We start from the raw sequence: 144,179 nt of genomic DNA on the forward strand, positions 1-144,179 counted from the left end.
ACTACTTTTAAAGAAACTCAATACATCCCTGTCTCACAGCTCCTGTGGAACTTTTTCCCACATGGAACCACAACCCACTGGAAAATTTAGTTAAAACTTCATCCTCTGATGAAAAATACCCTATCATTTCAGCCCCACTGGGAAATTGACTTTGAATTCATCCCCATATAAAAATTATATTTAAGAAATTGCGTTCAAAACCATCCCACTAAATTTTTGAACTCAAAAAGTATATAAATTCTATCCCCATTGGGATTTTGAAAGAATTGTTTATCCAGTTGCGGGTCTTGACACAGGGGTGTCTCAATGGAGTTGAGTAAATAGTTGTGTATGAAGATTCCCTCTTCAATTACTTATTGATTTTATGCATTGTATGCAAAATTGTTTTTTTGATTTTATATGCATTAACATAAAATTATTAACTCATTAATTCATTATTAACATAAAAGTTTTAGGTGAGGCTATAGCTGAAAATTCGCCTGAATTTATTCTTGGAAATATTTAATCTTACAAAAATACAAAAATACCGGTAAAATCTATTCATCGATACGTTTACTCGTGTTAGTTTAAAAGTTTAAAACATTTTCTATACATTTTGTCAATCTACTAAAAAAGCTTTACAAATCCCCCCCTTCTTGGCTTTGGAGCATTGTGCCTTAGCATCTTCACCAGATTTTCAACTAGACTAATTGGAGATGTTTAGAAACGATTTTTGTTTTAAGGGCTGGAAACTGGATATGCTCAAATTAATCTTTTTCAAATTCATTATACATGACTTAAAGCTTTCATTTCATTCCATTTTGAGATTATTTTTAAAATTTTGTGTTTTTGTAAAACTTGCAAAACTTTTCAAAATCTTTCAAAGATCTTTTATTTAAGTCTTAATCTCGATTTACTTCATTATAGTTGACAAATGTAATGCGAGGCAATTTTTACTCCTTATATATTTGAATCAAATGCAAGGGTGTTTTGTAGAAGGAAAGAAGAACAATTTATTTGAGGCATTCTTTCATAAAATGAAAATAGTATAATCCTTCGACAGCTACCTTTGTTTTCGTTTGAGTTTTTTGAATGTATAGCGATTCACTGTTTTGGGCCTCGCAGCGTTTGTGACGCTTTGCTTACGGCTAGTAGGTTGCATTTAAGCCTGTATTTTACATTATAGATAGCATAAAATTTTTGGATGTATTAGATATTTTGCAAATCAGCCAAAAATAATTTTTATGGTCAGTGAGTTTGACGAGTTTTACATACAGAACGAATCAGGAATGTATATAAAAAGAAACCACTTTGATTTTGATATTTCATGAATACACGTTTTTTTATAAGAACATCCAAAATTTTTGCCTTCGGAAATAAGCCTAAAAAGTTTGCTTAACATGTTCTTATCCCCCCCCCCATTTTTTGAGTATTTATGGCCATTTTCGTAAGAAATCGGGTGTTTTTGAGTTCCCAAAGCCTTGAAATATTCTTAACTTGTTCTTAACATTTTGGCCTTTTAAGCCTTATGTTCTTATATAGTTTGTTCTTATAAAAAAACGTGTAGTATTAAGTTTTTGTGTTAACTAATTCTCGTAAACTTGGGGTAGTAGTGTTTACGAAGTGCTCCTAATAACAGTTCAATTAATTAAACTTGTTAAAATTAAACTCGAATGCTTTAACTTGATGGAAGAAAAGAACGATTCGTAGTTTCTCTTTTTTGGCGATATTTCAAAGGCTGAAAATTTTGTTCGGCGGTTTCATCAAAAAATTACAATTAACTGTTTGAACTGAACAACACCATTCCCTTTGGGACCCTGTGTTAACACATTTATAATTGTGGAGAAATTACGATATTTTCAATTGCAGTCCAATTAAGTCTCTTATAGAAAAATGTTGATAAAGAGATTTTAATTGGCAGAAATTAAAAGAGGGAAGAAATTGATGTGTCACGAAATCTTGTAATATGCTTTCACACGAACTTTACAGTGAAACAAGTAAAGACTTGGCGATGAATACAGTATGCGTCAATAATGCTAAAGAGGCCATGCAATGATCATGTAAGAACTCACTCGTTCAAGTTATTTTTGAAATAACCTGTCTAAAACGCGTAATTTCTTTCTTATGTTTTTTTGTAATCTTCAAGTCATTTTGGATTTTTACTAGTTATTTTCAATTTAAAGTTCAATTCAATTTTCAAAAAAATAAATAGACAATTAATCTGTTTGATAATCCTGTTTAAAAAGTAGAGTATAATTTTTATCATTTTCTCTCTACAGAAAGTCGAAAAACGTATCGCGAGCTCGGCGGTGGGAGCCGAAACATCAATTCTGTGCAATGTCAAAGACGTGTGGAGAAAACTTATCACAAAATGAACATCGTCTCATCAGAAGACCAAGAAATAAATGGTATTAAGAAAAAGAAGTAAAGATGATTGTTCGACAACACAACCAAAGAAACATCTTCAATGCTTCAATGAACGAAGAATCGGAGAACCCTCGGGAAAAGAGGCACGATATACAACTGAAGGAGAAATTGTTTTACTTCTTTTATTCATTAGTTCATCATTTTTTATACCAATACAATTTCTTGAACCGTAACCTAAATCTTATTTCTTAAATTCGAAAAATGCTTTACAATGTCAAATTTTGTCAGAAATATCCCCCAACCCTATAAGCTCCTTCTATACCACATCAATTATTGCCATTGTTTTAAAAATTATATATCATGATTTATTATCTTACATTATCTTATTAATTTATGTCATTTTATGTAAATAAGGCATACTTTAGATTTTTAGCACAAGAATTATGAGTACATAGATATTAATATGATTTTTTTAATATTGACTTTAATTTTAAAGAAGAAAATCATCCAAGAATATTTAATAATTCAATATCTTATCGAATTTAATCTCGCGTCTAATTGTCGCTACAGTAACCAGAAATTTAATGTTTCCATATTAGAAGTTTTTTACCTTTTCAATGTTATGAAATGAGGCGGATCAAGTATTTTTTTAAGCTAGAATATATATTCCCAATAACGAAACGTTGGTTATTTCTGGTCTAGACATCTGCATCTTTTCGAAAATGCGTAAATAATAAATTGTTAATCTTTCCTTTCATTAAAAGAATTTCGTTATTTTTTTTACAAAAAAGATTCGTCTTTTCTCAATTTTGAATTTAACATTTCCATGGACAAGAAAACAAGTACATAAAAGTGAATCTTCACTGCGTGGAGAAAGTCTAATATTTTTACTTCAGAGAAAAGTAGTACTTTTCGTGGCTAAAAATGTAATCATTTTGTACATCGAAAAGTTAATTATGTCGATATTTAGAAAATTTAAGCTTTTCGAGAAATAGTGAAGATTCACTGTTACTTGTTTTCGCACAGAAGAAAATTCAATGATTTCAAAACAAGAAAATTGAGAGAAAAGTTAACTTTTCGTCATATATCTTGCGTTAGAGAAGACAACTTTTCATGCAGTGCGAATAATTCTCTGTATAGTTCAATCTCTCTAATTCGAACGATATTATATCGATTACTTTCTTTGATTTTTGGATGATTCTTTATTTTGATCACTCTCTCTAATTCGATTTGTCCTCTATATCTACCACTCTCTCTCTAATTCGAATGATTCTCTATTTCGATCACTCTCCCTAATTCGAATGTTTCTCTATATTGATTGGAAACAGGTACTCGCCGTCTTTGACCAGGGTTTTTAGAAAATGTGGTACCCGCTGGATGTGGGTACGTCGAATACATTTTCTGTTATAACCCAGTTAGTTAGCTAATTATATCTGTTTTGTACATGGCCCTAACAAACCATCGTACAAATTTAGTGAAATACACACAAGAACTATCTTGTTATGTTTTTCTGTTATACATAGCTCTCTATCACTGACTCTTTTGTAAAAGCGTCGTGGACATTTTTGAGTTGTGTTTTCAACGAGGCGAATTAAAATATCAACTTTGACTTGGTCTAGGATCTTAGACCGTCGCTATGGTTACTTTTCTTTGCATTGAATTCGCGCTACAATGCTGGACAAAAGGTTGTAGACAAATGAAATTTAAATGAAAAATAATGAGAAATAGAGCAAAATGACTCTTCAATGTGTCTGAAAGGGGATGGAAGTTAAGAAAAACACTTTTGAAGTCGTTGCATTGCTTTTGAATTGCTTTTGAGGGAACCACAAGCAAAAAATCAGCGTTTTGATACTGGTGTAAGCCAGTTATAAACCAAACCCTTGTGGTTTGCCCTTGTGGTTAGACTGCAGTGGGTGACTTTGATAGACAGCTTTGGATGGGTTTGGAAAGCACCCAGAACCTCTTGGGAACTTGTTTTTGATCGATATTGAAGTATTTTGCAAATATTGCAGAAGTCTACAAACCTTTTGTCCAGCATTGTAAATAGAATCGCTACTTGTCGTCACAGGTCAATATATGATTAACAAATAACAAATTTATAAAAAAGATAGGATTCCGCAAACGGCTTTTCATCTCTAGGTTTCCGGGCTAATTTTTGGCCTGATTTGATGAAAAAAGACTTTCCCAGGTATTTTTGCACATTTTCCCAATTTCCCAATAAGGTCTCAAAAGTTTAACCAAAGAATTAAAAGCAAAATTAGCGATCGAACGTGAATTAAGGGTCGACTGGGGGAACTGGGGACTATGAATAAGTTGATGTGTTGATGTTTGGATAGGTTAATGGTTTCATTATCATTGGTCCATATTATGGTTGCCATGAATGCTATATTTTTCCAATGTTAAAAAGTACATTTTCTACAATGCTAAAAAGTAACATGTTCGTAATGCTAAACAAGACGACTTGAAGTCGAAAATTTCTCCTAAAGTTTAAATTACATGGGAAAAACAAGAAGTAGAGATGGAAGCTAATCTGAAATCTACTTTACATCCAGCCTTGATGAAAGAATTTCATAAGAAGAACGAGGCTCAAAATCTCTAAAAAAATTAACTAATTTAAGAACAATGGTTGTTTAATTTTTAAGAACTAATACTGTAACCGAAAGGTATATCACCGTCTAACAAGAGCTATTAATTTGATTCTTATAAAGTTTATGCTTATTAGAAAAAATAAACATGCTCATATTGTACCCCATCCCTTGCCTTGTTTACTTTGTAAAAACTAATTCCCAAAGAGTATATCACCATCTATCAAGAGTTATTAATTTGATTCTTATAATATAAATGCTTATAAGAAAAATAAATATGCTCACATTGTGCGCCATACCTTGTTTACTTTGTAAAAACTAATAACTGATATGTGTATCATCGTCTATTAAGAGTTTTTGATTTGATTCTTATAAAGTATATGCTTATAAGTGAAATAAATATGCTCATATTGCGCGCCATTCCTTGTTTACTTTGAAAGAACTAATTACCGAAAGTCATATCACCGTCTAACAAGAGTTATTGATTCGATTCTTATAAAGTATATGCTTTTATAAATTATATGCTTATAAGAAAATAAAGAAAAAATCCAAATTGTGAAACTAAAGACACAAATATATATAACGTAATCCAAAGAAAACCCGCAAAAATCTTCCGTGGTTATACGAGCGTGTAAAGTGCAAATTAAGTTTAGTGAGTTCGCCCACCATATCGGGTACATTTTCCCGATTCCGCCATACCATGCCTATCGTAATACTTTCGCTACACGCTTTTTTTTTTATAAGAATAGTGTACTTTGGTTGAGGGTGAGCATTATTCTTATTTTTCTATTGTTCTAAACAATAGGCCTATTGTTTTAAACCCGAAATGTCACCCTGATATTCTTATAGAAGTTATTCTTATAAAAGAAAAAGCGTGTATGCGAAATTAAAAATTACATTTTTGCAAAGTGACTTATTTTGAATGCTAAAAAGCGAGATTTTTGAATGCTAAAAAGCGAGATTTTTCAATGCTAAAAAGTGACATTTTTGAATACTAAAAAGTGACATTTATGAATGCTAAAAAATGAACTTTTACAATGCTAAAAAGTGAACTTTTTGAATGCTAAAAAGTGAACTTTTTGAATACTAAAAAGTGAACTTTTTGAATGCTAAAAAATGAACTTTTACAATGCTAAAAAGTGAACTTTTTGAATGCTAAAAGGTGAACTTTTTGAATACTAAAAAGTGAACTTTTTGAATGCTAAAAAATGAACTTTTACAATGCTAAAAAGTGAACTTTTTGAATGCTAAAAGGTGAACTTTTTGAATGCTAAAAAGTGAGCTTTTTGAATGCTAAAATTTGAACTTTTTAAATACTAAAAAATGAACTTTTTACAATGCTAAAAAATGAACTTTTTACAATGCTAAAAGGTTTTTTTTGTAATAAAATCCATGTTTTTACCAACAAACGGAAAAATGATTTTTGCAACATACGGCACGTCATAGAAACAAGTCAAATTTATGATTCGCGAGTTCTAATTTTCGTGCTTTTGCCAAAAAACCGCAAAAAGAGCAAAAATTAGTTCCCACTAAGGCTAGTTTCTTTTATGAATCGGTAAGCTTTTCTTTAGTCTTCCAGAGAATGCAATCATTTTTCTGTTAGTGGCTACACGTTTGTTTTTTTTAAGAAACTAGTTTTAGCAGCCTCAATGTTTCTTAAGAAATCGACCTTTTGAGCCTTAAATGTTTCGTACATGTTTCTAAACTTTTTGACATAATCAGCCTATTTTTCTTGCAAAAATTGGAAGGTTCTAAAAAAACCAAGTTAAAAAATGTTATTTTCTCATTCTCAGCCTCAGCATGTTTCTTAGATGTTTCTTAGTTTTTAGGCATTCTGAGCCTCGTGTTTCTTAAAAGTGTGTTTCTTAAAATAAAAAAACGTGTAGGTCGTTGATTTGTTATAAGACCGAAGCCCAAAATTGAGCTTATTGTTATCGACCGCCGGAGGCGGTTTCTTTCATAGTGGTACGCTGATCTCGTTTTGCCTTGACTCATTACTTTGTCTACCATTTACTTTTGGCTTTTTTAACTAGATTACCCAGGTGTCTCTCTTTTTTTTCGCTGAATGTCTTTTATTCGGAATTGAATCATCGAGACATGAAAAATGACTATATTGTAATCTGTTTTCAATGAATCTAAAATATACTGGAGATGACATTTAGGCGTTAATAATGTGCGCGCACGCTCTTTTGCGAGCGTGACTACGCGTGATGGAAGGCGGTCGTTTCAGTGTGGTTTAGATCCACACTGTGACCTATGTAGTTTTATAAATATTAGTCTTGATTGTAACGCAGTAGTATAGACAAGAGGTACGCAACGTTTGTGGAGGAAAGCATATTTGCATATTTTTATGACGCTATTATTATCCATAATAACAAATAAAAATATTCTCTCCAATACAAATTTTACGCCCTCTTGTCTACTGGTAACGGCTACTGGCAATGTATCAATTAACTATGCACCACGAAAAATTAAAGTAAAATTCTTGAAGTCTATTGCGTCATGCGTGGTAGATTGTTCATTTCAGTATGTAAGGAATCAAAGCTCTCCGCTTTTTGCGTGATTCTTTTTACTGTATACCCACGAGATAAGAAATAAGTTGTTTTTGTTCGATTTAATAGTTTCTTTTCTCCAGTCTCACGTCTGTATGTAGGAAATGCATCGTTGGGCTATAAAACTGAGGGAAATCTCGAAATTAAAAGATTTTTTTTATTAATTAATAAAAATTTAATAACTGTGTATTGACGTTTGTGATTTTCTTTTAATAAATTTGACAATAGGTTCGAGGGTGAGGTCTGACCACTGCAATGGAGGGTAAATATTAATTATCTCCACTTATTATAGTGTGAAAGTGAACTTCCCCGGGGACGTTTATGTGTGGGATTTAATAAAGGTTATTATTAACGCCTATGCACAAAATAGTTTGATCAAAGGTGATATAAAGTTCTGATTCTTGATACATTGATCAAAATCAAGTATTAATCGTTACAGACGGGTTACAGTATTGGAAAATCTCAACTTGAAAAAACTGCTGGTTCGTTTTGATAAAAGGTTATAACTATGTTGGGCCTTGCCCGAATTTTACTACTTTTTGCTTGTTTGGCATCTGTTAATGGTGCGCCAAAACAACATAAACGTCATTTTCATCAGCACCATGAGAATTCAAAACGACATCTTCATCAACATAAAGACTCAAAACTGGTGAATGATCCTTTAACTGGCCCTTCTTGCGATACATTTGTAACTTTGGACCATGGATGGAGCCAGGGCCAACAAGCTAAAATGGAATTCACTGTCCCTCAAGCTGTTAATGGATGGAAAATCACGGTAAAATTTTACAAATAAATTCACTATTAGATTTATTCAAGCACTTATGTTGTAGAATATTTGTGAGCGACTATTTTTAGAACGTGTCCTGCTTATTTTCAAGGGACCCATACCACTATATAAACATGACTTTTGAAGAATTAAGATTGATTATATTCTTTCTAGGAGACTTTCTTGGGATTGTGTTTCCTCAGATACGTATGTGACTATGTGAAGCTAAACTGACTTTATTACTACCAGTCCAAAGTCTCCATTTGCGGTAAAAAAAATAAATAACTGACTTTATTACTTTGTTGATTTTTACAGGTGGAATTTTCACGCAGCCCGATAAGGAACTTTCAGCTGCAGAATACAAGGCAAGCAGGAAATTATCGTAAATGTAGATTCACATTCACAAACTACCAGTGGAACTCAAAGATAAACGCCGATCAAAAAATTACATATAATTTCATGTACGGCTTCTCTGGAAATCCAAAACCGAAAATCGCTTACGTTAAATTCGAAAGTGGTTCCTTTTCAATGACCTGTGGAGCGCCTGCTTGCCCAGCTCCAACGCAACCGCCTACTTTAGCTCCGGGCGTCACCACCCCTATTAAAACAACGACACCCAGACCAACCCTTCCGCCACTTCAGGGTGCTTGCTCAAATTTCATTAGAATAAAACAAAGCAATCCTGGTAGTGAGTTTGGTGTGATCAGGTTTTCTCTTCCAACATCTATCGCTACTTGGACATTGAAGGTATGACTCCTATAATTTTTCTTACCTTATCTCTTTTCTGTGAATTCATTTCTAGGTATTCTAAATAGAAAAGGGAGTTTGAACTGAATAAGTTTTGCATGAGTTTAAAGGGAAATTTCATTCTGCTTAGATGTCCAAGAAGAAAGTTTTTCGGCTGCGAATGATTCGAAACAGTCATGTATGAAACTAAAAATCTATGACTGTTATTTGCGACAGAATTAAAAAAAATTTATCCTATAAGATATAGGAATCTTTTTTAGAGGACACCAAGAGAATCAAAGTCTTATCTACTTATATACAGTAAAAGTTGCAATCTTTCCTTTCCATTGTTATCTAACTCTTTTCTTTTCTCACTTTAGGTTGGTTTCTCAGAGACAGTTCAAAACTTCCAAGTCCAACGTGGTGCTAACATGTTGGAAGTTGAAAGACCATGCACAGAAGTCACGTTATACAATTACGTCAAAGCTGGCAACAGACCTGATAACGCTGACAAACCTATGCGCTTCCCATACGTTTTACATTATAATCAGAACGCTGCCAAACCAATCATTACTTATTTTGAGATCAGTGATGGTTCAAATACTTACATGTGTGGAACTCAACCCTCGTGTCCCACTACTACAACGACCACAATTACAACGACCACTGGACCTTCAACGACTGAAGGAGAACCTACTACTGCTGTATGTGTTTCTTTATTTATTTCTTGCAGACTCATTCAAAATCTTTTTGTTGTTTTCTAATCTTAAAATTACTTTAGAGAAAGTTTATGTTAATTTTGTGTACGCCTAAAGTAATCGGCTATTTTACCATCTGCTATCATTCTCAAAGATATGAAAACTGAAGATGCTTTTTTCAATCCGTCACTTAGCTCATATTTGTTCGATAACTTAAGATAGTATAAACTGGAGAAAAAAATTTATTTTTGCTGAAAAAGAAATTCCCTATTATACTTTTTTCAGGGCTCCACTACACCTATTACTGAAACCACTGTGACACCTGAAGCGCCACCACAGCCGCTTTCTGGTGACGATTGCGCCGCTTTCTTGAAGAATGTAGAAAATGGGTTCAGTGACGAGCAAGGAACCATCGAGTTCTTAGTACCTCAACAATCCAATGAATGGGTCTTTAATGTACGTGCTTCACAGTAATTCAATTACGTTTTAGATAGCTCGTTTTCAGAATCTGACAGTCCAACTGTTTACTTTTGAGGCGGTGGGCATAGGTAACAGCCACAAGTTCCTACACTAACTTAGGCTGTTGAGTCATAAATGAATTGAAAGTATATTTCAGCTTTGAATTTCTAAGAACTGTCGCCTTCTATCTTCTTTTAGATCTTAGTATTACCCCTTCTTAACAAAACCTGGATATCCCTGCAATATATTTTCATAAAATCTTTCCCAGGTCGGTTTTACACCAGCAATGCTTCCAAACACATTTGACGTTTTCGATCGTGCCGTAAAACAACAATCAGCAGACAGATGTTTTTATGAATTCACCAACGCTGCAGAGGACACTTATGAAGCTAATAGCCTCTTCAGTAAGCAATACAGATCAGGTTTCGACGCAGCTGTTGGAGAATCTCAGATTGAGTACATCAGTTTTTCATCAGGAGACTTCCAAATGGAGTGTGGATCTAACGATTGTCCTGTCCTGACAACACCTACTGCTGGTCCTACCACCATTGCTCCGAACACCACTACCACCCCTCTAGTCACCTCTCCACCTCTTGCAGGTGCCACATGTGAACCTTACGTTGAATTCACACAAGAAAACCTTGGACAAACATTTGGGAATATTCGAATCACAACAACCGAAGATTTGACTGAATTTCAAATTATTGTAAGTTTACCTTAATCTTTTAACCTCAAGCTATGCCATTTCTTTATTCAGACCAGCAATGTAATATCAGACGTATCAAGCTTTTTCTATTCATAACTTTTAATATCTTCTCATACTACGCAACGTTTATTTATTTTACAAAGTGGTACCAAAATTGCATGATAGCCATTCAACAAAATTGTTAATATGTGCCCCGTAAGCAAATATTACTCGTCGAATATTTTGAAAATGATTTATAAACAGATTTATAATGTAAATGAAATCATATCATATTGTTTCAGGTTGGGTTCAGTTCTTCGACGACTGGTTTCAACATTAAAAGTGGAGTGAACCGTTTCACCTCATCAGAAACATGTCCAGGATTCAACTACGTTTTTCAAAGCATTCCAAATGGAGAGATTCTCGCTGGAACCACTTTCGTTTTCCCATTCTCTTTATCATTCGATCAAAACAGTGCAGACAAGCCAGTGATTGAATACATCAAATTCGCAAATGATTCGTGCGGCACTGAACCAGTCTGCCCAACAACCACAACCGCAAAAGAAGGAATACAGTAACAACAAATCTGTTTTTTTTATGAAAAAATCTACAAAAGAATTTACAAGTAATAATGAGGATTCTCTTAAAAATTCATTTCATCAAGAACAAATCTCACATACACCCCTGTCTCTTACTCTATTCTTTATCGAATTATGCGTGTTTCAAAGATCACTTTTATCAAATCGCGTTCTTCAAAACTTTTAAGAGTGTTTCAAAGATCACTTTTATCGAATCAGTTTTTTCGAAACTTTTAAGAGTGTTTCAAAGATCACTTTTATCGAATCGCTTTTTTCGAAACTTTTAAGAGTGTTTCTAAGATCACTTTTATCAAATCGCTTTCTTCGTAACTTTTAAGAGTTTTTCAAAGATCACTTTTATCAAATCGCTTTTTTCGAAACTTTTAAAAGTGTTTCTAAGATCAATTTTATCAAAGCGCTTTTTTCGAAACTTTTAAGAGTGTTTCAAAGATCACTTTTATCGAATCGCTTTTTTCGAAACTTTTAAGAGTGTTTCTAAGATCACTTTTATCAAATCGCTTTCTTCGTAACTTTTAAGAGTTTTTCAAAGATCACTTTTATCAAATCACTTTTTTCGAAACTTTTAAGAGTGTTTCTAAGATCAATTTTATCAAAGCGCTTTTTTCGAAACTTTTAAGAGTGTTTCTAAGATCACTTTTATCAAATCGCTTCTTCGTAACTTTTAAGAGTGTTTCTAGGATCGCTTAAATCAAATCGCTTTTTCGAAATTTTTCGTAACTTTTATGAGTGTTTTCTAAGATCGATTTTATCGAATCGTTTTCTTCGACACTTTTAAAAATGTATCTAAGATCGCTTTAATCAAATCGCTTTTTTGTAACTTAAGAATGTTTCTAAGATCACTTTTATCAAATCGCTTCTTCGTAACTTTTAAGAGTGTTTCTAAGATCGCTTTAATCAAATCGCTTTTTTGTAATTTTTCGTAACTTTTATGAGTGTTTTCTAAGATCGATTTTATCGAATCGTTTTCTTCGTAACTTTTAAAAGTGTATCTAAGATCGCTTTAATCAAATCGCTTTTTTGTAATTTTTTCGTAACTTTTATGAGTGTTTTCTAAGATCGATCTTATCAAATCGCTTTTTTGTAACTTTTATGAGTGTTTCAAAGATCACTTTTATCAAATTGCTTTATTCTTTGTAACTTTTAAGAGTGTTTCTAAGTTCACTTTTACCAAACTAACCACTTTCTCTATTACACTGATTTGATTTCAGTCGGACATAATGTCCGATTGCAGTCCTGCATTGTCGAAAAAAATAATAATAAAGAATTTCAATGAGTGGGACAGGGGTATACCAAACTTCATTTTTTATTAGGTTATTCTAATACAGGTTTTCTCTAAAAGATTATTCGTGGTAGGACAGGGGTATCTTCAAAGTTTTTCTTTTAACTTTAAATAGTCTGATTTTGTTTTTCAAATGTTTTGACTTTCTAGACGGAATGAAGATTTGAAAAGAAAAGAAAAGTTCCTAAAGTTTCCTTATACCTCATCGACCCCGAACAGTTTTTTAAAGCAATTTTGCTGTAAATCTGTAATGACTTTTATTTCAATTTTAACACCTTCTATAAAGTTATCCTTTTGAAAAAAACTTTAATGAAAGAAGTAACTCAATAAGCAAATTCATTCCCTGTTCCAAAAATCCAAGTAAGGCAAAAACTTTTTTATTTATTGGTTTACGGGCCCGCCGATGTTATTTTTATGGTTGTTCATTTGTAGCAAAAGTCAATCTTTTTCATTTAGAAGATTTTTTTCATATTTAGTGGAAACTTTTTCATATTTAGTGGAAACTTTTTTATATTTAGTGGAAACTTTTTTATATTTAGTGGAAACTTTTTTATATTTAGTGGAAACTTTTTTATATTTAGTGGAAACTTTTTTATATTTAGTGGAAACTTTTTTGTATTTAGTGAAATCCTTTTTTATTCAATGAACTTTTTTTGATTCAGTGAAATCTTTTTTTATTTAGTGAATTTATTTTTTTTATTCAGTGAAATACTTTTTTTTAATTTAATAAATTTTTTAATGAGTTATTTATTTACTTACTTTAGTGAATTTTGCAGTTTTTGAATTTGGGGTCGGCTCATTCTGGTCTGCTGATTAAACCTTCTCATATCCCGTATGAGCAGCCCTGTATTTTCCGTGGTCGTTTTGACTAACATTTACGGAACTTTTACTCCTAGATAATCCAATTTAGTATATGAGGCCATGACTATTTATGCTGATGCCAACAAAATAATAACATAAACAAATCAGATCAGGAAAGCAAGATGGCAGATCTGGATGAGGCTTATCAAGAGTTTTTTAGCAGCCTGGCAACATTGGTCGAGAGGGCAAGGACTTGTACCGAAGAAGGCCAGGCTGATATAATGTTTAATCTTTTGAAGGATTATTAAAATGCCTTGAGAAGTATCCACATGGATTTTCCCAATATTGCCAAGGCTGATGTGGAATGTGTTAACCCGCATTTTCGACCTGTATTTCTTGGCAGGAGGATAAAATACTGACCATACTTACCAATCTGCGCGTTCTGTCACGTGATCACTAAATGTGAATTTTTTTTCACTGAACATATATTTTCTCCACTAAATAAAAATATTCTGCGGAAAACAGAACGTGATTTTTTTTCACTAAATACAAAAATTTTTCACTGAATGTAAAAATGTTTCCACTGAATAAAATTATTTTTCATTGAATGTAAAAACATTCCTACTAAACACAAAAATATTTCACTGAATGTAAAAATATTTCACTGAATGTAAAAATATTTCACTGAATGTAAAAATATTTCACTGAATGTAAAAATATTTCACTGAATGAAAAAGATTGACTTTTGCTACAAATGAACAACCATATATTTTTGCTTAAATCAAATAAAAATAAAATAGAGATTTCAAAAACCTTTATTTATTTTTTCTCCTCCGACATGCAAAAAAGAGGAAAGGTCTTTAAGGTCTTGTTAGACGGTAACATTTTTGTGTAACATTTGCTAACATTTCTAAAAATAGAAGATTTCAAAAATGTGCTCAAGAAATGTTAACATATGTTACACGCAAACATTTTGTGTGTAACATTTGATTTTTTTTATTAAAAAAGAGAGAAAAAGAGAGAAAAAGAGAGAAAAATCGGCGAAAAAACACGTGCGCACTTGAAGTATCCTTTTAAATTCCCTTTAAATGGCGGCATCCTTTGATTCAAAATGTTAACCATCGAGAGCAAATCATTTTTTTTTGATTTGCTATCTGCGCGTAACATTCGTTAACATTTGAATGTTTCTGAATGTTAATCGATGTTACACAGTAACATTTTGTACAACATTTGCTATTTTTAGAAAATGTTACACAAAAATGTTACCGAATGTTATCGTCTAACAAGACCTTTAAACAGAAAAGAAGAGAATGAGAGAGAGGGTTTAGATATCGTAATGATATAACACAGCTGTGAAGATACTTTTGATCCTTCCCCCAATGCCAGGGAACTTCCCCATTATTTTAATGGAATTTCCCCAATGGATTTTCTTCCCATTTCCTTTTTTTTTTCATTTCTTTCTTTTTTTATAATCTCTTTTATTTAAAATCCTTTCTCTGATTTTACTGTTGAAATTTGAGAGTAGGTATAAAAAGATGAAAGATGAAAGATGAAAGGCTAATTAAATTGTTTAACTGAAAACCATTGTTAAAATGAAAGTAGAGAACAAATAATAAACCATTTCTGCTATTCTTTTTTAAAAGTCTCTTTCTTTTTCCTATAAAATTGCTATTATAACGATTGTTCTTTGTACTGTTTTGAACAGATCAGATTTTTTTTCAAGAGAAATTTTTTTCTGCACGTGTGAGAGTTGTTGCAGAGAAACTTGTATATTTTTGAGCTCTGACTGCTCACTTGGCAGCTTGAGAAAGCATGGCAAACTCATGGTTCAATCTGAAATTTGTTGTAAAAGGAAAGACTAAGATTGATGAATTTTTTGAGTGTCAAAATGAAGTGGAAGGTATGCTAATTCAAAGAATTTCTGCAGATGGGACTGTATGTGACAGCAAAATGCCTATGACCGTCTTGATCAGAAGAAAGCTCTGGAATATTGAAATACACATGAGTAAAGACATAGGAGAAGAGACAAAGCAACCTGAGGATGGACTATCACTCTTGATGAAATTCTTAATAACAGGTTTTTGGAAAACGAAACGAAACGAAACTCTTTCACATGAGAAAATCCTTCACATGTCAGTTACACGTTTTTTTTTTATTAGAACCCAGTTTGTAAGAACATTTACAGTGGCGTCACTAGGGTGTCGCTCCTGAAGACTCAGCGACACCCTTTTTTGACAAACAAAAGTTTTTGAAAGACAAGAAATAAAAAGCGCTGGTAAGAGGACGACGCGCGGCGACTAGCGCTCGTACGGACACGCGCGGCGTGCGGCTTTTTTAGAAAATCACGTCGCCTTCAATGTGCGGTTTTCAATCGGCGGCGATGTTTTAAATTGGCGGGGATATTTAGATTTTAATAAATTTACGGCACCGAATCAAAATTCAGTATTGCGATTCCTTAGCTTAGTAGAGCTCGGTAGAAATGAAGACAGCTCCGGGACCGTAAAATAAGAAATTTTTCTTCACTTTTGCCTTCATCGTCTGCACAAAAACAATGACACGGCTACCGACTTTAATATTTATTGTTATCCTCTTTGTTAAATTGTTAGCAGAACAAAAGAGGTCTCGTCGGTGACCGTAAATTATAATTATTTTATCAGAAAACGAGTAGAAGAGGAGGGGACTCATTGAATGCAAGATCTTTCTTCGATTATATTATGATGTGAAACTATTACCATGAGAGAGCCGAAAGATATATTTGGAATACTGTATCAGAAGAAAGTTTTCAAGACCTGATCCTGACCTGATAGTGCTCTCTTGTTTTTGGGAAGAATTGAACTGATGAAGAAAAAAGAACGCTATTCGTCGTAAAAGACAGCAAAAGTTGCTTGTTTCCAGAATGGCAAATAATAAAGTAAAGATTTGTGAATGAACATTGACTATCGTATGTGGCAATATCCTATCCTGTATGCTGTAGTTCTGTATTCTGATTGGATTGCATGACATGATATTGTATTATACTGTAATGGATAGATGATAGACAGTTCTTGGTTTTTGACTGGTTGTGGTTTCTTGTTGTTTTATGAATTTGAGACTTTATGCTCGATTTTACAGACAATGACATCTTTCGTTTTCGAAGAAGATAAAATTGTCGGTGCTTATTTTCAGTGACAGCCTAGCCTGGATATCCAGCCCGTAAACTTTTTTTTGATTTTGATATTTCTTATGTTTACGGTCTGGTTTACCTAGATTGTCTGCATTCCCATCTGAGGATGATTATGGGGATATTCTGATTGGTTGGTCCAAGCGAATCAGAGATCTGAATGGTGGCGCGCGTATAAGAAATTATGCGAGCCGACTTAAAGTGTTCGCCTAAATATTTAGGTGGACCGCGCGGGCAATCAGCAAGGCACATACGCTGCTTTGCAAATCTCCCTGACTTTTCTTCTTCAAAGCAAATAACAATAGAATATCTAATTATCTCCCTTGGGTATTTGACCACGCATCCAAATAAAAATAACAATAATGGTAGGGAAGAAGCGGGAAGATCAAAACATGGGAATTTTTAGATGTTCTGGTTGTTTTCTTTTCAATTACTTGCTTAGATATTCTTGTTTTAATCTTTATAATGACTTGGTTGCATCGTGGAAAGAACTAAAAAGGTGTATCTTTATTTTGCTTCAATTCTTCTTTTCTGTTTGCCAATTTTGTATTGCTTTTTTGGGTTGGATTTTGAAAAATTTTCTCCAAAATTCACTTTGCACTTTTTGTCTAAACAGACTTTCCACCACACTGTCTATATTTTATGGTCAAGGCTGCCATTCTAAATTGATTTATCACTGCTGGGGTACCATCTTGAAATTATGCATGTCATTATGTGCATATATTTATTTGCAGCCATGGGATTCATGCAGGAAGATCTGTCAACAGGGGTTCACCTGGTTTCTAGGTGAACCAAGCTCTATAATTTTAGAACTTTGTCTGGCTGAGGTAAAACTTATTTTTTCTAAAATTTTGAGCTTGGATATCCAGGCTAGTGACAGCCATACGAGATCAAGACTCAAGACTCAAGAAAATGTTTTTTTTGGGGGGGGGATTGATTACATTGTTTTGTATACGGTATTTTAGCCTGCTAGTCTAAAGTAATTTTAATTTATTTTGTTGAAGGTTATTTTTATGATGAGCTTTGTAAAAATCATACAAAATACTTTTATGTCAAATCACAAAATTATCACTCAAGAAACGAATTTTTCTCTTGTTGACTTTTCTATATAACACGAACATAACATAACTTTTTGAAAAAAATGAACAAATTTTTTCTTCACTCTCCATCGGCACACTTTACAATAGGAATTTCATTTTATATTTTACAAAGGAGCGCATAAACTGTAAGACGGAGAGTTTGTTTATCCGGGAATTTCCCTAGGACAAAAGGAATTTCCCAAAGGGCAATATCATTCTTTTAGAAACAACAAGCTATTATTACGAACGAGACACTCACTCTTTGAATATTTTCGATCCTATGTGTGGCTCTGCCACCCATTCAACAAATGGTAAACTCGTTTAATGGTGAGTTGCCGGTTAACCACGTGCAACGTGGCCTGTGTTTGGGGTTCACAGGTATTGGGATCTGCAGCCCATAACGTCCCCCGGTTGTTTGGAAGTATTTGGGCGTTATATTTTAACACCGCCCTAAATGAAATTTTAACAACCGCCCTCTAACCGCCCATTTGAAAATTGAAATTTGCGACACCCCTTGAAAATCCTGGCTACGCCACTGATTTAGGCTGAAATTTGGCAAAAATTTAAGAACATTATAAGAACATGTCCCTCTAGGGGCTGTTGAGTTAGGTCTCGTATGCACATCGGCGTATAGTCTTATACATTTATATTTTAGTTTATTTTTAGTCATATTTTATCGATAGACTTTATTAATCCACTTTACTTCTTTTGTCTTCATTTAAAATCGATAGGAAATTTCATAAAATTTTATTACGATGGCCCCGAGGTTTCTCCACTTCTAAAAAAAGTTCTGAAAGTTTCAAGAAGAGAAGTAAAAATTTAAAGAAGGGAAGTAAATATTTCGAGAAGGGAAGTAAAAATTTTAAAAAGGGAAGTAAAATGTCTTTAAGTATCGAAATTGTGATTAAATTTCTACATTGGCGAGCTGCCAAAATGGTTTTAACCCTTTTTAAATTGTTTAAAGCACAAGACAACGTCTAGAACACGTGATCCTACAACAAAGATTATATAAATATAAGTACTCTCCCAAAGTGTTTTTATAATTTATGAAAAGCTTTATAACTTTTGCTTAAGGGATAGCTTTAAACGTTTAATCACACTAATCAACATAATTGCCATTACAAACATCCTCTGGAGTCTGGTAAGGGGTCTCTCTGTAATAACAATAAACTTTCTACGACAGGGGTTGTAATCAAAACCACGTGGTATTTTTGTCATTTTTTACTTCTCTTCTTCATTTTTCAAAGCTTGAAAGAGAAGTAAAAAAATCAAGAAGAAAAGTAAAATTTTCAGTGAAGTAATACAAAAAAAATTACTTCTCTTCTTAAAATTTTTACTTCCCTTCTTCATTTTTTACTTCTCTTCTTGAATTGTCTTTTTCTAGAAGTGGAGAAACCTCGGGGCCATCGTATTTTATTTTTTTATTTCCTCCGATTTTAGATTCTAAAAAAGAAAATAAAAAAAAATTAAAAGGTCAATTTTATTTTTATTTTTTTTCCATCCTCCTCTCCAAAATTTTACCTCAAAAAGCCCGTAAACCAGAAAATAAAAAAGTAGTTGCCTAAATGCTAAATAAATTTTCTTAGAAATTTTTTCCCATTAAAATCCATTTGTTGCGTATGTTAAAACCGTTTGTGACGAACGCTTTTTTGAATGATTCTTTAAAAGCATTCGCGGCAAACGGAAAAGCATTCTTCGGGTACGGTTTCATATCTCAAGTTTTCGTAAGCGTTCTTCACGAACGGTTTTCTTTTTAAGCCGTTCGTCACAAAAGGGTTAAAAAGCATAAGCGTTCGTCGCGAACAGTTTCAATAAAACTTTTTTGTAGGGCGTTCGCGAAGGATGCAAAAGCATTCCATTCGTTGCGAACGGTTAACCCGTTCGTCACGAATGAAAAAGCGTTCATGTGTCCGAATCGAACGGTTTCTGACCCAGTAGTGTTGTCTTTACTCTATACTGATTAAAAACAAACAATTGGCGTTTCTGAGAAAACTGCTTTGAAACTTTTTTCTTGTAAAATTCTTTTTATATTTCGGATTGAGTTTCATAACTCAATCTTGGATTGAGTATTTTTGCCGGTATACGGTAGTAAAAAAGTGCTTAGAAAAATCCCTGCCGGTGTATTTGTCCGGTGGCAAAAAGTATCCTTTCGCTACACCAGACGCAATAAGTCCGGTGTTAGGGTGCGCACTCGTCGGGATTTTTTGCGCGGAACGAGGAAGAATTTACGAAAATGAACTTCAAGGCATTAGTACTTACTTTTAAATCATCCAAATGTGTTCATTCTTTTTTTTGAATCAATCAGGAATTATCAGGGAAACAAGTAAAAAAAACTGCATCAAGGTATCTATTTTCTTTCCAAAGATATTCATGTTTTTCGACGTCAAGGTGAAAACGCGATTTAGCGCTGACCACGGCACCGGAAAATTCTCGACACACATTGAAACAAATGGCTGTCGCTATTGAGCTGGTTCATCTTTTCAATCGCGGTTTTTTAGTAAACCCAGGGTAAGATTAGGCTACAATCTATCACAACCTGCTTTATTTGAAAATCTACAGGCCGTCTGGAATTTTGAAAAATAAGAAGAAATTGCGATTTTTTAACAAGATTGCGGATTTTTTTATTTAAGCACCATACACCATCTGAAAGCTGAGGATTTCAGCTTTCTAGTGGTGAAATTTGTTTTTAGCTATCATTTCCAGCTCATTAGCGATAAGCTAAAGTTTAACAGTCATCAGGACGATTTTCAGACCGCACCGGCAAAACTCCCCACACCCCGCCACACGGTAGACTAGATTTCATCCGCCATTTTTGGCGCGATTTTGGTGCTTCCGAAAATTATTTCTTGCTGGCGTGGTGTAAGGAGGCGATTCTTTGAAAAGGTGATTTTTTTGTGTTTTGAAAATGGAATAACTTCATGGGAATACTTAACCAATTTTAATAAATGACCCCTCATTTTTCTCACAAAGGTAAGGACTTTCAAATAAAATTAGTTTGGTTTTTTAAAATTGAGGGGAAAATTTTGTCCTGTCCACCCTACCGGTGTCAGTCCGGTGTTGCATACAAGGAATTTTGGACGCCGGACATTTATGAAACAAAAAATTACAGTAGGAAACACCGGACGCACCGGACTGGTCATGTCTGGTGTTTTGACTGTTCGGTGGAAAAAATATCCTTCTCCGACACCGGTGCGTCGGCAGGGTCAGGACCCTGCCGACGCACCGGACTTAACGAATACCGGACACGCGAAAGTCCGGTGTAAAATGAGAATTCTTTTTACCACCGGACAATCTCTACACCGGACTTAAGGAAGTCGTATGTCCGGTGTCGGAGAAGGATATTTATTTCCACCGGACAATCAAAACACCGGACATGACCAGTCCGGTGCGTCTGGTGTTTCTTAATTTTTTGTTTCATAAATGTCCGGCGTCCAAAATTCCCTGTATGCAACACCGGACTGACACCGGACTTATTGCGTCCGGTGTAGCGAAAAGATACTTTTTGCCACCGGACAAATACACCGGACAGTCCGGTGCGTCGGCAGGGTCCTGCAGGGTCCTGTAAGCATATACCGTAGAGTCGTCTAATCTCGACATACGTCTTGCAATCTCGACACCGGATCTGTAAAATAATCAAAACAAACCTTGAATGAAATTCTTGGTATCATTCTTATCGAACAGGTTCATCCATCAAACTAGAAGTTCAGTAAACATTGCAATCCTTTCAATTAAAAAACAGCCAAATTATAAGCAGTTTTACACAACACACGAAACGCATGCAAACTTCCTCGTAACTTTCTCGTGTCCATCATTAAAATTTTACAACTTTATTACGCTTCAAGTCACGTGATAAAAATAATTCGCGCGCTTAGCCTGGTTTCCCCTTCCTTATATATAAAAACACACGCTCTAGGCGCTAACAGGCCGCACGCCGTGATTGCCAGTATGGTGGTCACATTAAATTCAAAAGGAAACCGGGTTCTTTTTATTATTTTCGGTTCACGGTAAAAATGTCTACTAAAAAATTCCTCGCGTGCAAAATGTTGTGTTGTTGTGATTTGGACATCTTCGTTGAAAGTATGCTAATTAGTTTTTAGCGATTACTACATCGTTAAAGTTTTCTTTTCAAATATAAGTAATAACACTTCACATTTCTCATATTATATTAACAATCTGTGACGTGATAGAGAGAGAGTACATTTTAGTGATTGATTGATAACTTTGGTATGTATTTGTTTATGTTTGATTTTTTATTTCGAAGACCAGCCTACAGCTATGTCGAGATTGCAAGACGTATGTCGAGATTAGACGACTCTACGGTACAAATTTGAAACCGTTTGATGGGATTTGAAAAAGAAAAATTCCACTTATATTAATAGCAGTTGTTTGTTTGGCACTAGCAAAAAAAAGTGCTAAAGAGATTCCCTGTGCCATCATCATCATCACCCCGCCCCTTTTCTCTTCCTCCTCCACCCTCTCCTACTTCTTCCTTGCTTGGTATCTTGCCCATCCCCGCCATCCCCTTTTCTGTCTGTCTGTGGTATAAAATCTTTAAATATAAGGCAATACCTTATACCTTTCTCTTTCAGTCTTTGTATCGTAGGTTTTTGCTATCTGAGGATTAAGAATCATGTCCATTCTTGTCTTCCTTCTGAGCACTTGTGACTTGTGCAGCTGAGAGTAACACTTGTTTTAAATTTTTCTGTGGTTTATTTATTGGTCCGTAAGGTCCGAAACCTTCTTTCTTTCGCGCTCGATTTCGGCTACCGAGCTCCGTGTGTGTAGCTTGTCCTCCGGAAATAATAATGCTCCCATGTCCGGGTTCAGACGGCGGTATGAAAACGAAAGACGAGTTTTTTTGCCTGCTGCAATAAGTATAACACCCCTTTCTCACGGACCCGGTAGGATTTTTTCAACCAGTGGGGCCCCGGGGGGGGGGGGGGTACTAGGTTTGCGAGGTGACGGGTATGTCCGAGCCGAAAATCGAAAATCAACCCTTTGAGAGACAAAAGTTTGGTGATTTTGGGACCCTTTAAGAGACTTTTTCCCAAATTTTGGTCCATTTTTTCCAAATTTTGGTTTGATTTTCACCAAATTTTGGTCAAATTATTTGGAAATCGTGACCCTTTGAGAGAGAAATTTTTGATTTTCGTGATTTTGGGACCCTTTCAGAGACTAACTTTTGAATTTGTACCCCTTTAAGAGACTTTTGAGGAATGAGAAAAGGTACCCTTATGGCTCGCACATACCCGGCACCAATTTTGCCTAAGTACCCCCCCCCCCGGGAGTGGGGGTAAAGATAACCTGGATAACGTACTTAAAAACTCGATCCGATGATGATGTTTTTCTCATGCTTTTTATGCATGTCTTGGGGGATTTGAATTTTATTGTTTTCAAGTCAAAAAAATTCAGTGTGGTTGAAAATAATTGTACAATATTTAGCAGTAGGATTTTTTTATTTGATTATTTTCAGCGGGGACGAAATCGGAGTATCATTTTCCATTTAGAGTTGATAATTAGCCAATTTTCCAGTCGAAGGGGGTCTCGCCGGGGTCTGTAAGAGGGGGGTGTAGTGAAGTAATGATAGTCACTATTTGTATTATGACTATGGTCTGTGATAATTGCGACTGCAAAAAGGGAGGGGGCTGGTGTGGTTACGAAACGGGGGGACCACCAACACAAGTTCTAAAATAAAATTTAATGACAAGGAGCGAATTTCATTTTACTTGTATCATATCAATTTAAAATTGTATTACGTTTCGGTGTCTTCCTTGAAATGAAAATTTCCTCATTAAAAATTAAAAAATGTTATAAAAGTGTGAAAGAATTTTAAAAAATTGGCAATTTTTTGCTAGAGCATTGCAGATGTCTATGGATAATGACACTGACTTGACACCGCTCCATACGATGTTTACGATTATTTATTTTCTGCTGATGTCGTCTTATTTTTGTTGTAAAGCTCACACTTATCTGATACTCTTTGAATATATCATGAACATATAAACGACTGGACGTCTATCTTTGATTGTCTCTTTGAAGCGAGCTTCGTTGCCGCCTGTATTTCAAAATTGGTATAAAAAATCCGACAATATTCCGTCATAATTTTATTTCTTTGAATTATTTAGTTAAAAGGATTGATAGAGCTTGAACATTACTCCTAATGCATAAAAATATTATTTTCGAATTTTTTCACAAGCTTGCAATATACTTTATCAACATTTTCAACTCTAAAATGCAGAATTTCAACTGCGTGTATACTTTTGAATCCCTTTTGTCACTCCAATAATTTTTATTATGACTTGAAAAAAATAGCTTGCCAAAGTTGAGAGCCTGTTTCATAAGAATATGGAAATTAGAATGTGACACTCTCTAAAATTATTAGACACTTTTAAGTCAAAATTTAGAAATATTAGTCGGAGTTTTGACAAGCTGACGATGATTTTGCCTCTGTTATCTTTGTTATGATATAGATAAAAGACTTGAGAAGAGTAGAACAACAGAGACTTTTGTCGAAGTTTTGACGTTGTTAGCAAGGTATTCCCAAGAGGTATACCATCAGAATTTATTGTTTCATTTGATGATTTTAACGAGGCGGCAACGAAGCTAGCAGTGTTATCTTCAAAAAGACAAAGGAGATGGATGTCCAGTCGTTTATATGTTCATGAATATTGGAATGGGTATGTGGCATGAAAATATTGCAATAAAATCCTCGTTGTCAGAGTTATTCTAAAAATCACAAAAGAAAAAGGGAAATTACAATAAATGTCATTGAAGTTATGACAACAACATTAGAAGTCTTCTGACACAACATTACAAATGAAATACGAGCTCTTTTCTAAGAGGTAATTACGATGCAGGGATCAAAAGAATAAGAGAAGTGTTTGAATGTAATTCCTTGAAATTTTTTGACTTTATATCATAGAGTCTAGCACAGTTAGATTACATTTGAATTCAAGTAGGAAATGTAAGACGACTGTAGAATATTCAAAACAAACAAACCGTTCATATTTGAATTTGTCATCAGTTAAAGGGGGATAAAGTACAGCACTGGTAATATCCTACAACCTGGACGAGCGTTTGAGAAGTAGTTTTCAGAAGGATGAACAAGTCAAGAGGTGCCGATTGCTTGTCAAAACTTGTCCCTCATCCACTCATACTAAACATTATAACATGTATTTTATCAGTGGGGATGAGTATTTTTGGAACCGTTGGTAACTCCCTTATCATTTGGTTGGTGATGAAAGACCCTTTGAAGAAGCTAGGAACACCTTTCAATTACTTTCTGGTGAATCTAGCTATCAGTGATTTGATTATCGCGTTTGTGACGATGCCGATCTCGTTTTATGTACATTACCAAGAGATTCATCATGGCTTCATCTCTCCAGTGTGGTCAGAGATACTAGCTATGTCTTACTTCATATCGGCGCATGTAAGCTTTTTAAGTTTATTAGCACTATCAATGGATCGATATATAGCAATTGTGAGGCCAATAAAATACAGATTGTACTTAAGCTGGTCTAGATGCATTAAAGTGTCTGTAGTGGTCTGGATTTTGTCATTAACACTCCCATTCGCTTATTTCAAGATCGGCTACGTACCATACTTAATGTATTACGGGAATACGTCTATACTGATTGGTTTTATCATCATGATAACTCTTTACGTAAGAATACAAAAGTTCTTACATAATCATCACGAACAACGTCTATCATTTAACGCTACGAATAGTCTACGCCGTGAAGCAGCCTCCCGTCAGATTGAACGTAAAGTGACTGATGTATTTTTCACGTTAACGGCGTTGTTTTTTGTGACGTACGTAATCGCGGCACTGATAAACGCTGTAGTACATCTTTGTCAAACCTGCTCATGTGACACATCTCATATTTTGAGAGATGCTCAATTTCTGTTGGTAGTTCTAAACAGTTGTGTTAATCCTTGGATATGCACCATTCGATTGAGACAGTATCGTGAGTCGATTAAGGACATGTGGTCAAGGAACCGAATCACATTTCCATGTTTAGATTCTGGTGACGTCATTGAAAACAATTTACTTGAACCATTGGTTGTAGACGATGGAACACAAATTGACGAGGATGATTCAGAGTAACATATTCTCCGAGTCAGAGTGTCGGATCAGTCTTCTCTGTATACCAGGAATGGAATTTTATTTTGATATTATTTAACCTGGAATAAAAAACATATGAAAACAACATTATCATTCCATTGAATATTTGTACGACATCAAAGAAGAACATTAAAAGTTTGTGATGGGTTGTTCTTTATCACAAATTAAAACTCTCTTGTGGAAGTCTCCTAAAATGTATTTTGGATGCACACTTTTTGAGATAATCAATAACATTTTTTCACAAAACACAACGATAAATGAAAATGATGATGAGCATACTTCATTATTTTGATAGTCCACGTCATTTAAAGTATATTTCAGTTTTAGCAAAAGCAAAAAATAATATCTAAGCAGTATAAAAATCTATAAAATCAAATGAAATTTATTTCTTATGTTTCTTTTGTTGTTTACTTTTGGCTGCTCCTCGTTTTGTCGCTTTTACCATACTGTTGAACTGACCTGTCAACTTGGCTCGTTTTCTAAAGGTAAGTGAAGAGAATATCTTGATCAATCACCAGGTCATTAACACGAATGCGTGTGTGGGAATGGTGCAAGTCTTGTAAAAAAGAACCTGAATAATTTTAAAACCCGGGGGGGGGGCAGCTGGGCAAAAGGACCGACGGGTATGTGCGGGTCCTAAGGGTACCTTTTCCAATATGTTTAAAATGCACTGTAAGGGTCGGAAAAACTAGAGATGCACTGTAAGGGTAGAAATTTCAGAAAATTCTTGAAAAATCTAGATATTTTGACCAAAAATGCTAGAATTTTGACCATTTTTTGCACGAAAGGGATCGAAAATTTGGGGGAAAATGCACTCTAAGGGTATGATTTTCACTGATTTTTGCTGCACTGTAAGGGTGCAATTTTAAAAGCCAATTTTTGGCCCGCACATACCGTCAGTCCGCAAACCCAGTGCCCACCCCGGGTTTTACAGTCAATGAAAATTTGACATTGCATTAATAATATTAATCAAACCTGAAATTATTGCTATAGACCTTTTCATAAATTACGTCACGAACAACGCCCGCCTCGTGTTCAAGATATCGCTATGGTAATTGATTTCCAAAATAGTTCATAAGAAGTTTACTCTATTTAAAAGATTAACATTTGAAGGCTCAAGGAATTTAATCACCTAGGTAATGGTTTCAAAACGAGGCAGTCGTTGAACTCAAAATAATTTACGAAAAAGCCTATTCATACGTCTTCGAGAACTTACTCACCTTTTATTTAATTTTTGTCGATCAAGAGGTATGTAAGCGTAAGGGTCCGGTTTTCCTTTCAACTTCATGTCACCTCCGGCTTTCTGTGAAACAAAATCAAAAATGTTGATTAGCAAAATTCAAGGTAATAATATGATAACACTTTTTTTATAAGCAAACGAGTTGCTAGGGGTCCAGCACTGAGAATGGCCGAAAATTAAGCAACTTGGCCTTAGCAACTTAGCCCTGAAACTGAGTATGAACCGGGAAAGCAACCAAAAAATACCTAAGATTGAAAGATGCATCTTCGGTATTAAAATGTGTACCGATGGGATTTGAATACCAAATTTAAGGTATTTTGGATATTAAATGAGATAAAAAGCTAAAATTTTCAAAGTTACTAAGCATTATTGGCTCAAAATCCATAAGCAACTTTTTGGCTGAAATCCAGAAAATCCTTAACACCTCAAGCCCTGAGCCGAAAATTGGGGTTGCTTATAAATAAACATGTAGAGCACAATAAACATTTCAGGTCTCAATAAAGCTCTTAGGAAAATCTATTGTTCGATCTTTTAGGGCCATCACTAAGTATGCAATACCTTAAGCCCTCATATTTAGCTAAAAATAATTTAAAATTGATATTTGGCTCGACATTTGGTGTATATAGCTTGGTAACAATATGTTACAATATGAATCAGACTATCAAGTTGATAAAAATAAGGGTTGTTCTGGCATAGTTTATTTATTGTTAATGATGTTCCAATATCTAGGGACTTTATTGATAAATGATTGATACATACTTTAGCTTTATATTCGCCACCGAATCTTCTTTTTGGTGCCGGTTGATCATCATCATCCATGTCTCGATCACGATGGATACCACGACCACCAGGTTGATATTCAAATTTCCCTCCTTCGCTCTCTGGCATGTCCTCCAACATTTTACGCTTACCAGCTTTCAGTTGTTTCGGAGTCTTGTCGAACCCTTGTAAGAAAAACAAAAGAAATGGAAAATTGAAAGTTTACTCACAGCAATCGAGCTTTACCAGAAAAAAAAGTACACCCTCTGTTGAGGAGGTCCAACCCTTTGTGGCTGTAACCTCCTGGAAATTCAGGCAATTTTAGGTTTAAACCCCTCTTGAATTCTGTCACATATCAAAATTTGAACCTCTAGGACCTTATCAAAAGTGGGTATACGGTTTTTTTTTTCTGGAAAGGCCCATTTGAGTCAAGAAGGCAGGACAACTTAGGATTTACTTAGGATATAAGACAACTGGTTAGTAATGAATTAATATTTGAATGGTAATATACTGACCTGCTAACATGTCTTGTTGACCGATATCGAGTGGTTTTTCAGTAATATCATCTTCATTGTTGGTCTGATCATTTGTTTTGTTATCAATCATGAATTTACCGTCGGATGACATTTCAAAACCTGCGGACGCACCTCCACGTTTCCTTGCGTGAAGCTTTGGACGAGTTCCTGGTGATATTTAAAATATGAAGATTAGATACTTTTGTTTTTTCTAAATTGATAAAGACGATTATAAATCAAATTACTCTGTAACGGAGTGTATCTTAAGTTTATTGCTCGTGCTACCAAGGGTCTCTTCGCCGCGAAGTCTTCGGCAATGAATTTTGAAATCTCAGTAGATATAGAGTCTTTTTACAGACAATTCCAAAAACCGTTTAAAATTCTGGTGAACCTTCCAGGACAAGATGAGACGTTTTTCTAAACATTTTCAAAGTTAAGCTGAGTATTTTTTCTCGATGATTAACGCCTAGGAACACCACCAATGAGAAAGGATTACGTACCGACGATATTTTGTGCGATTTTGGGGTCCATAAGATCAACAGTCTCGTCTCCCTCCATAATCCATGTTTTGGTTCCTGAAGAAGATTTCTATAGAGAAAAGAAGGGGCGAAGGTTTAAACAAAATGACATCAGTCTGGCTAGTTATCAGTTGGTTCCGTTAGCCATTAAGAAATGAAGGGACATTTGCAGGGCGAAGGTTTGAACAATGATATCTAGTCTGGTTAATAAAAATATGTCGGTTCCCTAATAAGGTTCATGAAAAAGCTATTCATTTCATTCATAAGAAGAAAGATAGCCAGCCTAAAAGCTAAACAATACTCAGTTAAAAGGAGGAAAACTAAAGAAAAATAAGTACAAATACAGGACCAACCTTATCTTTCTTATCTCCGCCACGTTGTTTATTGGGTCGTTTATGAACAGACTCCTCTTCTTCATCTGCTGACTCAGCAAGAATATCTTCCCACGTGTTCTCTTTTTGCTCGATTACATCATCTCCTTCGTCCTGTCGAAAGAAAAACCAAGTCATGGACACACTCCAGTTATGGTAATTCTAGATTGGGACACGACGATGCAAATGATATTGCCGATTTCTTTTTTTTTCGAACATATTTGTGTACCAAAAACCAAAATCCTACCCTGGGTACTAGAGGCTAATCGTTCATCTTCACTGGTCGATATTTATTGGAGCTGTGAACCTCACGGTACCAAAATCCTGCAAATCTAAGTGCAAGGGCGCTTTAAGCTTTAACCCCATTGTAAGGAGTATGTTCTTACCGCATTTTTTCGGTCATCTTTCTTCCTTTTATTCCGTTCCATCTGTTTGTGAATTTGAACGATGAACTTTCGATGTTCTTCCGGTACCAAGGGTCGAATTGTCGCATATCTGAATGAAAGGTTAAATCAAAACACTTGAAGCTCAGCCCGAAAACCTTAGAGCATAATGCAAGGGGAAGTGTGGATACTTAAGAAGTGTTCTTTTCGTTTTATCAAGAAACAAGAAAAAAAGTTACCATAATAACTTGTGTTCCAGAAAATAATCCGAATCGGGAAAAACTCCTTTTCACAACTGACGCATCCCCGCCCCCCCTGATGAGCTGATTTTAAAGTTCAGAGGGCTGACCAATCATTTAAGGGTGGAGTCGTTTCTTTAAGAAAAGAGGAAACCTGTATCGTAATAAAAAAAGACATGTTCATTGTTTAAATGTGACATTACCAGGACATTGCAGCTCTAGAATATCCAATGTCATTTAGCATTAAAAGGCTTCTTCGGAAACTTACCCGCATTTTTTATCCAATCTTTCTAAAATGATTCGAATTTGTTGACGGTGTGCACTTTTACTAGTTGCACTCCAAGCAAACAAATTATTAATCTAAAAAAAAACGAGTAATCCAAAATGAGGTTTTCATAACAGGATTTGTCTGTCGAGGATTTCATTTCTCGAATTGATTTAAATGGTAAGATAAACATTCTAAAAGGGGAAATTTTATATAAAAACAAAGCCCAATGTAAGAATCTAGGCCGAAAGAAGACAAGATATTCTATAAAAACACGCGTTTTCAAGGTCCCGTAGTTAGCCCATATTGTATAAAAAGCTTTTCACAAGGTTTACCATTGTTTCCAGATGACCAGTCAATTCGCTTGCGTCCAAAATCTTCACCAGTGCCTGAATACACGAGAAAGAAATTTATTACGAACAGCAAAAAAAGGTATCTAAATTTCACACACACTCCTAATTTGTTAATGGGTTATTTTTATGATTAAACTTTTTAAAGAATTAACTGTTGTTTTTAGCGTGTTTTTGATGCATAATCTTTTTAGTTTCCTTACCTAATAAGGACAGAAAAGGATCAGAAAAACAAATCAACAGTTTCTTCGCATAAGAATCCAATTCTCTGTTTGATCTTAAAATGTTCAAAGGTTTTAGTCAATTCCAGCCTCATAAAACTGTTCGTGCACTCATGAAAATTGGAATAAATATTACATCGGCATTTCCAGAAAGATAGACAGATACTACACCTCCAGGTTACAGGAATGGGTCCTACTCCTTTGGAGGCAGCAGTTCCTCTCTAACAAGTAGGAATTCATAACCCTACTCCAGACGTTGCTGGTCCAGTGCACGCGACACACAGGTATCATGGCGTTTGATTGCCCCGGGCGAAGGTACACTCAATTGCCAAGTGAGCCGAAGTACGGTAGGAATCGAACTCGGGTCGTCTAACGAGAACCGAGAGCAATGACCACCATACCACTTCGACATAATAATAATACTACTTACTCTAACAAAGATCAAACTAGCTTTGACAACATCGCTTGATTTGTGTTTCAATAGCAAAATGGCTGCTTCCAATAACGAACCTATCAACTTTTCGGCAAGACAATCTAAATAGTTTGAAAAAATAGTTTGAAAAAAATACAGTTGATACTCTCTAACTTGATCTTCAAGGGGGAATTGGATTTTCATCGAATAAGGGAGCGTCGTTTAGGAGAGTTTCTTGCTGACGGGGACTTTAAATTTCATTGAATAAGGGAGTCTATCTAATAATAGAACGTCGAATTAGAGAGCGTCAACTGTAGTTTAAAAAGGGGAATGTAATAAAGCGTCGACTTTTTGTTGGTCAATTCTAACAGTTGGAGTTGCAACCCTTTTTTTATTTCCGCCAAGAAGGTTGAATAAAAAGTGACTATGTTTGCAATATCAAATTAATCCGCAATGGGCAAAGACTCTCTAAAAAGAGAGTAACGCCTCAATACCAACATCACCTTTATTATATTCGCTATGTAAACAAACTATTCTTAAATTAATCGGTAAATGAAACAGAACAATGGCCAAAGACTCTCTGTACTTTGGCCTTTACTAATACTCTACTTACAGCGGTATTCGAAGACCATTTTAGTGAAAGCCAGAAGTGTTCCACTTATCATATGTGGAGAACCTGCTAGCCCTGCCATCACCAAGGTGAAATATTCTTCAATACATTCTGAGACAGAAAGAAAAGAGTAATGTTGGCAGTGTAATTCTGATCAGAAAGTCAGCAATTGCGATTTAAAATTAACATTAACAATGTCATCATTTTGCGTGATATTCCAAAAAGAAAATATTCTGGGAAATTACCGCAGTGCGTAGAAGGCCCCCACCTATAAGTATAAGAAATAGTTTTAAATTTCATTGAAAGTTGAAACAAAGCCAGTTCTTTCAGGGTTATGATTTATAATTACCTTCCTTCGGTTTGTCATTTAGAAACACAAGAGCAGTTCCGATATCCACTATCAATTCAAAAGCTGCAGTCTTCGCTTTTACACCGATCTCTTTGGTGCATAAGATGACCTGTTAAAAAGAAATAATCGTCATTAATTCTGATCAATACAGAAGAAAATAATGTTACTGAGTATAAAGAAATAACTACATTCATTTAAATTTTAACATCTAGCAATGAAGATGGTTTCAACCGGAAAGTTTCCTGATGATAAAATAAAACTTTTGTTGTTTCTTTATTTGTATTACTTTCTGGAATGGCTGTTTGAACCAAAACAATGTAACTCTTCGATTAAATCAAAAATACAATGTTAATCTCATAACGCAAAAAATATAAGTCAAACATACCTCTGGAATGATGGCTTGTAGAAAGTCTTTTTGGTCTCTTGACAGTCTTTTCACGAGACAAGATAGACAACGAAGTCGTGGCTAAAAAAATGTAGGCAAAGTAATATTGATTATATGGTAAGTTTTTTTTAATTCCAACTTGATTTTACCATGACCCTGCATCATGACCTATCATGAAAAATTACTTTATTGATGATGTTTTTCGTTCATATTTCCTGGTGGAAAATGTTTGAGTATTAAATTTCTAACTTGTGTTGATAATACAGCAATCAACACGTTTTTTTTAATAAGAACATCCAAAATTTTTGAAGCCTTGGGGTGTTCTTAACTTTTTGAGTTTTAAGCCTAAAAATGTTCTCAACATGTTCTTATTTTCGCCATTTTTTTCGGACAATTTTGTCCATTTTACTTTGAAATCGGGTGTTTTAAGGTTCGCGAAGCCTTAAAATGTTCTTAACTTGTTCTTAACATTTTGGCCATCGAAGCCTTATGTTCTTATAATAGTTTGTTTTTATAAAAAAACGTGCAGTTCGAAATATGATTTCTTAGTTAACGTTTCAACACATCGAAATAGGGAAGAAAGAAGCTTACAGCTTTTGACGATGGTTTAGCAGAAGACAACGAGTCAGCTAATAAGGCTTTGATTTCATCAAATCGAACACTGATTTGTTTCTTGCAGCTTTCAGAATTTGCTTCCAACATTTCCTCTAACATTCTGTAAGATTTCTTTTGCATACTCCTGTCTTTACTCTGAAATAATCAAAAAGGAATATTAAAATGTAAAGTATTAAAATTCAGAACTTGACGATGGTGTGCTTAACAATTTGTCTATTAGCTGATAGTCATTCAGTCATAATAATACAATTTTAAAATTTATCCTGAAACAGTAACAAACACACTTGAAGTAAAAAGTAGACTTCTCTTCCTCCTTTATCTTAATTCTAAAATATTATTAAGCAAACGCGAGCTAAAGATCTTGGAAATTAGTTTTTTACTTACATCAATGTGTGTCAGCATGAGTTTAAAGAGTTTGTTTAAATGATCGTCATCACAATATTTCACCATACTGACAATCAAATCCATCAATTGATGTCTACAAAAAAATTCAATCAGTCAAGCTACTTGCTGAATGGACCTACCTGGAGGCTAATGTTATAAGAAAAAAGGAAAATGGAAACAATAGTAAGAAAATGCAAAAATCAGAAAAAATACCGTCACCAGAAATACTCATTTTCCTTGAAAAATGACAGAAGGGAAATATAAATATCCAAATACAAATATCTGATTTTTACGACAGTTTCAGTATCAAAAATACAGAGCCTGTCCCTCTGTCTTGATGCAAAAAATCGGAAAATTTAATGAAGGAATTTCACAGTCTAAAAAAACAACGAACGAACGAACGAACGAACGAACGAACGAACGAACGAACGAACGAACGAGCGAGCGAACGAACGAACGAACGAACGAACGAACGAACGAACGAAGCGAAATCAAATTAAAAGTCATCTTTCTAAAAAACGAAGAGCGCATAACTCCGAGTTGCGTGCTTGCACTTGACTTGACCTTATTGTTTTAAAACTTACTTTTTCAAGCTAGACTTTTCGGAATCCAATTTCTCCAGTGATTTATCGAGAAACATCAGGACCAGCTAAAAAACGTCACACGAGAATGAAAATCTACAACATTTTCTTAAAACAAAATATACATGAAAAGGAAACAGGAATCAACAAAATTATAAGTTGATTTACCTCTGTAATTCGACCTCGTTTGTTGATTGTAGTTAACTTTGGTTAACTGACTGTAATTCTCAATAAGTTAAAAAACTTATTTTGAGACATGCGCTTTGAAACACCCATTACAGATGAATAGAGCTTAATACAGAACAGTGCATGATGAATACACCTTTAGCTCTATGGAAAAGGAATCAAGGACATTCATTCCAGACTGTCATTTTCAGATGTTAGAGCAAGGTTTTTTTTCATTAGACGGGAAATGGACTTACCTAATTATTCTAGTTTCTTAATATTTCATTAAAATCTGCTAAAATCATGAGACAAAACTGCCTCTTTTTAAACTTCACATACTGAAATTCGTCTGGGATGGATGAACTTTGATTATTACAAGTTGGTGAGGGGTTGATACTACTTTCTCAACAAAATAAACCAATATGAAAATAAAGATCGTCGTCAAAAAAATACTAGAAAACAAGACGTACTTTTTCATCAGCGACAATAAGGAAGGATCTGATACCCTCCAAAACATGCAGGGAGATCCCTTTGCAATCTTCATCATCTGATGTATACAAATTGAACAAGATCGGGAGGTAATTCTTGGCAAATTGTCCGATAAATTTTGTACTTTCTAAAGGTAAAAAAATAATATTTCTATCATTGTTGAGATGGACCGTACTGTCTTATGCTTCTAACATTAAATTTGCCAGAAAAGCTGAGGTTTAAGGCCTAGAGTCTTGCCCTCATCAAATGGAATTTAAAAGAAAGTCTTCGCATAAAAACATACAATCTGACAAAGTAAAATTAATAAAATGATCATCTGTACCTTCCTCTGCTGTGCTGATAAGGTTTCTCAAAGCCTGGATGACAAGTTGTCGTAAGTTTTTCTGGTCTGTAAGTGCTGAACCCATAACCTTAGCAATGTTCTTGAAAGCAGTCGAAACATCTGTTGGCTTGTGACAAAATCCGCTCAAGAGGGACCAAACCTAGAATTAATAAAAATGATAGAATCAAAGATCATGAAATCTCTATTTTGAGGCTAAGTATAATCACGACAAAAGGACGAATTTCCTTTAGCTTTCGTTCAAGCTACGGAAAACTTTTCTACAGGCTATTTGGAAAGAAAGGCAGACTTTTACCCCGCAAACTTTGCTTCTAGAACGATTTCTCGCTTAATTAATTCGCCCGTCGTCATGATTTACCTATTGATCCTCATCATCGCTAATAATAATAATTCTAGTCGAGTAAAAATAAGTCGAGAGTTTACTACAAAGATTCTTACCTGGGAGAGTAATGTTTCGTAAACCTTCGCCTCAAGATCTTCCTTGTTTTTTCTACACTCTTCACCTTAAGAAAAAAAACAGTTAGAAGATTATTACATACAAAGATCAAATAGATATTTTATGTTACAAATAACAGTGTTTTACAAGAGTCTAGCTTCTCTATGAGAGAAACTTTTAGCCGTGAAGAATCTTAACTTTTGTGAAAAATTCTGAAAATTTGATTTGCAATAGTTCTTTCTTTTCTTTTCCTGAAAATTTAACCTCAACCACGAACATTTCCTCAAACGGTGTAAAAGTAATTTTGATACTTTTGTCAGGTTTATGTTAGCCTTATGTTTTCAAATAGTTAGTGAAAATCTGAAAACAAAACAAATCAATGTTAACAAATCGCGAAAATTTCTTCTCCTGATAATTTTCAAAAAGTTCTGTTCGTGAAAGTAAATACTTGCGAAATGCAAAAATTTGGAAATTTTGTGAAAGTTTCTTCTTGCGAAAGCTTTCCACCCCTACGTATAACTGCAATATACCTCTTCTTTTTAGGTGTACAGCTACAGGCAGAAATTCATCAATGAAATATTGCAATTCAGTTTGTTTGATACTATCCTTCATGATGGGTAGCAGCCAAGCTCTTGGAAATTGGCAATCAGAGCTATAAAAACAATATTATATCAATATCTTAGATTATTTACAGCAAACCTGATAGCATTTATGTACCATATCAAGAAATATATGGACACTCTTTTTGCCTCATAACAGATATAATTTAGTAAGAACACAGTTAATAGAAAAAATTTATAACAATTGAATTTTTCTTTACCTGTCTTTTATCAACTCCAAGGGCGTATCATTTAAAATCAATTTAGGGCCCATGGATGTAAAAGCTGCCCCAATTGTTTTCTTTAAATTATTGAAGAAAGGAGCTGCAGGTCCAGAATACATTTGAATGACATTTGCAACACTGTATACCATTTGGTTAGGAAATAATCTTCCATAAGTTGCATAAAGATATTGCAGAGATTGCAGAACAATGTTCCAAACAGGTTGGAATTTATATGTTAATCCAGATTCCATAATTTTTAAGATTTTCAAAAATGAAGAACTATTTGAAGTCACATCTTCTTCCAGAATGTCAATATAACTTTCCATACACTTTTCACTAGCCTCCTGAAAAGAAAATCATAATCATTTTGCTTAAAGAATTGACCTTTAGTGACCACCTAATGACCCCCAAAAAAAGTAATTATAGACTAAAACTGTGCTATTTTGAGCAAAATACTGGAAGGGACTCCTTCTTTTGACAACTGAAAATATTTTCAAAAATTAATAAACGGGAAGAAAAAAACAAAAAATTATCAAGGAGGGAAGGCATTTATTGGACAGCTTAGAGTACTCAAGAGTACAAGTCAAATTTTAAAAAGTATACCTTCATATAATTTGCAGCAGCTTTGACTACATCCATGTGATCTGATTGAAAAAAGTTCAATGCTGTTCCAAAGAATTTTGTCAAATGCTTTAAACATAACTTGTTGTCCAATCTAAATAAATGCAAAGATAAGAAGAGTCAATATTTTGAATGGATTGATAGAATAGGTAGGTCGGTTGGCGGACAAGGTTAGTTAGCAGACGCCAACTAGTCAATAGAACCACTGTCTTTTAAATACAGAGTATCCGAAAAAAAGTCCTTTGTCAGACCAGGTAGAAATAAAGTGTTTGAGTATGACAAAATCTAAATAGTACTCTTTTTAATTACTTGATATAAGACGATCTTTAAAGAAAGAAGTTTTTTCAGATCATTCCCTTGTTGCGTCAAGGTGATATGTCAAATGCTATTTAGGCACTTTGGTGCATTTCTACACACCTGTTCCTTTAAAGGATCATAAACTGTCCAAACCAGCATAACAGTTACTTACAAAGAAAGATTTGAGTGAGCCTCCAACTGGACAGCAAGCCATGCTTCTGCTACATGGACATCATTGAAACTTGGTTGAAAGTCATATAATGCCTAATGTAAAATGTGGCATCAAAGGGGTAGTAAGATATTATTTTTTCAGATATATTTTTACCTGAAAATGTCTGAATTAAAAGTTATCTATCAGCAAACAATAAACTTTTTTTGTGGGAACAATCCCAGAACCCTCTTCTGTTACATTTGACGTTCACTTTGGCAATATTCTTTAACTTAAACACTTTCAAATTAAGGTAAAGCAAGACTTCTTAGCGGAATTCATTAGCTGCTCTTTAATGAAACTGAAAATGGGATAAAGCTGGTTATCCCTTTAAACACATCTGTCTCAAAAAAATAAAATACAGGCTATGAATAAGGATTGAAAGCTGATTTACTACAAATAAATAGGAATAGGTACCCAAATAATAGTTATCCCTACCAAAATGAGTTTGCAATTGAGGTCAGCTGATAAGTTTTCTTCTGGAGGATTGGATTTGAACATGGAGTGAAGGGTTTGCATTGAATTAGTTTTCATAATCTGAAATTAGGATAGATGTCTATAACACAGTGAAGCATTTTATAATTAGGTAACATGATAGTGATTCCAAGCTTGTTGTATTGTTGTTATATAATCAGTAATATAATTCACTTACTGAGATTCCCTTGAGAATGGACAGAGTCTCAAACATCTCAGGGAAAAATCAAATTATAATAGCTGCCTTCTTTTTCACTGTTAAACATATAATTCACTTACTGGATTGTTTGTAGACAGAAGTTGTAAGATGGCTTCACAAAGTTCCTTTAGTTGCTAAGAAGAAGGATGAAAATTCATTGTTTACCTACATATCTTGAAAAAAATCGAAGAGAAACAATAATTTCATGTAATTCAAAAGGAAAATTCTTTACTTCAAGACTAATTACCTTTTCTCCAAAATAATGTAAGCAATTTTTGAGAAAGTTTAAACTGTGGTGACACATAGTGGCAGTATCTAAAACACAAAAGTAAATTTAAACTGACTTTTATATGAGACTTTCATGAATCTCATATATAACATAGGTTCGACCCCTTATGTTGGGGGGGGGGTTCTTCAAATTCTCAGACAACCCTATAAAGGGAGGTGTTTAAAAGTTTCAATTATTAGGGTTTGTGTTTTTGATTCTTTAGCATGCTATGTTTTGATACCATTCCTGTCAGGACCTCTGTTAAGGGGGGTCTCTGAGAAATTTTAATATAGGGGGATTGATTATACAGGGGAGTTTGAAGAAACCAGGAATGTAAACTAAACTATGTATCAAGTGTTATTTGTTATATGATATACAAGAACAGCTGAGAAATTTCAAACACAAACCTGAAGAGTTTTGTTGAAATATTTGGATTAAGTGTTTTGCTGTAAGACTACCAGATGGATGATTCTTATGATTCAATAGTCCCAGCTTTAAAATAGACTGTATTGAGTTGTGAGCAACTTTTCGAACCTAAAATAATAAAATATTTCTCTCATTTGTCATTCATCAGATTATTTATTTATTTTATTGGCTAGAAATATGATTTTGATTAGTATTGGAGCCCTGTCTAGATAGATGTATGAAAAACAAAACATACTAAAGAAAGGAAAAGCTATTATATCTTACTTATAAGACAACTCAGAAACAGGACCTCTGGTAGGTCCAACAAACCTTTGGTTTTGAGTGAATGATGAACATAAGCATCATCTGAAAGCTTCTCTGTGTTGAATGTTCAGTCCAAATGGCAGGATCTTGTGCATTCAATGTTGTAGCTAGGCAATCAAGCAGCTAAAAAAAACATGACAGTTCAGGGATGAAAAAATGGAAAAACTTAAAAGAGTGAAAAAAAAAAACATTTTGCGGTCGCCCGGGTGAGTTTATTATTTCGTACCCGCATTTCGGGAAACAAGACTACTTTTTTTTTGCCTAAAAGGGCTTGAATGCTGCTAATCTAATTTTTCAAATGTTGTTAATTTTTTATTTTGATCTGATTTATCTGACTTATCCATCATTTTTTATTTTCAGACTAGATGATGGTAAAAAATATTGCATTAAAAATGAATGGTATCTTTTTTGTAGTATGAAAATCTAAAAGCTAAGCTTAAAGGATGTTGAAGCATTCAGTATGCAAAATATTTGTTTACTTACTCCCATCAATAAAGATGCTCTTCCATTTTCATGATGTGCTTCCATGATCACAGTGAAACATTTTAGACTTTCAGCACACTTTGTTCGCAAAACAGTTGTTGGAACTCTAAAGAATATTCACGCATAAAATAAAAAAATTATGGTATTGTCATCATTTTTGGTAAATTCCAACTGAGCTTCAGACTTCATTTTGCAACCCTACCCCTTTTCAGGGCTGCAAATAAGCGTCGGTCATCGGTCAATGTCCGACTGAAAAAGCTATTTGACCGACTGAAAATCTTTTGTGTCGGTCATGATGTCCGAATGAAAAAAGGAATAAACCATTAACTTGAGAATTAAAAATAAATCTCTTACACCCCTGTCTCTTACTTAGCCTATTCTTTTAATACTCCTTTGTAGCTTTCAGGGTGTTTCTAAGTTAACTTTTATCGACTTGCTTTCTTCGTTACTTTCTTTGTTTCTATAATCACTTTTATCAAGCCGCTTTCTTTGTAACTCTTTTAATAAGGGTGTTTCTAAATTACTTTTGTCAACTTGCTTTCTTCGTAACCTTCTTTGTTTCTAAGATCACTTTTATCAATTTGCTTTCTTTGTAACTTTCAAGGGTGTTTCAAAGTTAACTTTTATCAACTCGCTCTCTTCGTAACTTTCAAGAGTGTTTCTAAGATCACTTTTATCAATTCGCTTTCTTCGTAACTTTCAAGGGTGTTTCAAAGTTAAACTTTTATCGAATCAATTTCTCTGTTACATACAGTAACAAACTGTTCAAAGGTAACTTTTATTTTTCCTACTCGCTTTCTCCGTAACTTTAAAAAAAAATATACACTGAATGACCGACAGGATTTTGAGTTTGACCGATAGGATTTCATTTCTGTCGGACATGATGTCCGATTGACTAAAAATATTTATTTGCAGCCCTGCCTTTTATTTCTTCTGACCAGCATTTTTCATAATAAGAAACTTTAAGTTAAAAATATGTGGAATAATTAGATTTTAACATATAATTTAGGCCTACATTGTACATTTTGTATTATCAAAGAAAACCGAAACTAGCAGTTTTCTCATGGGTAGGTAAGTCTTGTGTAAGGGGAAGTAAGTCATGAATGGTAGGCAGATTTAGAAAGGGAGAGATAGGGTCTTTACTCTACTACACACTATGTGACTTTCTTTTAACAGGCAGATAGGAAATAGTGTTAGTGACAAGCTTGAATGATCTTTGACTTACTTTTTTATAACCAAACTGAGCAAATAAAGGACTGCAGCACACGAGCCCTCTTCTGTTGTTGATTCAAGCAATGTCATCTATGAAAAAACAGAATTGTAGAATTAAGGAATCAATATAAATATCTGTAACCAAATTGCTGATTAGATAAAACACAGTCTAAAGGTAGAAGAATCATTGATTTAAAACAACACCTAAATAGAGGTCAATCTTGAGTGGGATAAATTAGTCCATTTTCTTCATGACTATCATACTTACAAGAGCTGCAAAGTAGTCAGTCTCTGATTCACTTCCACCTCTACTACGAATAACCTGTATGTTTGAAATAAATGAAATATTTTCAATTGAAAGTCATCAGTTTTATTATCAAAGTGTATTCTATCGCCTGGTGAACCAGCAGAGGGTTGTAAACCAAAAAATATTTTAAAACCAAACACATAACATTCCATACCTCAGTGACAGCTGCCAAGACTGCACATTTCTAAATAAAAAGTAAAAACACTATTAATAAAGGGTTGGGGACAGGAGAAGTTTTTTTTCGCGTTGGTGCAATGCATCATGCTCCATCCCAACCTGAAACACTTTCTTATGTCTCTACCTCATTTTTCTTTCTAACAATAAAAGTGAAATCTCAGGGATCATCTTGTCCCAGGGACAAATTCTTTTGGGTATTTCCCTCACTTTTTGTCCCACGAAACAAAAAAAGAAACCATGGGACACGCACTTTTTTTCTTGTGTTGGTGGGATAGAGCATGTTGCATTAATATCACTTTTGGTTAGAACAAACCTCTTGATCTAATGAGTCTGTAGATTTCCATTTATCCATCACTCTATTGAATGTCATATTTGAGCAGTCTGTCAAACCACTTATTGAGAGAGCTTTTGATTTTTTCGTGGTTGCTGTTGTTTCACTAATGGCCAAATCCTCCATATGAAGATCTTCTTCGATGTCTTCATTATGCTTCTGTAATGCAGCCAAAGTTAACCCTGGCAATAAATAAAAGGAACTATGAAATATATACTCTGTCTTTAAAGGGAGTTTGTTAGCACATATAAAGCTAGCATTAAATTTAGTCTGCTAAATTATTACTATTAGCTTTTTCAATATGGCTGGAAAGGCTTATGATGAGATCTTCAAAAAACTTCTACAACAAGAACATTTCGGTTCCATCAGATTTAGAGTAATTTTGAAAGATTAATTTTTTTGCCCAGCCAGATGATGGGGTTGACATAATTGGGTGCTAGGATTTAAAATTGAATTTCATCTATGCACAATTTTGGTGTTAAGACACTCCACTATGCAAGATATTTTTCTGCAAAAAACTATAATAAAAGTCATGGTAGAGATGAATCAGATTTTAGGTGACAAAGGACAGTACATGCTTTTCTGTAATTTTTATGTTAATTATCAAAACTGATCAAAATAATAAAATTATTCAAAAACTATACCTCCTTTAGATTTTCTTTGAGAAATCACATTTTTTTTAACATCATCACGGTGACGGCGAGTTGAAGGGTTTTGAACACATTGGTCACCTTTCTTGAAAGTTCTTCTGGAATTGCCTTTTCCTTTCATTGTTCAACCTTGTCCTTTCTGTGGGGAAGTAAATGAAACGTTTCTATACTAGAAAGTAGCATTTGCTTGAGATCAAAAGAGGCTTTTCCTGATACTGTAGGATAGCTAATTTCTCTCCTACCAGGCTAAGCATTGCTGGCATATTTCAAGGATCTTTCTACATTCCCTGGGCTTAACCAACAAAAGATGTTTCAGGTAAGTACAAATGTAGTACACTCTGGCCTAATACTGACTACCTAAGGGGTTATTTGACACTTAATTTTAGGTTGGAAAACGTTAGTAGGTGATTGGGTTAAAGGTCGTTGATGTTTGTTTTTTTTCAAATCAAGAAACATCAATTTTTCAGTGTCAAATGTTACTTTGCCAAGTTTCCTTTTGATAGCTCTGGCTGTTTTGAAAACCAAAACAAACAGCACAATGTTTAAGGGTACACGATGGTCAATTTCAAAAATTAAAGCAAGAAAAATCTGAAAAATTTTTTTTGAATGTATCTGATTCAAAATTTTACGCTCTTTTCAAAGATGTATATTATTAAATGGAAAATTGTTTGAATCGTCGTAAAAAATCGCAAAACATACTGCATTGAAAGAGTTTTATTATTTTTTCATTGAAAGCTTTTACAAAAGATTTCTGTTTAAAAACCCCCATTGATTAGATTTTCCTTTTATGTTCAGTGAAGAGAACATTCTTCTTTAATTCCAATTCAATAAACAGATTAACTATTTGGCAAAGATCAAAGCAGATAGTAGAGAACTTTAAACTTGGATTTCTTGAAAACTGATTTTTTCAAATTTTATAGTAAGTATGCATACTTCAAACTGCTAACATGCCAAATCTATCAGGCCGATTTCAATGAAAATAACTTCATTGGAAAAAGGAGATTTTGAATAACAAAACCGTGCTCAAGTTTATCGTTTTAGGTCTTTGTTGAAGAGAAATAATGAATTAAAGATAAAAATTAGGTTTTTTAGAAACAAAAAAATGTAAATAGGCATAATTACTCAACGAAACGATAAATCAACAAAATGAAGCACGGTTTTGTACCTACGGGGGAGGGCTTTAAGGAGCTCTATTTTTTGTTATGTGAAAGTTAATCAATTTGGCATGTTAACTCATTGAAGTTTTATTGTACTTTTTGAAAATTACGTCATAGCCGTTGAGTAAGCCGCCATTTTGAAAAAAATTTTACACCATTCAGTAGCCATTTTTATGCACTTTTGAACTATACAAATGGTTTTAACCAAAAAGTAAGGCATAACGATCTATAACAAATTTTGTTCAGATAGTCAATTGACCATCGTGTACCCTTAAGCCTTGGATTCTCTTTGTTTGACGGCCAACACTCATAGTTGGGTTCACTCCTTTCCCCTAGTCTAAAGTAACCCCCCTACTATAGGTTCTACCCCCTTTCAAAATGTGATGGAACCCCCCTCAAAATTGTGGGTGTCATTGGGATTTTTTTCCACTGAACCAAGCAAGCAAGAAGATTTTTAGAATCTTAACCCAGTCCAAGACTACGAAATTAAAAATTTAGAAAGATAGGTTTAAAGGACTTAACGTCCACCCCCCTTTCTAGATGAACCTCCGCCTTTTGGATCTATCGTTAACTCATTTAAAATGGTGGAAAGAATTGCGGAATGATAAAGGCGTCTGCTGCTTTGAGGGTGGTAATGCCAAAACGTCCAATATGATAAGCCAGCAGTTAAGGCGAGTTTGTTGCCGTGCGCGTTACCTTATGCATTCCAGAAAAGTGCTGGTTTTTTTTTGTGCTCCGGAACACCGGAAGATTCCAGAGCACTTCTGGTGTTCCGGAGCAAGATATCCGCGATATAATTACGGTAGCGCTCGCTCGCTCGCTGTGCTCATCATGTGAAAAATAACTGCTCACGCCAATTCTTACTCACCCCAGAAAATAATGTTTGTTGTACATTATATGTAGGTTTTTAATAATCAAAATGTCCTACGTTATAAATAATGTTGTGCATTATAATGTGGCACATTAAAAATTGTTCAAGGACCTTTCTACACTCAAAGAAATAAAAGAAAGCCTATTTTACACTTTTCAGATTTAACCATTTCCCTTTTAAGTTGGTTTTATCCATTCCAGATTATCTATATAAATAATGACGCAATATTTCAAGCTCCAACCCTGACCCTAACTGATAAGATCGAAATAATCAAAATTCGAAAAGGTTAAAAAGGATAAATTGAAAAATCCCCTTTTGGCCGTCCACTTCCACGACCGAAAAGTCACTGAACCACCCCTAAAGCTCTGAAGGTCGGGAAAATCTTCAACATCTGGAGGGTTTACATTAGGGGAGCCGTCCATATTCATTTGACAACACAAAATGTCAAATTGACGTTATGAGGGGGTGGGGGGTTTTTCAAAAGTTAAGAAATCAAGGTATACCTTTTTGTGAAAATTGCGAATATTTGTTTTACCAACAACCACACTTATTTTTTAAGCTGTTGAGAATATATTCGTACCGTGTATGAATTACATGAAAATTTGCTCGCATAATCCCATTGGTTTGCGCTATGATATCATTACATCATATTTTCAGAGGATAATGTCAATTTGACATTTTTAAGCATTGTCAAATGAATATGAACGGGTCCCCTTACGGGATTTTGCGAGACTACGTCAAGAAATTTTGCAGCGGGAGGTCTGGTAACCCAGCCCTTGTTTTTGAGGGATTGGCAGGTCCAACCAAAATATTTTTAGGTTTACGGGTAAGCCAGTTTGCAGATCATGATGAGGCTGCACTTGAGGAAAAATTTGGAAATACCAAGTTGCGATAACTTGGTCCAATGTTGAGATCCCTCCTCTAATTCCGACACCCTTTTTATAAGCTGAAATTGATAGAAAGGTTGAAACTGTTTTTCTTTGCTTAGTGGTCAGAGAGGAATAATCCTTTTTCAATCAGTGATTCAAGCTTTCATATTATTCCTGTCTCTAAAAGAAGGGTGTCAGAATTAGAAGAGGGTTGTCGATATTAGACCAACCTACGGTACACACTGGAAGAGCGCACCTGATAAATTCTGGTCCAGACAAGATGCACCTATATATATATACCGTGAGTGATCCTAAATCCGACAGCCCTGCCTAAATCCGATGGGGTCTTTCAACGATTTGCGCCTGGGTATGGTGACTGACAGTTTCAGTTTCGGTTTCACTACTTTCACTTTCACTTTCACTTTCAGCCAGCGAGTGAGCGAGCATGATAATTGATTTCCGGGTCAAAATGTTTGACACTTGATCCAATCGTTTGCTTATCTTTCTTGCGTGGTCGTCATTTGAATTTCTGTATTCAATGCTTATAAAATACGGTTGTTATAAGGGTATCAAACTCCTCACTAAGAGGGAACAGATCATAGATTCGAATTGAACGCGTAATTACTAATAGCAATTAACATTACATAACGCGTTGATATCTCTTCACTCCCATGAAATGTGATTCAAAATTAAAGTGATGAGCACGAAAACAAAATCAAGAATATTGGAAAATTTGACACCCAGAGGGATCGAACTCGGAAACCCATGCTTGTGAGACAGATGCTCTAACCACTTGAGCTAACCACGCTTGGGAGAGTCTGAGGGAAAGCTTGAAGTTATGAGAAAGAAAAAGGAAAGAAAGAAACGAGAAGAAAATTAGTTCCCGCTTTGATGTTATTATCGAAACAAAAGGATCATTCACGCCGACATTCCTTTCCACACGTTAGCAATCTAGTTTTTATAAATATAAAAACTAGATTGTAAGGTTGATTCTAAAAAAGAATAGCCGTTTCTTTAGACCACTACGTTCAAACTAAAATAAAAACAAGCCTTTCACTGTGACGCAACAAAGATACCAGTGCCAACTAAACTGAGAGATTTGATACATTGAACCAATTGAACCAAATAGAAATAACAATAAATGCTTCTTATACAAGACATAATTGGTCAGCCTAAGCTGAGCATTCAAATAGGTAAAATTCGGTTCTTCCATCATAAGACGGCAAAAAAAAAATCCGATTTTCCGATCTCTTTTTGATTTCTAAACTTTCTTCCGATCGGGTTAACTTTTTGGGTACTTTTAGCGTGCGTTGTTTTTACAGATCATAATGTAGTTTCAAGATGGCGGCTTAAGCGATAGCCAGATGTGATAAGTCAGTGTTGTACCAAAGTATTTCCAGTGTAAATCTGTTGCAAGCTTCAATTTCTGTTATTTATTTTTTTAACTCGGCAAATCAAACACATGATTTTCATCTAAGGGATTCTTTTTCTACATCCTTTGAAGGTTTAAAGCCGTTTGCTCAAGTTTTTGTTTATGTTGAATTTTCTGATATATACTTTTTATTGCTGCTTTTTTATAGTTTTTGCAATAAAAACATATTTTTCTTGTTTGCCTCTAGGGGAATTGATGGTGTTATAATGTTATTGGGATTTGATAAAGTCTACAAAAGTACAGCTACTGTATAAATTTGATATAAAGACTGGATGCAATCGTGCTTTTTTGGACTTGGACGTGTTTGTGATAAAGGCCAATCGCAAAAAACTGGTTCCCGTCATTTCTACTTTAAAATTGAGAAACCGTGGATAAACTGGTGTTTCCGGTTTACTCTCCATTAGAATGCGGCTCTCTACTTCGATTTGAAAACTTTCAAACACAGAGCGTGCAGAGGTCGACAGTGGAAATCCAGCAAAGCAGCGGAAAAGCTTTCCGACTCTCCAGCTCTACCTGCTGACCGTAAATCAGATGACGGGAACCAAATGATGACATCACATCTCCTATTATTGGACTTGCAAAATCATGACAAATGGTCTTTGGAATTGGATCATTTATATTAATATTAATATATACAGTTCTTGTTGAAATTGATCAAACTATTTTTCACGCAGTTCCGGACGTAGATTGTGTTTTTCTAACCTTTTCTAACCTTGGCGCACATTTTGACTGAATGATGGAATGGAATGAATGGCGATAACAGTTTATAGATATCTCTTATCAGACTTGCCGAAAGCGGGCTGTCGTCAAGTTACACAACATGCACACTCTCGTCACAACTTGCACAGCCATAACAAACAGATCAATCTGGTCTTCATTTAACATTGTTTTAAAGTTTAAAAAACACTGCCAGTGCTTGGCACAGAAGAGCGGGCTCCCAGTTGTAATTAATTGCTACACCGCTGCCCTGTTGAATTTATTTATTATGGTTGTGTGTTTATTCCGCCAAGGCGGTAAATCAATCGCCCAAATTCATAGACCAATCAAAAGCGAGTTTAAAGCAAAACGGGGGAAAAATGAGCTTCCCCGCATAGTTATGAATTTTAAGTTTTGCTTTCGATTATCATTTGCGATCAGCAAAGTCTTCAAGATGGTTGTGTGCATGTTGTGTAACTTGACGGTTACTAAACTACAAAATTTATTTACCCAGATTGGAGGGGCCATCCATATAGTACGTACACAGTGAAGGGGGGAGAGGGGGTTCAGCAAAAGCGTACATCTATTGTTTAAACAAAGTCATTTCTATTGTTCTCTGCGTACAAGGGGGGAGGGGGTGTCAAATATTTGGAAAATCTTTGCGTACGTACTATATGGACAATGCTAAAGAGAAGTATACTTGAGCTTCTCGTGGCGGTTTGTGTAATTTACGATGCGCGATCCAACGATTCACGATGCACGATGCACGATTCATGCATATATTATGTTAATTATTCTAATTATGCATTTACAGGTTTTAGTAATCACATATTTTAATTCCTTCTTTTGTAATCCTGGAAAATCAATGTAAAGTTTACGTGTATATATTTTAACCTCAACAATCAAATCAAATCAAAACATCAACTTTTTTGCCCATGCTTTGAATTGAATATTTTGTAAGGCTCTTGTAACCTTTTTGCTTTCTTTCTTAAAAAAAAAAACGTTTCTCCGATTAAACCAACCAAATGCATTGGATTGAGACAGGGTTATAAACAAAAATTTACAATGTTGTGGTAAAGTGGGGAAGACGTTTTTTAATGAAGAGCGCGTGTATAAACTCACCTTTTTTGAGAAAGATCAAATGTTAAATTGACTCGATCATCAAACGAAGAAAAAGATCAAATAAATAAAAGCACCAATTGCAATTCATTTGGTGAAAGGCTTTTATAAGAACATGCCAAAAGTAATGTAGCCAATGATTTCTTATTTACCTTATTCACTGTTCTTAAAAAAATAATAAACGTACAAAAATGAGTTTGTGTTTTAATAAATTTTTCGCGCCAAAACCTTTCTATGACGTCAAAGGCTTTTTCTTTCATTTTAAAAACGAGTGAGGCATGCGGCTAAAATTTTTTTTCTCTCGCTATCAATTTTTGGTTTTTCTACACAGAAGATATAAGTTATTTTAATCATTCTGATTATGATAAATTATTTCCCCTTCTTTTTATCTTTTTTTTTTCGTTATTGTTATATATTGTTTATAGCTAGCGTTATGAAAGCTTATTCGTGCATAATTAGAATAATTAACATAAATCGACATAAATCATGCATGGATCGTGCATCGTGCATCGTGAATCGTTGGATCGCGCATCGTAAATTACACAAACCGTTCTCGTGGGGGGGGGGAGGTTGGAGGAGCTCTCAGGCTTGTTTTACATAATTTTAAATCAAGTTATCAAATGTTTCACTTTTTGTGCATTATTCAACATATTTATTCTACTCTGTTTCAGTGCATCTCTTACATCTGTTAACCCACTTATTAAAGCTATCTAGCTACAGTAAGCTCTATTGGCTGACCTTCCAGCCTCGGCTGGTTTATTTTTTATTGCAATATGTACAACAGCAGTATAACAGCATCATAAAAAGGAATTATTTTTTTAACAATTCACATTTTTTAAATTACATTAATTGGCATCTTGACATTATAGCCATCTTGTTAGATGTTTTGTTTTGAGAGCTCTTGCAATAGTTTATCGTTCAACTTGGAGAGGGAATGTTTATAAACATAGAATTTTTTTCATAACAGTTTTTTGGGGGGGGGTCAGAATTAGGCAGGGCTGTCGGATTTAGGACCACTCACGGTACCTCAGATATAGCTCAGATATTCAATTCACCCAAAAAGGCAAAAAAAAATTAAAATTAGCTGCACTTGAGGAAGAAATAGCTGAACTCTGCACCTGAAGTTAAAAAAATGTCTGTATTTGCACCTGAAAACCTCAAATTTTGCACCTGCACTTGACTTTATCTGAGTTGTGCACTCGAGATTATGAGCAAACGTGCCACACTCTGCAAACTGGCAGGTGAAGGCTGCAGCACATCAAACAAAGGCAGCCTATATCATTCATTCCTGAGAATGATTCCTCTTGAGCATTGAGTGCCGGCGGGAAATTGGCCTGCTCCCTTAAATGATATTTTAACCAGTGATGCTTTGAATATAATGTGACAAATTCAATTTCATTAATGTCTGAACCATCATTCTCAAGACTGTAAGTATTCTATTTGACCAAAGGCAAGGTGGCAGGCACCAAAGCAAAGTCCATCCACACAGGGGACAAATATTTTTTTGTTTAAACGGTTTTTTAGAATGTGTTAATAACTAGTTGTAGATATTTCAATGGAGATCTCAAATTATGTTATCAATGGTTGAAAGGGTCATAAATTACTTACCTGACTTACCAGTAAGTTAAAAAACAACGAGGGGTGAAAACAACACTGTAAATGGTGAAATCTGCCAAACTGATGCTGAAATGTTTAATTTGCTAACCCAAAAGGAAAACATAAGAGACAAGGTGTCAAAAGTTGAATCGGATTTTTCGCTTTTATCGGATTTCCCCGATTCTCCCGATCGAAAGTGAAAGTACATGGTAGAGTGAGAGCCGAAGTCTAAGTCTATAACGCTGGTCTAAGAAGGAAATCACAGAAGCTGAATGAAGGTTGGTCAACAGTAAGGTAAGTCTTTTAAAACTCCTATAAATATAGTACAGAACATGTAAGAATCACAGGAACTGAATGCAAGGTTGATCAACAGTAAGGTAAGTCTTTTAAAACTCCTATAAATACGGAAATAAATACAGCACAGAACATGTAAGTCAAAACTGTTACCATATTTTGTATACTGCTACAATACAAATAAAGCATAGAAGAATAATCATATGAGCTTTAACGGCTTTGTTGTTGTGAAAATACAGCAGAAACATAATGAAAGATATAAACTCCCATATAAAAACCAAACTAGCTAGACAACACTATGATAAAAAAACATATATGGACATGTTCATAAATGATGAGTAAATATTGGCCTTTTGGAGACATTTGAAATGACTGTTACAATTTTACTCATGATAAAAATGTAACAAAATTTCAGAGGTCCTAGCTGCTGCAGTGGTTAAGCTATATAGCTGAGGTTTCCTAAGATAATCTTGTATCAACAAGAGGCTTGATTAAATTGGAGCTATGAAGGTTTCTTTCAGGGTCAGTGAAATGATAAAAAAGTAACAAGCAAGAAATAAATAAGATGATAAAAATGGCCATAACTCATAAAATATATATTGTAAAGATGTGAAAATGTTACACATCACAGGTTATACATACACGGACCTTCATTTTGAGTTTCATGCATCAATGACTGCTCATTTGATAAAAAAGTAACATTTTAAATCCTTGAAATTGATACTTTTAAGAGCCCTTGAACCAAACAAAATCCAAGTAAAATTATTTTTCTTTTGTGGTTTGTTGGACAAAATAGGTTGGAATTGTGCTTTATATATCTTTTTAAATTGTAGAAGGCCTAAAAAGGGTAATTTTGTAACATTAAATTTAACTCTTTCATAATATTGGCATCTTTTTTATATATGTTACAACATTTTTACATGATTGACATTAAAGAGGTTTCAGAGATGAATTTTATTTCTTCAGAAGGAAAGTAACATACTAAAGCACTGGTTTTCATGTTAATAAGTCAACAGTATTGGGTCATTTATTGGTAATAAAGTAACAAAATTGCTATTTTTTCGCAATTTTTCCCAGTTTTGTTACAAATTTATCATGTTTTTATTGACTTTTAAATAGGTACTGGATGGTTTTAACTAGCCATAGGGTCAATGAACGGAAATAGTGATCCTTCATGTCTTCAAAAGAGTCTCAATTTGATAAATATGTAACAGGAATTCAAGAGTACAAACAAACATGAGTCTAAACTTGTAGTATAGACACCCTGTTTGTTACAGATTTACCACTTTAAAACAGACAAAAAAAACATGACAATACAAAAGACATGGTATTGGTCTTAGGGTCAATTTAGATTAAAGAACTAGCCTTCTTGTCACTATTTGAATTTCTTTAATGGTCTTTCAACAACAAGTGCACACCTTCTCCGGTACTAAACAAGTTTGTGGTGTTACATTTTTACCCAAATGCAGCGTTTTTGGAAATTAAAGACATATTTTTAAAGGTCATAAGCCTCATTAATATTTCGCCCAAAGGAGGGCATTTTTTGGTAAGATTGACATGATTAAAGTGACTTTAGGTACTATTTTTGCTATTTGCTAATACTGTTACTATTTTATCTTTTTCTTAGCCGTAGACCCTGTTACACTATTGCCCTTTATTGATTTTTTATTTTCTAATGTATAAAACTAACCATTTGAAGAAAATTGAACAATGCAAACAACAATGAATTTCATTAATGATAAAAAAGTTACAATTGGTACATTTTTACCAATAGCAGGCCTTTGAACACATATTTTTTTCTGAAACCACTTCTAAGTTCTGCTAAACAATAATTGTCACCCTATCACAAAATTTGGAATCTCAAAATTGATTTGTTACAAAATTATCCACTTTTTGCTGATTTTTGCCATTTTTCAAATGTCTCCATTTTACTCACCATTTATGAACATGTCCATATATAGAAGTTATAAAAATTAGCTTTTTCAACTGTTAAAACAGTTGAACTCTAGGTCTGAGGTTAAAATATGTTTTAAAAAAGGAAGGAAATGAAAATTAAGTTAAAGAAAAGAAATATATGTTAAATACTGTATACCCCCCTTATAATATATATTAATTTTTTGAAGCAATACACCGTTTAGTAGTGTCGACTGCGCACGCGTCCAAACAATTTTCCATTGTTTTGATTTTAGCGATCGCGGTAAACTACGGGGGAGAGCGTAAAAAAAGGTAGGTAAAAATTTGGTTTTAATAAGGAAACTCAGTAGAAAAAAACAGTAGGTAAAGAACTCCTTTTAATCATAACTTCTTTTCTCTAGATGAATTTTTGTGAAATTTTCAGGAGAGATCCATAAAATTATCATTTATATCATGTTCAAATATATAAATCATTCTTTTTAAAGGAAAGAAAAAAATTGACAATGTTTACATTCCTCTAACCTTCCACAGTACTAAAATGTGCATTTTTACCTACCGTTTTCACGGTGGAACACGGTGGAGGAGGCAAGACTCCTAAACGGTGTATTATATGAATGACAAAGCACATATATCGTCAGAGTACAGAGAGAGGGAGCTTTAGAATTAAGTAATGACAATGAGCCACAAAGACTAAAATACCAAAATGAAAAAGCGTTCATCCTTTTAAAAGTACTTTTCATTTTTAAAATAATGATGTAAAAATATATCTTTTAAAATTTCAGTTCATATCATTTCCTCTGACACTTTTTGCATTTCCATTCCACTGATTTGGAAAGGCTTTTTGATTTTTTTAATCCTTCACATTTAAAATGATACCATTGACGACATGAATCACAGAAGGCCATTGAGTCTTTATCTGGGAAATAGGGTTTTCGACATTCACAGTAAAGGGGTACAATATGTCTTTTTCTATTACATTTTCGCACCCTCTTTGTGATTGTTGGGAACAAAGTCATTTTCTCATTTTGGAGACAAGAAATGAGATGTTCCCTCATTCTTTGCAAATCAAATGTAGTTGTTGTAGGATCTTTGTTATGAGCCAACAATGTAGCAAAAGCAATAGCAAAGACCCCACAATCAACACCATTGGTTTGTTGCTGGACCGGTTGTACTTCAAGCCTGATGTTGTCTTCTTCACAGTGAGAAAATGATGCAATTGTACTTTTGATCTCATCAGAAAGTGTTTCCCCAACCAGACTATCATAAATAGCATGACATTGGTTATCTGTTTTTTCTTTCAATGATAGTGATGAAACACATACCCAATGTAAATTACCCAAATTGACAATTTGGAGGTAGTGGTTGTTTGATGGAATCACATCCTGCATGTTCCATTTCAGCAAACTTGTATCAAACAAACCACCAAGATGAGGAAACTCCTTTTTGAGATACTGTTGAGCCAAATTGATTGACTCATCAGTAAGCATTTGATCATTACGAATGAGGTTAATTTCACGAGTTGTCAATTTGATTTTCCTAGTCTTTTTTGGTACTCCATGTGCCGGTTTGTTGAGAGTGATGACACAATCATCTGATACATTACCAGTTAAATCTAAAATTACAGGGATACAGGGTCTGTTTTTTAATCACTTTATCAACTTGGTTATGAACAAAAGATCTTGTAGTTAAAAAGGTAGGCTCTCAGATTTACTAAATAGCAGGATAGTAAGGCAGTTAAAAGTTTCAATTTTAATAAAAATACGCTAAAAATTATTAAAATCTTAACTGTCTTGAAAAAGTACAGTACAAGAATTAGGAGATTGATATTTTTGAAATAGAATCACTGGCAATGACTTGAGTTAAATTATCAAATACTTTTTTAGATAGCTATATTATCTGGATTAAGATTATATTTTTATGCCTGAATCCCTTTAACGTTGAATCCCTGTTCTCTTTTATTTTATTGTTTACCTTCAAAATGAGATATACCAACTTCACTGTTTTCTTTGCTAGTAAGGCATTCTATAAAAGCAAATACAGAAAATCTCATGAGTGTGACTGTAAAATAAAGGCTGTTTAAGGGGAAATATTTAAATGATTTTCAGATGATGAAATTCGTTTTACGTATATACCACAAATGCAGTTTTATATCTTTATTGAGGTATTACTCCTATTTCAGGGCAGGGTATCCTCAACTGTTAAAATTTGATTTAGGAATAATTCCTTACCATTTGCTTTTTTTGGCTTGGCATCAGATATAAAGAGTGTTTGTTCATTTTGATTTGTAAGTGGAACATCATAGGTGCATGGTATTGTTAAATCGATTAGTTCCGTTTCAACCTTGATTAAGAAGAAAAGCAAAAATTTGAAATGTTTCTGTTTTTCCTTGTTCAAGTTGTAATTAAGCCTACACCACATCGGGTAAAAGTTTTCAGGTTTTATGTAGATATTTATGAAATGTACAAGGGCTGCTGTTGATTTCAAATTTGATAATGTAACAATATTATTATGATAATGTCTTATTAGAGGGGGGCGTACGGGGGTCGCAGACACCGCATTACCGACGCATATTTTTTGGATTACCGTCAACACCGACAGCAAAATTTGGTAAAATCCTTATTTTGTCACCGCATGGCATGTTTGACACCGAAATACCGTCACTTTTTTCTTCAAACACCGAAACACCGACAGAAAAAAGGGTTAATACCGTCACACCGTCAAACCCGTACGCCCCCCCCCCCCTTATTAACAATTTTACCTTTTTAATCTTCGACTTCTTTGGTGCAACATTTAAAATAGCTGCTTTACGTTTCTTTTCAGCTCCTTTACCAACTCTACCTGCTGCAACATGTTTTTTGGGTTTTTCTTTTGGAAGATCTTCAAATTTACATTTGGACGTGACAAGGTTTTTTTCTTCATGAACTAGTCCAGAACTCTTGGGAGCGACTGATCTCAGCATGTTTCTGATTTCTCTCAGTTTTATTTCCAAATCTTCAGCAATCTTAAATAAACATATTTAATCTATTTAGGATGATATTTCAAAACCTGAAATCTGAAGGCTAAGTGTCCACTGAAAAAAAAATTGTTCATCGCAAATACCTGTTCACAAAAATAAATCTAGGCATATGTCTATATGTTTGGAATGATTTTTTTTTGCGACAGAGAAAAACAAATGAGTGATGGGAAGTAAAAGTTTTCAAAAATGTTCATTTTCTATGGCTTATTTTTTTTCATCCGTAGTAAATCAAATCTAGCACAGTTGTCTCAAACTATTTGAGACAAAGAAACTTATTTTTTACCAGGGGACACACAGCCTAATAAAGGTTGTGAATTTAAAAAAAAAATTACAATTGGTTGCAATTTTTTTGGTACTTACACTTTCATCAGTAACCAAGTATGTCAGTGACTTGATTTCGTTTAAGTGCTCTCTGCATTCTCCAAATTTAGATCTTGATATCTTCATTCTTTTAGGCAAATCAACTGTTGGATGTTCTTGAACAAACTCTGACTCTGAATCAAAAGATAAAGTTTCTTCCTGTTCTGGAGTTTCATTTTTGCCAACCGGTGTTGAAGTGGACGTTTTTGAAATCAAGCGTTTTATATCTCCAACAACTGCCTCATCCAATGTCATGTAAACTGAATCCCGGTAGGTCTTTGGAAAAGTATCCCATGTCTCCTTTGTGTGTAAAATAATTGCGAACATGTGCTTACATGGCAATTTTGTTTTTCTCCAAGAAAAGCAATCACAATGTGGTTTGCGAAGGTCAACTGAATAGGTTACATCATTTTCAAAACTTTGAATCCTGTAGATGTTTTGTTGCTCCTCAATCCTCGTCTTATTGATATCCAACACATTTGCTATGAGCAGTTTGTTTCGACAGTGTTGGACAAGATAGCGTGGTCTGTTATGTAGATATTGGGGAATGTATTTACTATATCCTCGGTGAAGGGAAGAACATACCAAATTTTTGTCCTTGTACCTTAAACAAAAGTTGAAATTAATCAATCATGCAAACATAATTCAACTCAAAGTAGGTTTTAAATTCTTTGGTATTCCTACAAAGATCTTTCCATTTAGGCAGCTGAAGATTTTTTTCCATGAATGGAAAAACTAAGAACTGAACAAGAAATTACTATTCATTTTCTATGATAGCTGCATTGACAATGCCTATTTAAATAGTTTATCAACAACTGTTACTTACTCTTTATATTTTTCAGGAAGAAATTTGCGTGTCAATGTAGTCAACATACCAGAAACTGATTTGTCATTGGCTTGTTTAAGGTATTCATATTTTAAATCTCTATTTTTTCGCTCAACCCCATTGTTGGTATTAATTTCGATTGACAACAAGTCCTTTCTGTAACAATAAACCCATCTCTGAGAAAAAATTAAAAAATGAATGGATTAGCTAAGTTAGTTCCTGCAGATAAAATTCTATATCATAACAAATACCACATTAACATTGTGCAAGACACAAAAACTAAAAAGTGTATTGATCTTTAGAATTTCCATGCTAAATGACCACATGATCTTAAATTTCAACCTAAGCCAGTTCAAATCTTCTAAATGAAATTTACTCAATACCTTGCAACAAGGGAACCAGGTAGTCTCTAACCAGCTTCGAAGCTTTGATGAACCTTCATCATTCCAAATGTCGCTTGATTTTAAAATTTCAATCCGAATCTTCATCTCCTCCTCTGTTTCTGAACTCGCTATCGGCCGAAGCATTTGTAAAACGACATCCCTCTTTGTCAACCCCTTCCCATCATTCTCATCATCATCTTCCTTGCCATACATTTTCCCAGTCATTCCATGCTTCGTTTTGCTCAGCCACCGTTCCCAAGCCTGTTCTCGATGAAAATCGCATAGTAAGATGATCGTATCTAAAGAAATTGAAACAAAACTCTTTGCCAGTTTTAAAATTATTAAATCCTTAAGTTTCATAATACCATTATGTTATGCTCAATTTTTCATACACATGTATACAGGTAACAGGTAAAGTGAATAGAATGAAAAACAAATAAAAACTTGTATACAGGGTCGATTATTTCTTCTTCTATTTACAGCTTTTTTCTATACTTGTGATTTTACTTCTAACGCGTGAATGTAAAACTTAGAATTGTGAATATTACCTGGAAAAAGGGCTTGCAAAGCATCTATTTCCTCTTGACAATAATCCACCATCATAACTTTGGGGTTCCATTCTGGATTCCATTCTTTTAATTTGGCAAGTCCTTCGAGGATTGATTCTGTCGTCTCATCTTGGATAGCAAATGAGCCTATCACTTGATAGTCCACATTTGTTTTTGTGGCAACAAAGAACAACGGTAGCCTATATTTTGTGGTTTTGTGGGTGGCGTCTAATAGGCCGATCTCGTTCCCGTACCGCTTCATTAACCGTTTTTCGTTTGGATTTTGGTGGACAAATAGCAATCTTTGTTCTTTCTGATTTGTAAGCACATCAATTAGCTCGGCATTTTCGTTATAAATTTTAGCACCCTCTCCTTCCCCGTAGCTTCTAAAAAAAATCTTTTCGTTTGGGTTTTCAGCTCGCCATTTCTTTATGAGTTCGATGACATTGGCTTGGTCATTTTTTGAGAACCTGTTTTTCATTTTCACTTTATTTATGTGGGCCCTTATGTCACTTTTTTTGGGGTAGAAGCGTCTGTTATTCTCATTCGGTAGTTCCTTGCCCTTGAACAGATCATTCTTTACATAGAGCTCGAGGAGCGTTTTTACTTGAGCAGGTCTTCGAATACCATCCTTTGCTAATGATTCGATCTGTTTGATGATATCCGGATCGAGACGCTGCGAAAGGCCTCCAAGCTAAAATAAAACAAAAGAAAGAAGGCATATTTTTTATTGTCAATATTCAATCCGATTTCCTTTTAAAATGAGGCGCATTATATATTCTTTGTCGTCGCGATGTACGTTGAATGGAACATATTATACCTCTCCAACATAATGACCAACGTGTTTATTTTCGTGTGATATCTCGGTTACAAACAACCTTTCTAGCTCTGGACATTCTCCTTCTTCAAGTAAACCTCTCAACGTCTTTGATACTTGCTTTTTCTTGTGATCTGATGCTTCAAGATCGACCTAAAATAGTATGATATGAATTTAATAATTAAAAGTTTTGGGTACGGAATTAATAATCGATATCATCATTTTTCACTCAGACAATAATGAACTAGACGAGATTCATTGTGATATACCTTGTATTCTGGAAAGTATATAATATCTTTTATTGTCAGCCGAGCCGGACAACCAGTCTTCATTGTATCTTGGATGTAATTTCTAGATTTCTTCATGGTAGGATGTTCTTGGTTGGCCTGAAATTAGGATTGACTTGTCATTTTTTCAGTGAATGATATTGTAGTGTTGTATTTTGCTACAACAAATGCTTCTACGTAACAATTAGTAAAAGGGATAATCACCCCTTTAAATTATCTATTTCTGTCATTTTTGTCATGTTCTTACCTCTTCTATTTTTTTTTGCTTTCTTTTCTCTTTATGTGATTTGTTGAAGTCCTTCCCATGCGCACAGAACAAATTGTACGAAGCATTGATGACAAAAGGAGTTCCAGAGAAAGGTACGATTTCGTTTTTAGAGGATCCTTTCATGGACCAGTACACTTTATGTTTCTTCTTTAAATCGATTTCATCTTCAAAAAAAGATAACCTTTAGTTAACTATCAAGAATACAAACGTCTTTATTTTCACAAGAAAAGCTTCTATCCAGTAAACAGCCCCTCTGGTCTTTTTTTCCTACAGGTTTGCTTAGCTCCCTATCTGGCGCAAAAGATCTCATAATATATCAAACTTTTTATTCTATATGCGTGATAAATAGTAAAGTAGATACCTCCTCCAAAGCCTTTTGTTTTTTCATATTTTGAATATTTAAAGCCAGAATTTATTTCATATGATTTTATCTCTTTGTAGGTATCTTCCAAAGTTGATGATCGCAGTACGATATAGTCTCCAGCTAAAGGAAAGGAAACTTTGTGAAAGAATATTTTTGCTAAGACCGTGGATGGACCTTCTAAACATGTTGAAGTTTTAGTAATTGAGCTACATCCTTGTTATAATCAATCAAATTATAAAGATGATGCGTACTAAAAATTTAAAACACAAAACATTTTCTTGAACGATATTTCAATCCTCTCAGACATTTATCAAGTTTCTTGTTATAATTGAAAAATCGACCCATACTTACTTTGATTTTCGTTGGCGTCACTAGTAAATCTTGTTGATGAACCTTGTTCATTGCTCTCACTCCTGAAAATAAAGTGATATGGAATTACTATACATTACCGAATTATTAGATAATCACCTTGGGATGATCCAAATTTTAGTATGTGAAGATCACTTCCTCCCTCGACTTATTACAGCTCGATTGATTTAGACTAACTACTGTTTTACGATCATACCTGTCATGGAAGTTATTGTCCGTGTGCTCTGGTTCAAAAGATTTTTTTCTAAAGGCTACATTTTTAACACCATCTTCAATGTCTGATTCATCCGATTCCGAATCTGTTTCTGAAAATATTGAACATTCTTTCTCTGCATTTGTGTCTTCGATTTCAGCGTACACATCCAAGTTAACAAGTTCTTCATCTTCTTCGATCTCCACTAAATTTATAGGAGTAGTACGAAAAATTTATTACTTGCGTTTAGACAGCTAAAACTAAAGGGCCACCACCTACGTCACTACCTTTTCTTGTATTGCGAAATGTTTTGCGGATACAATCGGAGAATGGAAACATTCGAAAAAGTAGAATTTGAACCATTTTTAATTGAAAATTTTGTAATTGTTCAAAAAATTGTGAGTAGTTCGAAAAGGTTCGAGTAAGACATAGCTAGATTATTTACATCGTTTTTCAAATTTGTATTTATTAGTTTACTATATTAACTAGTCTAAAAAGATCTTTAACCGAAATATGCGATCTTTTTTACCTTGAGATTTTTTTGCAAACAAATCGTCGTATATGTCATTAAATTCTTTGTTCAAAGCATCTTGTTCTTTTTCAAATTCGTCCTCTTCATCAGTCGTGTCATCTATCATAATTGTATTTTGAGAAAAAAAGTAGAGTAAAAGAATTGAATCCAATTTGCTGTTCAAGCCTTTCAGGCTTAAATACGCTTAGTTTCTGAGAGCTCAAAATGGGTTATAAATCTGTTAAAATCAGATGGTTCTTTATTTGTTTCAAGGTTTTTGCCAAATTTCAGCCTCGTATTCTTTAAAAAAAACGTGTATTGCAATTTTAAATTCTTTTGAAAAAAAGGAAAACGAGGTACATACCGAGTGGAGCATACTTGACGTATTCTGCATTAGTAGAAGGTGTGAGGTTTGAGCCGTCCATTTCTTAGAACAAGTTAACAAGATGAAGTATGGGACCCTTAAGCGGCTGAAAAAAAACAAAAACATGAATTACCCTTATTGAAGCTATTTTGCTTATTGGAACTTTTGAAGGACAAGGAATAGAATTTTAGCGACTTTACAAGGACTGAGACTGAGACTGAGATTTAAATTTTGTGATTCTAAGAATCGTGGTAATTTAAAGATCCAAAAAAGACACCCCTAAGGACGGCACATTACCCCCCCCCCCCATTTCCTAGGTCGGTTCATGATACCATGATGGTTCTTCAATTTTTCTTATTTTTGGAATTCACCCTTATACATACTCTTTTTATTTGTAAATACACGCCTCCATCTATAAGAATTTACATTGTTTGAAGTATGACTTGATCATAATAATCTTAGAATACCTTTAAAAGTATTTTGTTATCTCCTCCAAAGAGTAGTTAAGAATATTTATGATGAAACGAAAATCACCATTCCTATAAAACAAGAAATTGTACCATGTATCCTTCGTCTATCCCATTCCAATATGTTCTTATAAACAGTAGTTTATGTTTAAGAAATTCTTCTGGAACTAAATAAATAACGCACGTGTGGCGCAATGGTATAAATCGGCTCTCAACTTAGTAATAAGTCAATCAACATGGGGAATCGGAAACAAGAAGGTTCGAACCCTAGTCGGGACACTTTTTATTTTCGTTTATACATTTCCTCGATTTTTGCAAGCTGGGGTAGACTGTATATAGGAACTGTCTAGTAATAAACCATTTACTTGCTATTGTAATTCCAAAACTTATTTAAAAAAAAAACAGACTTATCAGACGGGCAAAAAACGCCAGAGGATGCTGCAGTCCTGCAGATAGTGAGAAAAAAATCCGGAAAATTCTTACCATACGAGTTTAAGAAAGTTCCTGCCTTCAGCAAATTCCAATTTCTTCCAATTCGATTTAGGGAATCAACCGCCATAAAACAAAAAGATCGGAGAACTTCCAGTGATTTTAGGATTTCTGCAGTTTGTGTACCTCGTGTAGCGTACACACCACGAGGCTGTACTGGGATTGCTTCATTTTCAATTTTCGATTTCCAGATTCTTCTTCTCCGCCCGTGCGAATCCGCCCCAGGCGTACGCCACCATCTCCCGCCCGCCATAATCCCGAAATCCGATTCAACTTTTGACACCTTGTCTCTTATGTTTTCCAACCCAAAAAGCACATGGGTTTATTTTGAAAATTACATTAAATTACAGACTGTAATCTTGAAATAATTTTTTATTTAATATTTTAGAAAACAAGTTTTTACTTAATATTTGATATTTTGAAATATTTAAAATCAAACATTTATTTTTGAAATTTGTAAAATCAGAAAACTAGAGTTCTAGAATTTAAATTATAAAATTTGTTTTAAGTCTGTAAAATATGTTTAAGTAAAGAATTTGAAGTTTAAAGCTACTGTAGCGCTGTGCGTGACAATCGAGAGTGGAAAGTCTAGAAAGAGGTAAGTGATTTGTTTTGATTCGATTGCTGAGCAGCCGTGCCGGTGTGTTGCTCTTTTTTCTTCTTCAGCTTTTTTTCTTGGGTAAAAATAGACCTGTTAATCAAAGTTTCCCCACTGGTGTTTTGATGCTGGAGTTTTTAATTATTCAACATTACATATATATTCTGATTAGCATGACATGATGTATGTTTGGGAGAATGCAACAGTCTTTTGAATAACTAATTACTCCAGCAGAATTTTTTTAATGAAAATGTCTTACAATTGATTTGTTTTTAATTAACACATCTATTACCTAGAGTGTGTATGTACAACCTAGTAGGTACAAGATAATTTATCCCGTTTTACTGGCTTGAGTAATTTGTTCAAAATGCCTCGAAAATGTCAATATGAAAATTGTGTAATCAGAGAACGTATGTCTCACTCATTATAAAAAGTGCGAGACAAACTTTCAATAATTGGATTGTAACATCGATAAATCACCAGGGGGTAAATAAAACAGACCTTGATACATTTATCGTTCGTTTCAACTTGACGATTCGTTTAAAACTCAGCCTCCTAAATATTTGAGGTAGGTAAAATATGTACAAAGAAATTCATACTTTTCCAACCCGGCGAATCTTTAAAAAAGAAGCGAACAATAAAATATAATTACCCTTTCCATATAAACCTCTTCGGTGGCAAGCGTAGTCTACTCTGACGTAATTGTAAAATTTATGTGATGGGAGTTTGACATAGTAATGTAATGTTGTTTGGGGAATTATGAAGTTCTCTGGAATTTCGATTGCATTTATTCAGGTTGATTTTTTATGACTTCTAATGGTACTTTTTCTAACGAGTTTGATTACTCTGTTCTCACACTTATGTCTTTTTTTCTCGCGTCCTTTTCCGTGATTACTTTTATTTATATTTTTAAAGACAGGTTAAGAAGGCATATTGATGTAACTGTCAAGCAAAATTCTGTTTACTATCGTAAGTTGGTCTAATGTCGACATCCGTCTTCTAATTTCGACATCCTTCTTTATAGATAGGAAATATAAGAAGGTCAAAATCACTGATAGACTAAAGATTTTTCCTCTAATCGCGCTAATCAAAGTCAATCAGCGATTCCGACCTTATCCTCAGTTTCTATTGCTCCTATCTCTAAAGAAAGGTGTCGAAATTAGAAGACGGATGTTGACATTAGACCAACTTACGGTAACCTTAAAACAGACCTCTTTGGTAATCTAGAAGGGCAACTTTTACCTCTGCCAATGCCAAACAGGGTAGTGTCTCCTTGGTCAGTATATCATGGCTCTATCACTTTCAAAGTGGAGCTCATGCCCATGGTTTCAATTCTTATTCATGTCAAATGTCAAAGAGCGTTCTCTGTTGTCAAGTACAAGAATCGACTGACATACTGTGAGATTGGGTAACTTGCATCAGTGGAGGCTAACATGCATACTGGTCATTAAAATACAACTACGCAGCTCCGCTCTACCATTTTTGTTTTGATTTAATTTTGTATTTTAATGACCAGCCAGGTCTTTCATTTGAGGGCTATGCATGTTAGCCTCCACTGATGCAAGTTACCCAATCTCACGGTACTGACACTATTTTGTTTTGATGATTCGTTTTTAACACTGCAATGTTTGAGTGCAAGCTCACAGACCACAGTTTAAATATTATTGTTAAAACGGGTGTCTTTATACTGATCAGTAGGTATTGAAGTTATAAACTTGTCCAATGAATAGCAACAGTGGTTAGAGTGCCAATTATACATTCATTGATATAATACTTCCTCACAGCTACTTGCTTCAAATATACTCCGCCCTCCTAAAAAGAGGAGGCATTTTTCCAAAAGGGGCGTTTATTGAGAAATTTTTCTCAAAGGAGAGGCATTTATCCAAGGGTGTTTAAAAGAAGGGTTTACTCAAAGTTATGGCATGCCATGTAGGTGTGTTTTTAAAACAGGGTCTGGACGCTCTTGAGCGAAATAGTACAAATATTTGATTTAAATATTTAGAAATGGGTCAAAATTAAATTAAACGATACAATTAGTAACCTTCAAACTATCAAGGCAGGTTTTAGGGGATAAAATGTTACATTTCATTTTGGAACGTTGCAATTTAGTAAACTTTGCCTAGATAACCTTGAGATGTCTATGTTTTCCTTCTTTTTTGTATTATGGAGGTGTTTAAATTTGAATTGATATTGTAAGCTCCTGTATTCTAAACACAGGATAAATGGTTTGAAAGTTTAAGAAGTTAGATTGTGGCAAGCTATTTTTTAAGAGATCTTTCTTAAAGATGAGTCCTTTTGAATTTTACATCAAAACTTCCTCCTGTACCACTGTAAAATAAAAATTAAACAAAATGTTAGATTATCTTCCTAATAAATATTTGTAATTTTTTTTTTCAGAAATGGATTACAAAGTTGCTTCTTATTTGCTGTTATCCTGTAAGTAAAACTTTGCGTTTTTTGGAAATGTACGAAGCAAAAATTCAGAAATTCAACAAAATCGCGATACAACATATCAAGAATTTTACAGCATTTTGAGCCTCCAAGCAAATACGATGGTTATTTGGCTTGTAAATTGGTCTTTAGAGTGGAGAATGCATCGTATATTGATAAAAACGCATCGTGAAACCTAAAAAATCGTTAATCCGATCACTGTATGGGATCATTAATATGCCACATTAGAGCATAGAGCAAGTGATACTGCCAGCTTAGCAGAAAATCCTTTAAATTTAAATGAAACAAACATCTTTACTTTATAAGCGACCATGTGGGAAGGGTTTTCTTATTCAAAATTATTGACACAGAATTAGGCATCACAAAAGATGGTTATATAATTTATATCTGGTCTATTATTAATTTTGTATTTTTCTATAAAACCATAGGCATACTCATAAGTCATGTACATTCCAATAACTTAACTAACACAATTAACACCACAGACGAAACACCAACTAACTCTCCAACGTACACGATACCATTGATATTACAAAATACAGCAAAGCTTACACCTATTACTATTACTAACGAGAAAATAACAACCAAATCTATGACAACTCCAATAACGACAACCAACAACACAACAACTAAAACCACAACAACAACAGCAACAACAACTACTACTACAACCCCCACAACGACTACAACTATGAGACCTTGTAGAAGTAATACTTTTTATGAGCAGCCATAAAATAAAGCTCCCTCTACTTTGGGGAATTTCTTTAACTAGTTTGGGAAGGATTTTGTGAAGCTTGGATCTGTTTGATTTGTAAATTAGATCATCACCAAGAAGCCCCTTTAACCACACTACGCCTTTCTTTGGGAGTCTATTTATTCTGGTTTTTAAGATTCAATTTGTTAAAACTTCTAGGAATGAAATTTATCAATCGAATACATCAAGCCAATCCGGAAGTCTTGACGTTGGTTGGATCCACTTTTGTCATCGATTGTAGCGTAGACCACACTGGTGGTCCTGAACCATCTGTCTATTGGTATAAAGATGATATTCCTCTACAAGAAAATAGCTTTAGGTAATAAATCTTAAAACATAAAAGCATCAACTCACAAGAACATTTTACAATGATATTACTGTTTTAATCAGTTAAAGTAATAGAACTTACAACTTCAAAAGGTTTTTTAATAACAGATGTGACCTTTTAAAGTTTTATATCTTTAATATCTCCTGGCCTCTTCAAGGATTGGCACAATCGATTAATAATTCAAATTGTTGGGGTAACAAATTATATAACCACGCCCGTTGTTACACTACATTATCGTTCCTTTCCTATTCCTTTACTATTTTCCTTTAGAACCTTTGACGAACATAGATTAAACAAGACATTCAGACTTCGTTTAGAGAATGTGGATATTCCAGACAATGGCAAATATAAATGCACTGTCGATAATGTTTGCAGCAAGTCTATCACCAATACTGTTAGTATTATTGTTAGAGGTATGTCTGCCTTTTGAAGTATTTGTTTCTACAGAAATTTTGGTCTGGAGGTTCAGTTTGTTTTTCAAGTTAGTTTGATTTACATTATTTTATATATTGTATCACATCAGCACAGCATATGTATGAGGAAATTAACCAACAACGATTTTTGAAATTGACAACTTATTATTTGCGTTCGATAGTTTCAAAGAAAATCGAACTGTATTCCAGAACACAAATATCTGCTTATAGCGGTTTTTAAGGCTTCGTGTGGTTGCAATATTAAGATTTGTTTTCTTTTCCTTCCCTAGAACAAAGGAGTGATGTGCCGATAATCTCAACATTTGAACCAGTGAACGCTACAAGGCTCATGGGTGAGGAGTTGCAATTGACTTGTGGCGCTGATTTAGAAGATGGTAATATTGTTTTTTGTATTATGTTCAAAAATTGAAATATTTCAGTATGTTAGACAACTAAAATTTAAGAGAAAGTTGTCTATGATAAGAAAAATTGAATGTCATTATTATTATTATCCTCTTAACAACCCTTAGTGGCGCAGTCGGCTTATGATGGGTACTGGTAATTCCGTTTTCAAAGAATGATGAAGTCAAGTAAGGATGAAAGATTTCAAGCTAATTATATAAGAAAATGTTATGAATAAATATTTTAGCTTTATTAAAGAAGTCATTACTACGAGGAAGCTTAAATCGAAATCTTAGGCCCGAGTTTTTTTTTTAAATTTGTTAAACAGAATTTGAATAATTTAAATGATTCAGAGGGCATTTTCAGAAACTTCCTACAAGGTTTTAACGAATGACGTATCATTCTCTAAGTTTGCCCGTCCTCTTTACCAAAATTCAGAGAATTCGGGAAAATTTGCCTTTAAAATCTCCTGAAAAAACATCGTGTCAACTCCTGGAATCCTCTATAACATTGAAAAAATAAGACTGGAGCATCTTTTCATTTCCACAGGAGAGTTTACACCGTTTATTAAATGGGTCCGTAAAACGAGTGAGAACGTGACATTCCATCTTAACCACACCTATATCAACACAACCTCTACAACCACCACCACAACACAACCACCTTTTGGTATCATTCAAAAGAAATCAGACAAAATACAGAATGTCCAAAATGTCCCAAAGATGAATACTGTATCTTATATAGAAAATGGTATGTTCTTTGTTTTCGTATTCCCTCTTACCTAACCTTAGGAGTAGTTGAATATCCGACTAATAATTCAACAAAGTGCTCTATACCATATTGGTAGAGCAGTATACCAGTCAAAAATAGAGTTTCGTACCTTTTCAGGCAGTCTTCAGTCAGAATCAAAGGTTGGCTGATATAACCTTAGGAGTAAATAAAAAAAGACCAAAAAATATTTAGCGGCCATTTTCTTTTTAGATGTCCGATACACAGTAACAGATCTGAAGTTTGAACGCACATCATCAAGTACGTTGTTGTTAGAGGATCTTAAAGAAGAAGATAGCGGTGTCTACACGTGTGTCATGTCCAATTTAAAAGGTGTTGTGCGGAAATCATCTCATGTCACCATTAACCCTGGTAAGTGCGCGTTCTTACATATTGAAGAGCTATTTCTAATGTAAGTTTTCAAGGGGAAAATAAGAATTCACTATCCTAGGACGGCGGAAGAGGGCAACGTTACGGTTTATGCATTTGCTAAATTCCTAAACTTCCCCTTTTTGACTTATACATGTTTTTTTTTATAAGCATAACGTTTATAAGCATACCAAGACCTGAATTTGTCTAAAAAGTAAGCATATTACAAGCATATTTTCTGAGCTTGCTTTTGAGGTGTGTAAGTGAAAATTTTAATTTAAAAAAATACAAGCGTAAACGCGGCAATCGCTCACAACTTTCCTGAACAATATTTGTGTCATTACTTATTTCCCTATCCTCATGTATAGCAACGACAGATTTTGGAAAAATTGGAGACTCGAATTTTTCGGAAAAATAAGCATATATGATAAACATACTTCGAGCCTGAGTCTAAAATATCTCTTCCAAAAGCTCTTTCCAAAAAACATATGCTTATAAAAAAAACATGTATATAACCTATGAAATTGCACGCTTACGATAACTTTACGCTCTCTCTACGTTCACTTAGCATAGTTCTTTCCCAAGTAATATCAGGGTTTTTTCCCGATTTTCTTATTTCTCCCTGTTTCAACATATTTCTCGGTACGAAAGACAACTGTCTATCGACTTATACGTATTAAGTGAAATTCATAACGCGTGTGGTGGAACTTTTTTTGATTCTGTTTTTGTTTTAGTACGACCACAAACATATGTGTAGATTATTCTCTTTTAATGAGACATGTCATGCCAAGGCTAAAAGCAAAAGAAACCTTGATTTTCTTTTTGCGAAGATTAAAAAAAGATAGATCAAGCATCAATATATATATATAGAAATCAATAAATCACGATATGATAAATGAAGGGCCATTCAATTTTTGCCTTGTCATTTAGCTTTTTAATGATTGTCTTTTAATCAATATGCAATTCTTACACAAGGATCGGCTAGGAAAGTGCATACGTGCAATATCTAGAGAGTATTTAGTAGGTATAACGATTATATATATTTCCTTTCTTGTATTTTAGATCAAACATTATAAATATCTAAATGTACTAAGTAAATGGTAAACATGCCTATCTATGTTTGATCTTTATTGAACTGATCGCCTGGTTTTTCAACAAGATGCCTGCTGTCGAATGCCCAATCGAGTCATGTGACTACGTCACACCTGACCTGGATGCCACAATTGTCGCCGCTCTCATCACAGCACATGCCAATGCTGTCCATACCAGCTCACCAAGTCAACAAGGTACTGCTAAAGTGGAACGAGTTAAGAGGCCATCAATATCATCCGCCGGTACCAGCGAAGAATGGCAATATTTCACAACCAGATGGGCTGAATATGTTGCAGCAACCAAAGTTACTGGAAAAGAGAGAGTCCTCCAACTGCTAGAATGCTGCGACGATGAACTACGCAAAGACCTTACCAGGTCCACAGTAGGAACTCTTTCTGTTAAAACCGAAGATGAGGTACTAGCTGCTATTAAGTCGTTGGCAGTGAGAGATGAGAACACTATGATTGCCAGAGTCACCCTAAATAATTCTCACCAAGATCGAGATGAACCAATCCGGTCCTTCTGCGCCCGTTTAAGAGGACAAGCCAATGTTTGCAAGTACTTCATAGATTGTCCAAACTGTGAACACAAGGTTGACTACACCGAACAGATCCTCCGAGACGTCATCTGCAGAGGCCTAGAAGACTCAGACATTCAACTCGACTTGCTTGGCCAAACGAACCAGGAAATGACCCTTGACGAGGTGTTACACTTTGTAGAAGCAAGAGAAACTGGTAAGCGCTCTGCATCCAAGCTACTCCAACAACACGAAAACAACGCAATCCGCAGCGGTTATAAAAAAGCCGGATCAACCGACTCAACTCCATGCACGTACTGTGGAAAGAAGGGCCACGGTGCCAAAGCTCTTGCCAAACGAAGAAAAACTACATGTCCACTACAACAAGTCTTCAAAGAGTTGGGAGAAACGTAGATCCAGCTCTCAACCATACCTCGACCTCAATATCTCGGTTGATGATGAAAGTTACGGTCGACTTGGATACCAACCTATCAAAAACCATCCTGAGAAGACCATCACCATCCCTGCAATGGCTGATACCGGATGTCAAAGTTGTTTAATTGGATTCAAGTGTGTACAGAAACTTGGACTAACCAAAGCAGACCTTCTCCCAGTATCAATGGAGATGCGAGCAGCTAACGGCAATCCCATCAAGGTACTTGGTGCCATCATCCTAAGGATCAACAGCCCTGCGTCCAGCTCAAACAACACCCAAGAAACACGACAGCTGGTATATGTCACCAACGAAACCAGCCAATTCTTCATCAGCAAAGGTGCTTGCATTGACTTGGGTATCATCTCCTCCAACTTCCCAGCCATGGCTGACAAGTATCATCAAGTTGCATCAGCTGACGTCCTCAAATCAGCGACCGATCACCTTAATCATCCCGAACAATTCCCAATACCAACAACAATTGGCTGCAACTGTCCGAAACGTGAACCTCCACCGGCACTGCCTAATGATCTCCCATGTGCGGGGACAGACGAGAATCGACAGAAGCTACAGGACTTCCTACTAGATTACTACAAGTCCAGCACTTTCAACACGTGCGAGCACCAACCATTGCCGATGATGACTGGACCTCCCTTATCTCTCCAGATTGATGAGTCCGCAGAACCTACAGCTCACCACACTCCAATTCCTGTTCCATTTCACTGGCAAGAGAAAGTCAAGGCCGATCTGGACCGAGATGTACAACTTGGGGTCCTCGAAAAGGTGCCAATTGGGGAACCTGTGACCTGGTGTCATCGCATGGTAGTATGTGCCAAGAAAAATGGAGAGCCTCGTCGTACCGTAGACTTCCAAGCCCTCAATGCCTGCGCAACTAGAGAAACCCATCATACTCAGTCTCCATTCCATCAAGTACGTTCAGTTCCCCACAATATCAAGAAAACCGTCACAGATGCCTGGAATGGATACTACAGCGTTCCCCTCTGTGAAGAAGACAAGCATCTAACTACCTTCATCACCCCTTGGGGTCGTTACCGATATTGCACTGCACCACAGGGTTACATTTCGTCTGGTGACGGCTACACAAGAAGATTTGATGAAATAGCCAGTGACTTCCCGAACAAAATCAAAGTTGTTGACGATTCTCTACTATGGACAGATAAAAAAATTCACTCCATTAAGAATTAGTGAATAAGATCCACCGTGGACCGTGCTAAAGATGGGAGCGCTGGATTGATCAACTGCTTACGTCGCTCATTCGTTACGTATGGCATTCCTGAGGAGCTTGCATCGGATGGTGGTCCTGAATTCACCTCCCGATCAACAGAGTCTTTCTTAAAGTCATGGGGAGTCCGTCAACGTATATCTTCCACTGCCTTCCCTCACAGCAACAGCCGTGCTGAAATTGGCGTCAAGACTGTCAAACGCATGATTGTCGGCAATACAGATGCTAGTGGGAACCTCGACACTGATGCATTCCAAAAGGCCATGCTCATCTACAGAAATACACACAAGTCTCACCTGCTATATGCACATTTGGCCATCCCATCCGATCACCAGTACCAATCCTACCTGGAAAGTATCGTCCGCATCCCACTTGGCAAGACACCCTCCAGAAGCGTGAGGAAGCCCTACGACTACGTCACCTCAAGACTGCTGCACGACTTGCCGTCGGGACCCGCCCCCTGCCACCACTGAAGGTAGGAGATCATGTACGTATCCAGAATCAAGTTGGACCAAATCCGCGCAAATGGGACAGGACTGGATCAATCATTGAAGTCAGACAGTTCGATCAATATGCTGTCAGAGTGGATGGATCAGGGAGAGTTACTCTCCGCAACAGGAAATTTCTGAGGCGCTTCACCCCTGTCATGCCTCAGAACTCTTCCTTCCAAATCCCATCACCTCCCACTCCACAACCATTAACTCAAACTCATACTTCACCTCCCACACTTACATATCCATCACAAACGCGTCCAGTCCTCCCAAATCACCCCTCATATTCAGGACTGGACAAAACTGCTGCCCCCGTGGCAGTGAAGAACGATGAGCGTCCAACATCACCTGCACCACCAATGAGGGAAGTTACAACACCACGTACTCAACGAATTGTAGTACAACATTCTGACGTCCAACCAACACCGTCAACCATCCAACAATCAGCAGAGCCTACTCGATCAACACCATTTGCCTCTAATGGTTCACCTTCGAAGGTTACGGCGTACAGTACTCCTACACGCTCTGCTCAACAAGCACAACACTCAACGCTACAACCCAGGCGATCTCAACGCAATAAGAGAGTCCCTGGACACTTGATTGACTATGTGTTGAAATAGGTACCTGGACTGTATGGTACGGTTTACACGTCATAATCACAGGGCGAACTGTTAAGACACCCTGTTCGTTATTTTTTAGAATCTGGATGTCATGTTGACATCTTCTTGACTTTATGATACGAATTGTGTCATCACAGGGCGAACTATTAAGATACCCTGCTCATCAAAGTTTCAGCTTGGAACGTGAAGCTTGACAATGTGTTGTTGATATTTCATGGCTTCCTGATTAGAGACTCACTTGACTGTCAGAACGTCATAGGGTGAACTTGGATACCCTATCATCACATAAACATGTATATATGTATATAAACTTGAGACCATGTTCTCCTCATCTTTTCAGATGGACAGTAGTGTTTATATTGTATGGGTACTATGCCTTATAACCTTTTGTTGTTGGACTTTCAGGGGGGAGGAAGATAGAGAGTATTTAGTAGGTATAACGATTATATATATTTCCTTTCTTGTATTTTAGATCAAACATTATAAATATCTAAATATACTAAGTAAATGGTAAACATGCCTATCTAATATCATCACGAAAAATCTCTGGTAATTGCATTACCAACGCAGTCTATATATCATACAATAGAGTTTGTTTAAAACAAATACTACATTAAAAAAAGCAAGCAAATCAAGACAAAAACACTGTCTTGCGGTGAAAGGAGAACGAAACCTTGCGTACTCTATTTCTTTCTGTAGAATCATCCCATGACAGAGAAGATTATCTCTGCTTGCCTGCGAATATCGCCACTAATAACACCAGTTTTCTGCTCATCCTCTAGCGAAAAATTTCTATGTAAGAAGTATATGTATATAGGACTGCGAATCACTCTAATTTAGACAGTGTCTAGACTTATTGGTCTTGCTGGAAAGTGTCCATTATAACAGTACAAATTCTTTAAATTGCAGAACAATATTATACGAATCACGGGGCTCGAAATTGCTAACTATTTAAGAACATTTTAAGAACGATACTGAGTCTGAAGTGTTGGATTTTAAGAAAAGTAATGGTGGAATAGTAAAATACGTAAATAAATAAAAGCCTGAACAAATCAATTTTCACCTAAAACTAAGAAAATGACACAAGGACATTTTGAGGCTCTAAGTGCTGTAAATAAATAAATAAATAAATATTGACTGGTCAAAAAATTGAGAATATGGAAAGAATACCACCATCATGGAATTTGGCAATTCTAAAAACGTTCTACAAAAATGCCGTTTTTTGCTTGGTGTATGTCTTACATGCAAGATTTTGTCTCGGTTTGGATACAAACCTAAGAATATCAAATATTTTCAGGATGATAAATTTTCCTAGGGATTTTTAAATGTTTTTGCAACAAAACAAGTCAAATTTATGATACGTGAGTTCTAATTGTCGTGCTTTTGCCAAAAAACGGCAAAAAGAGCAAAAATTAGTTCCCACTAAGGTTAGTTTCCTTTATGAATCGGTAAGCTTTTCTTTAGTCTTCCAGAGAATGCAATCATTTTTCTGTTAGTGGCTACACGTTTTTTTTTTTAAGAAACTAGTTTTACCAAGCAGCCTCAATGTTTCTTAAGAAATCGACCTTTTGAGCCTTAAATGTTTCGTACATGTTTCTAAACTTTTTGACATAATCAGCCTATTTTTCATGCAAAGATTGGAAGGTTCTAAAAAAACCAAGTTAAAAAATGTTATTTTCTCATTCTCAGCATCAGCATGTTTCTTAGATGTTTCTTAGTTTTTAGGCATTCTGAGCCTCGTGTTTCTTAAAAGTGTGTTTCTTAAAATAAAAAAAACGTGTAGTTCGTTGATTTGTTACAAGACCGAAGCCCAAAATTGAGCTTATTGTTATTTTATAAGTATTAGTCTTGATTGTAACGCAGTAGTGTAGACGAGAGGTACGCAAAGTTTGTGCAGGAAAGCATTATTTGCATATTTTTACGACGCTATTATTATCCATAATAACAAATAAAAATATTCTCTCCAATACAAATTTTGGGTCAAACTGGAGTTTTTACAAGGTTTTCAATGATTCGGTTGATGGTTGAATCTTGAGACAAAGGATTTTATTGCTTTTTCTAAAGAACGCGTCATCTCTATTATTTCAAATGACCAATGAGTGAAGTATCTTATAAAAACTCCAGCTCATCCCCAAATTTTACGCCCACTTGTCTACGCTACTGGTAACGGCTACTGGCAATGTATCAATTACAGATCTGTAAAGCCCGAAGGTCTAGATAAGCGACTTTTATCGAAAAGTGAAGCCTAGGTTTGGAAGGATTTCCTACCAAAGTCACGTGGCTAAAATATGCAATTTCACCGGTTTGAGAGATGTGAAATAGCGTTTGCCACCTACTTTTTTTATCTCGCGCTCCAAAAACAATTAAAATGCTAGATCCTATCCGCGGGCACGAAATTTAAAAAGTCAATTTTTTGCTTAAAGTTGCATATCTAGCCCTTCGGGCTTTACAGATCTGTGGTATCAATTAACTATGCACCACGAAAAATTCAAATAAAATTCTTGAAGTCTATTGCGTCATGCGTGGTAGATTGTTCATTTCAGTATGTAAGGAATCAAAGCTCTCCGCTTTTTGCGTGATTCTTTTTACTGTATACCCACGAGATAAGAATTAAATTGTTTTGTTCGATTTAATAGTATCTTTTCTCCAGTCTCACGTCTGTGTGTAGGAAATGCACCGTGGGGTTATAAAAGCTGAGGGAAATCTCGAAATTAAAAGATTTTTTTTTATTAATTAATAAAGATTTAATAACTGTGTATTGACGTTTGTGATTTCTTTTAATAAAATTTGACAATAGGTTCGAGGGTGAGGTCTGACCACTGCAATGGAGGGTAAATATTAATTATCTCCACTTATTATGGTGTGAACGTTAACTTCCCCGGGGACTTGTATGTGTGGGATTTAATAAAGGTTATTATGAACGCCTATGCACAAAATAGTTTGATCAAAGGTGATATAAAGTTCCGATTCTTGATACATTGATCAAAATTAAGTATCAATCGTTACAGACGGGTTACAGTATTGGAAAATCTCAACTTGAAAAAAACTGCTGGTTCGTTTTGATAAAAGGTTATAACTATGTTGGGCCTTGCCCGAATTTCACTATTTTTTGCTTGTTTGGCATCTATTAATGGTGCGCCAAAACAACATAAACGTCATTTTCATCAGCACCATGAGAATTCAAAACGACATTTCCATCAGCATAAAGACTCAAAACTGGTGAATGATCCTTTAACTGGCCCTTCTTGCGATACGTTTGTAACTTTGGGTCATGGATGGAGCCAGGGCCAACAAGCCAAAATGGAATTCACTGTCCCTCAAGCTGTTAATGGATGGAAAATCACGGTAAAATTTTACAAATAAATTCACTTCTAGATTTATTCAAGTACTTATGTTGTAGAGTATTTGTGAGCGATTATTTTTAGATCGTGCTCTGCGTATTTTTAAGAAACCTATACCGCTATAAAGGCATGACTTCTGAAGAATTAAGATTGTGGCATATTCTAGAAGACTTTCTCGGGATTGTGTTTCCTCTGATAAGTATGTGACTGTGAAGTTAAACTTATTTTATTGCTTTGTTGATTTTCACAGGTGGAATTTTCACGCAGCCCAATCAGGAACTTTCAGCTGCAGAATACAAAGCAAGCAGGAAATTATCGTAACTGCAGATTCACATTTAGAAACTACCAGTGGAACTCAAAGATAAACGCCGGTCAAAAAATTACATATAATTTCCTGTATGGCTTCTCTGGAAATCCAAAACCGAAAATCGCTTACGTTAAATTCGAAAGTGGTTCCTTTTCAATGACCTGTGGAGCGCCTGCTTGTCCAGTTCCAACTTCACCACCTACTTTAGCTCCGGGCGTCACCACCCTTATTAAAACAACGACACCCAGACCAACCCTTCCGCCACTACAGGGTGTTTGCTCAAACTTTATTAAAATCAAACGAAACTATCCTGGTAGCGAGTTTGGTGTGATCAGGTTTTCTCTTCCAACTTCTATCGCAACTTGGACGTTGAAGGTATGACTCCTATAAGTTTTCTTACATTATCTCTTTTCTGTGAATTCATTTGTAGGTATTCTAAATAGAAAAGGGAGTTTGAACTGAATAAATTTTGCATGAGTTTAAAGGAGAAATTCTACCCCCAAAATAATGCCTAAAGTTGTAAGAATTTAATTTTTCTGGCTAAAAAGTTTGTCGATTGCAAAATATTCCAAACAATTCTGTATGGAACTAAAAATCTATACTCTTTATTTGCAACAGAATGAAGATTTTATTGTATAAAAATTTATTTATTCCTATACGTTTGTCAGTGGATATTGGATTCAAATCTTATTCAGTAATTATGTTGCAAAATTTTTCCTTTCGGTGTTATTAACTCTGTTTTATCACTTTAGGTTGGATTCTCAGAGACAGTTCAAAACTTCCAAGTCCAACGTGGTGCTAACATGTTGGGAGTTGAAAGACCATGCTCAGAAGTCACATTATACAATTACGCCAAAGCTGACAATAGGCCTGATAATGCTGGTAAACCTATGCGATTCCCATACGTTTTACATTATAACCAGAACGCTGCCAAACCAACCATAACATATTTTGAGATCAGTGATGGATCAAATACTTACATGTGTGGAACTCAACCTTCTTGTCCCACTACTACAACAACCACAACTACAACGACCACTGGACCTTCAACGACTGAAGGCGAATCTATCACTGCTGTATGTTTCTTTTTGTTTATTTCTTGCAGACTCATTCGAAATCTTTTTGTTGTTTTCTAATCTTAAAATTACTTTAGAGAAAGTTTATGTTAATTTTGTGTACGCCTAAAGTAATCGGCTATTTTACCATCTGCTATCATTCTCAAAGGTATGAAAACTGAAGATGCTTTTTTTCAATCCGGAACTTAGTTCATATTTGACTCAAAGGAAATGTGTAAAAAGCACAAATTAACATTGTGTGTTAATGAATTTGTTGCTTTTGTGTTTTCGAAAACTTAAGATAGTATAAACTGAAATTTTATTTTTGCTGAAAAAGAAATTCCTTATTATACTTTTTTTCAGGGCTCCACTACACCTATTACTGGAACCACTATGACACCTGAAGCGCCACCACAGCCGCTTTCTGGTGACGATTGCGCCGCTTTCTTGAAGAATGTCAACAATGGGTTAAGTGACGAGCAAGGAACCATCGAGTTCTTGGTACCTCAACAATCCAATGAATGGGTCTTTAATGTACGTGTTTCACAGTAGTTCAATTACGTTTTAGATAGCTCGTTTTCAAAATCTGACAGTCCAACTGTTTAGTTTTGAGGCGGTGGACATAGGTAACAGCCACAAGCTCCTACACCAGCTTCACTTATGATGATAGGCTGTTGAGTCATAAATGAATTGAAAGTATATTTCAGCTTTGAATTTCTAAGAACTGTCGCCTTCTATCTTCTTTTAGATCTTAGTATTACCCCTTCTTAACAAAACCTGGATATCCCTGCAATATATTTTCATAAAATCTTTCCCAGGTTGGTTTTACACCAGCAATGCTTCCAAACACATTCGACGTTTTCGATCGTGCCGTAAAACAACAATCAGCCGACAGATGTTTTTATGAATTCACCAACGCTGCAGAGGACACTTATGAAGCTAATAGCCTCTTTAGTAAGCAATACAGATTTGGTTTCGACGCAGCTGTTGGAAAAGCTCAAATTGAGTACATCAGTTTTTCATCAGGAGACTTCCAAATGGAGTGTGGATCTAACGATTGTCCTGTCCTGACAACACCTACTCCTGGTCCTACCACCATTGCTCCGAACACCACTACCACCCCTCTGGTCACCTCTCCACCTCTTGCAGGTGCCACATGTGAACCTTACGTTGAATTCACACAAGAAAACCTTGGACAAACATTTGGGAATATTCGAATCACAACAACCGAAGATTTGACTGAATTTCAAATTATTGTAAGTTTACCTTAATCTTTTAACCTCAAGCTATGCCATTTCTTTATTCAGACCAGCAATGTAATATAAGACGTATCAAGATTTTTCTATCCAGAACTTTTAATATCTTCTCATACTACGTAACGTTTATTTATTTTACAAAGTGGTACCAAAATTGCATGATAGCCATTCAACAAAATTGTTAATATGTGCCCCGTAAGCAAATATTACACGTCGAATATTTTGAAAATGATTTATAAACAGATTTATAATGTAAATGAAATCATATCATATTGTTTCAGGTTGGGTTCAGTTCTTCGACGACTGGTTTCAACATTATGAGTGGAGTGAACCGTCTCACGTCATCAGAAACATGTCCAGGATTCAACTACGTTTTTCAAAGCATTCCAAATGGAGAGATTCTCGCTGGAACCACTTTCGTTTTCCCATTCTCTTTGTCATTCGATCAAAACAGTGCAGACAAGCCAGTGATTGAATACATCAAATTCGCAAATGATTCGTGCGGCACTGAACCAGTCTGCCCAACAACCACAACCACAACTACAACTACAACTAATACCACTCCGAACCCATCAACTCAAGAACCATCGGAGACCACGGAAGTATCCACCCAAGAGCCATCAGAAACTACAGAACTCCCTGCTGAAACCACTCAAGAGCCATCGGAGACTACTGAACTGACTGCTGGAACCACCCAAGAGCCATCGGAGACTACTGAATCAGTCAGTACAGAAGAAATTACTAACTCTCCAACTGAACCACCAACCGAGCCACCCACTGAACCGCCAACCGAACCACCCACTGAACCGCCAACCGAGCCACCCACTGAACCGGCCACTCAACCACCCACTCAACCACCAACCGAGCCACCCACTGAACCGCCAACCGAGCCACCCACAGAAACGCCCACCGAGCCACCCACTGAACCACCAACTGAGGCGCCAACCGAGCCACCCACTGAACCACCAACCGAGCCGCCCACTGAGGCGCCCACGGAAGCAGAGACAACAGCTGCACCAACATGCAGCACACCTCACGATTACAGCGACGTCCTTGGTAAATCAATCCTCTTCTACAAAGCACAGCGATCGGGAACCCTCTCTGATAACGATATCCCATGGAGACGCAACTCCTTTGAAAACGACGGTCAAGGACAAGGTCATAATCTATCTGGTGGTTACTTCGACGCTGGAGATTATGTCAAGTTCAACTTCCCGATGGCTGCAGCAACGACTGTCTTAGCTTGGGGTCTAGTAGACTTTGCTGATGGGTACAAATTCGCTGGTAAATATGAGGACGGACTGGCGACACTGAAATGGGCAACTGATTACTTCATCAAATGTCATACTGGTAAGGAATGGAAAGTCCCTTCTTAAAATCTGCGCACGTTGAAATCGAATATTCTGTAAGTTGGCTTGCCCTTTTGAAAATCTTCAGTCTAGTACACTTTTATTTATCATTGGGATTTGCAAAAATGAAAATCTTGAAAAACGAATTACCCCTGCTCAAATTACCATATGCTTAATCAAATTTTCTATCGTCACTTTTCAGCAACGAACGAGCTGTACGGCCAATGTGGAATCGGTGGAGAAGACCATGCAGTCTGGGGACGAGCAGACGAATATTACACAAACTCTCCTGGTAAAGCTAACCCAAGGCCATGCTACAAAGTCGATGCAAATAATCCAGGTTCTGATCTAGCCGGTGAAACATCAGCTGCACTAGCCGCTACCTCTATTGCTTTTAAGGAATCAAACCCAGGCTATGCTGCTACACTCATACAACACGCTAAAGAGTTATACACATTCGCTAAAACCAACCAAGGAGTTTATTCCTCAAGTATTCCAGACGCTCAAACCTTCTACAACTCCTTCAGTGGTTACAAGGATGAATTAGCATGGAGTGCTGCTTGGCTTTACAAGGCTACAGAAGAGCAACAATATCTGGCTGACGCTGAAGGGTTCTTCAATGAAATGCAACAAAACCCTGGCGAATTCTCCTGGGACAACAAAGGTCGTGGTGTAGCAGCTCTCCTTTCACAGCTCACCGGTAAAGCAGCTTATAAACAAAACGTCGATAGCTTTTGTAACCAGATGCAGAATAACCAGCCACGTACTCGATACGGATTGGTCTTCATCCAACAATGGGGCTCAAACCGTCACGCAGCAAACGTTGCCTTCATTTGTCTCGCTCATTCAAAAGCAACCGGTCAATTCAACACATTTGGACGCGATCAAATCAATAAACTCCTCGGAGATGAACCAGCCAATCAACGCAGTTTTGTTGTCGGTTACGGTTTCAACCCACCAAATCAACCTCACCATAGATCTTCATCATGCCCGAACCGCCCAGCACCCTGTGGGTGGAACGAATTCAATATTAACGCCCCAAATCCCCAAGTTCTAAATGGAGCCTTAGTGGGTGGTGCTCGGTCAACAACTGATGTTTATCAAGATGATAGGAGAGATTATATTGAGAATGAAATTACTCTTGATTATAATGCAGGCTTCCAATCCGCCCTCGCCGCCCTACTTGAGCTTCAAAAAGACGGTGATTGTGGACAGGAATAAAACATTGAAATCAGAAAAATAATAGTTGACTACCAACCTAAATTATGAAATCCTGTTTTGTGAATATATCTTATTTATCTTCACTATCTATTTATTGTATCTTATTTTTGAAATTTTTTTTTTGGATAAAGAATATTGTTGCTAGCAAAACTACTGCAGACTGTATCCAAATTTCTTGTAAACGGGATCCTTTGAAAAGCTTAAAATCAGTCCAGCCATAGCAGCCTAAGACTAAAGATAGTTTTAATTTTTGTGAAAAGATGACGAAAATTCTGTCTTTTGTCAGTTGCAACAACATATCGAAATTGCAAGAAGTGCCATCATGGGTATTATTTTTCAAACAGGAAGGTGGTGTTAATCAAAAATGAAATAGATTCCCGATGTTGTCACTCTTTTTTTTTAAACACCAACTTTTTACGACTTTTTCACCGTGTTCCTTTCGAGAAGAATGTGCTGAATCAGGAAGCAAAAACTGGAAAAATATTACAGAACCCACTACTCGTTTAATGTTGTTTCTTTATCCTTCTTTACAAAGGAAATTGTCTATTTATCTACCATAGCCATTTTCAGAATGTCTAAACCCATCTTTCCCGATCGGGAAACATACCTCCTTCCGGAATCAGAAATCTTACTGTTTTGGGAAGTTTTCCACCTTTCCATTCGACAAATATTTCCTGATGACGCAATACTTGCCATTTCGATGTAGTGTTGCCAACTAATTGTTTATATACATAACTAGCAAAATTTATTGTGGAAGGTTTGTTGGGTAAGGTTTATTTTTTTGCCTGATATTTTGACAGTCTGACCCAACTTAGGATAGCAGTACAGGGTGTGAAAAGAAATTCCTATTTGTAAGCAAGTGGTTCATTTTGGCTCACTGACAATTTTATTAGACATACATTTATGTGCCAAATAAAGGTAAGGTAAATAAAAAGACAAAAATCAGGCTTTTTTAGGCTAAGACGAGTTTCAATGGTTTATTTCAATAACGATTTTTTCTGTTTCAGTCCCTGAACCAAGTCGTGAAGAACTTCACCGTCGCTTTGTAGAAAAGCATGGTACGAAACATTCGATTAATGGATTACCGATCTTGATCACTCTCCCTATTTTCGTGTTCGTCATCCTCTCCATTGCTTATGTCTGGTGGAAAGAAACAGAAAAAAAGAAAGAAAAAGAACGACAGGAGAAAATGAATCAACAATCAATACCACTAGCCAATGTGGTGGTTGAACCTCCAAAACCTAAAATCGTAAGTGATGCCTTACTTATTCGTTCATCTATTGATGTGGTAACCACAGATCTGTAGAGCCCGAAGGGCTAGATAGGCAACTTTAAGCTTTCTCCAGCAAAAAAAGTGAAGCAAAAATTCGACTTTTTAAATTTCGTGCCGATAAATAGGATCTAGCATTTTAATTGTTTTTGGAGCGCGAGATAAAAAAAGTAGGCGGCAAACGCTATTTTGCATCTCTCAAATCAGTGAAATTACTTGTTGTCACGTGATTTCTTTGGTAGAAAATCCTACCAAAACTTGCTTCACTTTTCAATAAAGGCCGCGGATCTAGCCCTTCGGGCTTTACAGATCTGTGGTGGTAACGCAAATTTTTTTTCCGTGAACGGACGGAAGTATCTTCGACGGTCAGAAGTATCTTCGACGGTCAGAAGTATCATCTTTTGACGGCCCATTTTCCCTTTCCTATCTTTCACCTTATCTGTTTTTTCTACTTTCTGAGACTTAGTTTCTCATTTCTGACTGAGTTTTCATACCTGTCAATCATTTGTCCATCAATTTCGACCTGTCTAATTTTCGCACCGAGTGGGATTCGAACCACCACCAAAGAAAGACCTTCAGATTCGGAAGCCAGCGCCCAATCCCTTGAGCCATCGCCGCACAGCAAACTGACGCAATTCATAACATTTTATACCGAACTGGCAAAAGACGTGGGTAATGTTATTATAATATGGGTAAAAGTACCCCTTTTTTAAACTGACTGAAATTCGAGCCGTTACTAGCAACCCTGCGGGGCCCAAGGCGCCGAGTATGCACCCGGCACAGTGACAAGCCGTTACTAGCAACCCTGACCCTACCTAATTGATTGCTAATGACCCAATACCCCCTGAACCACGGAATGACGGATAGGAAAAATTAAAAATGATACTTCCGACCGTCAAAAGATGATACTTCTGACCGTCGAAGATACTTCCGTCCGTTCACGGAAAAAAAATTTGCTGCGGAAAAAAAATTTGCTGCGTAACACAGTGGAGTCTCTTTAACTCGAACCTGTATAACTTGAATGTCCCTTGCATATATCTGAACTCGAACGAGTTCTATGGTCCCTTCAGTTGACAATGCCTCATAAACCTTACTCCATAACACGAAATTCCCTCAACTCGAACAAACTTTAGTTCCCCGTACGTGTTCGAGTTATGGAGACTCCACTGTATTATACAAATTATCCTGGTTCGGTATATATTGTACTCAGGCCTCAATGACTACTTTTAGTATCATTTTGTCCCACCCTGAAACAAACCTGTTTTTTTTTACATTTTTTTCTCAACAGTTTCGTTTAAGCGCCGAAGGTATATACAGGTACCTAATCGTAATGTAATGTGTACGCCATGCTACCCTGAAGCTTAAAAGGGGATGGGAACAGGGCAGGGTCTATCCGGGCTAGAATAGTTAGAAATTAGGTGATAAATATTAAGTTATAGACCAAAATATTATCTTGATATTTTAGACAATCGATCCCGCATTATTCGAAGGCTCTATGTGTTACCCCTCTTCATCCGAACGATCAAGTCTTAACAATCGCTCCCATAGTGCATGCTCAGAACGAACCAATGACAATCCATCTAGTCACTGTGGGGATGAACAGACACAGTTATTGGATGATCAAGATGACGTCATCACTTCTAGTGAGAATAATATACAGGCTTGATTTAGGGAACAGTTTGAGCAAACAATACAGTAGGTACTATGTAAAATTTTGGATTGTCGCCCGTAAAGCCTGAGGAACAAAAGACAAGCTTTTAAAACACAGCAGAATTCTTCTAAGACGCTGTTTCACGAGAGCAAGAACAAGAACTGATGGATAAATTAGCTGAGCTATGAAATACGAAAAATAAACATTATAGCTGATTATGAGAGGAAGTAGTGTATCTAGGTTTCAATATTTTTCAGAATTTAATATTTTAATTGCACTGATAGATATTTATTATGCATAAACTTTTAAACAGGTTTTCAATGCACCATTAGCTTTTATTTAAAAGAAATTGTATGTTTTTGTAGCATTTTGAAGATGAAAGGTCAGTCATGAAATGGAAAATCGTCCTGACCCAAATAAAAGATCGATTGTTGAGACCTGATCATTAATTTTCGATTTTTTTATTTTGAAAAATATAGTGCCTATAAGTGAAGTTAATCAGTGATAGCATTGATCTCATTTGGACAATACCATTTTCAGTTAGTACATTCCAAGACCAATCTTTTGAGCCTGTATGTAGTTTGAAAATATAAGTCTTACTGAGCAGCTTACGATGTCAAAAGGAAATATGGAGAATTTTCGGTTATCGGGTCCGTTGATCTAATTAATGAGATTTAAAAAACGGCAACTGCGAAACTAATTTTTCAGCGGTTTTGTATTGAAAATTGACGTCGTCATAAAAACTTTCTTGGTTCAAAATTTTTCGAATCAACTGTGGTATGATTGGCTGTTCTTGAACCCATAAGGTGTCATATTTCGGCTACGTATGATCTATGTTCAGGTTTTCGAGCTACTTAAGACGTAAAAACTTTCGCGAGAAGAAACTTTCGCGATTTTCGCGAATTTTGGCCCTTTTCGCGAAAGTAAATGTCTTTAAAAATTCAAGGAAGGGCCATTCGCGAAAGTTTATGCTCGCGAAAAATTCTTGACAAAATAGAAAATCTGTAAGAAGTCTCATATATCGATCAGATATTTAAACTGATCATTTTTGGAATATAGAAGTGGCTTTAAAACTTATCTGGACTTGCTAAAATATTTCAACTTTGAAACAATATCACATCCCTGTGTCACAGACCCACCGGGACCCCAGCCCCACTGGAAAATTTGGAAAATATTTCGTCCTTGGTAGGAAAATACCCTAAAATTGCAGCGCCACTGGGAAAATAACTTTTATTATTAATTTCGCATAGCGAAAGTATTACGATAGGCTTTCGTGGCGGCGGCGGCGGTGCGGAAGAAAAATTAGAAAACGAAAGTAGTTGAAACTTCTAGAACATTCTCGAAAATTCTGAAATATGGACTCACTCGCTAAGATAAATTTAATGATTCCGCTCTGCAAGTGTTTGGTAGGCGTGACCAAGCATTCGTAAACATTATCTTTTTTTTAATGGCGGATTTCAGCATGCTGTCAGACTTGCTCTGTTTTTTTGTATTTTTGTCATGTTTTTAGTGTTTTTAGAGTACTTAAAGAGGATTATATTTCTTTTAGCATAGTATTTTATGTTTGTGTAGTTAGTAAATGCACCAATAAAGTGATATTAATCTTACAATTAAAGAACTGTCCTCGAAAATCACTACACACAACAACACAGACAACAGACAAGTATGATCTTCATTTTTACAGGTATAATTTTTGATTAAGTTGTGTTGTAAGACAGATTATTATTTACTAAGTATTTCACAGAAAAATTTATGGCAGGGGATGAGATCGGGTATTTACCTTGCATCAGTGGAGGCAAACATGCATAGCCCTCTGGCCCTCAAATGAATGACCCGCCTGGTCATTAAATACAAAGTTAAAATCAAAACAAAAATGATAGAGTAGAGCTCTGTGCGGAGCTGCATAGTTCATTTGTTTTGAAATTTTGTTGCTTTGATTGGTCAGTCATTTGATTGATGGCTATGCAAGTTTCCCTCCATTGATGCAAGTTACCCGACTTCACGGTAGGTAGGTGAGATGTGTCAGTTTCCAGACTCTCCCACTCTAGATAACTATTTCCAATCGATGACTACTGTAAGTAGTTGGTCTAATAACGATATCCCTCGTTTAAATTCCGACACCCTTCTTTAGAGAAAGGAATAATATGAAAGCTTGAATCACTGATTGAAAAAGGATTATTCCTCTCTGACCACTGTATATATAAGCAAAGAAAAACAGTTTCAATCTTTCTATAAATTTCAGCTGATAAAAAGGGAGTCGGAATTAGAGGAGGGGAGTCGACACATTAGACCAATTTACGGTAATCGCTAACCAACCGATTGATTGGATATCGATTGATCTCAATAATCATTGAATTGATAGGTAATCGAGACTATTCTAACTGATAATAGATTGGTTTTTCGTTGATTGGCTGTCGATTGATTGCGAACAATATCAAACAGCTTTAGAGTCAATCGATGGAAAATCCATCAATTGATAGCCAATCAAAAGCTTCCCGTAAAATCTTGATTATAATTGGCTATCGATTATCAAAAACAATCGATATCCGATCCATCAATTATTTATCGATTAGTAATCGATTGGAAAGGGATATCGATTGTATCGAATTGATTTTTACTATTTATTACTTATTATTTTATTATTTCTATATTTTTTATATTATAAATTTAGGCTACATTCTTAATATTTTTCATTTTATTAACCATATTTTTTGTTACATTGGCGAGAATAACTTTGTATAAAGTTTTTGCTAATCAAATAATAGAAATAGAAATAGAATGGGAGAGTCTGGCATGTTGGATGGGCGCTTCGTGGGATAGTGGTCATTAACCTTGAATAGACCTTTTTTTAAAGAGGCAGCCTTTGAAGCCTTTGTAGTATAGACCTTTTTTTAAAGAGGCAGCCATGTTTGAATAATTATGTAGTCCAGCATAAAAACAATGATACAGCCATACATAATTACTGTATCATGTATATTTTAAAAATTATGCATGGCTATATCATTGTTTTTATGCTGGACTACATAATTATTCAACATGGCTGCCTCTTTAAAAAAAGGTCTATACTACAAAGGCTTCAAAGGTTTCGATTCCTACTGGCAACGGTTCTCAAAAAATTCTCAAAAAATAACAGTAGTAACAAAGTTTTAGCTTTTAAAAAAGGTAAAAAACTTTTGCAGAAAGAAAATTGGTTTAAAAATTTCACTATGATTTCCACCAAATTTAGAATATTTCATGTAATTTTCCAAATTAGTGCTTTTTCAAGCTTTCAAACAGTTATTTTTCTTATCTAATTGCAATATTTTGCCAAAAATAGCCCTCATGGTCTAATCAAACTCTTTTTATATATATTTATTTTCCAAGGCATCATCAAAATTAAATGCCTGCCACAGTTGATTGTGTTTGATTTTGTTTTATTGAGATTGCATTATATTGTATCTGTCATCAAAGTCTGTCGTCCCAAAAGTATGTAGATTCTTTACCTTTCAAACAAATTCTTAGCACCAAGTTATGCTAAAGTAGAAAGTTATACAGGAAAGATACATTAGAGGTGAACGAGGGTGAACAATCTAATATGACTAAAAGTTTTTGAAATATTGAGAAACTATGAAGAAAAAGGAAAGAAGATGAGTAAAGTGAGGATTGTTACTTTTTGCTTGTGATGACGTAAAACTATAGTACATTTCAACATTGAGGATTTCAAATCTCTGCACAAATTTCACGTAATTCTCTAAGATAAAAAGTTACTGTACAGCCTTGTGGGCTAAAATATTGATAATAGCAAACATGACCAAAATAACAGAATATAGAGTTTGAGCTTTTTGATATGTTTTGGTTTAATTTGGTTTAAATTCGATTTATCTACAAGGTGTAAACCTTTTGTATTTTTGTAAATTTTTGTATATAACTTTGTCAGATTGATATTATTGTTTATTTGTCAACACAGGTCAGGTTCTATATACAAAACTATATATACAAACTATATACAATTTCATATATATTGGCAGCAAAAACTGATTTGGACTGTAACTTGGCCACACTGGGACAGTTCACATTTAGGTGGCAATAAAGCTCTAGCTCTAGCCTCGTTCTATTTATTGCATTCTTTTAATAGTAAAGGGGGAGGGAGTACTTAGACATGAATAGGTGCCAGGTATGTGCTGATGCTAAGGTTTGGTTTTTGACCTTCCCAAATCTCTCTGAATTATTTAAGGTACGAAACTTGAAAAGTCAAAAAAAGATCTCTAGAAGGTTAGAAATTTTTTTGAAAATTGTTCTTAGAGTCACTTTTTTGCCTTGTCTCTGTAAGGATAACTTTATTCTCTGTTGGAGCCAGTTTTTCTCAGGTCTGACCTGACATTCTCTAACCCTAGTACTCCCCCAGTCCCGGTCGTTTAAAATGATTATTTCATCTATGAATAATCAAACACTGTGCGAAATTTTCGACTCTGAGTCGTCTTGTTTTATTATTATGTTTAGAAATTGCACTTCAATTGGGATTTCAATAGGAATTTTTATCCCCATTCAGAAAAAAGATTCGCCGGGGCTGTGAGACAGGTTTGTAATATCTGCATTTCGATAAAGATTTTTATTCCCACAGTGGTGTCAAATTTAATTTAAAGCTTGATATTTTCAGTTTCAGTTAGGCTGTTTTTCTAAAATTTTCACAGCATGAATTGTCAGTTTGAAAAATTCTAAATTTTCAGTTTGGACTTTGCATCATCGAAAATCTCGGATCGTAAATTTAAGATTTAAGGGAAAACAAAAATATGTTCATAGTTTCTTAGGCAAAAATGGGTGCCGGGTATGTGCGAGCCATAAGGGTCCCTTTTTCACACCCTCTCGAAAGTCTACCAAAGGGGGGGGGGCAAAAACCAATAAAAAGAAAAGTGAGTCTCTGTAAGGGTCCAAAAATCACGAAATTCAAAATTTCCTCTCTCAAAGGGTCATGATTTTCCAAAATTTTGACAAAATTCGAGTGAAAATCGACAAAAATTTGAGAAAAATCTCTCAAAACGCAAATTTTTCCTTTCTCTAAGGTTCTCTTTTGACTTTGACATACCCGTCATACCTCGCACACCTAGTATCCCTCCAGGGACAATTACCATAATTTCGAATAGGATACAGAAAATGATCAAAAAAGTGACTGAACATGAAGGGTACTATTATGTTAATTTTAATCTAGGCCGTCTAACCCAATTGTTATTACCTTTTTTCGCGAAAAATATTGTAATATTGTAACTAATAACTGACTATCGCGTCTTGGCCAATGACGTCATAATCATGAAACCAGAAGACAACAAGAATATGTCATTTTCTGAGTTGAATTTTCTGAATTGGTTTTTATCGAGTAAGATAGATTTTTTAAAAAAGTTGACATTTATCATCAAATATATTACAAAAAAATTTCAAGTATTGTAACTAATTTCGAATTGCGAAGTGTCCATATCATCTGATTGTTTTGTTATCGTTGAAAAAGTTCTTTCCTTTTGCTCAAAAGAAGAATCAGAAAATTTGACTAGTCGTTCATTGTTCTTCCAAGTTGAGCCTGAAAATTAGAAAATTTTAGGCTTTTTTTTATCATTGAAAATTATATTGTAAAAATAGAGGTATCTTTTACAACTACTTTTAAGGCTGCCGTCTTAAGTTTTCAGTTAAAAATTTCAGCCATTTGATAGAGCCTTGATGTTTATAGTCTTACTTGACGGCGAGCTGTCCAAAATGCAAATTCTAACTTTATTCTACGGATAAAAAATTGATACACTGAAAAATAGTGATTGGTACCTTCTTCCTCTTCTTCTTGCTGGCCATTTTGTTTCCATTGACAACATAATGGCGGTGCAAGTAGTGCGATGATTGCGAAAACCAACCAAATAGAGAATAAACAAAACGCCACCAGATAAATACTGCATGGTTCTTCCGAGCCTGGAAATTAGCAAAAAGAGGTTGCGATTATACGCTAGAAGTTTCAATAGGGAATGCTTTGATTGGCATTAGATATGCAGATTGTGGCCGTGTAGCTCAGTCGGTAGAGTATTTGCCTTACAATCCAATGAATGTTGGGTAATCTGACCTAAGCGGTAAGTCACGGGGATCTGAGAGTAGGAGTGGCGCTCCACCTCAACATTTGACCTCCCAAGTATAGCGCAAATAAAAAAGGGGATAGACTCCCCCACTCCCGGCTCCGCTGATAGCCACCAGACGAATTACTTACTACTTACTTACTATGCAGAAGGTCGATGTTATGAAAAGATTACAAAAAGTTTTAAAAAACATTTTTACCAATTGGGTTGCCTAAGGGCCCAGCCCAATTCTAAATCGCAGTCCTAGTGTTTTGAGACTGGCTGACCTTGATACTATCGTACTGTGAGTATCACAGCCTGGTCAAAATATTTTCTCTGATCACTGGCCTTTGATACTCAGGGAAGATAATTGGCCCCGTTTTACATTAACCAACCATCTTTTGACATTTCTTAAAATTAAACCGGCAGCAAATGCACACGACTACAATCAAAGGCATGATATTTGATAAAAAAAGTGATCCCCTGCAAAATATTAAACACCGCAAATGATATTTAAATGCTCTGAGTTAATCCTGGAACGTGTGGAGTTTTAATTCTAAGGTTTAACACGAGACTTCAGGATCCAAAACTCAAAATGCTTCTAATAATCAATAAATAATAACTCCAAAATCGAAATATCCAATGAAATAATGTGGAAAGTACCATGGAAGTACAGTGGAACCTCTAATAGCGCTCCGTTATGCAAACGTCATAATTATTACTTTTCAAATTTGTCCGACATTCAATCCCATAATCCCTTTCACTTTGATTTCAAAATCGTGAGAGTTGTTACATTTTCTTTGTTATAAGTGTAATTAATGTGCACAAGAAATTAACGCAATGAACGATGTGATTGAAACTCGGGCAAATAAAGAAAGTGATGTCTATTTTTAGATTCACCACGGTGTGCTATTAGCGGACACCATCGGGGAAAGGTGTTAGTGTCCGCTAATTAGAAGTGTCTGCCTTTTAGAAACTTTTGATCTCGGAGCTCCAATTTTGAAATTAGGCCATCCCAGGGAGTCAAAAATACAAAATTGGGGTCTAAAGTACTTATCTGCAGACACTAGGCCATAGAAGAACAAGAGAAAGGTTATTAAAACAGAGCTCGAGTGAGTGGCAAGAGGTTAAATCGAGGTGGTGGGTACGGACTTGATGTACCAGTGATTTATGATTCTTTGGCCCACCTAAGTTCGTTGAATGGTTCAAAGGAAAACTAGAAATTTGTAGAAATAATTTGAATAATAAGAAAAAAAAAATTATTAAGTGCTTGAAATAAAAATATCTAAAAATTTTTTTTTCGATTTTGGACGTCTGTGATCCGTTTGATATTCAATGTCCGCTAATTGGAGAGCTAAAATAGGGGTTTTGGCAATTTCGTGCGAAAAAATTTGTCCGCTAATCGGAGGGTCCGCTAATTGAGTGTCCGCCTTTTAGAAACTTTTTTATGAGGATTTGACTAGGAAACGGCCGGGGAAAATGAAATTGTCCGCTAATCAGAGGTGTCCGCCTTTTAGAGTGTCCGTTAATTAGAGGTTTTACTGTACTAAAATCGCAATTTTCACATAAGCATACAGTATATGGCCCCCAAAACGGAGACGGCCCCCAAAACGGAGGTTTTCATTAAAATGAAGATTCTGACTTGTAGATTTATCAGAATTAATCGATTTTTGTTTATTTTGAAAGAATGATGGTTATACTTAAAAATGAGCATGTTTTTGCTGGTTTGAGACAGATTCAAAATAACATATTTGCGTCTAAAGGAAATATTTTAACACCAAAATTAGATAAAAATTGCATATAACTCACTCTAGCACCTTGGATATTAAAAATAAGTTATGAAAACGGGGTAAAGGAAACTTTCTACACCTAATGCCGTTCAGAAAGTGCAAATACATCTGTGACTTTAGAGGCTGGGTAAAAGATATAGCATCTTGAAGGTCAACCAGTATTTTGGAGCCCTAGAATCAGCATTGACAAAACCGAAAATTCTAAATATGAGAAAAAGCAAAAAATTTTGGGATTCTATTCCTATCACCTTGAGTTAATAGTTTATAACAAAAAATTAACATTATATATAAAAATTTTCGCTGAATCAGCAAAAACGGCAAATTCTGTCATTTTTTTGCAAAATATAGGAGAAAAATATCTTTAAAGCTTAATATTTTCAGTTTCAGTTAAGCTTTTTTTCTAAAATTTTCACAGCTTATTCCATACATGAATGGAACTATTTTCAAAAGGGATTTTTTTCAAAAACTTGATTAAGACGTTGTTAAATCAAAATTATCATTTTGAAAATTTCTAAATTTTCAGTTTGGACTTTGAAATATCGAAAATCTTCAAATATTTCATAAAAATCCTAAATTTTACATCCATCGGGTCGTAAATTTAAGGGCAAACACGTGTAATATGTTCATAGTTTTCCCCCCTATTACCACTGGGCTTAATAGTTTGATTTTAACTACACCTCCGTTTTGGGGGCCCCGCACCTGCATTTTGACAACCAGGGGTATACTGTAAAAATTTTATCAAATAAATTTATGCCCAAACCCCTCTAAATCATATTTCAAAACTATGGTCAAAATTTTGTATTCATATCTTAAAGATATCTCGAGAAATCGCTAAAATTTCAAACCTCCGTTTTGGGGGCCACTAGAAAAAAGCTACCTATCTTTATAAAGCGATTGAAAAATATTGTTGAAATTGAAAATTTTGAAAAAGAACTAAAGAAATAAAGTAGAGATGTTAAAGGTTTTCATGCAGCAAAAATTTTTGTAAAATCTCTTTTCCTCTAGATTTGAGAGAAATTTCAAATTTGATCGCCGTTTTGGGGGCCACATACTGTAGAGATTAAATTCTGAGAAATGTTTTAACCTAAGGGACCTTAGATCACTTGTGCCCCCTCCCAGCGCATAAGTCAACAACAAGTTTTGTTGGCCAGATTAGGTATAAGACAGCCGGTCGGAGAAAAAAAAGGATAATATTTTTCCCAATTAAAAACATCGAAAAATCTCAGCAGAGACTATTATTTAATAGAAATACCAACTATATATCTTCTCGCATTTTACTAATTTTAGACCAGAAAATATCTAATCATAAAATATATAGGTCTCGGTTTATGAAGGATAAAAATAGCAGTGCTTTTAGAAATCAGCGTCTAGTCTTTACCAACCTTCTTGCTTTCCAACCAATTCCATTTCAAAAGACAACAGAAATGAACTTCATTCAAAATTCTACAAAAATGCAGAAGCTTGTAGCATTTCAAAAAGAGATACAAACAAGCAAAGATGACAAGAAAATTTATTGCCGATCTATAGCAGCATTTTACACTTTAATGAATTTTTATCATTCAAACTCACAAAGATCAATTAAAGTGCAGTGATGATATTTTTTATTGCCTGCTACCTTTTGATAACTCTTTAGGGAATTATTGCGTGTAAATTGTGAAATATATCTTTTTTCTATAGGAATATCAGTATTCGATTTAAACAGACGCTTTCTATAAGACCTTTTCTTAAATTACGTCACGAACATCGCCTGCCTCGTACTTGACGTTTATATCATGATTATGCTGAAAAAAAGGGATGGGCTGGAGTTTTTACAAGAGACTTCACTAATTGGTTATTTGAAGTAATAGAGATGACGCGTTCTTTAGAAAAGGTAACAAAATTGTTTTATTACAGGTTAACGACCAACCAAATCAAACGAGAGCTTGTAAAAACTCCAGCTTGTCCCGAAAAAAAGCCAACCTCACTCAATGAAGAAAGACACCCCTGTCTCACCACCAGCGAGTTTATAAAGTTGTGTTTATTTGAGACGAAGAAGGTTAGCTTTTTATTTGCTAGATCCTGATTGCTGAGGACGACGGTCAGCGTTTTTGACTTTTGACAAGCAAGTTAGTAAAACTTAAAACCTAAATGAACAAGCACAGGTGGGACCAGAGACATTTTGTGCTGTACAAATCCAAGACAATGTAGAAAGTGTCATTTACCATTAATTAAGCGACCCTGGTAAAAATTCTTGATAAGATCTGAAAAGATCGTTTAAGATCTTACAACGATTCTTAGGCAATCTTGAAAATTTCTTCCAGCAAAAAGATCTTTAAAGATCTTGTAAAGAAATCGCTAAGAATTGTCAAGATTCTTCCCGCGTATTTATAGTAAGATAATTATTATTTCTTATTAAGCTCTTAAGTAGAATCTTACGAAATCTTAAGCCATTAAATATTTTAAGATTCTTTGCGTAACTTGTAAAGTTTTTATAAAGAGACTTTCCAAATCTTAACTAACTATTATGTGCAAAGAAGCTTTAGGATTCTTAGTGGTTCTTATCAAGTTTGGGTTAAGAATCTTAAAAACACGTGAATTTCGGGTTATGATTGTTTTTCATAAGAAGGAGTCTTTAGACTCAAGGAGAGCAATCTCTAAGGATAGTATTTACGAAGCAGTTTTTGGTCAGCTTCGAAATACGATAAGTGGTTTTTCTTTTGTGTGTTCGTTATCATTGACTGTATTAATGAAATAGTTGATTAATGGGAAGTATTCACGAGGTCATCAGTTGAATGCTGTCACTCGAGCGAAGCTTTCGGCCCTTATTCAATAACTGAACGGGGATAGTAGTAAGATTTCGTCAGCGACCGTAGTGCAGTGGTAGAGCATCCGTCTACGGTGCACAAGGTTGTGGGTTTCAACCCCCAGCCGGGTCATACCAAGGATTTCCAAAATGGTACTTGATGCCTCTCTGTCTGATGCTCAGCAATTAAGAGAAGGATTAAGGGTAAGTGGAGCAATCCCTCCCCTACCTTCAGGTAGATAGCTATCGAAAGAGGAGCCTTCGGGTAACCTCCGACTTACTTTTACTTAAGATTCCGTCAAGATCTTGAATCACTGTAAGGGACAAGAATCCTATTCAAAACTTATAAAAGAGTCTTATCAAATCGTTAAAGATCTTGAAAGATCTTGGCACGTTCGTAGTAAGAAACTGAAAAAGAATAAGCAAAGTTTCTTGATAAGATCTTTTCAAGAACTTTTCAAGAATTTTTACCAGGGGAAGCCCTTACCGATCTCTAATTTATGCCTCATTCAGCATGTAGGGACCAAAACAATTTGAGTTCTTGCCAAAAGTTCTTGGGAATTTAACGAACTGTAATAATGATGTGATTGGATAAATGAGTGTTGAAAGTTAATTTTAAATTCTCTATCCCGGCCAAGATCTGGAAATTTATTGTCTTATCCCGGTTCAAAATCACATTAATTAAAAAAGGCATATTAGTGGAAACCATAATAATCATTGAGGGAATGCCCCAAAGGGGTTAGAGAGGAATCTTCAACCTTTTTCAAGCAAAAATAAGTGAAGCCATAAAGTTTACCTTGCATTTAGAAATTTTGTTTGAAAGACACACGGATCATGTGTTCAGGATGGCAAATAAGTGGCTTCATTTCCCATCCAGGAGTTTCGGATCTAGCCCTTCCGGGGCTTTGAAATCAATGATCAGAATCACCAATGCTTTGAAATGAAAATTTTTTCAAACCCGGTGAAATTCCTTTTTTTTCATAGTTACACCGGTGGTTCAAAAATTCACCGGGTCATTGAGACAGGGGTGTTTAAAAAAAGAGATGGCGAAATGAAGATACAAAATCGTTACGAACATCACGGAGCCATCAATTACGTAATTATAAACGTTACTACGTAATGCTTTACAAGTACTCAAAACCGCAGTGATATAAACTTTATAGCGCGCCATATTTGTAAATATTGTCAAAAGTTTTGAGACAATAAGAGTTACATAGACAATCATGTCTTTACATTTTTTAATACGTTGGTGACAGGGCGAATATAGAAGAGATGTGAAGCTGATATCATAATAATGTCTCTTGTATTGAAAATCACTCTCTCTTCTCTCGTTCGCTCTCTCACGCTCTCTGCCATTCGATTGTCAAATACTGAGAAAGAGAAGGAGTTGATAAAAAAGGAGAGAGAAGATGTATAGACTACATTAGAATGACGGATTATATGGTGACTGTTTACTAAGAACATAGTATGGAACATATTACATTAAAATGGTAGTTTGGGTTGATGCTAAAAATATAGGGTTTCTATGGCTTTAGATTTGCATTTGTATTTTTCTAGAATGGACATCCCTTGTGAGCATATTATAGTCTACTCAGAAACGCAATTTCAGTAGAAAAGGGTTAGAAAAAATGGTGAAGGGTTTTACTTCTGGAGTCACTGCATCATTTATTGGTAAACTCACTTTTACGACGAGCCTATTTGAACGCACAATCTCGTAGTTTAAATCACAATTGGAATACGAGCGAAGTTGTAGGGGTTGTTTGTGCTTGTCGTGAAAAAATATGGGAAATGTATTAATAAAGTGTTAGATTTCTTATTTCAAAACAAGAAAAATTGTAAAGACAACATGGATTTACAAGTAAGATAATGCAGTGTTTTGATCGTCAACAAAAAAAGTTTAAAAAAGAGGATATATTGTATACTACCAATATAATTAATATACAGGAAGCTTTAAAAAAGGGTTTGGATGGTCAGTGTAGTAGTAGTGAATGTTTACAACAGATGGGGTAGTAGTCGACGGAAATAAGCCGTACTACCAAAGATTATAGTAATGTATCGAGTTGCCTTTATGATTCGGTATTTAGGTAAAGGAAAGTACAGGTACCATTAGATATAGATAGTATGATCATGAGATTATATGCATTATGAATTGGTTTCTTGCCTAGAACACTCTACTTTTTGGTGATCAGGACTTTATTTATAAAACATATGATCGATTGATTGCGTATGATTATGACCCAGGTACTACAAGTGACAATATTTCTGTTTATCAGAAAAACCTTCAAAACATCAAACTACGATGCGTATTTTTGTCAACACTAATTACTAGAGTAATTTGCTTTAATAATGACTGTCAAATACATCACTGATTGTTTTTTCAACGTTTTTAATGAAACACATTTTTCACAATGGTAATTACTTCATTAGTGGAAAGTTTGAGTTGTTTTTTTTGAAGAAGTTTTGTTGTGTATTCGCTTTTGGAAGCATTTGAACATCAATATCTCTCAATTGAAACATTAATGTATATCTGAGAAATTGTGCTAATTCATGTCTACTATTATTCATTTTTCAATATTCGTTGTTGTTACTTTTAATGAAGGACTGTGCTGGTTTAAAAAGAACAGAATCAAAGGACAAATTCTGATTATACGTAGTACTGTAGTAAAGAACAGACATTTTTCCTCATAGGGGACACGTTTTTGTGATCTTTCAAAGGTTGTGCTTTTCATGGACTTGTTGTTTTAGTTTTGTTGTTGTTGATGTAGTAGTCGAGAAGAGATTTTGATCAGCATTAAATCTATGTTAATCTTGAAGTGATTTTATCTTTCTCATCATTGCAATGTACCCTCCTGAATAAAAACGGTTTTATAAGGCCCTACAGTATGATATTTGAAACAATATTTTTAATTCATTGTCTGAATAATCATTTTGAAATTTAATTTCATTTTGATCTTCATTTCATTTTTCGATAAAGTCAAATGATGGTTCACAATAAAGAGTAAAGAAAAGAATGAGAAAGCAATGCAATCAAAAACTACTAGCATCTTTCTCTTTTTGCTCTTCAAAAATATTAGGGATAGGTCATTTGACTTAGTGGAAAAGTCTCTTGAAGACTATTTAAAAGTTAACGAATCCAAATAATACTCTTTAAGATACAAAACTATTTTCTTCTTGACATTAAATCTTTCTTGCTTCTATATGTGGCGTCTGACTCAGAAATTTAGACATAACATCTTGCTTTTAAGCTTCTTTTGTCATTTTTGTAACTTTAGTGAGAAAATATTCAAATTATGATAAAACAACATTACTTTTTAAGGGTTATAAGTGCCCTCCGTCAAAGCCAATAATTCCATTGATATTTTAATTGATTACCTTGCTGGAGTTTCCAAGTGTTAGTATATAAACGTTTTTGAAGGAGAAAGAATGGACTTGGAATGCTTTATAATAACAAATAAGACGTGATTCAAAAGTTGTTGGTGCCTCAACTCTAGGTCAACATTATGGGTTGGAAGAAGAATTCGTCCCTAGTGCTAAAGTTAATCTGATACACACAGCCATTTGCACAACTTATCGATTCTGGAGAGAGTTAAATCAAGATTCTATGAATTCTGGACACTGTCTTTATTTTTACATTTTTTCTCTACAGAAAAATTTTCATCACAACACAGTCAATGTTATAAAGGTAATGATTGATTTGTAAACACAAGCTCTTGATAAAGTTAAGGAAAAGGTCAAGAAACCTTTTTAGCACATCAACGATATTTTTGATGATTTTTTTCTTTCCTTCTTTTTTGACTGATATTAGTAAGGATTAAGATTTCCAATCAATGAAATTTCTACTTTTTGGTGAATTTATGTACACGTTTTTTTTTTATAAGAACGTCAAAAAATGCCTAAAAATGTTCTTAAAATGTTCTTATTTTCAGCATTTTTTGAGCATTTTGATGTAATTTCTTAAGAAATTGCATGTTTTTAAGTCTCCAAAGCCTTTGTATGTTCTTAGAATGTTCTTAAATTTTTGGGCCTCGAAGCCTTATGTTCTTATATAGTTTGTTCTTATAGAAAAAACGTGTATTCAGAAACTTGAAACTCACGTGAACCTAGATATAGTAATACATATATATAATAGTAACCACGTGACTTGACTGAGTAGGAGTGGGGTTGCAGCGAAACGCTTACGATAACTTGAGAGGCGTAAATTTACTACACCCCTGTAACACCCCCTTCTCACAGAGCCGGTAGGATTTTATCAGCCAGTGTAGGTAAGAATAACGGACCAATACTCGATGGGGATTGATTTTCCCATGTTTTTTTATGGCTGGGGACTTGGATTCCATTATTTTCTAGCCAGAAAACACAGTGGGGAGGGACAAAATACCACAATATTTAGCAGTGAGTATTCACTTATCTGGTTATTTTCAGCGGGGACAAAAATTAGGATATGATTTTCCACTGTGGACGATATCTTTACCAATTTTCCCACTGGGAAGGGGTCTCAGTGGGTCTGTGAGAAGGGGGTGTATAAATCTTTCCACACAGTATTTTCAATGAGAAACAAAACTGGAGCTAAATGATAACATGCTGAGGAGAAAACCTGATAAACCCACAGGGTTGTAAAATAACGTGCAGTGGAATATACGTTTTTTATAAGAACAAACTATATAACTATAACTATATAAACTATAAAGAACATAAGGCTTCGATGGCCAAAATGTTAAGAACAAGTTAAAAACATTTTAAGGCTTTGCGGACTCTAGAACACCGAATTTAATAAAGAAATTGACAAAAATTCTCAAAAAATGGCGAAAATAAGAACATTTTTGGGCTCAAGAAGTTAAGAACATCCAAAGGCTTCAAATTGTATGCTTTTATAAAAAAAGCATAAATTGTAGAGAAAGAAGAAAGTTCGTGGACAATGAATTTTTCAGACTCGAAGTCTGTATTTGGCTAGCCTGGATATCCAGGCTGTAAACCTTATTTTGATGTTTCTAGTTTCTACTGCAACTGAAAAAGCTTGATCAAACATCGTACCCCTAGGTTGTTGAATTCTCAACAGAAAGTGAAGAGGCCGACATAAAGAGGTCTTCCCGTATGATAGTATTTAGTTCGTTAATACTGTTAACAAATTAAGATTCTTTAAGCTAAGTATGGGAAGGATGTTGCTCTTGAGAAAAAAATTCAATTTTGTAATTCGATTTCTGTTCAATACTATGAGAAGGAAATAGTGTACGTTTTTTTTATAAGAACAAACTATATAAAAGAACATTTTAAGTTTTAAGTCTCGAAAACACCCAATTAATTTAGGTAATCAAAAATATTCACACAATGGTGAAATTAAAACATGTTAAGATCATTTTTAGGCTTAAAACTCAAAAAGTTAAGAACATTCTAAGGCTTCAAAAATTTAGCATGACGTAAAATGAGAATTGAAAGTATTTTGCGTTATTCATTAGGTAAAAGTTTCAACGAAGATGGCTAAGAATTCAGGTATTTTATTCCTCAGTTTTTTCTACGTGAAGTTTCCCATATGCTTTCACTACTGTCTATCATTTAGACGATAAAGTGATTTTTCTTTTACAATCTCATTGTTGTGATTTTTGAATGTAAAATGTTAAAACTTATGAAAAATTAGAATAAGAAAAATTGCACATATAGAAAGTATAGACATCTGAAAACACATTTGGAAGCTTGTTGCTTCAAAGCAAGAGCGAGGAAAAATAATAAGATTATACAAATGAACTTTGCATACAATTTCAACTGTATTTACTTTAGCAAGTCTGCAGAAAAATCTTCCGAATATTATTCACGCAATCTCGTTTGTTTTTCCGGAGAAAGCTTACGGGAAAGGTGAAATAAATTATCATCTTTACAATGATAACCAAACGTGTTGTTTTTATAGAGAGAAGACAAAAGTATTGTTGTGAAAATTGTTGATTTTTGGATTAATATGTACTTTGTACTCTGAAGAGTGACGATACATCAATGTTTTAAAGTAAATAATATTTGGTCATCTTTTAGTGGTTTGTACATGATTTTTATGGAGAATCACTATTGAGATTGTTTTGTCAAAACCAAATTTTTGGTTTATCCCAGCTGGCAGGGGACCTGGCACACAACGTTGTTTCAACGTTTATCTAACGTTCACAACATCATATAACGTTAGATGAACGTTGAAACAACGTTGTGTACCAGCTGGGATGATACTTAGGCGAATCTGATCACACTTGACATCCCTGTATCTTTGATAAAAAATCTTGCTTGAGAAATAATGTTGGCGTTGGAATAATTATGGGAGAATCGAATGATAGGAAGTTGTGTTACACAGACAAGATTCGGTGATATTTCGCAGGGTGTATCTGAATGAATTATGTAGGTTTTTATATATTGATCAGTCATTAAGCTGCAACAATAAAAGTGTTTAAAGTTGTGTGAGTCAGCCATGGTTATATGAGAGATGTGTTGATTATCGCTTAGTTATCTTTTGCAATCAATAGTGAAATAGATTTGGGATTGGTTACTCATTTAATGACTGAATTCATGTATTAGGCGTAACCCTTGCTTCAAATGAAAATCAACTTGTCCTTTGTCCTCCTTTAAAATATCCAAGCTATTTGACGTAAATTATTGTCGACAATTACAAAAGCAGAGACACCATATGATTTTGGTAACCTCAAAATAATACGAAATTGCTTAACCATGGGAAGAGAGTTATGCGAAGTTTTGATGAGCATTTTATCATTAATTAACATTTTCCATTTAATGAGTTGATCTGGTACTTATAAAACGTTGTTGCTAAGCTGTTTGTTGCGTTAGCAACGGATTAGATGTAGTTGATTGGATTTAATGAACATTCGATCTTTAAGAAAGAGACTCGTGATGGGCTTTTCAGTTTAAAAGATAGATCAAGGATTTTATTTTTGTTGATTTCTGGTTAAATGTGAAAATGAACGAATTCGTTTTTGCAAAGTGACGTAGAAAAATGTACGTTGTGCAATTTCATCAGTAGAAAATTGACCCGAGATCCGCTTGACCGAGGGATTTTTGCCATGAAATGGTATAGAGCACTTTGTACAACATAGATTACATTCCTTCTACCGCGTTTATTATAAAGATATCGAGCCTCTCATCCGTTATCAGTATACCATTTTTATTTGATGATTATAATAATTTACATTGCATAAATGTTTGACATTTCATTTTGATTGCTTTCATTTCCTGGATCATTTCGTTCTTCCATTCTCAGCAACATTCTTGAATATCAATGTTGTCTAACTGAATCCGACAAGTTGTCATTTTATTGCACGGCAAAACACTGTTAGTGCAAAATGTTACATTACAGCTGATAGCATAGCTGGAACACCGTTAAGACTTGTTTAGAGCTCATGGTGTAAAAGTTGATGTGATTTAATGATCAAAACACCCCCTTCTCACAGACCCACTGGGACCCCTTCCCACTGGCAAAATTGGCCAGAATATCGTTCCGGTGGAAAACTATCATCTAACTTTTGTCCCCATTGAATATAATTAAATAAACTTAAATCATCACTGCAAAATACTGTGTAATTTCTTCAATCCCCATTGAACTTTCTGACTTGAAAACAAAAGAATCGAAATCCCCAGCCTAAAAGAATAAGGGAATATCAATCCCAATCGAGTATCAGTTCGTTATTTCTATCCCCACTGACTGAAAAATTTCTACCGGGTCTGCGAGAAGGGGGTGTATCAAAGTTGAACTCGAGTAAGAATCAGTGAACTTGTCAGAGCTAGAACCTCGAGAAATGGGTTATCCCCAAGTCCAAAGAGTTCCTAATGTTTCAACGTTCATCTAACGTCGTTTTGATATTAGATCAAATTGGTATCCTTGATAAGTGAATTGCAAGTTAAATTGCAGAGCAATTTACGTTTCTATATTTGAAGAATTTAAAAAATCTTGATATAACAGCGTTTATTTGTGTTATCTTAGTAAAGTCCTTGTGCAGCTCAATTTTGTTTGTGTGTGTGTTCAAGCAATGTTTATGAGGAAGCAGGGAGTTTATTTTGATGTTATTTGATGTTACTTCACGAACAAGGAGAAGTGAATGAAAAGTATGTTACCTTGTATCAATACACCTTTTCGACCATAGCTGCCCTTTGCCGCGCGGGCATCTTTTTGTGTGTTTTACCACCCTAAAACCGTCCCAGTCTTTTTTCACACCTATAGACAATAGAAAAAGGTGTAAAAAAGGATTGGATCGAGTTTATGGTGGTAGAACGGACAAAAAATGTCCGCGTGGCAATTGGTGGCTAAGGTGGAAAAGGTGTATACGCATACAGTAATATTTCTTTATGTAGCTAAAGATGATTTACACTAGCAAATTTATTTGGCAACGGAGGTTTGGGTACAAAAGAATAGGAGTAATTCGACACGATTTTCCACTATTTTTAATGGCTCCATCTTTATTCTTATTATGGTATTATGAGATAAAATCGTACTATTTTTTTAAATAGTATAGTATAGTATAGTATGCCGGGGGAGGCAACTCAAGGTAAATGACCTACCATACGTGCGGCCCTAAAGGGTATATTTTCCAAGCTTCAAAAACTGCACTGTAAGGGTCGAAATCAGCAAAGATGAGAAGATTTCACTTTTCTCGAAAATCTGACCATATTTTGCCTGAAAATGGTCAAATGTTTTCAAGAAAATGCACCGTAAGGGTCAAATTTTGCAAAGTTTTCTCTGCACTGTAAGGTCCGATTTCAAAGGCCTAATTTTGGGCCGCACGTATGGTCGTTTTTGAATCGAGTGCCCCCCGGATAGTATCATAGTAAGATGGAAATTCTTTGTATAATTCGTTTCTAAAGCGGGTAAAATGTTCCACCGGACACAAGGTATTTTATTGAATTTGTGATTGATCCAACCTTTGTTAAAAAGTAGGGCGCCCATCATAAAGATTGCTCTTATACATAAACCTAAGACCAATTTAATCTTTATCTGAGAATTAGACAATACAGCTTTATACCTTTAAAAAGGTTGCTATCAAAAAAGATTTATGCATTTATTATTGTTTGACTGTATCGAATGCTGAGGATTAGTTTGAAGAAAGGCAATGTATTAAGGGAGGCTTGGAAGAAATTACTAGCATTACTATCATTGTATAATCTCGTTCATTGAACTTCCAAATATTTTTAAATCATTAAATTCAATAATCAAAGTATAAGTTTTGAATTGTTATGTAGATATAGGTCAAAGAAGGCTACGCCATATCTTCTTTCGATTCAAACTCCTACTAGGTAAGGACTAAAAGCCTGGGTCAAAGTATTTTACGGCCATGCTTACAGATGATACTTTAGATGAAAGCTGTAAAGGCATGCATGGCTTTACTGCAGAAGTAAAGTTTCCATTTTAGAGTCTTTAGAGCTTTATTTGGAGTAGTCGGAAGTTATTTCATAAGCCACAAAAGTTGTTTTCCAAAGGATGCAATTGCGATTTTCCGGATGGAATTCGAAACGTCAGTAGACCAGACCTTTAAAGATTAATTTTGTCTGACTAAACATTTTTAGTTGATTTTTTATTCAAAATCCATTGCAAGGTTATTCGTTTTTGACTGAATGAAATCTGACGAAAATTACTGATATTCGCAAACTTTAATTATGAGTTAATAAATCTTATAATTAACCAAAAAAAAATGTTGATCGCAATATCATTGTTTTCAAGAAATAGGAAATAATTTTTGTCAGTCGAGCAATATCTAGGAATTTCAATAATCTTTAACACTGATAATTTTGTGACGATTTTTTTATCATTTCTTTCTCATACTTGGTTTTCGAGGGTTCCGCCTTTTGGTGTGTTTTTAATCTTGTTAAATGTGATTTTTTTATCAAAACGTTGTGTCGTTGAGATAATGTCATCACGGTTACTTTTAAAATTGTGGATGTAGTAATTTAAGCCAAGACAAATGTTGAATATAATACATCCCTGTCTCACAACCTCGGCGAAACTTTCCCCATGCAGGGGTCCCACCGGGTCTGTCATCTTGTTGATTTGTGATTAAAAGAAAAAGGCTTATAAACTTCTCAGAACGCTTGCTTTCACATAAGTGATGTTTTTGTTTTTGTCATGACTAAGGTTTTCTTTAATCCAGATAGTTATCGGTGATCTGATTTGAATCCTCTTTCGGTCTTGTTGATGATTTATCAACAAAAGAAGTTGCTTGAAAGTAGTGTGGGAAAGTGATCTTATAAAGTTGAAGTGGTTTTTCAAGATTGTTTACTTAAGATGATGTTAACCCTTTTCAAAACATTGGGACATTTTCAACTTGTTATTAACATGGACTACTTACTACTGCTTACTGTATATATTCCTTCTTTCTTACTACTCTAAGGTAATGAAATTTGAACTCTTGGTTTGATAATATGATACGGAAGGTTTTTTTAGGAGATGATCTTTTCATAAGAAAATTTCAGTAAATTGACAAGAAATTGAATATATGTTTTTTAAAGAATCGAGTTGACTGGTTGAGAACAACAATTTCCAGTAAATTCATCACCAAAGTGTCTTTTCGTCATAACAGCACATCACAGAAAAGAAGCAAAGGACCTGAAAATGAAGATTCTTGGTCCTTTAATCAAAAAGAATTCAAAATCTACTGAAAGAGGTAAACGTTTTAACGTACATTGAGGTTTGACAATGAAATCAAAAGCAAGAGGAATCTCCACCTTTGTGGCCTACAGAAAAGCTTTCACAACACTTAACAAAAACAATAACATCATCGACACCAACAACATTTTTATAAGCCAGTGTAGAGTACTTTATATCGAAATCTGTTTTGAAGTAAGGGGTACGAGGAAAATGTTTTGCTACTTGTAAGGATATGAATTTTAAGATTCGAATCGTTGATTTCAAGGGTGATACAATAAATGTTGTTTTCTAGTGATTTAAGAAGATCGAATAGACATTCTCTTGCAACTTTTCCTTGTTTGATGGTGATCTGATTAGTTCCAGTACTTAGGCAAAAATAGGTGTTGGGTATGTGCGGACGGTAAGGGTCGGGTTTTTCACCTTTCAAAGTCTCTCTAAGGGTTACAAAAATCAGGAAATTTCAAAATAGTCTCTCTAAGGGTGGGAAAAATCACGATTTTTAGAAAAAAAATTTGATTTTGAGAGAAGAAATTACAAAAAAGTCTCGCTAAGGGGACACGGAAATAATTTTTGTGCAATTGCAACAAAAACAAATTGTCGCAATCGCAATGAAATTTTACACCGTGTCGTATAGGCCTAGCACACGAAACAAAATCATAAAAATGAAATCAAAGCAACTCCACCATTTTGAACGCATGTCTTGCGTGTTGAAAATGGGAAGATTATGTCATAATTTGTTTTGAGTTGTATAAACGAATTTGATTGGCTAAATGAAAAAAATGTTTCAAGGAATCTTCTCAAGGTGAGGGGACACGAGGGTTTTTGTATGATTCTCATTTGCAACATGAAAATTTTGTTGCAGAAACAAAAATAAAATTCAAATCGATTTGAATTTTATTTTTGTTTCAGCAACAAAAACTTTGAGTGAAAAAAGTTGCCAATCAAGGAGATTTAACGTGGGGACACAGTGAAACATATTTATGCGATTGCAACAAAAAAATGTTTTTGTTGCGATCGCATAAAAATTGTTTCCGTGTCCCCGTAGCTTAAGGGTAGGAAATTTTTGAAAATCAGAGAAAATTTTTCGAAAAAGTCTCTCTAAGGGTCACTTTTTCACTAAAATTTGGTCTCTCTAAGGGTCGGTTTTCGGAGGTCCCGTCCGCAAATACCCCTCATTCACCAACCCTAGTACCCCCCCCCCCGGGTTCCAGTAAGGTAAAGTCTCGAGTTAAAATAGCGCACCAGTGCTGATGAAACCCAATAAAAGCGAAATATTATATATATGCAGCTCTACCACCCAAATCTTCTGACTTCTGGGAAAATTGTTGGACAGAAATTATTCAATTTTTTTTTTTCACCTAATAATACATAATTACCAATTGTCATTTCACATCGAAGAATTAACTGATAGTTACCTGGTACAATATCTTTTTTACCGGAAAAACTCCGGATATATTTTCCTGTTCGCATTAGGAATGTTTTTGGTACAAATATGAAGGTTTAAAGATCAAGGTATAGATTGTGTTGTGAGTACATACAAGATTTTCTTGACCTTAATGCTATTATAACCAATCGAAATGTAGCATGATAAGTTAAATACGATTTGTTTTTGATAGATGACGCCTCGATTTCTTTCGGTTGGTTTGGCTCGAAATTAAAGAAAGCAATATTATGATTTATGAAGAGAATCTCTTATACTTTTATTCGCAGTGTGATGACTTCGATCCTTTTCCATTTGGTTTGATTCTGGAAAAATTGAATCCTTTCTGGATTCTGGATGACTTTGTAGCTACAAGATTTTATTGGTTGTGAAGAATAGAAAAGAAGATCAGAATGCATGATGAGTCATGATGAGTAGCTTTATGAAAAGAGAAGGCTCAACACGCCCAGAAAAGTTCGGACCCTAGCAGTTTTAATTACGTTTGAGTGTTAAGCTTGAGGAAAAAATCATAATTGGAATTTTCTACACCCTGTAGGCTTCTTCAGTTGTCATAATAATTTTTTCAAATGAATTAAAATGAAAGTTCTATTGAGAAAAAATATTTGACATTTTGTCAAAAGATTTGCTTGATTTTTGGGGATCTGAGCTCTAAAGACAAATTTTGGGGAAAACTTTAAACATCGGTTACTTCTTATTCGAGAGATAAACAAAAGAGCACGTTAGAAAATATTGAAAGTGTGGTTAAATATTCGTGAAAAAGCAAAGTAGATATTTAATGTCGATATTGATATATCATGTGTAAACAGTACTTGAGAGAATGAAAGAAGCGATTTTCTCCCAAAAAGTAAATCGTTATTTTAGTCAAATTTACTCATTTGTTAAAATATTTTTCTTACTGGTGTTGTTGAATGAGACAATTTTCATTCGATGTGTTGTTGCTTTTGTCTGCTATCAATCTTATTCTTTCGATGACTTTAGATTGACTTTGGGACTGTTATTATTTTACTTTTTCTACATGGATACCCAGCTGGCACACAACGTTGTTTCAACGTTTATCTAACATCCATAACGTCTAAATAACGTTATTTGAACGTTAAAACAACGTTGTGTGCCTGCTGGGTACCTTTATTTGGCTGAGACATATGCAGTTAATTTGAGTTTTAGCTTCATCTTCATAATTATAACTAACTGACTTCTTCTTTCTGACCTAGATTAGAGGTCGATGATGACTTCATCAAATCCGAGGTTATGATTTCGTTGTTTTGTCTAGGGGAAGGTTTTACTCTATCTTTTTATCTACCGCAAAATAGTAAAAGCCTAAGAATGACTCCAAGAATGATAAAACCACAATGATCGAATTATCTTTTACCAGAATGACAAGTTAATCTACGACGAAACAGTCAGAAGGGTCTAAGAGAGTCATTTTGTACGAAGACACCATATGAATGTCAACAAAAATTTGTTAAACCTCTCCACTGAAAAACTATTGATATTAGAATGGGTGTTTTATCTCATCAGACTGCTTGATATCGATTACACGTTTTTTTTTTATAAGAACAAACTATATAAGAACATAAGGCTTCGAGGCCCAAAAATTTAAGAACATTCTAAGAACATTCTAAGGCTTTGGAGACTTAAAAACATGCATTTTCTTAAGAAATTACATCAAATTGCTCAAAAAATGCTGAAAATAAGAACATTTTAAGAACATTTTTAGGCTTCAAATCCGAAAAACTAAGAACATCCGAAGGCTTCGAAAACTTTTGACGTTCTTATAAAAAAAAAAACGTGTATGATGTAATGTTTTGCTATCCATAATCTTTAGAGACTGTAAACTAAAAACCGTTTCCAATTTTTAACTAAATAGATATGAACGGTAGTCGTTTTTTTCCAAAACGCACGCAGAGAGGAGTATTTTCAAGAGTTGTGACGGTGTCATTATTTCCAGTAAGGTTAACCAGCCTTTGTGATAAAAAGTACACTCTTTTCATACATTCAAATTGGAGATTGAACCGTTCGACAATTCTCATAATGGTCACATCAGAACGTATTAAATTTCCAAGTATAAATCATATAGTCTGTGTTTTCTTTCCAAACCGCAATTTACACTTTCTAGTTCGTCAAAATGATTGACGTGTTGATTTGACGTACGACTAAAAAAGACGTCGGTTCGTTTACTTGATTAAAAGTAGCAACGGAAGTGATTAAGTCTACGTAATGAGCACGGAAAATAGTTCTTATTTCATTAGTTAGAGTGTAACAGTTTTTAAATTGTGTTGTTGTTGTTGAGTTGAGAGTGTGTGTGTTAAAGTGTATGTTTTTTTAAAGCTTGTGTAAATAGTTGGGAGTGAACTGACTTGGCGACGGAAAATGTATACTAAAGTGACAGAGAGAATTTTCTATGTGAGGTTGTTTTTGATCACAGATATGGTTTTTTTTCGTTTGTGTTTAGATATGATTAAACATTGAAACGGAGATTGAAACAAAGTCGCTTGAAAATGTTTTGAAATGAAACATTTATTGAAACAGTGGCTTGAGACACTGAAAAAGCAACACGGAGTAGAAAAACCTGTTGTGTGTATGGATGTTTCAGAGATGAGGTGAAAACAGTCTACTCAAAATTTGTAGCATGATATGAAATATTTCAAGAAATGATACACAGAAATATCTTTGATTTATATACACGAGGGGGGCTCAAGCTAACTTAGGCTATGGTTGAGTACACGTTTTTTTTATAAGAACAAACTATATAAGAACATAAGGCTTCGAGGCCCAAAAATTTAAGAACATTCTAAGAACTTACTAAGGCTTTGGAGACTTAAAAACATACAATTGCTTAAGAAATTACATAAAAATGCTCCAAAAATGCTGAAAATAAGAACATTTTAAGAACATTTTTAGGCTTCAAATCCAAAAAACTAAGAACATCCAAAGGCTTCGAAAATTTTTGACGTTCTTATAAAAAAAACACGTGTAGTTATTATTAGGCCTCCCCAAGCCGAAGTGCGATGTAGGGATTGATAGGAGCTTTACCCTGTAAAGATTAAATGGTCGATTTCTGGCTAAATTTTTTATGCACTGCAAGGATCTGATTTTAAAGGTCAAATTTTGGGACAGCACGTAAGGAAGTTTTCAAATCCAGTGCCTCCAAGGGCCATTAGAGGGGATAGTTCTAATCATGTCCGTCATTTGTATAGTTTCAGAGAAAGATTCGAAGATTATGGTTACAGAGGGAAGGAGCTTTCAGGAAAGGGTAGAGAATAAACAGACCTATGACCAATAATTAACCAATTACAAAGTCTGCATACAGTAGTTTCACAATACGTAATAATCTAAACATGCAATGTCTTAATCCTTTAGAATGAACTAAAGCTAAAACAAAATATAACACACCAACAGGTGTCAAAACCAAATCACCATGGAAACCTTACCAAGAGAGGTGACGTCAGTCTCCAAATATGAAATTGAGCCTTTCAAACAAGGCCGACGTGTAGGATGTTACTTACTTGGGAAAACGCTTGGTGAAGGATCTTTTGCTAAAGTTAAAGAAGGACTTCACATCATCACTGGTGAACGGGTAAGTTTCCAAGCGAAATGAAGCCATTCTATTGGTTAGAAATGACGTAAAAATTGAATTTAGCCAGTAGAATGGCTATGTTCATAGCTTGTGAACGTGGTCAGAGAATCTTTCTATAACTTGAACCTTTATAGCTTAAATGTCTTCTAAACTAGAACATAATTCTTGGAAAGTAACTAACAAACTCCTATGACTCAAGATCTCAATAACGCGTACATATTAAAAAAAATTTCTCAATTTTGATCTTCGAATATTATAGATAAACGGAGCGTAAGAATGTTCCCCAGTATTTTTGGCTCATTGTTCACGTCAGATAAAACACTCTCTGCCAGTCAGTGTCCTCAATACTTTAAGATAGTATGCAGACTACAAAGCAACAATATTTTAATGATCTGATTCTCTATACATTAAGGTTGCTGTTAAGATCATTGACAAGAAACGAGCACGCGAGGACCGATATATAAGTAAGAACCTTCGTCGTGAAGCACGAATACACCAACTGGTACGCCATCCCAATATCATTCAGTTGTATGAAGTTTTAGAAACGGATCATTATTACTATCTCATCATGGAATATTCTGATGGTGGAGAGCTCTTGGATTATATTTGTAGCAGAAAGAGGCTAGACGAGCATGTGGTACGGAGACTAGTTTCACAATTGGTTTCGGCCGTTGATGGTATGCACAAATCTGGTGTTGTCCACAGGTAATTGGGTTTAAATAGTTAAAGGGATTATCAGATGGTTTGGTCAGTAGAAACCTTATGTGGCTTGAGTAAAACCTGAGTAAATCATTTCGAGATATCACAATTTGGAATTTTTAAAAATGGGTTCTCACACGGGTCTTACTTGGAAATTCTATTGTTTTGACTTGGAAAATGGTTAAGAACTAAAATATTTTGAGCTTTTGCCCAGGACAATCCACATGCCGAAAAATCTCAAACCATCTGATTATCCTTTTAAGATTTGTTACAAAATATTTATATGGCGTATGGACAGGAAAAAATCAAAAAATCTTAATCTGATAAATAAACAATTGTGGAGACCACGTTCACGAAAAAAAAGGATTTTAGAAATGTCAGATTAGAGACGGTCAAAATCTGATGATAATGTCAATAAGAACAAGATCCTATAGCAGGATATTTTCACTGGGATTTCAAAATAATCTGGTATATCTTTCAGAGAGGGAAACGCCTACACCTCTTAAGAAAACAGTAACATTTTGACATTTATCAAAACTTCCTTTCACATAAGTACTGTAAATATTTCCTGCAAGTCTTTGAATTTATTTATTGATAACATCCTTGTACTAAACATTTTTTGTGTTTTTTGTTTTAGAGATCTGAAGATCGAAAATTTCCTTTTGAGTCATAACGAAGATCTAAAGATTATAGGTTCGTTCCTTTCTGACATTCCAGTTTAACCTTGCTATTGACACCATGTTACATTCCTTCCCATTCCCTTTCATAAGCTAATCTTGTTGATCCGAGTAAAAAAATCTTCCCAAATTGTTTGCAGAATTCTCCAAATCTATTTCAAAAGCTTGATCTAGATAGATATGAGCCATCCGAGTGCATTCGGGATGAGTCCTACTCCCAAAGGAGTATGAATCACGGCTCACGGCGCTTGACCTCAAAGCAAAAAAAAGATTACTCCTGGTTTGGATAAATCAATCCATGTTACTGTAGATGCTGAATGAACAAGCTAAATCATCAATGGCTTCAAAACATTAAAAAAAATTATTTCCATTTTATTTAGATTTCGGTTTGAGTAACACTTTATCACAAGACTGTATGCAAGAGTTTGAGAGGACCGGGGTATTTCCGCAACTTTTGAACACTCATTGTGGCAGTCCGGCATATGCTGCACCCGAACTTTTGGCACAAAAGAAATACGGTCCACAAGTTGATATCTGGAGCATGTGAGCATTACATTAACATTTTTCATGGTACAAAACAAAAACTGTAATCTACTGTATGCCTAACCTTTTGGGGCATCGAGTACTAAAAACTTTTATCTACTTTTATTCATTTGAACCGTAAGTATATGTTATCTTCCATAGATTTCTACTAACAAGTCTCAAAGTTTAGAGTTTCTAGAGATTGGAAAGTATTATGTAGATTGAAGTCTCGAACACGCACGAGGAACACAATAAATTTGTTCGAATTTAGGAAATTCCGAGCCATGGAGTAAGATTTATAAAGGCATTGTTAACTGAAGGGACCATAAAATGTGTTCGAGTTATAGAGGTTCGAGTTAAAGAGACTCCACAGTAGTAACTAAATTTCAAATTCCGAGTCTATGAACAAATTTCATTGTTTTTCATATTAGTGGCATCAATATGTATGCAATGTTGACGGGATTTTTACCCTACATGATGGAACCTTTCAACGTGATGGAAATGTATGAGAAAATGATGCAACGAAAAATGACGCCCGTTCCTTCCTTCCTCTCACAAGGTAAACCAACAAATTCTACGAGGCTAGCACAACCTTTACCATATCAGTAACAAAATTTGCATAGGAAAAATTCAAAAAAGCGCCTCGACTTTTTCGGTAAAAAACTGCGAAATTTCCTATCATCCTCGATACACCCAAATAATTACGGTGAGTTTTTTTTTAATTTTCAATGAAATTATTACTTACACTCTTCTTTTGAAAATCATCCATTTTAGCATGCCGTGATCTGTTAATGCGTTTACTGGAACCGGTGGCCGAGTGGAGGATCACCCTGAAACAAGTCATGAAACACAAGTGGTTTACTGGGACCGAATACATTCCTCGTTCCATACCTCTTGGAGATATGATGTACCAGAAGAAAGAACTTTGTGAGCCAGTCCTCGCCTACATGAAAATGACATTGCGGATCAGAACTAAAGATACCATAAACGCTGTTGTATCAAACAGGTATTTCCTTCTTCGAAGATAGCCGTTAGCTGAATAAAACCTCTAGTAGATCCACTTTCCTAACTACAGTCCTCAATCTCTAAAAGGTTTATGTTTTTTCCACTTTTGATTTGTCATCTCTAAGTGATAAATATTGAATAATTTACATAAATAAAGAGGACTCACTAAGTCCACCTAGTCAAAAAAAAAATCAGATAGCTTTGAATTCCTTATAAACCTTTGTATCTCTCTCTTCCTTTTAGGGCTGTCCACGCATCAGCAGTTTATCATTTGTTGGTAGCTAGGCTAGATCGATACCTGAAGAACAAGAAAGAACGCTCGAAGGCTAAAGAGAACCATTTCGCTAAATTAGAAATTATTAAAAAATCGAACTTATCTACAGAAAATGTAAACAGTCAACCAACCTCAAACACTCGGAATCATCATCCTAAACGCTTTACGTTCCGCGGGAAGAAAATAGACTCTAAAACTAGGTCACATCCGAATCTCGGTGAGACAGAAAACCTTGCAGATGATGAAGAAGATAATGTAGTGACTTTAATTGACCAAACACAAAATACAGATACTTCGCGTCGAAAAGTAAGCATAGATAATACGACAAACGAAAAACATCAACAACATACTAAAAACAATAGTTCCAATCATTTAAAAGTTATAGATCCTGCGATTCGTATGCGCGGACACAAACGGTCGAATAGCTCCGCTGATGTCAACGAGTTACGGAAATCTCAAGAAATCGTGGAAAGCATACGGAATAGTTTGATATGTGATTCTAAAGGAGACTTAGAAAAAATGGCGGCAAATATCAAAAAGAAAGCGGAAACGGCGTCACCCTCCCCTAGGGAATTATTTCCAAAGGGTGCGAAAGGGATTGTAACTAGAAAACAATCATTTGATGTCAGTGCAGATTTCCTTGGTTCGCCGAGTAATGGAGATAAAACGATAGATGTGACTCAATTCATTGAACAATCAACAGTGACACCTCCACGAAGAAATTCTGGTGAAAAGTTGAACCAAAAACATCGAAAAATGTCTCTGGATGTCTTTGACGCACACGAGGTAAGTGCTTGTAAATACAATTTTATCATTTTGTTAAAGGTTTTTCAAGAATTAGTTAGGACGCTTTAAGGTGTTTCAAAGAGAATTTGTTGACTTCAATTACCTTTAAACTACGGTTTCAAGACCGCTTGATATTTTTCTACATAAAGTCGCAATAAAACGCAATGCATTGGTCTTGGCCATTGGCTTTCTTAAGGATTTTCATGGAATCTATCTCAGAACTCTACTTTTGGTAGAATAAAAACGGTAAAAATCAAATGTATAGATTTTGATACCGAATCACGTATGTTACAAAATACGAATCATGTCTCTTTACTTAGATACTTAAAACTGTGGATGGTTTTAATGAGCGGTCGTTAATTAAACAAAGGAAAACAAGGGATTAAAATTAAACTCGTAATGAGTTTCAAACAGTAGGAAAAAAAATTACACTGAATGAATATTACATTATGAAAAGTCTCTACAATTAAAAACAGTAAACTTAATCACGAACTAAAATCCCGATGGCGAGACCGTCTCAGCTTGAGTCAATCTCAAAGATCTTATGAACATCCATAAAACGTCCAAAGCCAAACATGACGTCATTCATAAGGGTGATGTTTGACGTCTAGAGAGTTTTTGTGTGCGGCGAAGGGATTTGAGATCTCATTTTTCCTGCTGGTTGATAGTTGTCCTACTGAGGAAACCAATCAAGAGATGTAATTGAATCTCTTTCTCAATCAATGAAAGTTTTAATGGAATTTACTAGTCACTTATCTGGAGGCCACTATATAAACCACAAACACGTCCCCTCATAAAGTTCAGTAACTTGTTTAAACACTAGTGGTGATACTACGTTGAGAATAAAAAACAACTTTGGTCTTTATAAATTATGGTGTGGATTGATACACCAAGGAGGCAGTTCTGGGTTAGTAACTTTATGCAGTTGTCACAGTCAAAAACATGTTTATATATTACGCTTCTTTTCCAGTCAGAAAAGAAATCGTTCTGAAGCCATCATATTGGCTTTTCACACACACACACAGAACAAATTATTCTAGTCAACGAAATGGCTTTATCGAACTTTTGAAATGGAAACAGAGCCGTAATGAAACCTCAAAGAGCTCTAAAAGTTTCCACTTTGGCAAACCTGTATAACAGGCAAAGCTAAAGGTTCATTCTAAGTTCATCTATACAGTTGATTATAGTTGATAAAATTTGTGCTAAAAGAATTTAGGACAATATTAACGTTACTTTCCAAAGATTTGTTACTTAATCTAAATATTCTTTCATTTTGTAGCCAAATGTGAAGGAGCAAAAAGAGCCTGTACCTGGCTGGTTGATCACCAAGGTTGTCAAACAACCTCCACTCAAAGAAGAACACACTTCCATAGATGGCAAACGTGAACAAAATGGTAGCCCGTCACCACGCAACCAACGTAAACATAAACGTGTAATTCACAGACCAGGTACACCTGAACAACAAAAGCAAAATACAGACCAGACAAATAATGAGGAGTCAGAGGAACGATCTTCATCCGTCTCCGACCGAATACGTCAATTTTCTAACAGAAAAAAGAATGAAGTGTCGACACGCATCCAGACCCCTGAGATCGAAGAAATATTACGTAATGTACGAAGCATCAATAAAACTCATCTCAGTGATGACTCAGAAGAAACCACGAACGATGAAAATCTCCCGACAACGCCCAAAGGGACGGGCAGCAAATGGCAGCCACCACAATTTCAAAAGACTAATAGCTATGACTCAAAACCAAGAGCGTTTATGGATGATACAGATTCTTCTATTTCCAGCACGCCCTCGCCGCCCTTGATAAATAATGACGAATTTTCAAACGATAGCTGTGATGGCTGCGATGTCAACAATAACTCGGGAAAGCAAAATGTAGATAAAGCCTTAAACGCAGACATGACAAACCCCTCGACAAACAGTAACATTACACCTATAAAAACCATCAAAATCTCCAAAAAGACATTAGAGTTGAACGTGAAACAGTTTACGCAGTATAACCGTGATCAGAAGAATGAGAATCGATCGAACCTTACATCACATCATCATACTTCACTGAAACCCTTACAATTGAAGTTCAATTTTACCGTACGAAAGAAAAAAGCGTATAAAGAAAAACAACAAACACGATCCTTAACTGACATTACAAACGGCGTTAATAACAAAATGGAAGCGCGGCCGAGCGAAGAACAAATGTTAGCACCTAAACACAGGTGTAATGAGAGCTGTGATATCGTAAATGGTGAATGCAAGGAAAAGAGAGATCAGACTATAGGTAAGCGAACGACTGGACATACGAAACGAACTGTGATTAAACCACCGCGTATTCAACATTATTCATTTTTATCGATTCCTGAAAGCACGTTATAACATCTCTTAAATGGATTGACCCTTTTCACTCAGACTCTAACCACTAACACTGAACAGTGATTTAAAATCTTCAAAGCTAACCAACTTTTGATTCTTAAAGAACATAACTTAACCCCTCGCTTGCAATTTGTCCAATCAACAATTCAGCAGGCTAAATGTTGTTTTTAACTTTAAGGTGAACTTTGTTTTGTCATTTTGTGCAAGCCATAACAAGTACAATATTTTGATTCAACTAACACTCTGGACTTTTGATACCGAGCCCTCCTTTGGTATAAGAGACTACTGAATAAGGGTCAATCCAACACAAATTGCTATTTTACAAAACTTGCAAACACACTCCGCATTTCCGCATTTAAGCAATATTTTACACCACGCATACACACAACACAAACATATACACTAGCCAATCAGAATCTGAAAAATAGCACGCGACACGTGAAATCGCTTCCCTAAAGTTCATGACACTCAAGTATTTAAGGTTTGTTTTGGAAAAGACAATGGTTTAATGGCTGGTCTTACCCTAAGTTCCTAATTAGAAATTTTTCGAATTTTCGAAAGGTGACCAAATTGCGGGTCAACAAACGTCATTAGAGAACGATGGTGAAGTGCATTTAGAGTGACAGTTGCCAGGAAGTGGGCTTAATATAGTACAGATCTCCATCGTAGGGCTTTCAGACATTGAATCAGACGTTTGGTATTTTGAAAGTTAAGTTTTGTAATATTTGTTTAAGGAAGGATTGAGAAGTAATTGATATGATAATTAACTTGACAGTGATGTTTATTCTGCAATACGTGGGTAGATTTAAAGGTAATTTTGCAATTAGAGAATGAGCCTTTAGCGAAAGCCAAGTGTATTCATTAAGTCATAAGAGCTTGAGAAGTAGCTAAGACGAAATTGTTAACAGAGTGAAGACTTGCAATTTTGGGATTTTCGCCTGTGGTAAGTTAAAAGTAAGCTAAGAAATCTTTCAACTTTGAAGTTAGATGAATTGAAAAGGTTTAGAATTTAAAGCAATATTTGAATACTTTCTACGAATACTTTGGTTCAACGAAATTCGTTACATTTTTTCCATCAGATGTAAATATAATGACTTTATCTCGTGAGATAAATACAACAAGTATACTTGAAGCACGATCAGATCCCCTCTCACTCACACACGTACCAAAAATCCCCACCGTTCATTTTTCATGACATTATGTGTGAAATTTAATTTGTAAATAAAAAGATGAAGTTCTTATGAGAAACACAAAGGAAGCCTTTGATGGTTGTAAACATGCAATATTTTCTCAATTTTAGTTTTTAAAAGGGTGTGGCAATCGAAACATGCAATATTTTCTCAATTTCAGTTTTTAAAAGGGTGTGGCAATCGAAACATGCAATATTTTCTCAATTTCAGTTTTTAAAAGGGTGTGGCAATGGGCTTCCTTTATGGTTTTCACTGTATTCAAAGTTTTAAACTTCATATTTATCTGAGCAGAATTTATATATTAGAACTAAATAAATGGAATTTCATAAGAAAATAAGGTCTAAAATCTTTCTTTATACTTTTGGAATGTGTTCAATGTTAAAAGTTTTGTTTGTAATGGAAAGAATTTGTGCTGTGTGAACTATCCCAAATATTTTGACCAAATTGAGTAAAAAAATTGAACCGAATAAATTGATAATTTATGCTAATTTATGTTAATCAAGTATTAGCAAAGACAAACCGCAGTAAAAAAGAAATTGGCTTGACTTGAACCTCATCAAGAAATAATCTCTATGTTTTGACTTGGGTTAATCTCCCCTTTATCATAAATAATCTGCCCGCTATAGGCTATTGACTATTCAAATAATTCGATGTTTTTTTCTACTATGTGTGATCTCTATAGCTCCTCATCATTAAGTTATGAAAAAAAGACAATAGCAATTTTTAATTCATGTTTGTATAAAATGTATATCAAAGTTTAGTATAGCCGCTGTTCACGAAAAAAGTTTGACTAGCCTGTGTTCCAAAGTTCATTAGATTAGAGGCTAAATGTTTTGAAAAGATAATATATCAAAGCGTTATCTGTCTATCAAAGATTTAGAAATAATTAACATAATTTATGTTAGGTTTGTTATTCAGTATAATGGGTAAGACAAAATATGTTATCTATAGATAAGGTGCTAGATGAGATGTCAAAGTGAGATGAACTGTTAGAGTGATGTTAACAACTCATGAAATTTAATCAGGGGGTTTTCAAAAAAAAAAGATTAAAGACTAAAGTTTCATCGAACATGTGACAAAAACAAACAACTTTTTTTTAAATGAGCATCCAACAGAAATCCAACAAAACTCAACTGAATTTAGATGTACACGTTCTTTTTATTAGAACACCTAAAATTTGGCTGAGCCCGGATGTGCTTATTTTTTTAGAAATTTTCAGCCTAAAATGTTCTTAAATGCGTTCTTAATTTTTCAGACTACTCTAAATCGACAATATCATGCAAAATAAAGAGCACTTAAAATTGGTAAAATTTGGAAAATATCTGACTCTCGATTTTAGAAAATCCATCCCTAAGTTCAGTTAACACTGCCTGAAAAGAGGAAACAATTGTAGTTTCTTGTATTTTTTTTTCAAAACTGAGGCTGGGCATGTTCTTACGATGTTCTTAATTTTTCGACGAATTATGCTAGAACATATCTAAACGTCTATGCGTGTGAAATTTTTAGTGCCGTTCAAAAAAAAAATTCAAACCTGTCTCATTGATCCAGTGTTCTCACTCTTTCAAATCAATTTTAGATTTCCAAATTTAACAAAAGCAATTTAAACAGTCATAAAGTTTCTCCTATTAATTAATTACGAAATGGCCCATACTGTTTTAGCAAAAAAAGACAGTCAAAAACTTGCTTTGGCACAATCAAAAATGGTAACGTAAAAATGAATGTTTCCAGAGCCTTAACTGTGGTCTCAAAATTTTGAAACAAAATCTTCACAATTTTCAATTCACTGCAACTAAAAAAGTCAGTATGAGAATTAGCTTATAAAATAAAACGTTTGTATCCCTTTTTGAGACAAGCGGGAAAGGCACTTTGAGACACTTAGAGAGCTTTAGGAGGATTTTATTCGACCTTATTATGTAATATGAACTAAAATTCTTGCTTTCAGTCAATCTGGAAATCGAATTTTAATATTATTTACAAATTTCTGCATCTTTGATGAACTTATATACTTTATTCTTTAGAATCAGCTGACTCAGCGAAAATGGAACGTACGAACAACAAAAAGACAACCGTCAAAATCATCTCACACAATAGTAACCATGGGAACAACAAATCGAACCGCACCAAGGTCTTCTTAACTACCAAAAAGTCGACTAGTAAAGATCACGGTACCGAAAACGAGAAACAAGATTGTCGCTTGAATTCGGATAATTGCTCGTTCGATAGCGGATACTTCGGTACAAACTCGTCAATAACGAATACTACCGAAAATAAAACGAATAGTCATCGTGAAGAAAACCAAGCTTCAAAAACAAAACAAACAAAAACTCCCATAACTCCATCAGAAATCCATCCAGTTAAATATCGTTGTATACCGGTGTATCAACCGGAGTATGTGAAAACCGGAACAGTTCATACGAAGGAAAATTTGGAAAAGATGGAGGAAAAAAATGGCGATTCTGCTAATCTTCATAAAAAATGGGGAAGTCAAACGATCGAGCCTACTCAAGAACCATTCGATTATTTACCTCGATCAGCAGAATTTATAAAGAACATTAAAGAACAATTTCGACAAGAAAGAGAGAAAAAGATCGAACAGTTGAAAAAAGACGCCGAACGCAAGCCTCTTGTTATCGACTATCGACACGCTCGTAGCCAATCAGATTCGAACAAACACGTCCGAAGCCAATTAGATTCAAATAAGCATGGCTTTCACCAATCAGAAGTAAACAACCAGTTTTCTCGTAGCCAATCAGAGACGCAAGACGAAGAAAGACAGCCGGGGACAGAATTCAAAAGATCATTTTCTTTGAAACAATATCCAATAGAGCGGACATGTGTTGGTACACCAAGTCCGAAATTTCATCGCCGGGCAACATACCATCCAACCAATCGAACAAAAACACAACCTCGTACCCCAAATGGTTATGATTCAAGAATGGAGCAAGGGAAAGTTGCTGCATTCGCAAACGCTTTGGGAGGAGCAGCTTTTCGTAAAAAACCAGTCCTAGCCTCGAATTGGTGATCTTCAATAATAACTCTCGTTCATTAGCAGTCAAACACAATTTAAATTTATTGTAAATAGAATATTATATCATACATTTTTTGTAAAATAAACATATTTTTAAAAATATTTTTTTCAGGATTATTTTGACCAGAACAAAACAAAGCAAATCGACATACCTTTTGGGTGAAGGAAATTCTTTAAGGTGAGATTGATTGATCAAAACATACAACCTGAAGTAAATTAAGTTAAAGTTTTAACAGAGTAATAATTCTTATAAAAAAGGGCCAAAGTTCTCTTTTTTTTAATATCAGTATTTAAACAGAAAACCTTTATGACGTATATTAATATTTTTAAGTCAGAAATTTTACATCAAAATTTATTATTGTTTTGTAGAAAATACAATTCATTAAAAATATCAAAACATTTGGTAATCATTTCTACAGCCATCTTCATACAGGGGGTGGGGTTGGTACTAAATCATCAGGCATATCTGAATACTAAAAGCATTTTCGAGACTTTTTTGCTTACCACCACCCCATTTTAGAGAAGTGTTATTTTGGTACACATGTAATAAAATTTATAGAGACATTTTGACAAAAGGAGGTCTTCTCGGGACCATTGTCCGTGCTGATTTTTTGCAATATGATATTCATTTTTGCAAGAATTAATACTTTTAATTGATGCTATTTTATGAATTGATTAAACACTAAAAACATTTGACTGAATAATAAAGTAATTGAACTTAAGAAGTTTTATTTAGAACGAGAAAACTTTTAATTTTTTTGAAAAATCACGAAAGAATTGTGAAAATGATATAAAAATGATGAAAATCACTTTGGTAACAAGAGACTTTTGATGATTATAGAAATGATCTTTACAATGTTATTATCCATCCTGGCAATTTTTATTCTTTTTCCATTGAGTAAACCCTTCGTATAAGCAAAACTCGATTGCTACCAGTAATCGAGTAAAATCGAGTAAAATGTGATTTTAAACATCGAATTACTCGAAAACTGCAGGGTTTTTCAGAGGCAAATTTTTTTTGTGACTTCTATAAGGCGAAATTGACAAAATATCAAAAATTTGCCCTGATCTAAGGGGTGCCCTACGAAAACCTGTTTTAAGGCCTTTTCTGAAACTCGGACGCTGGTCTATACCACCACGTCACTAAACAACATGTTTGAGATTTTAGTACCGACCCCCCCCCCCTTGATTCATATTGATTAGACCATGGCGTTACCGACATCCCTCAAAAATCAGTGCTAGTTGAAAATGACTGTAATAAAACGACATTAATAAGGGCGGGACATAAAATAACTGATATATCTAACAACATTGGAAGATGATTGAAAATTCGCTGTGGCAGAAATTCTGTAGGTAAAACACACGAAAAATAGATTTATACATTACCACAACAGCGTCTTGAATTTACCATTCTTAGCCATTTTATATTTGCTTTTAAAGTATTCCTTATTTCTATATCTATGAAGAAAATGGAACAGTTTAAATAAATGTCAGAAAAATTAATTAGGCAAAGGGGCCTCAGAGAAAGGTCAACATGCTCTATTACCCTCCGATCAACGTCCCAGGGAAAATTTCTTTGACTGCACCAAGAGGGAAGCTCGTGGTAGGCCCTCTTCAATTTGATATTCAAACTATGCTCTAAAAACACTCAACTGATCTAGAGGTAGCATGCAATAAGTATAAGTATAACTCACGCATCTCAAGAGATATGATTAGTCAAAGTCCGGAGAGGTTAAAGATGAAAAAAATTATCACGTTTTGATTTATTAATCCTTCCTTATTTTTCACTTGAAAACATGCTTGTACCTAGTGTTTGAGCTTTCGAAATCTTATATTACTATCCTAAATAAGGAGTAGAAAGTGATTATTTTGAGCCAAAAGATTCTTAAAACACCTTAAAACGCCGAATAAACAATAGTTTCCTATTTAAAAGGCATTGGGAAATCGTCACAGTATCCGAAAAAAAGACTTCGAAAAAACAGAGTGGGGGAGGCAGGAGGGTCATTGTCCCTCAGTTTTTCAAAATTTTCAAAAAAGCCATTTCAAAAATATTACAATTCACACTTTCAAAAGCTTCATTTCTGGGCAAAAGCTGTCTGAAGGACTTTTTTAAAGCAGCTCAGGTAGTGAAAACCTAAATTTCATCACGACGGTTGTACCTTCATTCACTATATTTTTGACCTCTTGAATTTCTAGATCGAGGCGCAAGATCCTGTCCTTTATTTATTTATGATAAAATAGGTAACAAATTTCCAGAGAAGTTGGCTTAGGTCATTGATAGGGTCAAATTTAAAGCAAATCTCTGAAATGATAAACAAATTCTGAGAATAAACCCATACAGTACAAGCGAAAACAAACAGATAACTGATTAAAAAGCTCAAATCCTTGGTAAAAGGGACAAATCTTATAACCTATTGGGGCATCGTCAAAAGTTGAAATGATTTCTTTCAAGTTTCGCATAATTCTTAGTTCATTAGCCTATCTTTTCGGATACATTATAAACAATTGAAAAACAATCTTTGATCTACCTATCTAATAAATACAGAAAATAATAAAAATTTTGCTCAAAATGATTGTTCCTCTAAATCATAAAAATTGTAAAAAAATTTCGTTTTTCAAACCAAAACTCCTTAAATGTGCAGGAATCCCTAAATAAATCCCTTGATACTTTTCCAGCAACAACGACGATTGCATTTCTGCTCAAATGTCCATTCAATTCTCACACGAAAGGTTATACTCTCTTCCGTTACTACTTCTGTTTGTCCATGCCGTCATTGATGTTAATATCTACACCAATGAATTTAACACGATGAACAATTTTTCGAAGATGAGATTTTAGTCTAATTTGATTAATTTGGAAAAGGTCCTACGAGGCTTATGCAACAAAGTAGGATAAAACTACTGACTGCTTCGAATTGATTTTCTCTCTCAGGCACAATCCACGCCTCTCATAAAGCCATCTTAACCATTTCATTTAATCTATACTATTTAAAGCATAGGAAGCCTTTGACGTTTTGTAAAAATGTTTCTAGGTTCTTTCGGAATTGTCGCAAGCTTTGACGGTTGGGTGAGAGCTGAAGACCGACCGGTGTCAAAAGCTGAAAAAAGAAAGGAGAAAGAAATGAGGTTGATGAACTAATTTTTTTGTGTTGAATTAAAATTTTTGGCCAAAGAAAATCACCCTATTTTATTATTAGCTTTTTCTACTTAGAAAGACCAGAAACCATTCATTCTCCTGATAATTAGAAACTTTAATCAGTTATATTTCCCCAAAAAATTCGCTTCATAATAACTCAATTTTCAAGGGTTTTCTTTGAGAGTGCAGCTCTCACGACTGCATTAGAGCATTGAATACTTATAAAGTTATAATAATACTTATGTACTTACTTGGAACGCATCTATAAGACGTTGTTTGAACGTCTCGTTGGTCACGTGCTGCTTGGCAATCAGATTATTGGCTAATTTCAAATATTCTTCTTGGTGACAACAAATTAAAAGGAAAAAACACTCGGCTGCCGGCTCAATTAACTCCATGTTGAAATGACCCAAGACAATGTGCTCAAACACCATCTTGAGAAAAAAAATTTAAAATAACATTTTTAAGCTTAGGGCTTGTGGAGCATCTTTCAAGGATTTCATCTTTCAGATTCGGCGAATCAGCAGGGGAAAATTTTGGACTTCACACAGTGGAGTCTCCGAAATTCGAATACGCACGGAGAACACAAATTTGTTCGTGTCAAGGATTAAAGTTTATAGGGCATTGTTAACTGAAGAGACTAGAAAGCTTTTTCGAGTTAAGGAGACAATCGAGTTATAGAAGTTCGATTTAAAGAATCTCTACTGTAGATCAGGTTTCTAGTGGTACTGCTAGTAATAGTATACAAAGGATTATTTGAAATTGAATGTTACTCAGGATTTCTTCGTATGTAAGGGTGTATTGATCAATATAAAAGCATTCCAAAAATGTAAAAACTTAAAACGAGCAGAAACTAAGCAAATATTAGTCTTTTTTTTAAGAGAGTTTGTCGTAAAGTTCGGACTCACGATTGTTTTTTGCACCTAAAGTAACAGCAAGGACTTAAGATAAACAATAGGTGTAATCAGTCATGGGTATAATTACTAATAACCTTTATAAGACCTGGACCAAGCTATATCCGCCATATTTGATCGGAGTGGTACCCGCAAAGAACCAGTGTAGTGTTAAAACTTTGCCTAACGAACAAACGGCGCTACATCACTTGTGTACAAGCGGAGTAGATCTAACGCTCTCGATGCTGTTACCACTTTAAAAAAAACTCCGATCAAAATATTTTGCTTGGCCGGGATTGAGAAACTGCCTCCGGGGTATGAATAAAGCTCAGTGATTATAACTTACATTCAGGAAATGGAGTAAAGCGTTGTGTAGAGGTAGGTTGATGGGATCGTTTCGATCGCACTCATTATGTAGATATTTTGCAAGTGAGCTCAATGCGTCTAATGAACACTTGGCAACCTCTGTATTTAAACTGTTTATATTAAAAGTGAGAGTTATGGAAAAAAAATTTTTAGAAAAGGAAATTATCGGTCTAACTTATCGTATATCGAAGATGTAAAAGTTTTGGGGTTTATACTACAGTATAGTTTACACAAAATGAATTATTTGAACAAGATTGCGCACGGACGCAGTGGTTTCGAGAATGTGTTTAAAAGTATTAAAGAATTCAAGCTTACAAAGTCGGCCTCTAAACATTTGTATTTTGCCCTAAGTTTTTCGCGATCTGTCTGCCAGTGGAACTTAATGGATTAAGAGTCAAACGATTGGTTGGTCATAAAGAATCTGGAAAAGCAAACGATGAAAAGGATACTCAGAAATGGCCATTTGAATGGAAGCCATGAAACTTTTGAATAATTCTTCTGGTAATACTTTCAGTTTCTCTGGATACACCTCACATACAAATGTCACCAGTTTGAAATACTCACTACTTAGCTTAGGATACTGTAGTAGTGGGAAAAAGAAAGTTTAAAAGTAATGAATTACAAAAAGTGTATTTTAAGAAAGTGTTGCAGAGAGACTGCAGGGGGAGGTTAGGTTGAGTGTTTCTCTAGACTATTTTCGAATATCCTTGTTGGTAAGGTCAGGTGTTCTCTTTCTTAGGGAATATAATCAGTATTTCCTTAATTTCTAAAATCCGACGCTCAGACAATTCTTCCAAATTTGTTCTTAGGCTTTGACCGTTGCTCAAGCACGTATTTATAAATAAAATTCTTCTCGTCGTGAGTGAGGGCGTGTAAAGAAAAACAATTTACCTTCAGCAACTCTTGAGTAATAAGTGGTATAACAATTTGCAGACCATACAGAACAATATCGACAGGAGAAACTGAGTCTTCATTTTCTTTGGTATCTAGAGAAAAACAATTCTGTAAGCCGAACAATGCTAGATCCTCTTTATCACCTTGCAGTTCTACAAAAATGAACGGAATGGTTTACTCATAGGCCAAAATTAGAATTGGCAAACTGCTGTAGATTTATTCAAGATATATGCTAACAAAGCAAAATTAACAATAGGAACGCAGCAATGCGCAACGCAGAAGGGAGGTTCAAAGATGCTGTGTAAAAAATTGGCAGGAAATGGGTTAATGATGTCCTTTTAAAGACGGAGTTTTTGAATCAAGCGTGAATTGAAAGTTAATTAAGCGTGTATCACTAAATAATAAGGAACGTTAGCCACGGTGTATTGTGGAATACCTAGCACTAATAGGCTTTTTGAGGCTTTGCCTACCCCAGTCTCCACATTCTCTTCAGGTGGCATGAGCTGGTCGATAAGGAGAAGGTTTTTCATGGTGGTTGTCTAGCATACAATTAATGTTGTCAAGTCCATTCGTTTTAAGTGTGCACTAATCTTTGTTTTAATTGCCCCTTTATCAAGAAATGCTTAAATTGGTTGAAAAGATAATTAAAAACACTTAAATTTTGTAGAAAACTGATCCAAGAAATTCTCGAAAATGAAGATGAATAATGAAGAAGAAAAAAAAATTAACTTTTTATCCTTATGTTTTGTTCTCCTCTATCCGTTGATAAATGAAAGATTTATGCACACTTAAAGCTAATGGACTCAAAACCATAGTTCCAAACATCATAGGGAGCTACTCACCGCCCAGATCAAGGAAGTCTTTTGAGAGGATATGACTTAACAATTGAATCAACAAAAGCAAATCATTATACTGTTCTTCATCTTCTTGGTCGTTGTCTGTTTTCTTGATCGCTTCAAGTGGAAAAAAAATAAGGTGAAATAGGATTTTTCGTGCAGCGTGTGCCTCGTTTTGAAACCATTACCATGGTGACTGTGTCCCTTGAGTTTTTAAGTATTAATTTTTTAAATAGAGTACACTTCTTATGAACTCGTTTGGGAATCAATTATCATAGCAATATCTTTGAAAACGAGGTAAGCGTTGTGGGTGTGACGAAATTTATGAAAAGGTCTAAATTCTTTTCATAATGAAAGTGAAATAAAAACTCACTGAAAAGAAGGCGCGGACTCCATGATAACATAAGGTATAGTGACCATTACATGATAAAATGCAAATCATTCTAATGTTACAGTCTTCACCTGATATTGTATACCTTATTGGAACTAATTTTCGCGGGAATTAATTTTAGCGTTTTTCGCGGTTTTTCGTCAAAATCGCAAAAATTTGAACCCGCGAAATGCAATTTTTCGGATATTTTTTTTCGACCGCGAAAATTAGTTCCATAAGGTAGACTTGAATTGTTTATAATCCATGTAATACGGTAATATAAGTGTTATATGATAATACGATAATTGTTACGGGGTAGTTTAACCTATTAGCCCCAGGGGGGGGGTAGAATCTACCACGCTGGAGTTCTTTTGCGTATATCTCGGAGAAAAATTTTTTAAACGACTTGAAACTTTCTGACTTTAAACAAAATCTTATTAAGAGTATTTTCGCAAAATTTTAGGGTTATAGCTTGTCCAGATCAAGTTTTATGACTTTATTGTGAAACATGACATATAACCCAGCAAAAATCGCTCAAAACTCATTATTTTAAATTGTTGATAACTTTTAAACTATTTATTCAATCATCTTCAAATTTTGACACGTGATAGGTATTGACAATATAAATTTGAAAAATTAGAAAAAAATTTTTTAAAATGATGACGTCATCATTAATGACGTCATCAAATTTTGAAAATTTAACTCATCTTCAACACAAATTTTAAGATAAAATCTTCATGGAAACTTTAAAACCGGCAATTATGTTAAAGAAGACCTTTTATCTTTCAGAATTTTTAAACAGAATCTAAATATCATTATTGGTTCGATTGTGATAGACATTTTTGTAAACCACATATTTTGGCTTTATGCCGACAGGTGGAAATTTTGTGATGACGTCATCGGTTTTTGAATGACGTCATCAAATTTTTTTCTGTTCCAGGAAATTTGTGTCATGATGGAGAACATCTGTACCAAATTTCATGACCGTAGCTCTCCTAGATCAAAAATAATCGAGGGTGGTAGATTCTACCCCCCCCCCCCCTGGGGATACAAAAGTCAAAAAAGCTTGGGCCTAATAGGGTATAAACTACAATTTGCCAATTCCATTATTTTTTACTGATTTCCTAATATGACTGAATTAGTTTTGTAGCATGCTTTAAAGCATATCCTAAGCCTAGTATAAGTAGGGTTAAAGCTGTCACTTACATTTAGTGATTTTTGAGTAATTTTTCATCATATCAATGGTTATCCGACATAACGTTGTCGTGTTTTTCTACAAACAAGAAGAGAAATAGTCATTACTAGACCTTTTCTTCTACATAGTAACAATATGAGTTTTTGGTGAAGTACAAACTAAAAGGGAATTGTTATAATCGATATCCGCTATGAAAAGGGTTAAAATCAACAAAATCAGTAATTTGTGGTGACAAAATGCTAAATTCAAAGAGCTAAAGAGCTGAATTCAAAATTTATTTTTCTTTAAAAAAATTAAAACAAGGGTTAAAATGTAAGCGAATTGATAGGATGCGAGTCGCAAGTTACCATTATATGTGCAAGGTGCAAGCTAAAATTAAAAGTTACTCGCAGCACGCATATTTAATAGCAACACACAATTCACATGGCCAATCCGCAATTAGCATATTAGAAATCATGTTGTTAAAAAAATTAAAATTGGGATTTATTTATAGAAGATCTTACAGAATTTAAGAAGCATAGAACATGCTCCATCATATCGACATACATTTCCAAGATGGCCACAATGATGACGGTGTAGCTCTCATAAATCAGTATCAGTGCTACAGTATCTTCGATCAATGGTTGGAAATATTGGAAGAGCGTGTCCGAAAAAGACGCAAAGCATGTCGGGAAAATACCACGCAGACATTCGAGCGTGCGAATAACGGTGTATTTGACCTCTTCGTTTTGTGAGACCCTGTTGAAATTGTCTTGTTGACGCACTTTGAGATAATTGTCCATGATGGGTTTTAAGAGCTATAAAATGAACGATATAATCAATGAAGCTTCAAAAGGGAAATTTTAAGCGTGGTAATGATTTATATACAGTACAACAGGCCCGTAGGAAGCAATTTATTATTGTGGGGGCATTAAGCTGGGGGTTTAGGGGGCGCTTAGCCCCCCCCAACGGGTCCAGGGCTGGGTTCAGGGGGCGAAGCCCCCGTTAGCTGGCGAATTTTCTAGAATTTTTTAATAAAAAGACCCTATTTTTGAACTATTTTCCAACAACAGATTGAAATAATTTAATTTAAATATTGCAAATTCAATGCGACAGCTTAGCTATGAGAGAATCTCGCTAACTTTTTAACCATATACAACCTGGAAAAATAACTATCTTTCGGTGGTCGAGCAGACACGTTCGATTATTTTATCAAAACAAAAAAACAACAATGAAAAAAATTATTTTTGAAAAATTATTGGGGGGGGGACTGCCCCTGCTGACCCAACCCCCCCCCCCGGTTGCTACGGGCCAGGTACAAGTATCAAAAAATTGAAACGATAGAAGCTTTATGATTTAGGCTCAAGATTTTCAATATTTCCAGTGTTGATGATGGGAGGGGTTCGAAATTCAGTCACCATTCTAATAGAATAACTGCTCTAAAAGAGGTTAATACACCTAGCAGAGAAGAACTTAAAATTGCAAAACAAAAGAGGGAAGAAATTCTTTGCGATACTAACTTGTGTTTGGAATTCTTCTTTAGTTTTGGGGTCCTGGACTTGCATACAAGCTTGCATCAGAGCTTCAATGATATTCCTTTGAACTTTCGGGGATAATGACATAATCTTCTGGTCAAACGAGCTGAACTTTTTTACTATTGTCCAAACTGTTGGTAAAGCCAAAGCGATACCTACTCTACGAATATAATGCAACAAACGCTAAATCTCCTTATCATTACATAATATTACAAAATGCGTCTTCGAAAAGCGCAAAAAAAGACTTTCCTTTTTGCATAAAATTGAGATTTTTTACATAGTTTTAAACCTGTACGAATTTGACTGAAACCTAAGAACAAATTAAGGAAAACCTGAGACTTAGATTTCAAAAAGTTGCAAAAAAAACCTAACAATTTCGAAAAATGGACATGGCTCATCCTCCCCCTTAGCTCGTATAAAATAATGCATCATTTGTTTACCTCTTTTTATCATGAAATATCCTTAACAGTAAACTTGAAACATCCTGCGTGACATCTGGCTCACCAGTCCAGCAATATAAATTCAATTCTGCCGTCTCAAGGATAACTTTCAACATTAAGCTACCACACTCTTTGGTGACGTCAAAACAAGCGCTTAACACGGGCGCATTTTTCAATTGTGCTGAATAACCAGGTAGGTAGCCTCTTGTCCAACGTTTCAAAAACCACAGAACTGTGGATGCGATTTCAGGACTGTACGATGCCACGAGATTGCTGTTTAGAAATTCGTTTTGGATTTCCACCACGCGCAGGACGGATGTGAATAATCCAACACAAGGATCAACTGAAAATGAAAATATAAAAACGCTATATTCAATGATAAAAATCATTTTTATTAAATTCACCCGGGGGGGGGGGGTACTTAGGCAAAAATAGGTGCTGGGTATGTGCGGACGGTAAGGGTCGGGTTTTTCACCTTTCAAAGTCTCTCTACGGGTTACAAAAATCAGGAAATTTCAAAGTACATAGTCTAGTAGGTGGGAAAAATCACGATTTTTAGAAAAAAAATTTGATTTTGAGAGAAAAAATTACAAAAAGTCTCACTAAGAGTAGGAAATTTTTGAAAATCAGGGAAAATTTTTCGAAAAAGTCTCTCTAAGGGTCAGTTTTTCACTAAAATTTGGTCTCTCTAAGGGTCAGTTTTCGGAGGTCCCGTCCGCACATACCCCTCATTCACCAACCCTTGTACCCCCCCCCCCGGGTAAACTCACCTTTGCAGATTGTTGATTTTTTACTCATTTTTACTTTAGTGTTTGGAGTTGACTTAATATCAGTCTTTTAGCCAAAAAAGTTTTGTCAGGCCTAATTTATGCGGCCCCTCTCAAAAAAGTCTCAACATCATATCTACTTTCGAAACAACTACATCCCAGGAAAGACTTTTTTCACACAAGATAGCAGAATCGTTGAACTGATAGATATCCGGACCAAGAACTTGATCCATGAAAACAATAATTGCCAAATTTGATTTCATCAATACCTTCGGCGACGTTTCCTTCTTTTCCAATAGTGGTCAAATATCTGACGGATGATGCAACACAGCTTTGATGGGATGTCAAAAAGTCATTACTACAGTCCACTATTTCATTCGGTACTTGAGCACTCTCTCCCGTTGTGTCCACAGTGAGAACGAAGGTTGCGATCAGCAGAAGCCAATTCAAATCTTCGAAGAGAACATCACTGGCTATTCTATCTGAAAAGTATAGAAACGTAGACGAAAGAGTTATTACATTGAAACACAAATTTGTAGCATAGTAAAACATCAAAGCACTAAAAATCTAGCTCGTATTTATTGCTGACGTTTGAATTAAAAAGCTCTTTGCACAATGGAGACATTCAAAATTGGGAGAGATTTTCCTTCTGTGCCGCCCCTTTAACGCCTGCCCTAAATCCGCCATGTCGTATTTTTAGCTCACGCCAATGAAAGACCGTAAAACGTAAAAAAAAAACATGCTAGATATCAAACAAGCTACACAATAGTAAACATTGACTTGAATTGACATTATATATCCCACTTCTTCCTAGTCCAGAAAATGAATAATTTTCAAGGTTTTGGAAAAGAATGGACGATGTTTTCTCCTAAACATCACACATAAATCCCCTTAAAGATTTTGTTTTTAAATAAGAGTGATATCGTTTGCTTACTCATCAATTTTAATTCACAAGCTTTTTAACATTGGATTGACACACGGATGTGGAGCAAGATTGGTCAGAAAGAGGAAAAGCAAAAATTGTTTTTTGCTTATATCAGCATGATCTTATATCAGCATGATATAACAATAGGCAGACGCTGTCCTGATATGAAATACGTGTCTGATATGAAACGGGAACACTTATGTAAAAATAAAACCTTTAAATGAAAGAAACTAGTTGAAAAATTAACGCCACTTTTTCCGCTCAGTTTACGTCAGCAATTATTGCACCACGTGCCAAAATAGCACCGATAAGGGCCGGTGTATAAAAAAGACGGGATAAGGTACCCAAAACAAAAAATTTTGGCTGGAGAGAAATCTCTGATACCCTTGAAGTCAAATGTTTGATTTTAAACTTACTATTTCCGTTAGTGGAATTGCTTTTTCGCATTCGTTCGTAATTCAAATATTCCTGAAGATGGTCTACTCTTTTGTTGAGCTTATCTTTCAACAAGGGAACAGTTTCTCGAATGTTCATCCGAAAGAATTGTCCAATATTGGAAAGTTCGTCTGAAAAGAAATCTCGATCTTTCTCTGATAACTCGTGGTCCAAATCTTCATTATCAATCTAAGAGGAGATTCGATATTTTTTATCATCTTTCCCTTTGAGAACGGACCGAGCCAGGGAGAATTAAGTTATAATAGCCGCATTCTTTTACACCGCTCAACATATGTAAGATAATGATACCTGTCGAGTGTAAGTATTACTGAGCGCTTGCCTGTATTGAAGTTGAGCTATAGTATTATTTTATCCACTTAAATAAATATAGAATCCCTACAAATCCCCTCACAAAAAGTATTCAAGTTTAGTTCACCCTATGTTACCCAAAAAAGGATATTTTGAGCCAAACAACTAATTTGTTTTCAGGGTCCGATACAAAAAACATAATCGAGTGAATTTGGATTATATGACAAAAGGAGTTCTTGCTAAACAGTCATATTGTACTGATCATAATCTGTGTCAATTTCTCAAATGACATGTAAGATGAAAATATTTGTAATTGTTAATCACAATACATTTCAGCATTATTTTGTGTTACTGAGACCTAACAAAATCTTGGATTGACTGAAATCTATGTATCAGAAAGAAAAGAAGAAAGTCTAATTTAAATTTTAAAATATAACGCTAAATTTGGTCCGACAGCTGACAAGGCATGAGCTATTGAAGCTCTACTAAAACTGAATAAAATTTACTTTTTTGAGAACAAAGCACTAAAGCCTGCATATTAACTCACCGCGTCAGGAGGGCGAATCCCTTCAGGAGCACCAAGATGACATTTGATGTATGCTTCCACCACCACCTTACTGTGTTTCTTGAACATGTCAGGAGGGAAGTCATCAGAATGGGAAATGACAGTGATCCAAGCATCCAACAGTGTATTACTCCCTTCTGCATATTCGTTGTCTTCTAGAACGTCCTGTTAAAAAGAAAAATAGACTTTCAAATCCTTCCCAGGATTCTTTAAAGGAATAGTAAAAATAAAATCAATTCACCCAAGGATTTAGTGTTTAGAGCAGAACAACGTTACTATTTATGTTTTAATTATGTTATACTTTTGTTTTCAGTGGAATAGGTGAATTCGGTCTTTCATTTCATATATATGATATGACAATGACGAGTTTCAGCAAACAAAATGTTTCGTATCCATAAAGTGAAAAAATGGAAGATAAAGTAAATGAACTTTGAAGACCATATTTGCTTGAAGTAAATATTACTTGCTTTCATTCAATTTCATAATACAAAACCTTACACACTATAAACATTTTACCTTCGGTGCAGTTGCTGCTTTCTCCAGGAACATACACGTCAAAAACATCATAGCTTCAAATAGCCTGTTCAAAATGTCATCGCTGATACCTCTGATGATCTTCATGGGAAATACATCGACTAACCGGAAAATGATTGAGGCTAAACCAGACGCTTGGTGTGCTGACCATTCATGTCTAATGCAAAATGCTATTTATGACATGCACCATAATCAATCTCTTCCACGGACCCAACAGCTGATTGGTTGAAAGATTTACGTCACTTACAACCAATCAGCTGTTGGGTCTGCGATGTAATGTCAGAATTCATTGCAAAGGCGCATATCATGAATAGGTCATTTCACGATCGAAAGGAATCATGAGTAATCAGAACCAACTCGCGCTAGTAATGTTGGTCTATAGTTTTGAGGTTTTCGAGTCTAACCAATGGAGAGTCTAACCAATGGAGAGTCGTAAAGGGTGCAGAATCAGTCCTGATAAAATGGCCTATAACAAGAATGTTCAATGGCTGCCCAGTTATTTAACAATTGTTAATCTACTGGTATCATGTATGAGTTTTAGACAATATAGCAACAATTTCTAATGGTAAAGGAGCTCAGAAACTCCTGTCAATTAATGAGACATGGCTTACTTGTCGACCACATTAAGAAGACAATTCATGTAATGTGAGAGATACTTCAATTGCATATCATCAGTACCAAACACTCCACCAGCGACTGATGCTAATTGTATTAAACACTGGAAACAGTGATGTGATAGTTCGTTATGACTGGATGTCACTTGTAGCAGCTATAATAAAATGGATTTATTTTTAACTGTACCAGCTGGTTTGGACTATTCTAGAAATAGTATGTATCCCCTATGTTCAGCTATTTTGAGAAGGTGTGACGTTCAGGGTGGTCAGTAAAATGAGGTTGAAAATACACGATGGTCAGTAAAAACGATCTATTAAAATTAGTTATTTGTTTCTTATAAAAAAACGTTTAGAAACCAAAATTTCATGCTCTTGAAATATTTTTTCATATTCAAGACTTCGTATATCATCAAAAAATTCAGTAATTTTAAGAACATTGATGTATGCTTATTAATAGTGATTCTTATAGATAAAATGCGTTTTTTGAGCTGAAAAATTCTTTTTTTACAAAAATCTGCTTGAGCCATCTTTTACTTACTTTTATGCAAAAAACCAATACTTCACAAAGTCCAAAAAACCCTTTTTCTTAGCCGTTTTTTAGCTGAAATTTACCCCAAAAATCAAGCTCAGCCACATTCGGGGGTTTATAGTTATGCATCTTTGTGCAAAAAATCATAAAGAATGAAAGAGCCAATCTTGAGAAAAGCTAATACCTAAGTAATTGATAATGTGGGTGCTTATAAAAAAAATATATCGAATTTGACCAGTTTTTCTATAAAAACACGCCAAGCAACCAAAATTTCATGTCTAAACACGCATATTCTTTAAAAGTAAGCCCTCATGAGCAAAAAAATAACATCTATTCATAAAAGAATTGACTAATTGACTAAGAACATTGATGTATGCTTATTAATAGTGATTCTTATAGATAAACATGCGTTTTTTGAGCCAACAAATCTTTTTGCAAAAATCTGCTTGAAAAAGCCTTTTGATTGACACAAACCTAAAGCAACTTCAGCCATCTTTTACCTATGATGGTACCCTACTTTCATGCAAAAAATCAGAAAAAATTAATGATTCAATTTTTCACATAGTCCAAAAAACCCGTTTTTTAGCTGTTTTTTGGCCCAAATTTACCCAAAAAAAATTTTGTTCGAAAATCGGGCTCCGTCACATTCGAGGGTTTATAGTTATGCATCTTTGTGCAAAAAATCAGAAAAAACTAATGAGCCAATATGGAGAAAAGCTAATAACTAACGAACAAACGGACGAACGAACAGACATACAACGGTTAATTTATAGGACCTCCACCGGGGTAGGTACAAAAACAATTTATAAATAAATTTCTTTTGAACTTTACCAGCTAGTCTAGACTATTCCAGAATATTCCATAGTATGTATCCCCTATATGTTGAATAGGTGTGACGTTCAGAGTGGTCTAAAAAATGAGAAGAAAAATCCAAGGGGGTCCTGAAACCACCTTTCCCAAAAAAGACTTCCTCGACATTGGGGTAAAACATTTTTCTGGAATATCCTGTTTATGAAAAAAGTAACAACGATAAACCGCTTGCCAAATAACATTAGTCACTTGTTAGTAATTTGAATTAAAGTACATGCCCTTAAAAGATACAAATTTAACACTTTCAAAATATGTAAATCTAACCTGAAAGAACATATCGATCAAGTTTGGGTTCAACATCATTTCTTTCCAATTCTTGTGAGGTTTGAAAATCAATTTGGAAGCGGTCTCGTTCAAATGAGGAAAACGAAGCAGCAATAAAGGTGCACAGGAGTTAAGGTAAACATTACTTTATTCAATTGGTATCATTTTTGGCATTAAAGTCACTTAATAAAGGGAGTTTAGCAATTCTCAAATATATTTAGGTCAGATTCATGACTATCAATCAAAAACTAGTAATAACATCAACAACATGCAGATCTAGGCTTACTTCCACCATATTTTTTCAAAGATAAGTGTTAATATGAAGCACCAGATGAGTTAGGGAAATTAATTTTAAAATTAATTTCATTTAAATCAATTTTCATAAATAAAGCCTAAGGAAATTGGGGAATCTAGCAAAGGAGACTATCAAGTCTAGCTCTTGAAAAGGCTTTTCTGAAAGGATATGATTTCCGCTCATGAATTCCCAGAGGAATATTTGTTCAGCTAAAGACAGGTAGCGATTTAATATTGCAATATCTTCACGTCCAAGTGAAGAGATAGGAGCAGATGTGTATTTTTGAAGAGCGTTGATCGTCAAAATGAAGAGATTCAACAGATCCTTTTCCTACAATAGAAAAAAAAACATCAGTATAAGCTATACGTGAATGAGCCTTTCCAGCCGTCAAAAAGTTCAAAAGTTTTGCAAAATCTATGGTTTTTAAAAACCATTTTAGCTTAGAAAACAAACCAATGCTTTGTTATCTAATAAATACATAAAAACAATATAATAAATAAAAATACCTCAAACGTCTTTTTACACTTTGCATGGAAATCCAAACTCATGCCAAAGTTGGTAGATTGACTTGTGGTTGAATATTCAGTAAGTAATGCTTTCATAATTGAACAGCATATCAGCTCCTAAACCAATTTTAAAAATAATACTACCTTTAAAAGGTTTTTTCAACATTTGAATCAATTAGTGATCCAAAAGTTTTTTTTTGGTCCATTTTTTGACAAGTGAATTCTAATGTAACTTTTCGTGCACATTTTGATAAATAAAAGAGATCGTTTCCTATTCAGGGGGGGGGGGGTGAAGCAGTTAGTACAAGACATCATGCCTACTAACTGCTTTCTCGGAAGAAGTTAGTAACACCACCACCTTGGTACACTTAGTACAGTTAGTACTAACTGAAATTAGCCTTGAAAAAGGCTTTTGACCTTCATAAATTCAATAAAATCAAATAAAATAAAATTTAATATCGTAAAAATGATTCAATTTTCCATAGCTTTCAATAGGAAAAAACAACATTTTAGAAAATCAAATTTCTATTGCAACCAGCAAATTGTTTTTAAGATTTGAAAAAAAAATTTCGAAAATTTGAAAAAAAAATCTACTTCCCCAAAATCCTTTTTGGTAAAATATTGTCTTTTTTTTAAATTTTCTCACAAAATCCTATTTTTTACACAGTTAGTACCAAAATTTGGCAAATTTTTAGCAGGGGACCACCCTTTTTTGCAGTTAGTACATCTGAGTACTAAGTGACTTTATCCAATTCATATGGCACACCACCACGGTACTAACCGGCATGATGTCTTGTAGTAACTGCTTCACCCCCCCTGTCCTATTTCAGGATCACAATTAAAAGTGATTAAAATGTTACCCTTCTTAAAGTCAACCAAAAGCTACCCAGGTGGCAAAGGTTATTTGGCAAACATTGTTTCAACGTTTATCTAATCTTCACAACGCCCATTATAACGTTAGATGAACGTTGAAATAACGTTGTGTCCCATCTGGGTGGGCTTATTTCAAGGATCATTATGTTTGAAGAAAGAAAATGCTAAAATAACACCAGTTAAAATTTAAGAATTCTAACAGCTTACCATGTTTTTGTTACCACTAGTCAACAACTCATTCAACCCATTAATCAAATTAGTTCTAGCATCTGGAGATTCCAATGTTCCAAGTTTGAAGATTACAGCAACTGCTAACAATATCTGTTCTCTAACAAAGTTTGGAAACCTAGAAAGTTTGAAAAAAATTAGATGGTTTATATGTGGAACAGTGTTTGTCATTATGAACTGTATAACAGTTGCATGTATACTATGTTTGTAAGTTGTTGCTATAGCCAATTTGCTAAATCCTAGCAGTAATTTATTCTATGTTTGAAAAGGGATGATATCAATGGTGTTCAGTTTTTTTTTCAGAGAATATATTTAGGAGTTTTAACAATAAGTATAACAGTAACTGGATGGATCAATGATTAGTGAAAGATTTTGTTGGAAAAAAACAATTATTGAGACTACTTACTCTACTTTCTCGGTGACAGTTTGCAGCAAGAAGCCGCATAATTGCTCGACTTCTGATTTCTCTAAAAGAGACCATTCTCTAATCACCGCCTCTTTTAGAGTTGTTGCAGCCTCAAATATAACATATTCTACAGTGCATGATTCTAAAAAAAGGGAAAAAACCATAAATTAGCATATATACTGCAATATTCTATGATAATTATTGAATAGTCTGAACCATTAATAACACTCTAAAATTTTAATCTGGGAGAAAATGAATTAAAAAAAAAAATTAAAGCTTTTTTTATATCATCTTGGTTATTCTTACTGAGTATACTTTGACAGATTTCATAAGGCTGCTTTGTTTTACGAAACTCCAAAAAGAGCTGTTCAGCATGTTGTCTTTCCTCAGAAGTCACCAAACCAGGGTGTGCCTATAATTGAAGGAAACAAGGCATAACAATGGAGTTTAAGCCAGAGGATTAGAAAAAATTTTAAAAACTATGCTAACAAAGGAAAACAAGTAGAAAAAACCTACCATCAAGATAGCCGCAGCCTTTTCCATTTCAGCAACAACATTAGCCATGATTTTTTTTGATTTTTTTCTTTATTGTACTAAAACAGAATAAAAAGAAGGTCTAGGTCTAGGTCTTTAAAGTCCTAGATCGAAGGATGATGAGGATGAGGTTAGGAGATAAGATCTAATAAAATAAAGAATAATAAAAATTTAATTTCAAAAATATGTATGTATTCAATAAGTTTGACAGAAAAGACACATTAGGCATGTGCGACACAATTATGTACAAATAATAAGTTTTTAAAAACTATAAAAACTAAAGAGATTGCCTCTCAAATGTCCCTAGATTTCAAAGAATCAAATCAAATAGTTGGGTTATGCTCAAGCCACTTACATTAGTTAAGGGCTTTTGTGAGTATTGGCAAACTCTCAAGTGGCACCACTGAATCAATATCTTCCATTTTAGACCAGAGAAAGGCAACAAAGAACTTTTGTCTATCACAACTACAAGGCCATTACAATATATGCTCTAAGTACACGATTTCTTGATTGATAAAAAACACTTCAGTGAGGGCAGGTTTAAACAAAGGGCAATTTTAAGCACATAGTGCAAGCCAAAACTTTTGGAGTAACTTTAATGAAAGCAGCTTGCTGCTTTCAGTTTATTAAGAATAGTTTAGACTTACGAATGTGGACCTTGACGTATTGAAAAATTCAGACATATCAAATGGGAGAGATATAAATCAGAGATTAAATTCCCACCATGTACATTACAATTGCCTTATATACATTATGTTTAACAAATTTAGCAAAAAGTCACTTTTGTACCTTTTGAAGTAATACTGTTTCCTTCGTCAGGAGATCCAGGTTCATTTTCATTTCCGTCCTTCCTATTGTCACTGTTTGTAAAACAAAAATCAATATGGGTTTTAGGGATAAGCCCAACTTTAACTTGATCTCTATACCAAAGTAATTCACATAAAGGATTCATAAATGATGCAGACTTTTTGAAACAATCTGAAAAATCTCCAGTAAGCTCTGAATTTATCGCATTGGTATGCATCAACACAGGAAACTTCCAGACATCTTGGAAATCATCAATCATTTTGTTTGTGATAACTGTTTTACTGTTCTTTGTTAAATCATTTTTTGTACCTAGTGCAACTTTTAGAATATGGTCTTCAGCATCAATACGTGTTATAAGCTTTGGTAAATCATCCCACATTGTTTTATTAACCATTGAGAATGTATAGATTATGCAGTCAACATCCTCCATACATGATGGTAAAATATGATTGTAACTATTCAAAACTGATTCACCTACATCCCAAAAGGATATCTTGAAGAGGACAGTGGCTTTTGTTTCATTTATCAAAACAGGCCAATACACAGTAGTAACTTGTATGCCGGTTGTCTCTCCAAGGTTTTCCAATCCAAACCTGCCAGATGCATTTGCTATTGTAGTAGACTTTCCAGATCCTGTTTTTCCACACAAAAAGACTTTGTATGCAACCTCTCCAGTGTAAAGATTTGTGACAGGTGATTCTAGTAATCCATAGTGACGACGCCCTCCTTTCAGTATGAGAGGTGATAAAATACTTTTTGCAATATCTGAGTTGAAGAGATGGTAATCCAGCAAGGTTCCAAATTTCATTGTTATGTGCTTTGATTAGCTCTAAAAGTTAAGTCATTATAACAAAACTTCTTTAGTTTGTACACAACGTAGTGGTCTAAGAAAACGGCTATTTTTTTTTAGAATCTTCCTTACAATCTAGTTTTTATATTTATAAAAACTAGATTGCTGACGTGGAAAGGAATGTCGGCGTGACTCATTGAAGATGAGAAAGAACTTATAGTTAGTGGAAGTACTTCGAAGCGTCTTTACGTCACATAGAACAAAAGAAAATAGCAAAAGACTAAAGTAATTACCCATAGCCACCATTTCGCAACCGTGGGGAATCACGATTTTACGGAAATGGGAATCCTCATATTAAATGAAGCATCTTCTGAAAATTTCATTCTTCCCCATAAATGCGAAAATGAAAAACGAAGAAGCCTTCGCTTTCTGATCCTCTTGTTTATCTACCATGAAGTGTTATAAAATTTCTTATAGAAGGACACATTCTCCTAAAAAGGTTTTTAAAAAATGCAGAACTGCCAGCTTGAGATGTTAATTTTGCGTGAGATAAAAATTTCGAAGCAAAACTCAAATCTTTGCCCAATTTTTCTGATTTTCCGATATCGGAAATCAGAAATTCTGAAAATGACGTAGAAAAAAGTTGTTAAAAGTATGTCATTTTTTCTTAACAATTTCATAAACTGCGTCACAACCACGGAGCGCTGACTTTTAGTTTTATGACTTGTTTGTATGACTGTCAGTATAGACCTAACTCTTTTTATACAAAAATTACAGGAAACACATATTTGGACTTTGTACCGTGAACTGAAGGCGGGTAACTTGCATCAGTGGAGGCTAACATGCATAGCCCTCAAATGAATGACCTGGCTGGTCCTTAAAATACAAAGTTAAATCAAAACAAAAATGGTAGAGTAGAGCTGTGACCGGATCTGCGTAGTTCATTTGTTTTGAAATTTTGCTGCTTTGATTGGTCAGTCATTTGAAGGCTATGCATGTTAGCCTCCAGTGATGCAAGTTACCTGACTTCTCGGTACCCTATCAGTATAGACCTAACTCTTCATACAAAAATTACGGGAAATGCATATTTGGATTTTGTACCCTATGCTGCACACTAGCACTTAAGCCAAAGTCCCGTAAAAGCGGGACAAAACAGTTTTTTGAAATTTGCAAAAAAACGCCACATAGAAGATCTTTCAAAATTCAGTATGTGAATAGAGAAGTAAAAAATACAACTTTTCTATTTTTCCTTTTTTTTGCAAAAGTTCTAGGAATGAAAATAAAGGGATAATGATAATTTAATAATATCCACTGATGATCCGCGGCACTATTGTAAAGCTAGAATCGCTTCGCGTACTTTTTGCGTACTCTTCGCTTGAGAAGTTGATTGACAGATTAAAATTTTCACCTGCACGGGAGCTTGTGTGCGTTCTGCGAGCGTTCTCGGCTCAATCCTCGGACCGTGTTAAAAATGGAAGACTCAGCTGTGACAGATCATTTCGATGGAAGTTGTTGGAATGTTTACAAGACTCTTGACAGAAAATCCTTTGTTTTATTGTCAATGACAGTACAGTCAAGTATCAATATTTGAGGTCTTACGAAAATCGCTACTTTTTACCGTAATTGCTTTCGTTTTTTAAGGTTTTAGCAACGGGTACCCCGGACATAGTTACGGGGCATTGAGAAAAAATCCTGACATAGAATTTCAAAAAGATTCACGCTATCATATTCTACATTACAAAATACACCTGTTCTATGTTGGTTTTTTTTCTCGGTGTTTTGTAGGCTTAATTATCGTCATGCAAAGTAAATAAAACCCCCTGGAAATCTTTAGGTTTTGATAAGCAAAATACTTACATACTATTGTTTACTTTTCAGGTATTCATCCAGTCAGAATTCACCCTCAGAAACTTTCAACCAATCAAAATTCAACCGTGACGCGGGAAATGATCCAATCAGAATCCCGAAGCTAAAGACTTAACAGCCAATCAGAATTTGTTAGCGAGCAGTATTCATCCGATTGGAATCGCTAACACGAAAGCGAAAGTGAAAGTGAAGGCGGAAATATATTCTTTTTTCGACGTGATTTGCATCTATTAGGACAGAAAGAAACGCCAATTTGTCAAAGATTTGTTTAAAACCACCTTATTTTTTGTTGAGTATCGCCTAAATTTATCGAAAAAATATGCTTTTCAACATTAATCTTAACAGTGCTGCAAATAAGGAATTTCAAGTTGGCTGGTGATTACTCAATCAGAAAGCACTAACAATGAAACCATCAAAATTTCACGGGAAAAACACACATATTAGCTTAAAAATGACCGGTAATTACCGGTCACCAGCCGTTATTTGCAGCACTGCTTAAAATCTCTTTTATTGTTAAGTATCCCCGGGGCGCTCAACACCGAAAGAAAAATAAGCGGGCGGAACCGCCCTCGCAGTTTAATACCAGGATTGAAAAAACCTTTTCCGTACATATAATGTAGCTAAGGAATTTTAAAACACGGCCTTTAAAGTGAAACAAGATGGCGGAGAAGTAGTGATCGGAGGTTTTTGTAATTAATCAGCATGACAAAGGTTTGTTATATTTTAGCATAACAAAGACAAACTCAGGAGGTAAGGTAAATTGCGTTTTGACTACTTTTAACTGCTTTTCTAATAAAGAATATCTTCAAACTTGACTTCACTGAATGATGACAGTGCCGTTATTAATTTTGTTAGATCTGACATATTGATGTTTGTTAGTGCCCTTTATAGTTTTGATTCCCATCAAAGTTAATCATTTTCTGGTTTTCATGTTATTATAGATGCTGTTTTAGAGCTTTAGAGCTACACTGCCTATGCTGCATGCAAGCAGTTTTTTGAAGTTTGCTAAAAAAATGCCACATAACCAGACGGTGTCAATCGATCAACTTCGAACAAAAATTGCAATTGAACCAATCAAACGTAATTGAACGCAATCAAATAATTGCGATTCGATTGTCGAACGTAATCGAATCTTAATCGAGCGGCCGAATCCTGGGTAATATTCGATTGTGTTTGACTGCGTTCGAGTAAGGTTAGATTGGTTCGATTGATAGTTGACTATGTTCAATTGGTTCGATTGATTATCAATTACATTCGATTTCGTTCGATTACGATTATGTTTGATGAGTTTGATTGCGATTAGATTAAATTGGATTACCCGCCCCGTTAGAGCTTTTTAGCGTGGGCTTAAGTACCGTACGAAAGTGAATAAAATCTAGTACTATTGAATCAGTCAAACATACCGTAGGATCGTCTAATCTCGACACACGTCTTCCCATCTCGGCATAGCTGTAGGCTGGTCTTCAAATTAAAAAATCAAACATAAAAAAATACATACCAAAGTTATCAATCAATCACTAAATTGTACTCTCTCTCTATCACGTCACAGATTATTAAAATATAATATGAGAAATGTGAATTGTTATTACTTATATTTGAAAAGAACACTTTAACGATGTAGTAATCACTAAAAAACTAATTAGCATGCTTTCAATGAAGATGCCCAAATCACAACAACATTTTGCACGCGAGGAATTTTTTAGTAGACCTTTTTACTGTGAACCGAAAATAATTAAAAGAACCCGGTTTCCTCACCGATATATACAAACACTGCCTAGAGCGTGTGCTTGCAATAAATAATAAGGAAATAGAAACCAGGTCGACTAAGCGCGCGAATTATTTTTATCACGTGACTTGATAAAGTTGTAAAATTTTAATGATGGACACATTACGAGGAAGTTTGCATGCGTTTCTTGTGTTGTGTAAAACTGCTTATAATTTGGCTGTTTTTTTAATTGAAAGGATTGCAATGTTTACTGAACTTCTAGTTTGATGGATGAACTTGTTCGATAAGAATGATACCAAGAATTTCATTCAAGGTTTGTTTTGATTATTTTACAGATCCGGTGTTGAGATTGGAAGACGTATGTCGAGATTAGACCAACTTACGGTAATCGAATACAATCGAACGCAATCGAATACAATCGAACGTAATTGAAACAATCGAACGGCAAATCCTGGGTAA

At 34.9% G+C, this 144,179-nt stretch overlaps 8 protein-coding genes, 3 long non-coding RNA genes and 1 pseudogene across 13 annotated transcripts in view; 8 read left to right on the top strand and 4 right to left on the bottom strand.

The window, feature by feature from the left end:
- Positions 1-1,936: 1,936 nt before the first annotated feature.
- On the top strand, positions 1,937-3,124 carry LOC136804692 (uncharacterized). Its single transcript, XR_010846291.1, has 2 exons — positions 1,937-2,039; positions 2,259-3,124. It is a non-coding gene; the product is annotated as an uncharacterized lncRNA (long non-coding RNA).
- A 4,777-nt stretch (positions 3,125-7,901) lies between these two features.
- Positions 7,902-11,498, top strand: LOC136804693 (uncharacterized). The gene is made up of 6 exons (XM_067061303.1): positions 7,902-8,258; positions 8,565-8,996; positions 9,356-9,679; positions 9,959-10,129; positions 10,401-10,838; positions 11,120-11,498. The coding sequence occupies exons 1-6, from the start codon at positions 7,992-7,994 to the stop codon at positions 11,393-11,395; spliced, it is 1,908 nt and encodes a 635-aa protein (XP_066917404.1). The 5' UTR covers positions 7,902-7,991; the 3' UTR covers positions 11,396-11,498.
- A 13,028-nt stretch (positions 11,499-24,526) lies between these two features.
- On the top strand, positions 24,527-25,963 carry LOC136804718 (adenosine receptor A3-like). Its single transcript, XM_067061330.1, has one exon. The coding sequence runs from the start codon at positions 24,835-24,837 to the stop codon at positions 25,840-25,842; it is 1,008 nt and encodes a 335-aa protein (XP_066917431.1). The 5' UTR covers positions 24,527-24,834; the 3' UTR covers positions 25,843-25,963.
- Positions 25,964-26,139: 176 nt separating this feature from the next.
- LOC136804695 (RRP12-like protein) lies at positions 26,140-50,110 on the bottom strand. Of its 2 annotated transcripts, none has more exons than XM_067061307.1 (35): positions 50,019-50,110; positions 42,261-42,405; positions 41,599-41,798; positions 41,263-41,292; positions 41,070-41,123; positions 40,815-40,891; positions 39,590-39,695; positions 39,113-39,229; positions 38,785-38,911; positions 38,357-38,424; positions 38,190-38,243; positions 37,875-37,973; positions 37,401-37,492; positions 36,914-37,025; positions 36,308-36,654; positions 36,018-36,139; positions 35,490-35,554; positions 35,034-35,193; positions 34,693-34,838; positions 34,061-34,125; positions 33,477-33,570; positions 33,069-33,227; positions 32,478-32,558; positions 32,093-32,201; positions 31,747-31,854; positions 31,152-31,255; positions 30,486-30,539; positions 30,154-30,245; positions 29,650-29,758; positions 29,246-29,377; positions 28,875-28,962; positions 28,375-28,542; positions 27,860-28,044; positions 27,081-27,163; positions 26,140-26,339 (listed from the first exon to the last, which is right to left on the bottom strand). In XM_067061307.1, the coding sequence occupies exons 2-35, from the start codon at positions 42,385-42,387 to the stop codon at positions 26,243-26,245; spliced, it is 3,831 nt and encodes a 1,276-aa protein (XP_066917408.1). In that variant the 5' UTR covers positions 42,388-42,405; positions 50,019-50,110; the 3' UTR covers positions 26,140-26,242. The 2 variants fall into 2 exon arrangements, with proteins under 2 accessions (XP_066917408.1, XP_066917407.1); XM_067061306.1 differs by having other exon boundaries at positions 50,028-50,109.
- A 44-nt stretch (positions 50,111-50,154) lies between these two features.
- Positions 50,155-60,148, top strand: LOC136804725 (uncharacterized). Its single transcript, XR_010846295.1, has 4 exons — positions 50,155-50,300; positions 56,433-56,496; positions 58,748-58,811; positions 59,161-60,148. It is a non-coding gene; the product is annotated as an uncharacterized lncRNA (long non-coding RNA).
- A 1,948-nt stretch (positions 60,149-62,096) lies between these two features.
- LOC136804710 (neurofascin-like) lies at positions 62,097-83,840 on the top strand. The gene is made up of 10 exons (XM_067061322.1): positions 62,097-62,116; positions 64,472-64,510; positions 64,954-65,232; positions 65,439-65,598; positions 65,878-66,020; positions 66,311-66,415; positions 66,972-67,172; positions 67,404-67,562; positions 81,492-81,733; positions 83,220-83,840. The coding sequence occupies exons 2-10, from the start codon at positions 64,474-64,476 to the stop codon at positions 83,418-83,420; spliced, it is 1,527 nt and encodes a 508-aa protein (XP_066917423.1). The 5' UTR covers positions 62,097-62,116; positions 64,472-64,473; the 3' UTR covers positions 83,421-83,840.
- Positions 68,681-70,820, top strand: LOC136804723 (uncharacterized; annotated as a pseudogene).
- LOC136804696 (uncharacterized) lies at positions 74,903-80,634 on the top strand. The gene is made up of 7 exons (XM_067061308.1): positions 74,903-75,300; positions 75,547-75,978; positions 76,356-76,679; positions 77,022-77,192; positions 77,477-77,914; positions 78,196-79,264; positions 79,466-80,634. Exons 1-7 carry the CDS (start codon positions 75,034-75,036, stop codon positions 80,482-80,484), a joined length of 3,720 nt encoding a protein of 1,239 aa, XP_066917409.1. The 5' UTR covers positions 74,903-75,033; the 3' UTR covers positions 80,485-80,634.
- Positions 83,841-88,727: 4,887 nt separating the features above from the next.
- Positions 88,728-92,787, bottom strand: LOC136804724 (uncharacterized). The gene is made up of 3 exons (XR_010846294.1): positions 92,640-92,787; positions 89,190-89,330; positions 88,728-88,953 (listed from the first exon to the last, which is right to left on the bottom strand). It is a non-coding gene; the product is annotated as an uncharacterized lncRNA (long non-coding RNA).
- A 16,658-nt stretch (positions 92,788-109,445) lies between these two features.
- LOC136804694 (probable serine/threonine-protein kinase MARK-A) lies at positions 109,446-120,256 on the top strand. Its single transcript, XM_067061305.1, has 9 exons — positions 109,446-109,675; positions 110,088-110,380; positions 111,012-111,067; positions 111,432-111,594; positions 112,005-112,132; positions 112,348-112,579; positions 112,822-113,638; positions 114,918-115,923; positions 119,224-120,256. The coding sequence occupies exons 1-9, from the start codon at positions 109,517-109,519 to the stop codon at positions 120,225-120,227; spliced, it is 3,858 nt and encodes a 1,285-aa protein (XP_066917406.1). The 5' UTR covers positions 109,446-109,516; the 3' UTR covers positions 120,228-120,256.
- A 2,439-nt stretch (positions 120,257-122,695) lies between these two features.
- Positions 122,696-144,179, bottom strand: part of LOC136804697 (exportin-4-like) — a 23,809-nt gene continuing 2,325 nt past the window's right edge. The window contains exons 2-23 of one of the 2 annotated variants that reach the window (XM_067061310.1): positions 138,514-138,590; positions 138,304-138,409; positions 137,998-138,139; positions 137,571-137,709; positions 136,491-136,607; positions 136,155-136,314; positions 135,690-135,808; positions 134,024-134,181; positions 133,395-133,569; positions 132,861-133,043; positions 131,986-132,193; positions 130,914-131,126; positions 129,878-130,220; positions 129,423-129,597; positions 128,427-128,720; positions 127,935-128,001; positions 126,365-126,475; positions 125,520-125,614; positions 125,078-125,208; positions 124,609-124,738; positions 123,621-123,803; positions 122,696-123,331 (exon numbers count right to left, since the gene is read on the bottom strand). In XM_067061310.1, coding sequence (XP_066917411.1) covers positions 123,218-123,331; positions 123,621-123,803; positions 124,609-124,738; positions 125,078-125,208; positions 125,520-125,614; positions 126,365-126,475; positions 127,935-128,001; positions 128,427-128,720; positions 129,423-129,597; positions 129,878-130,220; positions 130,914-131,126; positions 131,986-132,193; positions 132,861-133,043; positions 133,395-133,569; positions 134,024-134,181; positions 135,690-135,808; positions 136,155-136,314; positions 136,491-136,607; positions 137,571-137,709; positions 137,998-138,139; positions 138,304-138,409; positions 138,514-138,561 — 3,411 coding nt within the window. In that variant the 5' untranslated portion in view covers positions 138,562-138,590 and the 3' untranslated portion in view covers positions 122,696-123,217. Of the gene's footprint in view, positions 123,332-123,620; positions 123,804-124,608; positions 124,739-125,077; positions 125,209-125,519; positions 125,675-126,364; positions 126,476-127,934; positions 128,002-128,426; positions 128,721-129,422; positions 129,598-129,877; positions 130,221-130,913; positions 131,127-131,985; positions 132,194-132,860; positions 133,044-133,394; positions 133,570-134,023; positions 134,182-135,689; positions 135,809-136,154; positions 136,315-136,490; positions 136,608-137,570; positions 137,710-137,997; positions 138,140-138,303; positions 138,410-138,513; positions 138,591-144,179 lie in introns of both variants that reach the window. The other variant, XM_067061309.1, reaches the window with a different exon arrangement.
- On the bottom strand, positions 139,298-140,146 carry LOC136804738 (ciliogenesis and planar polarity effector 2-like). The gene has a single exon (XM_067061343.1). It carries the CDS (start codon positions 140,144-140,146, stop codon positions 139,298-139,300), a length of 849 nt encoding a protein of 282 aa, XP_066917444.1.

This window comes from Clytia hemisphaerica, unplaced genomic scaffold (assembly GCF_902728285.1).
Source record: "Clytia hemisphaerica strain Z4C2 unplaced genomic scaffold, Clytia hemisphaerica genome assembly, whole genome shotgun sequence".
Classification (NCBI taxonomy): domain Eukaryota; kingdom Metazoa; phylum Cnidaria; class Hydrozoa; order Leptothecata; family Clytiidae; genus Clytia; species Clytia hemisphaerica.

What these genes read in the sequence shown, in the direction of transcription:
- LOC136804718 (XM_067061330.1), top strand. Translation starts at nt 24,835, where the DNA reads ATGAACAAGTCAAGAGGTGCCGATTGCTTGTCAAAACTTGTCCCTCAT.
- LOC136804710 (XM_067061322.1), top strand. Translation starts at nt 64,474, where the DNA reads ATGGATTACAAAGTTGCTTCTTATTTGCTGTTATCCT. An exon ending in TTCTTATTTGCTGTTATCCT is followed by an intron (nt 64,511 to 64,953) that starts GTAAGTAAAACT and finishes ATAAAACCATAG; the next exon opens with GCATACTCATAAGTCATGTA. An exon ending in AACCTCCAAAACCTAAAATC is followed by an intron (nt 81,734 to 83,219) that starts GTAAGTGATGCC and finishes TTGATATTTTAG; the next exon opens with ACAATCGATCCCGCATTATT.
- LOC136804695 (XM_067061307.1), bottom strand. Translation starts at nt 42,387, where the DNA reads ATGAAAGGAAAAGGCAATTCCAGAAGAACTTTCAAGAAAGGTGACCAA. An exon ending in GCTCACTCAAATCTTTCTTT is followed by an intron (nt 37,026 to 37,400) that starts GTAAGTAACTGT and finishes GCATTTATTTAG; the next exon opens with ATTGGACAACAAGTTATGTT. An exon ending in GTGGCGAATATAAAGCTAAA is followed by an intron (nt 27,164 to 27,859) that starts GTATGTATCAAT and finishes TTTGTTTCACAG; the next exon opens with AAAGCCGGAGGTGACATGAA.
- LOC136804694 (XM_067061305.1), top strand. Translation starts at nt 109,517, where the DNA reads ATGGAAACCTTACCAAGAGAGGTGACGTCAGTCTCCAAATATGAAATT. An exon ending in ACATCATCACTGGTGAACGG is followed by an intron (nt 109,676 to 110,087) that starts GTAAGTTTCCAA and finishes CTATACATTAAG; the next exon opens with GTTGCTGTTAAGATCATTGA. An exon ending in CGAAGATCTAAAGATTATAG is followed by an intron (nt 111,068 to 111,431) that starts GTTCGTTCCTTT and finishes CATTTTATTTAG; the next exon opens with ATTTCGGTTTGAGTAACACT.
- LOC136804693 (XM_067061303.1), top strand. Translation starts at nt 7,992, where the DNA reads ATGTTGGGCCTTGCCCGAATTTTACTACTTTTTGCTTGTTTGGCATCT. An exon ending in AAGGAGAACCTACTACTGCT is followed by an intron (nt 9,680 to 9,958) that starts GTATGTGTTTCT and finishes TACTTTTTTCAG; the next exon opens with GGCTCCACTACACCTATTAC. An exon ending in CCAATGAATGGGTCTTTAAT is followed by an intron (nt 10,130 to 10,400) that starts GTACGTGCTTCA and finishes AATCTTTCCCAG; the next exon opens with GTCGGTTTTACACCAGCAAT.
- LOC136804696 (XM_067061308.1), top strand. Translation starts at nt 75,034, where the DNA reads ATGTTGGGCCTTGCCCGAATTTCACTATTTTTTGCTTGTTTGGCATCT. An exon ending in TTAATGGATGGAAAATCACG is followed by an intron (nt 75,301 to 75,546) that starts GTAAAATTTTAC and finishes TGATTTTCACAG; the next exon opens with GTGGAATTTTCACGCAGCCC. An exon ending in TGACTGAATTTCAAATTATT is followed by an intron (nt 77,915 to 78,195) that starts GTAAGTTTACCT and finishes ATATTGTTTCAG; the next exon opens with GTTGGGTTCAGTTCTTCGAC.
- LOC136804738 (XM_067061343.1), bottom strand. Translation starts at nt 140,146, where the DNA reads ATGAAATTTGGAACCTTGCTGGATTACCATCTCTTCAACTCAGATATT.